The sequence below is a fragment of the Leguminivora glycinivorella genome, chromosome 2 (assembly GCF_023078275.1).
Source record: "Leguminivora glycinivorella isolate SPB_JAAS2020 chromosome 2, LegGlyc_1.1, whole genome shotgun sequence".
NCBI classification, from domain to species: Eukaryota; Metazoa; Arthropoda; class Insecta; order Lepidoptera; family Tortricidae; genus Leguminivora; species Leguminivora glycinivorella.
The window spans coordinates 9,343,008-9,452,845 of record NC_062972.1 but is presented as its reverse complement, the minus strand read 5'-3'; the positions used below and the strand labels follow the sequence as shown (position 1 = coordinate 9,452,845).

Sequence of the window (109,838 nt, the reverse complement as noted above, 5' to 3'; positions counted from 1 at the left end):
AGGTTAGCACTTTTTTATAGCTAACACACGACCGCACCCACAAATTACTAAGAAGATACTACGTATCGCGACCTTGAAACTCGATGGATGGTTTTATCTGAAGGGCATCTTTTTTATTTAGAGGCAAACAAGCGGACGGCTTCCCCGATTACTATGCGCTGCACACACACTTGAGGAGTTGGATTTGTGTTGTGGGCTTTTCATTCCAAGTACACTCTTTTCCCTCTCAATAAAGTGTTATTTTATAACATACCCAAGTTATTATTTTAAAATAAAATCAATAATGCAACAAGGCAGAAACTTTATTAGATTTGTACATTTGAGGTAATTGATTATTTAAATAGTAAACAACACAGTGAAATATGAAATCACTAGAAAACAATATTTTTTTATAAATAAATAGGCCTATGAAAAAGTATAATAAAAAAAAAAATCCTAACAAATAATTAATTAAATGCATTTTTTAAAAGCAATCTACCTTTACAATATCCTGCTAATAGTTAGAGAAACATTCTATTAATTTAAGGAGAATAAGTTTGACAAATAATTATTTGAAATAGATAAAGATTTGAGCTATTAGAAATGCTTAACAATATATCTTAAAAAGATCTAATTTATTGTCATAGACTGAATGCGCTTACGCTACTAATTATGCTTACATCTAAAAAATCATTTTTTTGTTATTTTAAAGAGTAATATATCTGGGCTTCTGTAATTTTTGTGTTGTTCTTCTTCGGGAATCTGTTCCACATTAAAGATCTCATTAAGTTTTTCAAAAAACTTTGTCCATAACCTTTTTTGTACTTCAGAATCTCGCATTTCTTGAGTCAAATACATTGTAGGTTTCTTTGTTATGGTGTTTGTGAAACATTGCAGTGTCTGTACCAGAGGATCTAAGGCCTAAAATCAAAACATTTTCAATCAGTCAAGGTAAAATTACGTTGATTCTGATGCACTAGACTACAGCTAATTATGAATGTGAAATGTTTAACACCTTCGCATCCAAGAGCCCACCTGGTGGGCACTTTGCTCAGAACAATTTTTGACATAGTGCAACTTTTTTTGTCAAGTAGCGAATGTGTTAAGTAGTGTGGCATAACCATTCATAGTTTATTCATTTTGCCATTTTGCTTATATTAAAGCAATAAGGTAAATTCTAACCAACTTCTTACCTCTTCATAATATACACAGTCAGCTAACACAATTATGTCAAATTCTTCTTTGAGTATTTGAGATGTACTGTCACCCCACACCAAAGACTCTGCTATAGCATAACCACCCATACTGGAAATTTTGGACTTGTTTTCATTTATGTTCAATCTCAACAGTGGTAGTGCTTCTGGCAAATCGGTCAGTGTCACTTGAGCGCTGAAAATAATAAAATTAATTTAATTAACTAAATAAGATCTAATTGGATTCCAGTTAATTGAATTGGATTTGGTAATTACCCTAGAGTCGCAGCTGTAAGACCAACAACCCCTAAACCTGACCCAAGTTCTAATACTCTAATGCTACTTAGGAACTCAGGTTTATTCTGGCACATGGTTTCGAGATACTTTGCTAAAACTAAAGATGCATCCCAAACAACACAATTAACATCTCCTTCAATTTTTTGATAAATTTTTAGAGTTTTTAGGCACACCTCAATATCAATTTCACGAGGAAATAGGTCATTTGATTGGAAACTTGATCTTCTGTGAGACATATTTAGAAATAAACCTCATACAAGTTTTGAATTTTGTAAATAATTTGAAAACTGCTTCTATTTTATTATCAAAACAAACAATGACGCAAACCGCACAAAATCAAACTCGCCAATGTAAAATGTGTTACGGTGTAAGATGACACTGATGACAGTGATGACTTACGGCCAGACAGCATATGACACATATATGACAGCTGCCTCGACTATTCGGCTATTCGAGTCTGGTGTTGGTAGTATGGAGTGTCCATGGTTGGTAGTTTTATAAGAAAAGCTACAAAATGGTACAATGGTTGCACCAACATCATGAAAAGAAGCATGTGGTATGACAATATTGATTATAGTAACACAGAATTTTGTATGGCAAGACCTTGAATCATATGACAGTCTGCCCATTGTAGAGGAAAGATTTTTCAGTCGATAAAAATGGCTGTGAAAATGGTCGGTTTCTGGTGTTTCCTTGTCCTCTGTATAGTCGGTGAGTAGAAATCTGTATCTACATGAAAAGTGTGTATCTTATATTACGTTTGTTAATAATCAATTTGCTTTTAGGCTCTAATGCCGCTGGGGAATTCGACGTGATTCACAGCCCAAAATCGCTAAGTTTCTTCGGATCCAGTAAGATACCCGAAAGTCTGTTGAAAGAAGTGTTTTCCGCTGCATTAGGACTATCAGTGGAAGAGGTACGTAATCATCTTCACAAGATATGTCTAACTCGCCCATCTAAAGCTCAATACAAACCCAAAGGCTCTCAAGTCTCAATAAGAGATTGCATTTCAAGCGATTTAAAGGATATTTCCTTGTGAAACCTTTTACCTGTTGTCTTTTTCAGGGTACTGAATGGGATGGCATGACCATTCTTGATCCATTTGCCTTACCTGAAGCTGTAGTAGAAGTGTATGTGGATGGTGTCCCCAGCCTTGGTGAGACTGTAAGTGTTTTATTCATATTTTAATAATATACCTTGCCCTTTAATACATATTGCGGGATCAAATCATAACTATATGGTGAAATAAAACGGATCCATAGAAATGAACTGCATTACATCAGTTGGAATGTATGGAACAGACCGTCCCATAATAAAAGTTGTTCATTACATTCTTAAAAATCATTATGCAAAGTATGGACGAGCTGCTCCTATTTTCTTCACCCTGTATAATATGGTACTCTACAATATAATGTTGAACACATACATATTTCTAGATTTTTAACTATTTGAATTTCTATCATGGTTTTGGGCACCTGGTTCAGTTACAAACCATGTTTATGTTATTCAATAAAAATCAAGACAGATCAATAATTAATATAATAATATTTTAATCCTTTCCATTATGGTTGATTTGAAATTGAAATTTTATGTTTTTTCCTATCAGAATCATGAGAGAGAGGTTTTGAATATTTTTTTCGCGAAAATGCCCATTCAGCATTTTAATGTTTGTGAGTATGTTTAGTAAAATGTTGTCATTTGACATTTAGTAAAAATGAGCGAGATTTACTTGTATGTTTATATGAATAAACTGACAAAGCAGCTTTATAGCAATCAACTCACATTTCTTCTAAAAAATAAGGCTGTTACTGTAACTGCCTGGTGGGGTGAAATAACAACAATAAAACTTGTTGCACTGTAAGACACTGTTGTACTGGTATGTTTATAGTAATTTATAATACACATTTTTGATTTTAATTATAATTTTAAATTAAATTTGTTAACCTAGTGTTCTTAATTATTTTATCAAATTCTAGGTGGGGCTTAAATCTTATGCCTTCCCGTTGACTGTGGATGAATATGAACCTGATACTTTTGAAGTAGTTCAGCACAGGATTCAGCAGCGCTTTAGCAATGGACGCAGCCGGCTTCTCAAAATCAAGCTTACTGATGTGAACCAGGTTTGTATTCAACCCTTACCTTTTGGTCCCTTTAAGCCAATCTGATATGACAAAACTTGAGACACTGGCAAGCTATTTTGGCGCCATCTATGCCACATACTAAAATTTTATTATTCACCACTAAACCAAACTCTTCTTTTTTCAGTTGTCATCAGGGGTGTTTGCAGACATTAAAGTGCCCAAGGTTTCTAAGCTGACCCTGAGCCACTTGAAACACTCAGTGGAAGAAGATAGTGCTTTCCTTAATGAGCTTGCTGCGTTGAAAGCCATCACTGAAAAGGTAATCTTTGATTTTACAGTAGCTTTATTAATTCCCTGTCAAGGGTGTCTAATCCATACTAATATTATAAATGGGAAAGTGTGTGTGTCTGTTTGTTTGTCCGTCTTTCACGGCAAAACGGAGCGACGAATGCACTTGGTTTTTTTAGTGGAGATAGTTGAAGGGATGGAGAGTAACATAGGCTACTTTTTGTTTCTTTCTAACGCGAGCGAAGCCGCGAGCAGAAGCTAGTAATTTTTAATAAAACCAGAACTAAAACACTACATAGAAGAATTTATTGGAATATCGGAACGTATAGCAATACTTAACATAAAACTGCCACATGGAGAACAAAAAGAATCATGGTCCATTATACAAGTCTATTCACCGACCGAACTATCCAGCAAGTTAGAAATAGAATCCTTCTACTCTTTGCTAACCGACGCAATCAAAACTCACGGACACAAGAACTTAGTAGTGATGGGTGACTTCAACGCAAGAATTGGGAGCAGAGGCATAGGAGAAGAGCTAATAATGGGCCCACACTGTTCTGGCAAGCGCACACGAAACGGTGGAAAACTTATCCAACTAGCTTATGAAAACAACTTGAAAATACTCAACAGCATATACAAACAAAGAGATAACAACAGATGGACGTGGATATCCCCAAATGGTCAACACAAGAACGAGATCGACTATATTCTCACGAACAAAACAAAAATGTTTCATGACTGTCGAGTAATAAATAAATTAAACTTTAATACCAACCATAGGATGATAAGGGCCAAACTTCATTTTACAACTTCCAAAAAAGACAGACCCTTCATGTTGAAACCAATTACCACACTTATAGAAAACAGCGAAAACTTAAAAGAAAACCTTGAAAATTTTGCAAGATTAACAGAACACCTAGATACCCAAAATAAATATGACAAATTTGAGGAACTCTTACACACAAAGGAAAGCAACAAACCTAAAATAAAATGTAACTCAGCGAAATGGCTTACAAGGGAAACAAGGGAACTATTAAAAACTAGGGCTGAACTAATATCTCTACATGGAAAAACGAAACAAGACAGACAAAATATCACTAAAATCAGTAACGAAATAAAGCTAAACATGAGAAAAGACAGACAAAGACACAGGCTGGCACTTTTGGAAAATTGCATTCAAAGAACAGGCGGGACTAAAAAAGCGAAAAAACAGTTATTGGAAAAAATAGACTGGATACCCAATATCTCAGATAAAACAGGAAAATGCAAAACCAGTCGTCCAGAGATTATCTCTATAGCGACCACTTTCTTCAGAGATCTATACACAAAGAAGGATAACAATCACCCGACAGACACAACAGGTGAAAGCGTGGTTCCAAACATATTACCTGCAGAAGTGGAAAAGGCAATAAAAACACAAAAAAGAGATAAGGCACCCGGAGCGGATGGTATTAGCAACGAATTTCTGACTGCTAACATAGAAATCCTTGTACCACCTCTCACCACCATATTCAATGATGTGCTACAAAGAGAGATAATCCCTAATCAATGGACTACTTCGACAATCATACTATTGCACAAAAAAGGCGACAAAAACAACATTAACAACTACCGCCCTATTAGCTTGATGTCAAATATATACAAAATCTTCGCTAAAATTATCCTTAATAGAATGACCAAGATCCTAGATGAAAGCCAACCGAGGGAACAAGCAGGATTTAGGAGCGGATATTCAACCCTGGACCATATACATGTAGTTAAACAACTCTTTGAAAAAGCGAAGGAATTCAATATCACGCTTCACTGCTGTTTTGTGGATTATAGCAAAGCCTTCGACTCTCTTGAACACGACCAAATCTGGCAAGCCCTAATAAATCAAGGAGTTGAAATCAAGTACATCAGAATCCTAAAAAACATCTATGAAAATAGCAAGGCCAAAATTAAGTTGGACAGAGAAGGTGAAGAAATTAAAATAGGAAGAGGAGTCCGTCAAGGCGATCCAGTGTCACCAAAACTCTTTACGGCTGTCTTAGAAGAGGTATTCCGTAAATTAAATTGGGAGGAATGCGGATTATCAATCAATGGCGAAAACCTCTCGCATTTAAGATTTGCAGACGATCTCATATTAATCTCACCATCTAAAACCAGACTAAACGAAATGATATGTGACCTAGATACAGAAAGCCAGAAAGTAGGGCTATGTATGAACACCCTGAAGACCAAAGCCATGACCAATGGAAAAGACAAAGAACCCATTTACGTCAACAACAACATGATCGAGTATGTAAATGAATACTTATATCTAGGCCAAATTATATCCCCACACGACTTGACTACGAAAGAACTAGACAGGCGTATTGGAAACGGGTGGAAGCAATATTGGAACTTAAAAGAAGTTATGAAAAATAAAGAAATGAGTATGACCATAAAAAGGAAACTGTTCGATACCTGTATACTTCCTGTCCTAACTTATGGTTGCCAAACATGGGCACTAAACAAATCCCACTACAAAAAGCTAGAGATATGTCAAAACGCTATGGAGAGAAGCATGATGGGAAAGCGGTTAGCCGATAAAGTTAGAAACATAGATATAAAGAAATGTACTAAAACAAAAGACATTACTACAACAATTAAAAAGTTAAAATGGCAATGGGCAGGTCACACAATAAGAGGAAAAGAAAAGTGGTCTAAAACGATAATGTACTGGTTCACTAAATACAAAAAGAGGAAACGTGGCAGTACAGACAAAAACTAGGTAATATAATTATGAATGTCAACAACAAAATGAAATGTAACAAAACGTCTGAAATAAAGGCTATTTTATTTTATTTTATTTATATGTTTAAATTTACCAAATTTAGTGTTTACTGCCTATGATAATAATATATGTGCTATGTTCATAGCAGTCGTAGCCAATAGCATGATTATCTCAATTTGTAGGAAAAATTATCTAAGTTTCACAACAATCGGTAAATAAACAGTAAACTTCCGCATTCTTAAGCATTTTGCCTAAGCTGAAATACAGACCTTCTCTGACGTTTCTTCAAGAACCTCAAGATTGCCTCACCACTTAACGGTGCTGTTACATGGTCAACACAATTACCAGCAATTCACAAACCATTGCCGCATTTCTTCACACTTTAACAACGCTGGCACAACCTCTCTGTGTTTCAAACATTTTTCATAAATGTGACTTTCACGTTGACTGTACAGTCACCAGCATAAATAAGTGATGATTTCTGTACCTTGTGCTTTAATCGTTTGACAATTTCGTATGACATTTCAAACAAGACATTAATGTGACAAGGTATTGGCTACGTGCACGACAATTACGCCCACTACCATGTGAACTTGAAGTGGAAAATGTCAAAAAATGACATGTAAACAAACATTATATTTTAACGATTTTTCGTTAATTTTAAATAAATCGAATAACAAGAGCTACTATTTCAAGTGTAATTTAGGTAGATAGATTATAAAGACATGGATATAATACCAAAAATCAGTTTCCAAAGCCATTACTCACGGTATAAACTTCCAACCCCAGACTACAGAAAGAGTCAATAAATTGGTGCTGGCAGGGCATATAAGGAATCTTGAAGAACATAGGAGTAATGGTACAAGTTCTTCGAGCTAGTGATATGGTATTCGCTAAACCTCCGTCCCGTTAATGCCATATAAAACAAATCTAAACGTAAGTACCTAGTCATGTCCGCGGCCGCAGAAATATCCGACACGGGCCTATTCCCAGGCTAGGCCTGAATCTTTAAGCATAATCTTTTACGGTAGGAAAAATACTAACAGCGTATTGAACAATATTAGGTAAACAAAGCTTAAATATAATTTATTATAATGTTTTGTTTTGACATGTCACTTACGTTTTCTTTTCACCGTAGCTATCCATTTAGTTCTTTGATCCAATTTCCAGTGTGCTCTAAGAAACGCATAGAACGTGCAACGACTATTTATGCCATTATTTTTACAATTAACAACGAAACAACTTTGATGCCCCATATCAAACATTACACATTGTATTATATTTTATGAGTTTTGATAGATGACAACCACAATCAGTGTCGATTTTGACCACCGCAAGCACTGCGATCGCTTTGCTTACCCCCTCCATGCACTTCGCACGAAGCCAATAGACATCATCACATATTTATACCGGTGACTGTACTTAGCATACATATTATTGTGAGACCAGTGAAATGTTTTTATTTTCAGGTTAATTCTGGTATTGTCTCTGGTGACAACATCGTCGATTTTTACAACTTCCGCTTCCAATCACTCCACCCCTTGTCTGACTTCCACGGCCCCAACTCTTTACAAGTCAAGGAAGCTAAGAAGCTTTTAGGTAAGGTTACAGCTCTTGTCTATTGTTACATTTATGTTTACAGGTGCGGTAAAGGGAAGGGAAAACATTATTTAAGACAACACACGGGTCGAACGCGATAAAATAACATTATTAACTTTTTACTCAATGTTTCGGCCAGGTTGCACTAGCCGTGGTCGCGGAAGACTGATGTCCCAGCGAAGTGTCAATGGAGATGTAAACAACACCAAACTACCCGATATTCATTTTTAGGGTTCCATAGTCAACTAGGAACCCTTATAGTTTCGCCATGTCTGTCTGTCCGTCCGTCCGTCCGTCCGTCCGTCCTTCCGCGGATAATTTCAGTGACCGTTAGCACTAGAAAGCTGAAATTTGGTACCAATATGTATATCAATTACGCCAACAAAGTGGTAAAATAAAAAGATTAAAAAAATGTTTTGTTAGGGTACCCCCCCTTTTTTTTTTGACGGAGTGGGAATGCTGTTACGCACGATGTGTGGGACTCGCCGTTTTTTCCCCTCCCCTAGCGAGAGGGGGGAAACTTATTGGCCCTACCCACTAAACCCACTCCGGCGTTCCATCCTCTTTGCCGTTCGTGAGGGCGCGCTGGGATCGATGTATGTGTCATCATGTCATTCACCACGGCGCCCTCCGGCATTGCCCGGGCTTGCGGCCAAGGCACCCGCATAGGGTTTTACCTGATCGATATGTAAAGTGGGGACTGGTTTTTTTTTTCATTCCAACCCCAACGTGTGATATATTGTTGGATAGGTATTGAAATAGATAGGATAGGTATTTGCGTATTTATTTTTATTTTCGCGGTGGGAGGGTGGGAAAATTAATTGCATGTAAAAAAATACGCAAGTAAGTATAACGGGTTAGCACTGATTAACTTGCACGTTATTAATTCGCGGATTAGCAAAGGAATGTTCTAGTTTACGATTATGAATAAGAATAATTTATTGAAAAACCTTATTGCTAATATTACATTTATGCGTTTCCTTATCTTAGGTGCAGTGTTAGAGTGTTACGTGTATTAACATGGATTTCCGCAAAGTAACGCCTGATTCCATCGATTATTACAAAAGTAGGACTTTATAAAGACTTTCTAGGAAAATTGTTTTGAACTTGATAGGTTCAGTAGTTTTTGAGAAAAATAGGGTAAACTACGGAACCCTACACTGAGCGTGGGCCGACACGCTCTTGGCCGGTTTTTATAAATGTTCGGGGTAGACAAATAAAATTGATCTACCCGTATAATTTGTTTAATATTTATGATAAAACTAGCTATGATACCCGGCTTCGCTCGGGAGTTGATATGAGCTTACGTGGTAGTTTAAATAAAAAAATAAACTATGACGTAAACGGTAAAAAAATTTATTGAAAACATTTTCTCATCATTTACACTACTTGTTTATAAACAACATTTTTTATTTTATTATCCTACGGTGTCCTGCCGTTTCGCCAAATTTCATTTCCCAATAATCATTTCGCAATAGTTTCATTTCCCAAAGTATTGTTTGGCAAAGGTATGTTTCGCAATGATTTTGTTTGGTCAAATTATCATTTGGCACAATTTTACTTAGTCAAATTTTATTTAGTCAAAACTTTATTTCGCAAACGTTTTTAATGGCAAAACTTATATCCCAAAAACATGTTTGGTCAAAATTTCACATCGCAAATTTCGAAAATATTTAGGCATTTGCATTTTCATTTCTACGGGATTAATTTAATTTACCGAAGATTTTTTTGCCAAATTTAACTTAAAATTGTCAAATGATAATTTCAGTTTTATTCCCAAGGCTTCAGTTGGACACGAAAAGTTTGTTAAACTTTATTTTTGTCAAATTAATATTACTGGAAAAAAATATTTTGTCAATAATTTTTTTGTCAAAAAATGTTTCTACAAATTACACCATGCAAAACCACGTTTGACAATAAATATTACAAGGCATAAATGTAATGTAGTAATTTAATTAGTATTGTAACAGAAAACTCGTGTGTGACAGGGTCAGTTTAGGTGCGACGACGAGCGAAGCGAGGAGGAGCGTGTTAGGTTGACAGTGAGCAAATGGCGTTTTAAAGTAATTAAAAATTAATAGAACATAATGGTCTTGAAAACATAAGGTTTCTTATTAATAGAATGTATCCGGACATGTAAGTGAAATTGTCATCCTTGACATTTGCAGGAGGAGGAAAAAAAGTAGGTACGACATACACATTATTTCACACAAATCTCGGACACATAGTATAAAATCAACAAACAAATTTCCAGTGCACCATTTAATTACAATATATTGGGAAATGGAAATTTTGCCTAACAATACCTTTGACTAAATAATATTTGGTAAAATGAAATTTGACCAAGTAAATATTTTGGGAAACAAATACTTGCCAAAAAAAGTTTTGCTAAATGTCAATTTGCGATATGTTGTTTTGCCAAACGATTATTTGGGAAATGATAATTTGGGAATAATAGTTTGGGATGTGAAACTTTGGGAAACGTTTTTTGGCGAATCGTCAGTAAACCGGGGTATATATATATATATATATATATATAAATTTTTCGAATTTCCTACTCTTGAGCAAGCTACATATAGCTGACCGTGTGAAAAGCAGGATTCTTTGAGGTTGATGCCACAATATTTTAAAGTTTGCCCTTGTGCTTTGTTAATCGTGAAACTGAAGGCTAATTTAATTGGAAACTGCAATCTTTTAAATTGAAATGGCAATTCAGAAGAGATCAGTGGTATTCTAGGTATAAATACTGTGTGTCCTTTGCACTTTCCAGAAATAAGTTCAGCTTCAATGATATTATTCGATAACTGTTTTACGATCATCCTCGTTCCATTACATAGTTTTGGGGAGTTTAGATTTCTGAGTAGTATGATTGGAGATCCAACTTTCAGACGAAGGCAGTGTAATGGCATTCCTGGTACTTGTAAAGAGTTTAGAAATTCAGTAGGGAAGTTGACACTTTCTTCAATGGATACCATCGTGTCGATTGATTTATATATTTTCTCTTCACCAGGTATATTCTTTAGAATATTAAAATTGATATCGTCAACAATATTATTTTTAGTGGCCAAAATCGCTCTTTGAAATAACCACTCTACGTTGGTATAGTTCTGAATAATATTTGGATAAATTTTGTCGATTAGTTCGTTTTCAGTGGTGGCTACGTTACAGAAATCACTATTGAGTTCTATGAGGCCGCTCGTTTGATCAGTAGGATATGTACCTTCGCCTATTTGTAAAAGTATTTTAGCAAAACATGCTGTTGTTTCATCTTTTGATAATTCAACTCTCATGTTTTTTGTTAATTGCAGTATTTGTACTTGTGGCCAGAGATGTGACTTTTTTAAGCATGCATTGATCTCGTCTGCTGGTGTTGACTTGGGAATAACTGGAAGTGTTTGTCGAAAGTCTCCTGAGAGTATGAGTAGAGCTCCTCCCATTATTTCAGAGTTTTTTCGCAATTCTTGTAATGTTCTGTCCATGGCTTCTAGTGATTTTTTATGGGCCATGGTGCATTCATCCCAGATGATAATTTTAGCTTGTTTTAGAAGTTGACCTCGTCCAGATTTTCCTGAGATTTTACATACCGGGAATTGTTGTTCGGCTATATTCAACGGTAGTTGTAAGGCAGAATGGGCAGTTCGTCCTCCTTCCATAAGTGTGGATGCAATGCCGGATGATGCTAGTGCCAGCGATGTGTTTTGTAGCACGTATTTCCGCCAATAGTAGATTTAATAGAAACGTTTTACCGGTGCCTCCTGGTGCGTCCAAGTAAATAATTCCACCAGTGTTATTATTTATTCGGTTCATTATAACGTTGTAAACATTTTTTTGATTGTCATTGAGAAGTGGTTTGTTGTGAGCAATGTACTCAAGTAGTTCATTGACGTTATAGCTTTTTTCCTTTGTAATTTCGTAGTTTAGCACATTGAAAGCATTTCTTTGTGGTGTTGGCATTCCAAGTTCTACTAAGGCTTGGTTATTTATTGCTAAACATTTATCTTCTAAACGAATGAGTGTTTCATTGAATATGTCGTCATTGAATTCTATAGTCAGTTCTGGATTAGCTTGTCGGATTTGGTACAATATATCATCACTCATACTCCTTTTGAAAGAGTCCCATAGCTGTTTTGGGTTTGATGGGTTACATGTTAGAATTATGCCGAATAACTCTCGAATTTGTTCAGCTGAAGCTGTGAGTGTGGCTTCTTGTAGTGTTCATTCCCAGTGGTTATCGTTTTCCAATAATCCTAAGCGTTGACATGCTTCTCTGTACGTCTGGCATAAGTAGCCGTTAATGGTCCTGAGATCTTTGAAACTTGTTGGTCCCCGTATTTCGTGTAACAACATCCGGAGATAGAAACATTCGGCATTGTTTGGATGTACGGTGTATACTCGACCTATTGCGTTAGTTTTCATGATTTCTGGATGGCCCTCCTCTGAGATTCCTTGTTTTCTCCGTTGAAAAATTTTCTTTGTTTTGTCCCACGTATAATAAATAGGGACGTCGGCATACAGTAATGTCTTTGCGAATGGATCCGTTTGGCACAGTTGGAAAATAGCTGTTAATGTTGTGTTCTGAGGTGGTTCGCTTGCAATTTTTCTAGCCGAGTCTTTTGTGAAATAAACTCTCTGTCCATTCTCCAAATGTACTGCTAGATGTTGCACAGCTGGTTCGCGTTCATGTATGGGAAAACTAAAAATCCTCCACGCTGCTTCGTTACTGTTGATGTATCTTCCCATTTGGTACATGAGGATCTCATCATTTTTATCATTTTGTTCACTATTTTGGACTATTTGAAATACTGCCATATCACTACCTTTGTTTACGTATTTACATATATATTTAATAGATTTTACTGAATTGCAGTATTCAACGTTTATGTGTGCTTGGAACATTTTAGAAAGGAGTGGGTTATATGGTACTACCCATTGATTATCTATTTCCAGTTCGTCTCTGCCTTGTATTCGTATTTTTGCTGTGAATCCACCGTTTTTCGGTGATCGTCTTCTATATTTGGGATAACCGTCATCTTCAGTTTTTGTATCGTCCAAGTATGGTTTTGGATATTTTTTTGTACATTTTCCATCACTCATGCATGGCGCATTGAAGTTAAATGGTCCACATGGTCCGTGAATCATGTTTTTCACTACTATGTTGTATAGTTCTGGATCATTTTGTGGATTGGGAAATTCAGCTTGAATGATTTTGTCGATATCCGTGGGATAAATTTTATCTTGTAGCCATATGAGATTGTGTGAATGAGGTAATCCTCGTTTTTGCCACTCTATAGTATACATCCAGCATCTAACGGTTCCAAAGATGTGGTATTTTGTGATGACTTCAATAAATCTTATTTGTTTTTGTCGAAAAACTCGGGCTATTATGTCGTGTCGATCCATGGATGTTTGTCCGTATTTAAGTTGTTCTTTTATGTCTAGCCATGATGAGTTGCATGTAAATGTTATGAAGAGATCAGGTCGTCCATATTTTCTTACGTAGGTCATGGCATCTTGAGTATATTCATGCATATGTCTTGGACTTCCTATGTATGATGAGGGTAAGATTACCATTGTTCCAATATCATCAATATTACCGTCATTTATGATCGCGTCTCGAAGGTGGATGTATTCTTCTGTGCGTAGTTTCTATTGATTCAGTCTTATGTAAAGCATCCGTTCTGATTCTATTTTTGCGTACATATCTACCAGAAATTGTTGAAATAAACGGCGAGTGTTGAGTATGTGATTGTATTTTTCATTGTCTCTGATCATTAAGCGATAAGCATAGAACTCCTTGGAAGTGACTTTTTTGTTTGTTTCCAAGCCTGTTTCAGGATGAATTTGTTTTATATTGAAATGATATCCGTCTTCTCCATGCAGAAATATTAAGGGATATTGAAGAGCATCATATGAACGGTGTGTCTCTGCAATGCGTTGTAGTCCTTTTCTTCTTCGTTGTACAATTATGTCGCGGCTTGTATTTTCATTGTCCAAAATTACGATGGCGACTTCATCTATCTGAGGTGCATTAAATCTCCGTTCGTGTTCTCCACGTGGTCTTTTATCGGCTCGAATAATTTTATAGTCATCAGAAACCATGCGGTCTAATGTTGTTTTGAATATGTAAATCAGTTGATTGTATTTGTGTAAGATCCTCTGTACATCTTGGATTATTTCACGTCTCAATCCATTAAAATTTGTGCATCGTTGATCAATTTCTTGTTCTTCATTTCCGATAAAATAAACTTGCAGAAATTTATAGTCTTCGCTAGGCATTGGTAGTAACGATCCTATTTTATGATAAATTTGACCTTGAATTGAAAATACATATTCAAATTCATTTCTATCAGTGTTAGTCGAAGTAGCACCGAAAGAAGTCATCTGAAAGCAGGAATTGTATGATCTTATATTTTGAAGAAAGTGTTTTGATTCTAGTGTTTCCCCGATCATGTAATGTAGAAATTCCTGCGGAGGTGTTTCCAGTAGTGGTAATCGAATTTTTCCATTCATGCAACAGAGACCTGGTGTTTCTTTACAAAATTTTTTCGCGTGGCAAAAATGGTATTCATTTTTCCGATTACAACATATTTATGATTGTAATATTTTTTTGTCGGTTTGTAGTGGAATGCTTCTTTTGTTAGATTATCTTTTAAAATTCTCGATTCTTCAATACTTTTATTTTCTTTCCTTTCTTCGCTTTTTCTACTCCTCAGGGTGCTCATTCTGGTTCGTTGATTTTGTAAACGTGCTTCGCGCTCTTCTTCCGTTTCATTTCTTCGATATTCTTTTTGTTTCCGCCGTTTCGCTGCAGAACTGGCAAGATCTCCTCCTCTTTTACGTCTAGGCATTGTATTCTGTAAAATAAAATTAAACATACATTTTATAGACAAATATATTGTTACGTAAACGTGGGGTACGTTGAGACAAAGCAAAAATTTTATTTAAGGAAATTACAATTAAAAGAAAAGAAATCTATTAGAATTAATTAAACACACTATTAAAATACTCACACGTGATACTTCAAAATAAAGGCTCACAGATAACTTATTTCCTTCTCGTTTCGAAATCGCTTGTTTCACTGTTCAAATCGAACTGACTCTGGCGGGCGACACCGGGCTCTTATATATTCAGAGAGCTAGGCTCTAGAATATTCGAGAAAGTTTTAGAATATTTTCCTTCTCATATCTTCTAGAATGTTCTCGATATTATCGTCTGCCGTGACAATAGGTTCTGCTGCTGTAGAATACTTTCAATGAAGTTCAACTACTCGACAACAGATGGCGCCACTATACTTAGGGTTGAAGAAGCCCTTATATCTTTAAAAACACGCCCTTTAGGTTAAAACGGGAACTTTCTTGTTCGAGGGGGGATAAAGGGCTATCACACTATTTAAGTCCCTTTAATAAGTTCAAATACTCGATAACAGAACAAATGTAATTTAAGACTATTGAAATTGGAATTTTAAATTTCGCGCCTTTCGAAATGTAACCCAAATAATCGTTGTTCTGAATGAAGTTCAACTACTCGACAACAGATGGCGCCACTATACTTAGGGTTGAAGAAGCCCTTATATCTTTAAAAACACGCCCTTTAGGTTAAAACGGGAACTTTCTTGTTCGAGGGGGGATAAAAGGGCTATCACACTATTTAAGTCCCTTTATCGTGCCGGGACTCCTTTTTAAGTTTTATCGGCACGCACACTTTTATCGACTTAGTTTTATTATATATAATGATAACACATTGTACTCACATGAGTACAATGTGTTATTTTTATCGTGGGTTGTCTTAAAAAATGTGTACAAAACGCGAAAACTTAGTGTTTTAAGGGAAAAACAGTGCTTAAAATTCTAATTTAATGTTATTTCAATGTACATACATTACTCCATTTGATCTACGTCTAAAAAGCCCATCAAGCACTAAAAATATGTGTACTTGTTCTTCTCGCAAACTATGCTTCAAATCTTCCCTATTGTCCCAGATTTGTAAGTTCACATTTTTGACACATTTGTTTTGAAGTATGTTGCGATGTGGCTAAGACGTATCGTTTGCCAAATCTAACGATTAATTTCGTATTGTTTGAATCGATTAGGCCCTATGTACAAGGAGGTGCTTAAACAAATATACGATTTCTATCAACTTAGTGAAATGTCATTTGAATCGAAATGACAGACGCTGCCACAGCACTAGTTTAAAAATAAAAATTAATGATAAATGACATAATAAGTAAATCCTGTGTGATAAATTAATATCGTAAAATACTCACTAACGAAGATCCGCAAAAATGTAACATGTGTTATATTATCTTTAAAGCAAGCGAAATATTGTTGTTAAGTACTTGATTTTTTTAAATATTATTACAGTATTTTATTTAAAGTTTCATTAGGTTGCTCGAGTTTACGTTTTGTGGTCGCTGTCATGTGTCAAAAAGAGGTTCTTACAAATCTGGGACAATAGCTAAAATAGCAGGATAAATTAAAAAAAGTTGGAGCGAAAATAATTCTAACATAATATTTGTGGAAACTCACTTCAGCCGCTGCAATCTCCGAGCTGAGCGATGCGTTCGACAAGGCCTACGACGGCGCCGTGCTAGTGGCGGCCGTGGCCACCGACGTCGCGCACACGCGCCGCACCGTGCGCGCCGCGCCCAACGCGCCCGCGCAGCAGGCGCGCATGCTGGTATGTATCACACAGACTGTACTTGACACGATGGTGCGGTGGTAAACAACTACTGACGCGCAATACTCAATGCGCAGCAGAACCGCATGTATGACCCGGTGTACTGGGAGCTGAACGAGGCGTTACCGTAGCGTCTAGGAGTGGCAGCCATCGCGCAAGTTTCCCTTGCTGGCACGTCTAGCGCTATGTGTACTGTATACCTACCAGCAGCGGCTGATCGATACAAGCCGATTCCCATAGGCTTGCCTAAAATTGATTACTAGTAAAGTACCTAATGTAAAGGTAGGTTGGTTTCGTTTTGCTCAGTGTTGCCTAGCAGAAATTTTCACCAGCCGCACTGATACCTACTTGATGCTGTGCGAGGTACAGTCAACCAATTGGAACCCTAGGCCACTCTACAACCATGTCCAAATGACAAGCGCTAAGAGATTTCTTACAATCTGATTTATAACGTCACTGTGACATAGTTCTACAGTGACCTAGGGTTCCGATTGGTTGACTGTACATCGGCGCAGTGCTGGTATGCCTGTCTTTATTTAACTCTTTCATTTACCAAAGACCGAGAACTTTCGAGCTTTCCATGGACGCGCTGGACATAATCGGCGTGGAGATGTAGATTGAAGGGTTAAATAGTGTATATCAGTCATAGGGCCTACCGGAAACATCCACAATTAAATTCATATCCGAGCGGAAAAAAGAAAATATACCAACGTACGAAACAATTTGATGTCCGACGTACGTGATTGTCTTAGTCGGAACAAAACAATAGTATATTGTGCAACAAGGGAGGTAAGGGGGATTTTGTCAACGAGTGGTACACGTAGATGCAATGAGACCTTTAAACAACAAATCTGATGAAATAGTACATTACGATACGAGTACAAGTGCGTAAAAAAGGAAGTTCGAAACGAGTGCGATAAATTAAAACACGACCGAAGGGAATGTTTTAATTTATCGCCACTCGTTTTTTACGCACTTGTATCGTAATGTACTATTTTATAACTCCTCTCTATATTAACCCTGTCATTCACATTTAAAGTTACCATTATAATTGTAAATCAATGAATTAAATTTTAATAGAATTTACTATGCGTGAATCTTAGTAATACGAGACTCACATATGTCTCGTATTACTAAGAGTGTGCACGGGAAAACTTCCCACTTTGTCGATTGCTATAGAGCCGCTTTGTCAGTTTATTCATATGAACATACAAGTAAATCTCGCCTTAATGGTAACCGACAAAGTGGGACGTTTTACTAAACACACTCACATATTTTAGTATATTGCGTATTAGAAACTTGCAAGACACAAGAGAGGCGTCCGTAGGCAAGATGACACTGAACCTGAAACCACCCCCGAGCTTGAACCTAAACCTGAATCTGAACCTGAACCTGAACCTGAAGCTGAACCTACACCTGAAGCTGGTGGTGGCGAGGAAACTCCAAAAGAACCGGAAGACGCGGTCGCTGAGGCAGAAGGGGAGGCAAAACCTCCAGCAGAAACACCTGCGGAGGAAGCTAAAAAGCCGGAAAAGGAAACAGCAGTTAGTGAAACACCGTTTAGGCAGCTGACTCGATACCAGAGGGCCAACTAACCCACGTTCGACTTCTTGCCATCCTGTCACACACCGCGATTGTTGAGCCGGTCAGGGCTCTAGCTAAATTGGTTTACAATATTTACGCTACAGAGACTCAAAAGACGTAGCCGTGTAAGCATAGCCAAACTGCCCTTAGCGAATATAAGATATTCTTTTACTGGATTATATAACCTACTAGCTTTTGCCCGCGGCTTCGCTCGCATTAGAAAGAGACAAAAAGTAGCCTATGTCACTCTCCATCCCTTCACCTATATCCACCTAAAAAATCACGTCAATTCGTCGCTCCGTTTTGCCGTTAAAGACGGACAAACAAACAGACACACACACTTACCCATTTATAATATTAGTATGGATATAAAAGCCTTAAAAAACAAAAAAATCAGAATGTGAAAATGTTTACCTTAATTCTTTACAATTTTTTTTAAGATTTTGTTTTTTTTTAGAAAGGAACTTTAATTGTAACAATATATTTAGCTAGAACCCTAAATGGCTCAATAATCACGGAGCCTGACTGTACCAAGTGCAATGAAGAGGCAACACGTCAAACGTAGCTGGCGGTAGGCCTTGAGCAGCTAGCTTTATAGTCGGAGTAACGTAAAAATTGACTATCATATCGTCGCCTAGTAGAGTCCATGATTTTTATGTAGTCCATGATTTTTATGTAGGTTGGATACTTTTCTCTAGTGCGTGGAGTTAATGCTTCTCTATACAACCTATAATATAATCGTATTTTATGTCAATTTCCATATTTCTTGTTCACGTTCATAGCTTTTCGTGAAAATAATACCAATCGTAAAGTATTATGCACTACATCTGTTCTGTTAATTGTGTATTTAGGATTTTCTAGATTGTGGTATTTTAATAATTGGTCTAATAATATACTAAACATAATAGTTAGTAAATATTATTGCCGTAATTTAAAGTACCTTTTTAGCGTATATTTAAATAGATATATTTGATGTATCGTATTCTGGTACCCACAAGCAGGGCTTGGATACCGGTTAAATTTTCAAATCGTTATCATCTACTTGCGGACAAACTAAATTTTTCGCTTGAAAAACCGCTATTAAACCGGTTTTTAGAAGAACTCTTTCATAAAGGTTTCTTTCGATTAACCGGTATATTCCGCAGCATAATAGGTAATACTGTTCTAACCAAACAAAAAACTCGCTGCGTGAACTTAGGTATTTAGGTGCGTCTCGCCGCTCGTCGAATAAACCGGTTTATTTCGGTTAAAATAAAGTTCTCATAACGTTCGCGTTCTTTAAAAAGTTCGGAGTAAAATCGAAATAAACCGGTTTTAACCGGTAAAAAATAAACCGGTTCCAAGCCTTGCCCATAGGCCTCATTGAGGTTTGAGCTTGCAGAAAAATGTAAAACTAAAAAGTGGTCTTATTTTCTTGATTTAAAAAGGAGGATACGACAGTGTTGCTACTGTTTAACTTCTATTTGTTAGAATGTACTGTGGGACAGTCACCAACAATAATATCGCACAAAAACAAGACCGCAAAAATATCTGACAGTGTCATTTTTTGTGTGTCAGACTGACACAATCTTACCTATTTCTCCAGCCGTAGGAGCGTGTAAGATATTTATGCAGCTTTCTTTTTGTTCGATATTATTACCGGTGACTAGTCTAAGATTTATGATTTCCTCTTTTTGGCACATGAAACGTAAACCCGCACGATCTACTGAAATTTTAAATAAAATCCCGTAATAATATTATAACATTTTCTCTAACATTTAAAATAGTATTTTATGCAACTGGCGTTTAAGTGAGGTCAAAAAAGACGAGTGGCGTGAGTAACATTTTGAGGCGAAGCCGAAAATTGTTCACGAGTATTTTTTGACTCAGTTAAACACCGTTGCATATAGTACTTTTTCTACGACCATGCACTTACTTTTTCATAGTTTTCTAGAATAACTTTCGTGAAATTCACACTATTTCCTGTATTTAGACTTGTCGACCTGTCCTCTGTTTCTGCTCCTGCCTCACCCTGTCGCTCGGGCGCCGGGCCCCGGCTGGCATCTTTTATGTAGGGTTTTAAAGATCTATGCACGACACTGTAAATGACGAATAACACTACGGGAGTAGAAAAACAATATTTCGCTTAGTTTAAACATACTCTGACACATGCTATATTTTTACAGATCTTCGTTAGTGAGTATTTTACGATATTAATTTATCACACAGCATTTACTTATACGATTATATCTTAAAACTAGTGCTGTGGCAGAGTCACTCATTTCAATTCAAATTACATTTCCGTAAGTTGATAGATATCGATTATTTTTTGATTTACAAGCAAGTAAAATTACATTAAAATTAATTAAGATGAAAAACAGACCCTTTAGCACAACTTGCCTTGTCGCGCGCGAGTCCATACTTGAAGTCGCGCTTGATGTATGGACTCGCGCGCGAAAAGGCAAGTTGTTCTAAAGGGGCTGGTTCATTAATAATACTAACGAACATACCATATCGTCACTACTTTGAAAAAATCTCGTATCTCATGCTGCTCCTCAAAGTTAAAACGCAGTAAGTCTATATGCATTCCATACATACTTACTACAATTTTCTTTTCATTGACAGACGAAGATACAAGTTTTTTCCCCTCACTAGCTCGGAAACACGTGTTTTGTCTTTTAATACCAGCGGGTAAAAACGCATTTTATCCACTAGTGGGTAAAGTAATTTGACCTTGAATAAAGTCAAATTAACTGCTTTAAAATTGATAAAAGTAGGTGAATCTAGTAATAAAGATGATTTACCACCTGTGGAACTACTGGAAGCAGTGATAAACGCATTTTTTGCGTTGTAGTTTCCTCGCTATAGTGAGGGGAAAAGTTTTGTGTTACACTCGGGTGCAAATGTATTTTACTTCTCGTGTGTTAAAAAACTCGCAAGTTCAGGATTCTATTCTCGAACCACTCGCTTCGCTCGTGGTTCAACTATAGAACCCTTCACTTGCTCGTTTTTCAATTCCACACTCGGCGGTAAAATACAACATTGCCCCCTTGTATAACAAATAACTATTAAAAGTAGTGACGATATATACTTTTGCCATCTTGTTTAAGCGCCTATCGATCGCTCATAGACCCTAACTGATTCAACACATTCTTAGATAATCGATAGAATTGGCAGATGTATGTCTTAGTCACATCGCTACAAACTTCAATACAGATGTGCCAAAAAGAGGAATATACAGCTCCGGGAGAATATAATTTATTTGTATTATTTCAGAGCACGGAAGACAGCTACTCCGAAGACTATTCCGCCATCTTCAACATCATCCTGTGGTTCGGGCTTGTGTTCGCGTTCGCGCTGGTGGCCATCGTGTACGCCATCATGGACATGGACCCCGGCAGGGACTCCATCATCTACCGCATGACCAGCACTAGGATGAAGAAGGATAACTAGATCCTTGTTACATATAATATCTTGTTCTTAGTTCGTGCATTGTGAACTTACTCACATTTTAACCGCATTTGAAAATTCACATTTAATTTAAAGCGCTTAGATGGCGCGCCTAAAGTCAGGGCGGTTAAAAGATAATGAAATTACCACACCTCATGTTACCAAACTTATGTTGGGTATACAGGTTTACAACAATAAAATGGGTTAAGTTCCTGTCAACTCACTTGATCCTTGTCTGAAATATCCCTGTTTCTTATTAAATAATTGTTATTTGTACAAAATAAGTATAACATAGAGTTATATTAGAGTTAAAAGTAAAAACTTAAAGGAATTTTATTTATTTGCGAATAGTTGTAAATATGAATCCTAATTGTTTTCAGTGCTGTATTTATTGGACTTTGACGGTGTATTTGTCGTATTATGTTCCGTAAAACCTTTTATTTTGACAGTATTAAATTTAAACATAATACTTAATTGTTGCTGCGTTTGTCCTTGTTCGTTAGATAAATATGTACATTCCTCCTAAATGGTGTTTTTCTTTTCGAACGTGGTTATGCTGCTTTAAAATTTTCAAATTCCGGATCTAGAAAAAATTTCGTCAGTCGTTGCCTCCCAGTCGATACTTTGTCACATGATAGCCATTTAGTGCCGCGATACTGCAGCGCATGGAGGATGTTCGCGGAGGCGCATGTGCCGTGTTTTAAAGCTACCATGCGCCTGCGGGCTGCATCTCTGGTGCGACGTGTACGCGCCAGCTCCAACAGCGTCATTTCAATAATTGCGAACAGGTTTTGCCCTTATGTCGCATTTTGTTGTGGGCTTCATGCACCTGTGGTTGACACAGTGAGGAATAACTATAGATAATGGTTATCTTATCAATGTGTCAATCACAGCTGCTTGATGACTTTTTAGTATGTGTGTACTCGAAATAAATGAAATTTAATTTAGTCAAATTGTTGCTGGCCACATTAGTTCTGAATCTTAAGCGTTGCGAGTGATTCAAGGCACGTAAGGTAAAACAGGTATCAAGAGTGAACAAGCATCTTCTGGGCGAGCTCACTCCATCGTAGGCCGTCTTTGCCTTTGGCTAGTCTGTGGTCAAGAGTAAGCCCATTTATAATAAATAAAAAAATAAACAAATTTTGTCACTGAGTGAAACTTAAAATTTTGCACTACACCAAACCACACCTCGGACACTGGCGATCAAATATATGAAAGAGGCGCGTTCCTAGCACACAGTCTAAGCTCGTGTAAGTCGTGTAGGTGAACGCGTACTATGTTTGTATGAGTGAAATATGACAGGTCGACTGTTCGCGTTTTTGACAGGTGGTAACCGAGAGGGGGTGGGCGGCACTTTCAGCTGGAGTGGCCATACTGTACGATAGTACACTTTATTATACTGTGACCAAACTAATCATCTTTTTTAACACACTAGCTTTTGCCCGCGGCTTTTCGATCGCATTAGAAAGAGACAAAAAGTAGCCTATGCCACTCTCCATCCCTTCAACTTAAAAAATCTCCCCTTAAAAAATCACGTCAATTCGTCGCTCCGTTTTGCCGTGAAAGACGGACAAGACACACAAACTTTCCCATTTAGGTATAATATTAGTATGGAAGTATGGATTTATGTATCAATCATCATTTCAACGTCAATTATACAAGCGAGCTTTGAGCATCAAAATGTATATGTGGATAATAATTAATAAGCTACTTTGTCATTCGTTTTTGAAGTATCAAGAGAGCCCTTACCAGTTGGTGAAAAAATATTGATATAGGTACTACGAAGTTTCCAAAATTGCTCTAATATATTAATTTGCTTATTTAGAATTCTCTCTTTTCTACAATTGTATCGTAATGTATTATTACGGGCATTTCGGTCCACTGAATCAATTCAGTTGCATTAACTTTCACTTGCATTAACAGTCAAGTTTTTTTCGTTATTTAATTTAATAAATAAAACGGCCTTAATTGTTAATATAAAATTTTAATTCATTAATATTGATTGATAATTAGATGTAATATTATAAAAAAATATCCTAATTAAGCAATTCATACAATGTCAGATTAATTATTTGGTAGGCCATTACATTATTTGTAATATATATTAATAAAAACATTATTATATAGGCACTTTCTCGTTTAGTACTTATTTCACAACAAAATCGTATGTAGAGCACAGTTTTCACAGTTAACTAAAGGCACATAGTTTTATTTATGCTAATGGGGGCCATCAAAGAGGTAAGATTCAGAATGCTCATCACTGCATAAGTAAATGCCATTATCTGCCATTAGCTCATTAGTCATGACATGACTCTATCGGGTGTTGGTATGCCGAGAAATGGGACATTTACTATATATAAGGTGCATTAGGTAATTCCGAATGACAGAAATGCTCGGAAAATTCCGAAAGGGGAATCTTAATACGATGGAAATAATGGTAATTTTTAAGCGACTTTCGGAATTATCCTAATGCACCTTACCCAAAGGAGAAAGGAGACATTTGGAGTGTAACATATAAAATAAATGGATTCAACATTTTGGTTAAATTTCCTGGAATTATATTGCCGAGATTCCCGCAACCATATATCTCATTTATAAAATAATCTGTTAAACTAAGGATAGCATATCTTTCTTTACACAACTCGTAAGTACGGGAGCTGTAAACAATGGAGTCGCGATGGACGTGCTATTTCACATTATTAGACAAACTCCCGATTCATCCCTATAATCTTAAAATATATGAGTGTGCACGGGAAGACTTCCCACTTTGTCGATTGCTATAAAGCCACTTTGTCAGTTTATTCATATAAAGATACAAGTAAATCTCGCCTTAATGGTAACCGACAAAGTGGAACGTTTTACTAAACACACTCACATATATTTTACTTAAACATTAGGCATAAGGTATTAAAGAAAATAATAACCATTATTTGGTTAAAGTTGAACTATGTTAATAAATAAAAAGATTCATTGTGGTTTACTACCATAAAGTCATACATTAACAATATGGCACGCTTAATACAAGATTTGTCAATGTTTTCGAGTGGCGTCAATTTTATGCTGCAGTCGGTGTTAACCAACATAGACAAGACGTAAAACATTTATACGATTTAACACAACCGATAACGTGAACAGTGAACGTTTCAAACGAAAAGTTTTGCGGTAAGAGCTAAGCGCTTGCCAGTGATCTGTATCAGTGTCGATATTTTTCACACACATCTTGTTTGACAAACCGGCACATCAGTCAAGCGTGGGGATGCCGTGTTTATGTTCGGTGGTATTGCATGTGTTTCGTGTGAAACCGCTATATGGTTTCCTAGGAAAGCGGTGGCGTCTTTTAGCGGCCGTCTCCGCACTGCATCGCTATCCTAGGAAACGCGAGATTTGTTATTGTAGTGGTACGGGCGTGGCGTGTGATTAGGCTCGTAGAACTAGCCGCGTGCTCGCTGTGTATGCGTGTGTGTGTGTCACGTGTCTAGCGGCGCGGCGTGTAGTTGTGCGCGCGGCGCAGGCGGCGGCGCAGCTCCTGCGGCAGCTTCTCGTAGCAGCGACGGCACGCGGGCCGCTCGTCGTACTCGTAAACTTGCTGCGCGTGCTCAGCGCCGCGTCGCACACGGCGCACGCGAAGTGGTGCACGCACCACGCCTTGTTCAGCGCCGTGAACACTGGGGATGAGAATTAACGTGAGAATATAAATAAATATTGGGGACACCTTACACAGATCAACTTGTTTGACAGCAGCTTGGTTTCGAATTATGTTAACCCTTTCAAATGCATGCATAACCCTATCATGTGCGGATCCAGGGGGGGGGGGGGGTCATGCACACCCCCCTGAGCCCAGGCCACACAAATAGACCACGTGCCCCCCCCCCCCCTGGGGCCCCGGGCCTTCACCACGTGCCCCCCCATGGGCACGAAGCTGGATCCGCGCTTCCTGGGCCTATCAGACCCCTAACTTTACTCTTCAATTTATTAAAGCCACTCACCGTCTCCGGCGATGACCTGGTTGCAGACGTAGCACAGGTTGCCAAACAGCTGGTGGTAGTGCTGCTCGCAGTACGCGAGCCCCTTCTTCTCGTAGTGCCGGTGCCCGTGGAACGGCTTCTCGCATTTGGCGCACACGAAATGCTGAAGTCATAACATTGGCGTCATACCAAGTTAGATTTTATTCCGTCCCGTCGTCCATGGGACCATGCAGGCAAGCATGGTCGTGCGATAAATGATACAATAATATGATAAAACATCAGTACCTCCCTATAGCATTATTTGTAAGTGCGATAGGGACGTCCCGATGGTTTATTGTTTATCGCGCGACCATGCTATCGGTGTATAGAGGCATAGTTAGATGAAATGATTTCACCCATAACATAATTGCTGCATAAACTTCAGTGTATCATTTATACAAAAACACTGAAGTTTTCGGTGGAAAATACGAAACACTTGAAAACAAATTATGCTCAGCAGAAAAGTATAAGATTACTCGATAGTCATTGAAAGGAGAAGTTCAGTAAGTTCAATACCTCAACGTGCCAATGCTTCCCGAGAGCGGTGACGATCCTCTCCTCGATGGGGCGGCGGCAGGCGCCGCAGATCGGGATACCCATCTTGTCGTGGCAACGCAGGCAGAACAGGTTGTTCTGGAACAAACACGAAAACATACTTTTTGGGGACGACTTAACCAACATTTCATTAACAACCCACTCAATGTCACCCAGTCTTTAATGTCAAATAATAAAGATTCAGGTAGAAGGTCAGATGGCAGCTGGTTTAGTAAATGCAGCTTGGACTAATGTCGCTAAATGCGACCCTCTTTTTGCAGTTGCAACTGAGAAAATGTCAGGTGAACTGTGAAGTATTGAACACGTTGTTGGCTGCGTAGCTTGGCCTGTTGTTAACCTCGCGCGCACCGTGGAGCCGAGTTCGATCACTGACATGGGGTGTGTGAAGGGGGTCCAGGTTCCGGTGCATTTCCTGCCGTAATAACGCCGTAAATCTCATCTGTGGAATTCAAAAATACTAACCACATCGTTGGCAGCATAGCCCGGGCGGTTCTTGACCTCGCGCGCAGTGTGGTCGAGCTCGACCCCGCACGTGGCGCACGTGAAGTGGTACCCGTGCCACACCTCGCCGCGGTAACGCAGCGGCTCGCCGTCGATCACACCACTGTGGGGGAAAATGTTAATGTTATTTCAACTATTAAATGAAGGAACTAATACGCGGGTATTTTTTTACACATTTTGATTTAGATTGAACTATTTAAACTAGATGTTAATGATGAAAATAAAATAGTGCTAATCGTTCGTGCAGTGTTACATTTTGGTGCCGTGACCAGGATACTAGTTGAAGAATACCTAACACTTGTAACGCAAAGCTATGTAAATGTCACAAATAGTAGTCGACAGTTTTACAAACCTTTCGCAATTTAGACGCTTAGTTATTTATTTATGTCCAAGTATACCGGTCTTATCCATTTCCCACTAGTTCGTTCCTCATAAAGCCTGACCAGAAATATATGACTACTACGCGCCATGTTGCGGAATTTCATTTGAACTATTTTCTTCATACTATATTGAACTGTCGCCGCACACATCAGAATAACAGCGCCCTCTTGACAATAGTCATATATTTCTGGTCAGGCATTTACACTATCTTTATAGGAAGTGTTAACTCACTGGCACTTGTGGCACATGTAGTTCTGCAGACCGTCGGCCTTGATGCGCGCGTTGCAGGCGTGGCAGAGCGCGCGGCCCGCGTGCTTGATGAAGCCGGCGTCCGCCAACTCCGTGCTGCACTCCGCGCAGCGGAAGCACGCCGGGTGCCAGTTCGCGTTCATCGCCTTGATCACGCGTCCGATCACGAACTCGCCTGTTACGACGAATATAATTAGCACCTTCAGAACGAAACCTATCACACAATAGCGATTTGTAGCCAGGTCGGTTTCGTTCTAAACATGCCAATTGCTTCGAAATTATACTTAAAATGAAATAGGTCTATCACACCAAACGCAAACCAACATAAAATGAAACAAATAAGTAATTTGAATAAAGTAAAGAGATACAGGCTAAAAAAAGGGATACTTGCGCTTTGAGGATGAAACTGAAGTAGATATCGTACACGAAAGCAAAGGCGAAAATGGCTGAGTCATGAACGGGTCAGGGTCTGCAGCTTACGCGACTAACGTCTACGTCTTAACCACTAAACTTAGTCGTTTTTCTATCTTTATGGTATCTTTATGTTTGAAATAATATAGGTATGCATTGCAAAACATAATTTCATTAAAATTCATAGTTTACAACTTTCAGTGTTTCAGATTAGGTACTTTTTTTAACTCTTCAGAGTGGAATCATATTTATTGTAATTTTAAGGCAGCAAATAGTTTACTTACCGCATTTGCCGCAGCACGGGGCGAAAAGCACCTGAAAATCTTGTTCGCAGTATTTACGGCCCTCGAACTCGTAAAACACCCCATCAGGGAACATCCGGAAGCATTGGGCACATCTACAATAATATCAATGAATATAAGAATTTTAACGTAACAAACAGTTCTTATGTCAAGCTGTACAAACTTGAACATGTTCAGTTTGTTGCTTATGCTATTTAAAGATGCTAAAATTATTTATAAAGCAGAAACAAACAGTATAAATTAAAAGAAAAGTGCAATACAGTGAAACCTGGTACATCGACCACAGCGTAGGTAATTCTATATACGCTGGGGAAACCTTTATAAACATCCCACATAGCCCGTATTTCGACACTATGATCGGTGGGTAAAAAGTACTTTTTTCTATTATCCCTTACAATTTTTTACATCTTGCTTATACTTATCGCAAACGTAATCTTCAAGCAAGCAAACAACGATCGTCTTAGAGCACATTGATTGTAAGAGACCGCCGACCGATTATCCGTATCCCTCTAACGATACCCATATTATCCGTATCCGTATCCCTATCCCTATCTCTATCCCTATCCCTATCGCTATCGCTATCGCTATCGCTAACGCTAACGCTATCGCTATCGCTATCGCTATCCCTATCGCTATCCCTATCCCTATCCCTATCCCTATCCCTATCCCTATCCCTTATCAAGATAACACTTTAAGTTCTCGCGCTTTGTACACATATTTAAAGTCACATACAGGTCGAACGCGATTAATTAACATTATTTTTACCTTTTTTCCCAATGTTTCGGCCAGGTTGCACTGGCCGTGGTCGCGGAAGACTGACGTCCCAGCAAAATGTCACCGGAGATGTAAACAACACAAAACTACCCGATATTAATTTATATAAATGTTCGGGGTAGACAAATAAATATAATCTACCCGCTTTTAGTTAATGTTTATTTCCCACCGCACGACACACAAAAAAAAAAAAGGTAAAAATAATGTTAATTAATCGCGTTCGACCTTATCAAGATGTTTAATGATTTCTTATCAAGTGCTAAAATATAAAGTTTCATGGTTTTATCTTTTAAAATTAAGAAATCCCATACAAACTTTCAACCTCTTTTTCAACCCCTTCATCCCTTTTTTTCGAAATAAAAAGTAGCCTATGTTCTGTCTCAGGGTCTAAAGATTGTCTGTTCCAAATTTTATCAACATCGGTTGCGTGGTTTAAGCGGGAAAGCGTAACAGACAGACAGACAGAGTTACTTTCGCATTTATAATATTAGTATGGAAGTATGGATAGTATGGAAGTATGGATAGTATGGATGGATATGGATGGATATGGATGGATGGATGGATTTACCTCTATTAGTGAGACAGAAAGTGTATTTCACCTCTGTTATTGAGAATATATTTGAAATATTACATTCACTTAATTGTTTGTTTAGAATTTTATAAGTATTTACAGGTATCTGAGATACAGTCAATATATGATCTCTGTAACTTGAGGTATGAAAAATGGCTAAACACAGAACTTTTATGTTTTTATTGTATAAATCGTTTTTATTTCTTTTCATTGGAGCTAATTTTTAATTTCATTTAACTCGAAATATGTAGTTTTTATTATGGTTTGGGCTGAAAAACAGCGCTGCAGTGTCACTCACGTTGGGTCGACGCTGTTCAGCATCATGCTGACGCTCAAACCATTTGTCACAACAACAAATGTTTAAATGTTAAGTTACTTGGATATTATTGAAAATCAATTTCCATATTTTTTAAAGCAATTCTTAGTTCATCTTTAAATTCTTTTTTTTTCAAGTAATTAAAACTAAAGACGTATCTAAGTAAATAATATAAAAATTGTAAATCAATAAATAACTATCATAATATAAAAGTTTTAAGACGCAAATGGCATTTGAACCTTATATTTTATTTAAAGACCCTTGTCTTGATTTTAAAAAAATACAATTAATAATAACTATAAAATATTTGCAAACCACTTTATTTATCACCTCTATAACTGACATAGCCTCTATTATAACCTCTATTAGTGATACCCTCTGTAAATGAGACAGACATTTTATTATACCTGTCTAACTGAGACCCTGGATAATTGGAATACCTCTTTAAGTGAGAAAAATTGTCTCGCCCCTTGAAGTCTCACTTATCCAGATTTCACTGTATAAACACAAGTGCAGTTTGATACATGCATCAGCAAATAAAATAATAAATAATGAGTAAAATAGATTATCAATTTATGTCAACAATTTATTTTAAAGCTATTTCATTCAGTTACGGAATCATAGGCCTTCTTGACTAGGAAAATAATGAAAATGAAATATTTATTTTTCAAGTAGGCATGTTACAAAACGCATATATGAACGTCAAATAAAGCTACACTGCTAGCTAATAAATTAATATGTATCGTAATAAAGATAAATTAATAATGTGCTACAAGGATAATAATTTAACACAGTGAGAACCCTCATTTTACAAATATAATTTATAACTTCTCTGTTATAACCAGAGATCGTACAATTGGGCGTCATTTGTATGACGTTTTCGGTGTTGTTGTCAAAGTGGTCCCCAGGCTCCCATGAGCTGTGGCAAATTCCGGGATAACGCAAGGAGGATGATGATGTTAGAATGAGGCCCAGTTGTCTGATCTATGTTAAAAGACCTTGATGCTGTGATAGAATACATACACAAAACAATTAGTGTGCCACAGTTCTCCATTGGAGTTAACAATCTTCTCATTGGGCTCAAACCCATCCCCGCAGCGAGTGCAGTACATATTTTCCAGTGACATTGTTGCAATTCTGTAAAAAAAATATTAATTCACTGTATATTCTCAAGTTATTTTACTAGTAAACTACTTGAGGATATATAATTTCTTTTTACAACTTTGTACGAGTATAAAGTGTCCATGGATAAAATGGTGGTACATTATATTATTTTGCTTATATTATATTCTTTCATTTGACTTTTTAAATACAAAGTTTAGCAAGTCTAGGGTAAAAAAATGAGTTCTATATAAAGACATTACATCAAACTGAGATAAACTTTCACTAGTTTGAATAATTATTACTTACTAAACAGGATTTAAACATTATTTAAAAAAATGTTATCAGTAAATCATTCATCCGAATAACATTTTTGTAATTAATAAGCATTCAATAATACAACAGATTTTGATCATTAATCATTCACATTTTATTCTGGACACACTTACTCCCTTATTCATAAACACTCACTAAAGTTATCAAACCGATAAAGTTAGTTTTCCCTTTCTATCACACCAATATGTCGGAAAGGGACAAACAAACTTTATAAGCTTGATAACTTTAGTGAATGTTTATGAATAGGGGGGTTAATGTTTTACTTGACATAGAGTTATTTATTTGCTTTCAAGTACTCATAAAAATTTACATTAAATGGTAACATGTTATTTGTTATTTGAGCACAGTTTAATGTATGTATTAGCAATAGCAATAATTTAAATGAAAACTGCATGAATACACTGGGATCTGTGATATCACAGACATAGATAAAAAAAATGCATTTCCAATAATTCCAATAATACTTTTAAGGCAAATGTATCATATATTTAATTGTGTACTGCAAAGGTTGTTAACATATTGCTATTTAACATTAACTCAAGAACTATATTATTTCAAGTTATTGTAATTAAAAAAAAAACTGAGTATCAATATGTTCTGCTAGGATTTAGGTATTTGTTTGACCTAAGATGACAAATTACAACAGAATTCTCACATCACCTCGGGAGGAAAAACATGCTACAAACTTCCTCTGTGTATTAGGGAAACCAATTAAAATTATAAATAACGTATGTTTAACCAAATGTTTAATAATCTGAAATTGTGGATGAGGATTGAGGAATGTTAATGTTATTTTCTTAGTTAGTTGTTGCCACCAATAAAAGTAAATGAATTTATGTTATTTTATAAATAAAAAGAATTACATGGATTTGTTTTACGAAAATGGTCATGTGTAGGTTGTATGGCCTTACACTATTATCAGTGCTAATGAGATGTCAGTGCTAGTTAGCATCATAAACCACTCCCACATAAGCAGGTGGTCCTTACCCTGGCATTTTAAACCACTTATTGTTCACAAATGACAAAATTAAAGACGCCGCTGGCTACTTTCTCTGTAGAAAAAAAGAAGTTTTCACAAAAAGATCTCAAATAAGTTTATATCAAGGAAAACTAAACAAACTCCCTAAATGATGTAATGCAAACAAAAATAGAACACTAAACTTGTACTCACTGATTGATATTGCTAGACTGAGAAGACGGTGAAATAAGTAGCAAAACACTTGAAACACCGACTTTTAGGTTCACTCAATTTTAGTTAAGTTAGTTGAAATATAGATAAATAACAAGAGCATAAATAAATTCCTGTGAAACTAATCTAACCATACAAGAATTACAAGAATACTATACGATGACATGACACAGATCACAGAATGACACACTTCACGAATCTTGCCATATAAGAAAAAATAGGACGCAAAGGAAAAGACAGCCATCCAGTACCCGACCAAACATAAGGTGGAATGAACGGAAAACATAAAATCAAAATCACCAAAAGACAAAATTTGAATTTTGCTCCTTATTTTAGTACCAACTTTTGGTTAACAGTCTATAATAGTGCTATCACATGACCGTACCGCACGTCTTTTTGCATACAGTTGGCCCGACGTAGGGTTTGCAATCCGGATATTCGAATATCCGCCAATATTTTTATCCAAAAATATTCGAATAATCCAAGTGAAATTATCCGGATAAACGGATAATTTCTATAAACATTATTTTTATTTATAAGTAATATATTTAATAGATAGACGTCACTGAAACCAATTTCGATCAATTCTTAATACGGATAATGTTATTGCTAACAAGTTAACACCTATTTATCTTCAAAATCGAACTAATATTGACAAAACAAAGAAAGCATTCGTGGACAAGAAGTAAGCAGAATGCCTCACCCCACGCACTCAGTTCTTATCGAATATTCGATTAATTGGATGATTTAAAAAAGCAGAAAAACGTTCAATTATTATTTTTTAATATGAAAACGTTACCCCAACCTACTTTCATTACTGCTACTAGCTAACGTGAAGTTATCTGTAAAACCGTACTTAATAAGGGGATATTTATACCTAGATTTCCTGGTCCCTTGTTTTTTTGAAATTGAAATTTAGCGCCTCACTCCAAATTTAGCTGTTATCAGTTCCATAGCAATTTAGTACGCCAGAATTCCCTCTACTTCACTAAGAAATATAAGGTATTTTCCTTTTAAGTCCTTAGTTACATGCATACACAAAAATCGGTCTAATTACTACTTATACTTTGAAATCTTAGTCGATCTACTGATCAGCTTGGAAACTAAAACCCATCAAATCGCTGCCGAGCAATTTGAGGCGTTTTGGATTTGAATATTTAAATAAGTTCGCCTTTTTAACTCCTCCTTCTTCATTCTTTTAAATTTGATGTCTTGTATATTTTATGTTGGTGGTACAATAAAGAATTTACTTACTTACTTATTTATCACCTCTCCCCTTCCATTGGTACTTTGGTACCAGCCACTGTGCAACTAAGGTCTAAAATGATCCACACCTGGATAGGAAGTGTCTTCGACTAATTGGTCTTCTCTTTTTTTGGTTATTCTGTTTTGCACGAGTACCTATATCTTTGCTCATTCCTGTTCTAAGACCCTAACCAGGACGCTTTTGTTTAGAGCCTACGAAGAGAGTTATCAACTTTTTATATTAAGTATCCGATCCAGTCCAAGGTGGCATCTGGTACGGGCGTAGGCATTTATGCAAATGACTAGTGACTATAGTGGTAGTATCAGCATGGGCAATTATGCCACTGTCTTCACATCGCCCAGAGTTGACACTAGACTGGCATTAAACGGCATCCAAGCTCTTAACAAGCTTGGAAGGCAAAACAAGGTGCAACTGGTATGGATACCGGGGCACGAAGGCTTCATTGGCAATGAAAATGCTGATGAACTTGCCAAGGCCGGATCTGAAGACAGCTTCATAGGTCCGGAACCTTTTGTGGGCCTTTCACAAGGAACCATTAAAACGGCTATGAAAGACCAAACAAAGGCTAATCACCAAAAAGAGTGGGATGCCCTGGTAGGTTTGAAGCATTTAAAGCTCTTTATGTGGAGGGTAGACTCTGGATGGAGCAAAAAGCTAGGAAAGCTAGGCAAAAGACAACTCCAAATTATAACGGGGGTGTTCACAGGCCATTACGGGATCAAAGGAATTTTGGCCAAGACGCGACACGCTGACAACACTGATTGTCGCATGTGCGGCGAAGAGGAAGAGACCGTCAGACATCTAATGTGTGAATGTCACGCCCTCGCCAGACAAAGAATGAAGAACTTTGGAGCAGGCTACCTAGTACCAAAGGACTTCAGAGTGCTACCCGTGAGCCTCATCATCCGATACGTGGAGATGATCGAGAAGCTCCTGAATAGTTGAAGAATCTTAGGATCGAAGGGGGTAATTGCACAAAAGATCCCAAAGGGTCGAAGTGTATCCGGAAGGGCCCCCGCAGATTTAAGATAAGATGAGTATCAGATCCGATCGAGCGAAGGAGCGACTCCTATACATTCTCGAATTCATTCAAGGCGCCATCTTTGATTTTTGCCTTTGACATCCTTCCTACATCCGATATCGGATCGGATAATATGAAAACGCTGTATAGCCCTATAACCATCATCATATCCAATGATGTTGTCTCACGTTCCACTCTACACAAGCCATCCTCTCTACCATCCATTTTCAAGGTAAAGGTGTTGTCAGAAAAACTTCTCCTTATACCTAATACCTAACTAATCACTACTACTAACTGTCTTATATCAACAGCTCACTATCTGATTGCAAGATTCTAGTCATAGAACTTAAGATAGAGAGCTAGGTGTGTTTTAATTTCTACAGTTTGCTGATTTACGCAAAAAATAAATAAAATATGTAGGTAATTTTCGCATTATGGCACTCATACCCGTGCACAGATTATGCAGAAAAGTGCATACATGTGTGGATGCACGTATTTTTGCATCAAATCAGGATTTGAAACAGAATAAAATCAAAGAAATTTCGATTTTAGATTTATAAAAAAATATTAATTACGACCAAGAAAATGTACTACGTTACACTATCTCAGCCGTTATCAATTCCACACTTATACGCACCTGGAACATTAATTTATTTCCATTTAATAAATTATCCGAAATTATTCGATTATTCGAATAATAAAAAAATTGGTTGTCTGTAAAGTCGGTTTACGGACGGTAGTTTAACGTGATAACGTCAAACATTACAGTAGTATAGACAGGGGCGGTCAGAGTATAGCAAAAGGGGCCCGATTCTGGGACTTTTTTCACGTTTATTTATTTATTTATTTATTAAAAATACAAAAGTTAACAGTATTTCACCAAAGCACTTATGTGGTAATATAATTATGTACATGTTAAATTGACATAAATAAAAGCAAACACACTTAAAAGTTAAACTATGGTTTATTGATTTAGACTAACACGATTTGCACTCATAATTTTAGAACAAAACGCCAAATTAATAAGTCTGCGGTAGCTGAACATCTGCTACAGTCGGGACCAAACCACTGGATCGAGCTCCATAGTCCCAAAATTCTATCAACGGAACGTCTGTTCTACAGCAGAAAAGTACGTGAAGCGATTGAAATTAGGAAGCATCGAAATTTCAACCAAAATGAGGGACAGGGAATTTCTTCTTCGTGGAATCCAGTGATTAGCAAATGTAAGCGTGAAAAAACACCGAGGGACACACCGGCTGATGTCGTGAGTGTTGTGTGTAGGCAAAGTGACAACCCTAGCGCAAAAGTGAATAATCAAGAACAAGTGCGGGTAGTTCGAGAAACTCGCGCGGCTAGAAGATGTTGATGCAATTCCTCGCCAGTCTACCCGTGACCACGAACATAATGTGATGTTCGAAACGTCGGGCCAAATATAAATGTAAGTGTTTACGCGATTAAGTCCCGTTTTGTTCTAAAATTATTAAACTATGGTTATTACATTAATCACCTAAGGAGTGTAGAGTCTATGAACCTTAAGAGTTTTCTGTAAAACACACCAACACTATCAGCAAATATGTCAATATCGTCTGTCTCCAACATGATGCGGTTAAGAGCAGCTCGGGCTCGAGCGGTGCGCCGGCCGCCGCGAACAGGCGCCGCCGCCGCCGCGCCGGCACCGCGCCCGGCATGCCAACCACCACATTCGCTCTTGGCACTTGCAGCCCCATTCTCTCAAGCACGGATGCGTCATCTACTCTATGGTGAAACAGTTGGCGGTAATGCATAATATGCAGCAGTTTCCGTCTGGTTTCTAGAGTTTGAAGACCAACCATTCCTGTTACGAATAGAGATGGATACATATATGGGTAATATCCGTACAGTCGTTTGTAAATGTGCCTACAGAACTTCCTCTGCACTCTTTCTAGTGATTTGCCAATAACTTTTGGGAATACTGGTGTGAGTAGATAGATAAAAAACCTTTAACACAATTATCAGAAGTGAATACTTACAATCTTTCCTCAAAGCTCTTCGCTCCATCCATTTACCGCAATGATGGCAATGTTTGCCAAAGCAGACCAGATTTGGCTATGAAAAAACATACGTATATATATTATAATCCTTAAAAAATATATGTTTTACTATAATAGAAAGTAATATTGCAAATACTTACAATTTTTGGCATTGTATGACCATTTCAATTTTCAAATAAAACCTTAGACCTATATATAGGGACCCGACATGTTGTTCTATGCCATAGATTTATATATATTAAGCTAGATTGAGTTGTTAAGCCAAAAACTTTTACTAGTCTGACAAGAACGCCTTTCTGCACCGGTGATATAGTTCAATTTAGTATGGCAAAAAAGTGTGAGCTCAGTCCCTATTGTACCATGTTTAGCGGCCCAAATGTCATTGTCAGTGAGTTCCAAAGACAGGGGACAGCGGAATCACATTTTTTGCCATACTAAATTGAACCTTATTACTGAGACAAAAAGGTGACCGTTTTAACAACACAAAAGACAAAAAGGTGGCTATTCTGAACTATCGAAAACGGTCCACATGAGAGGGCATTGTTTGGGCTGGTGTCCCTCTCGCACGTGTAGCCAGTGTTAATGAGCCATAATAGTAGTATTTTTATATATAATATATATTACCTGACTTTATAACTTCTCATATTATTTTAGTGTTATATTCAAACTAAGGTTTCGATATATTTCAAAGAATGGAAAATAATTACAATGTAATTAAATGTAATTATTTTGATGCCAATAAATCAAAGATTTGTATAATTAAAAACGACGTTCACTGAATAATGTTGACATTGTTAGTAAGTGCGAGAGGGACACCAGCCCAAACAATGACCTCTCATGTGGACACACTTTTTGACCTAACTACACAATCTAGTTTAATAATTCTAAATCTATCATGAGTTCAGACGGGATATGTTCTGTAAAAAGTCCTATAAATTAAAATAATTAATTTTGTAAAGCTGAGTTTAGACATGCAAGTTATTGCTGCAAGTTTTGAGACAGAAGTATATGCTAGAAAGAGATGCAATATTTGCACTCACTCTTACCTATAGTTGCGTCTCAAAACTTGGCAATAACTTGCTGGTCTAAACTCAGCTTAACGAGCAACACACGGGCGCGCCATCTGTCCCAGCTGTGGTGCTTTACTCAGGCCACACGCTATAACCATACCGAGCGCATCGATCAGCCGCTTAGTTCCAACGCGCGCCAATAGATGGCGCTAAAGCTATATTGCGAAACGGGACAATGACGTCATCTTTTCGTGCATGCTGCCCGTAGTAACGAGTTATTAGACGTTATCACGTCAAAAATTGTATTATCCGAATTATTCAAATATTAAAAACCCGTCGGATAATGCAAACTCTAGCCCGACGCTACGCTCGCGAGACGCTAGACACAAACTACTAAGAAGATACGCTAGATGTGGGGGGACCCTAAGTGGGACCGAGAAGTTCTTTTGTCACTCTCACGTAAAAAAAAATTCTAAGGTCACCGTACAGTTGAGGTCATAAGCTCCCCACAGACAGTCTTAAAAATTCATAATCTTAAAAAAAACTTGTATGCAATCTGACAGTTCAAACTGACACTGACAAGACACTGACAGATCTGTCAGTGTCAATTGCATACAAATTTTTTTTAAGATTATGAATTTTTAAGACTGTCTGTGGGGAGCCATAAGGCTCCCCACAGACAGTCTTAAAAATTCATAATCTTAAAAAAAACTTGTATGCAATCTGACAGTTCAGATCTGTCAGTGTCTTGTCAGTGTCAGTTTGAACTGTCAGATTGCATACAAGTTTTTTTTAAGATTATGAATTTTTAAGACTGTCTGTGGGGAGCCATAATCTAGCTACCTAATAAGGAGCTAACACACGACTGTCCTAACGAGCCAATCGTGTCCGTAGTCAGGTCGTACCTCTTTTTGCTGTTCATTAAAAAAATGACAGTTAAGTTTGACAGCCGTTTGACGTTGACGTTTAATGGCGACAACGAAGAAACGCAGAAATCGCGGGTTTTTAACAGAAATATTGTAAAAATGGGCGATGAAAAATACTTATCACACTTGAGTACATTAAAAGAAATAATATTGGATGAGGAAAGGTTAGTCACGTATGTATCAATAAGCAAAGAATTATGTCTTCATGTTAATGAAAGTAAATCCCTGATGAATAAAGTGGTTGAGGAAATAAGAAAAAAACAATCAGATATCATGCTTAATGTTACTTACATTATATCAGGATTAACAAACGATAACAAAGCTCAGACTACCGTATGTCCTGAGGATGAAATAACCGATTATCGGAGCAGGCTGAAGTTAGTTTTCTTTGAGCATATATACAGTATTAACAAGGGAAAACCTTCTGTAGATAAAGTAGCTTTCATGTCGATTACTACGTTTGAAGATTACCAGTTATGTTCGGGCTTGCTGAAGAATAATGTATGCTCCAAATTGACATTGGATGAAATAAGCAAATTGAAGTCATCCAGCCAAGTGGCAGTAGCTGAGCAGACAGTGACTAAACCTCCTCCCCCAAAGAAAATAAAAGAGGAAAAAGTGAAAGACAAACTTGTCAATGGCGATGCCAAACATTTAGAGATAAAATCTGAACCAACTGTTAAGCAAGAAAAAACATCACCACAAAAGAATGTGTCACCACAAAAAAGTGCCATAAATGGCAACAAACAGAAACCGGATGTGAAGAATACTAACAAATCTCAAAAAGGAATAGCTGGGTTCTTCAGCCGGTCTGACAGTGCTCCAGCAAAGAAATCAGCAAAAGAGACCAAAAAAAATGAACCTGATATTAAAATAAAATTAGAGTCCAATGCAAAGGAAATTGATGAACAAATGGATGTAGATATTGAGGATAAGGGATCAGAAACAAATAAAACTGATGATAAACCTGTCATTAGTAATGGTATAAAAACAAAGGACACCGGGAATACTGCTGTAAAAAATAAATCTAAAAGCAGTAACAAGTCTTTGACCCAAATAAAAAAGAATGCAAAGGTTGATAAAAAGCGTAAAAGGGTCTTACATGTATCAGATAGTGAAAGTGATGAAGATAAAAATGATCCATTTGTTGATGATGAAGATGTGCTTGATAAAAAAATTGATGTGGAATCAGAAGATGAGATACCTCCCACACCAGCTGTTAACACCGTCAAAGTGGCATCTAACATGTTAAATCCTAGGAAGAGAAGAAAGATAGTGAATAAAACTTATACTGATGAGGAAGGATTCATATTAACTAGGAAAGAGGAAGTTTATGAGAGTATGTCGGAAAATGAGGACATAGACATGAAGGAAAATGTAGAAAAAGATAAAGTCAATAAGGATGCAGCTAATGAAAAGACAGCATCAGTGAAGTCTGAAGTCTCTCCAACTAATAAGAAAAGTGCTCCAAAAAATAATAAAAAGAAGATATCTCCTCCTCAGAAAGGCAAACAAGCTACACTTATGAGCTTCTTCAAAAAAGCTTGATTGATCTGTCCAATATGTAAATCATGGTTTCTGATAAATTGTGTTGATATGAAAATAATGGTTTGTTCTAAAGTTGTAATTGTTTCAATAAACATACTCTATTGTATTTTTAGATTTTCTTTTTGTTACAACTGCGGGACACTTTACAAATGGGCATGGAATCGAGCATTATAGAGAGTTACTGTCAAAGTAAAATGTGTAATCACAGTGCATAGACTGCCATCTCTTGACACAGGCTTAAAACTTTTGAGCCTCAGTTTTGACAATTTGGCCCATATTCTTAGCATGTGTTAAAATGTCAAATATTAATATTAGTGCCATCTAGTCGAGCATCCCCCAAAGGTGTATCGCCATTTTAGGTCACCATACCTTTTTCTGTAGGTCACCATACCTTTTTCCGTCTGTCCGTCTGTCACAGCCAATTTACTGTATGGTTTCGAGGGATGAAAATTTTTTTTTCGATGTACATACCCGTGTGGGGTATCAATGGAAAGGTCTTTTAAAATGATATAAAGTTTTCTAAAAACATTTTTCTTAAAGTGAACGGTTTTTGAGATATCAGCTCTCAAAGTCGTTTTTTTTGGTTTTAGATCTTTATCTTGTCTATACTACGGAACCCTTTGTGCGCGACATATGTCTTTGCAAATGGGTGTACAAAACTAGGAATATTGATAGGTGTACTAATATTTCCTTACATAAATAACAGCCAAGTGTGTGTTAGGCTACTCATGATGCAGGTTTGCATATCATCAATCATCATTCAATTTCTTTATTAAAACCCTTTGACCGCCAAGAACGCCTAAAGGCGCCAGCAACGCCTAAAGTTGCTATGGTGAACGCTGTCAAAGCAATTGTCCTGCTGACTGATAAGGTTTATTTTCGTTATTTAGTAGTAGAAGTATTGGCGCGTGGGCCACATTTCAAAGAAAGAAAAAAACCTTTATTTTGCAAGAATAGTACATAGCATTCAAAATGTTAAACATGATCAGGCAGGCAATCATGGTCGCGCGATAAATGATAAGACATCAGGCCGTCTCTATCACACTATTTGTAAGTGCGATAGGGACGGCCTTGAGAAGGGTTTTATCATTTATCGCGCGACCATGATTGCCTGCCAGGGTTACTAGGTTGATAACGATAACTGAACAACATGGAATTAAATAAAACAATTTATTTTGCTTTCATGATTAATGTATGTAACACAAACAATTATGCTTATCTTTTAGTACCTATAGCTACCACCCATTCTGGGTGAACTTGCAAATCAACAAGATATGAACATTTAGTGTTGTATGTCGATGTTAGGACTTCCTGACTCGGGAGTTGTCTGAAACGATAAACAAAAATATGTTATTGGTGATATTGACTATGGAGAAAAAAAAACCCAAAAGTGCAAGCTAGACCTTACGGCCCAGTCACGACATTGGTCTAAGCGCGACAGCGGTGAGCGGCAGCCATACGTGCGAATGAAAAGTCCCATCGCTGTGTCTCGCTCCAATGTATGGCCGCCGCTCACCGCTGTCGCGCTTAGACCAATGTCGTGGCTGAGCCGTTATTGAACAAGTCAATCATAGCCATAACACCAGAGCCGTATCAGCAGGGAAATATGTAGTCCTAGAGTGTTGAATTATTCCGGTGTCAGGACACTTAAAAAACGTATATCCTACTTACTGAACTCATTGCCAAGTGACATAAATAGACAAACAATAATACATTTAAAAGATGGTTAAAAAGGTATCTCTTAGAAACTCTTAGAAAATAAGGGATTGTCTTCCTGCATTTATGTTATTTAAATGTTTATAGGTACTCAAATGTTAACCTTGATGATGATGATGATATCCTGTTATCCCTCATCAGGGACTTTTTAAGTGACTGTTAACCTTACAAGTATTAATTGATTTCATGAATAATAAATAAGTAACACGGCTAACTGATCACGTCTACTCAGCAGTGAACTTAAATATCCCAGACATATTATAATTCAATTAAGTAACCATTTGAATGGTGACAGTCGTCAGTTCGGTCCTATATATCAACTTATTTGCAAAACAAATAAGCGGGAAAATCTTTGAACTTACTTATTTTTACTATGATTATCCCATACAATTTTGACAACGCCATCCATTCCTGCAGAACACAACAGCGAGTTGTCCGCTGACGGATCGTTAGGGTCTGTGCACACCCGATGCGTCAGACTAGGCTTCCCCACCGCCGACCAATCCAGGGCCGTGACCTTCCCATGGTGACCTCTGTATTCGTGGATGCAGGTGCAAGCTGCTAAATCCCAGACTTTTATTTTTTTGTCGTCTCCTGAAAAATCAACATGGTCTTCAGTTTTTTTTAAGTTATAAAAATATAATTAGGATTCATAAAACAATCTGTTCCAGCAACTTTATGACCACATAAGGCGCGCATTTTAAATGTTTCTAGAGTGACGTTGTGTGCTATTTAGTTACAAGTGTAAATAACCACAAAATTAAAATTTTGAAAAAACCCCCGACCGCGACCTAGTGGACCGATTTTCATGAAACATGGCTAAGAACACTCCCGACTAACACAGCTTTCAAATAAAAAAAACTAAATCGAAATCGGTCCATCCGTTCGGGAGCTACGATGCCACAGACAGACACACACACAGACAAACAGACAGACAGACAGACACGTCAAACTTATAACACCCCTTCGTTTTTACGTCGGGGGTTAAAAAAACAGTTAATATAATGTAGAAGAAGGAATCTTGCATCAAATATATCATCTGGTGACAGTAGGTAGTTCAGGCACACGGCGATCCTGGCAACGCTGCAGGCTTAGTTCCAGTCGACACTGTCTATGCAGTGAAATTTCTCTGTAGTAGGTGTAATAATTATTAATTACCGGCACTGGCAAGATGGGAGCCCTCAGGCGAGAAGGCGAGCGTGCGCACGACGCCGCGGTGGCCGCACAGCACCCGCATGAGGCGCGCGTCGCACACGTTCCAGAAACGCACGCTGCGGTCCGCGCCACCTGTCGCTATGTACGCCTCGTTGGGGTGGAACTTCACACACTGAAACATTTCATTTTCTTAACTTTACATACTTTTTAGGGTTCCGTAGTCAAATAGGAACCCTTATAGTTTCGCCATGTCTGTTTGTCCGTCCGTCCGTCCGCGGATAATCTCAGTAACCGTAAGCACTAGAAAGCTGAAATTTGGTATTAATATGTATATCAATTACGCCAACAAAGTGCAAAAATAAAAAATGGAAAAAAATGTTTTATTAGGGTACCCCCCCCCCTACGGGGGCTGATATTTTTTTTCATTCCAACCCCATCGTGTGATATATTGTTGGATAGGTATTTAAAAATGAATAAGGGTTTACTAAGATGGTTTTTTGATAATATTAATATTTTCGGAAATAATCGCTCCTAAAGGAAAAAAAAATGCGTCCCCCCCCTCTAACTTTTGAACCGTATGTTTAAAAAATATGAAAAAAATCACAAAAGTAGAACTTTATAAAGACTTTCTAGGAAAATTGTTTTGAACTTGATAGGTTCAGTAGTTTTTGAGAAAAATACGGAAAACTACGGAACCCTACACTGAGCGTGGCCCGACACGCTCTTGGCCGGTTTTTTATAGTTTGGGACGGGTACGGAGTTGGGTACGGAGCGCAACACGTGAACAAAATTTATGGAATTTGATTGGGAGGTTATTTTAAAGTTTAGGACTGCTGATGGGCTAGTGGCCAGTTAAGGGGCAAATGGCCCTAGCCCACAAAGGTCTAAATGTATGTATAATAGGTATGTACACGATTTTTTTTAATGTCAAAGTTACGCATGATCTACTCACCGTAACATCCGACATATGTCCAACAAACACTCTGACCGGGAATGTCCTATCCAGTGACCAGAGTTTAGCTGTCTTATCCTGCGAGCCAGTGACGATAAATAGACCATTCTTCGATACGTCCATACACCAAATCGGGTAGTTGTGACCCCTGAAATCAAAAGTATACAAATACTACACGATTTTTTTGTTTTAATTATTTTGCTACGAGAGTAACATACTCGGCTATGTCCTTAAACTACGTCGTCTATGTCCACCGTGAATTTCCAACTGGGTACTCCCGAGTACCTCCACATGTCCCAAATACAAATAGCGTAAGGTCAGCCACATACACGTTACACTCGGATTCGGAGGTGAGCATCTATAGATATCCTAGTTTTCCACCAACTTGCTATTTAAAAAGATTATACCATACAATTTACCTGTAAATAGACGCACAGGAATAATCTTGTAATCTCCAGGCGCGCATGGTACAGTCGTGGGAAGCGGACAGGACCAACTCTTCCCTAGAGAGAACGCTCACTGCTTGGACGGAACCTGAATGTCCTCTTAACGGGACGCCTGTTCCAATTTGTCTGAAAACAAACAATGTAGGTAGTTTGTTGAAGATGCTTTAAGAAGTGAAAAATTTAAGCAGAAATTGTGTAACCAGCGACGTCGGGTGTGGTGGCGCGGCGTTGTCGTATTTAGCTCGACATGTTAGTCAACTTGCGTGATCAGTTTATTATGTCACCCTAACGGCTCAGCCACGACATTGGTCTAAGCGCGGCAGCAGTGAGCGGCGGCCATACATTGGAACGAGACACAGCGATGGGACTTTTCTTTCGCACGTATAGCTGCCGCTCACCGCTGTCGCGCTTAGACCAATGTCGTGGCTGGGCCGTAAAGTTCGACTTTGAATGAAAATCATATAGGAAAATAAAAGCCCAGTCTGATCAATATGTAGTTGAACATACGATATAGATACAAGGACCTATCCTAATACCTATAGTCCTATACCTTATCAATATGAATTAATAGTTCACATTTCAGTTACAATTGATTAGGTAGGTACTACTATACCTACTGTATGTATGCTTGACCAACTGACGTAATATAAAAAAAACTTACAAAGTATCATCTACCACTGCTTCCGGCTCCGGAGGAACATTGCAAGCCAGTTCAAATTCTGAGATATTCTTGTTGACATTTCGCTTCACATTATTTTGCCCGAGATCCCATAATCTTATTTCTGAATTACTGAATCCTCCACAAAGGACATTGCAGCCGGGGTCAGTCTTTGCACATACCAAACTGGAAAAAGAAAAATCAAATATCAAAAGACAGGAACGTAATTGAGGGTCTTTAATGGTTCCCATTTAGACAGTACCGGTCCGAGCACTCAGATCAGGGTGGAGAGATGTAATTTTGGCGCCCCTATAAAGAACGTTCTCACTAAAATAATCCTTTATTTTCAATTTCGATTTCAATGCTTTATTGCAATTCATGTGTAGGTAGTAGGTACACATAATGATCTTAGGCTAAGTATAATATAGTCTCAACATGAACCCTGAGAGGGCGTAGCAACATAATTATATATATACACTAACTTAAATAAAAACAAAAAAATACATTACATTATTTTAGTGAAAAGGTTTTTTCTAGACCATCTGTTTTTAACCCCCGACGCAAAAACAACGGGGTTTTATAAGTTTGACGTGTCTGTCTGTCTGTTTGTCTGCCTATTTAGATTTAGTTTGTTTTTGTTTGAAAGCTGAGTTAGTCGGGAGTGTTCTTAGCCATGTTTCAAGAAAATCGGTCCACTATGTGACGCTCGGGGGTTTATTCAAAATTTTAATTTTGTGGGTAGGTTATTTTAGACCATGTTGCTTTTTGGCGCCCCTCCGTGTTGCTTTTTACCGGTCTACCCTTAATCTGGCCCTGCATTAAGATATCCTTTCATAAATTTCAGCATTCATTCAAGAGGCGTTTTATTTGTTGCGATTAAACGAGTCCAGATAGAGCGAAGTACGTCGCGAGGCGAATCAAGCAGCGCAAGCGTTATGCTCGGTCAAGCTACATGCTCGTTTTTTTTTCTTTCGTCCTTCTGGACAGGCTAGGACCATAGGCCATACCCCCTACATGCAAAGTGGGGGCTGATATTTTTTTTCATTCCAACCCCAACGTCTTAAGTGATATATTTTTTTCCCTTATTCTTCTCGTTTTGTGTCAAATCCTGTAATTATGTCTTCAGTGGTTTTAAGAAAAGAAGAAGAAGAGAGTGGTTTAATAAAAAATGCGTCTCTTTCAGTTATTTCGTCATAGCCTTTCTTATTGCTACATGCTCCGGCTAACGCACATTTATGTTGTACACTTGCCGCGCGAGCACATTAACTCGCAACGTGCTTCTCTCTGGTCGAAACGTTTTTTTGTGAATCCAATTCAATACAAAATAAATTGAAAAAGAATACTTACTAGGTATCAGGAGCAGCCACTTTGTATAGCTTAAGTGGTGCCATGGACTCTCTCACATTCTTTATTGCGTCTTGTAAATCCCTCAATTCTTTATCCACGCTCTGGTATTCGGTGTGACCATTACATTTTGAAAATATGTCTAGAATGAATAGAAATACAATCAAAAGACACGGAAATATGGGCTTTTGTATCAATCAATACAGGAGTTATTGTGTGGTGATTAATTTGATATTTAATTATCAGGTTTCCAATATCCCACTGTTACTGTTACAGTACTGGTATGAAACCAAATTAAAAAAAGTAAGGTACAGTGGGACAAATCTCGACTGGGGGGCAATTGTAACTGATCAATTTTTTCCATTATTAGACTATGATGTTGAGCTCTACGTGTATTCACTGAACAAGCCTACCATATATAACTGGTGGACACTCTATTTAAAAATGGAAACATTGTAAAAGATGGAAACAATGGACCAATTACATTTGCCCCCCAGTCGAGAATTTCCCTGCTGTACCTTATTAAATGTCTTTGTCTAGGTGTTGTTTGAAACATATTCCTGTATTGTTACAAAAATGCTAGGTGAAAATGGTAAATTGACATCAAAATTAATACTTAACGAAAAAATTATACAAACCATTGGTATCAGTAACTTTCTCTTCTTTTATATGAATTCCATCATTGGTAAAGTCATCATCATCATCATCCTCCTGAAAATCATGTTTCTTAGTAATAACTTTGTGGTATTTTTTTTATAATCATATATTTGGATATCCTTCAGTAATGACATTAAACACAAGATAATAGTAGATACACGAAGCCATAAAAAATCACACAAGAACTCATAAAAAAAAAAAAACACTTATTTCATTAGGTTTTACAACAGAACACACAAATGGGCAGTAAAATAAAATTATATCAATGCTCTTTATGGAATAATTATCTTAAATCTTAACTACTTAAACACAATCAGAAACTATAAAATATAATAACACATGCGAAATAAAACTATACAACTTACAGAATCCTTCTTGTTGGTGTCATTGCTAATATCAATGTGGAACCAAGTCTGTAAAACCTGAACTAGAAGCACATGGCTGTGTTTTGCTAAGTAAGCTTTCAACATGTTTAGTGCATCCTGTGACAGGAATATGTCATATTTACATGACCTGAAATAATAGACCAACATTCAAAAATATTATTGAAATTAGGTAATATATTGTAATTATAATTTGCAGCATTGTATATATTAGGTGCACAAAGGACTAAAATTTGTAAAATATTAATGAAAATGTAGACATACATCATGTAGAAAAATATTATTTCATTGTAATGAAATTTAACTATTTATGCCACCCAAAAATACATTGATATAATCCAAATCAGGGAGTGCTGGTTCAGTCATGGGGGGGGGGGGGGGGGTCACATGGTCAACCTAGGCTCCAGGGGGGTCATGACCATGAAGAATGAGAGAGAATGGGTTAGCCAAGAGATTGGTCAAGTCAAGACATTGATGGACACACAAAGTAGTAGCAGATCTGCATCAGCCTTCAGCCCACCAATTAGCAGGCTTTGCTGAACTAAATTAGGTAGTAAGTAGGTTTTTACCTAAATGCAGCAATAGATGGCTTTGTTTCCACATCTTGCAATGTATAGATAGATCCTATATCATCAAGCAACTGGTTCAAATAATCTTTCTCAGGTGCTTCATTGTCAATGGTACCATTTTGTAATGAGTTAAATAATTGTTCCAGGCTGTTTGGCCTATAAAGTGCTGATGGTAGATTACCATCAATTGGCTGGTGAAAGGATAAATCTTTCTGTGGCAATGACACTGAATGCCTCTTCAAGAACATTTGAGCGGCTCCCCCATGCCCGCCTCGGAGCATTTCCAAATACATGTGGCACAGCAATGGAGTTAATAGTGCTAAGAGTTCATTTTTTACATTTTCCACCTTTATGTCTTTTATAAAGTTTAGCAATCTAAAACAAATAGAAATAGTCAAGTAAAAAGTCTTTAGTGATATATTAGAATGTTATACCTTACTGTTAAACAGTTTCTTAGTGAAGATAAATGGTATTTATTGCAAATGTTGTAGTAAGGGGTTAATTACCTTGTGTACTGTACATCATATTGTCCTGGATCGTTGTTTATGCAAGAAAATAGAATTGAGTTAGCTCGACTCGCTTCACATTGTACAATAGTAGAGACTGCCATTTGTTCGACACTTTGGCTTATGGAATTGTTGTTGTTGAAAATGTCTGCATCCTTAAAATTATTAAAATAAAGATTACCAATTTACAAAACACAATAAAACATTTGTTTAAAGGTAAAACGTACTGGGTAATTCCTGCGTTCCAAATAAGATGTAACTGCAGCCTTAACCGCATCATTTCTTGTTTTTTTAATTAATGACATCGTTTTATGTCTCAAAAGTATCACTCACGAACAGCACAACAAATAAACAAATCATTACAAAATAAATTAAACGCGTGTTTCACTTTGCAGCAATATAAGCAACAGCGCTAAGCATAAACAAAGTATTTTGACAGCTATTTTTCTACGTATTTAAGCGGACTATACAAAATTTGTCAAGATAAGTTTTAATACTGGGGTCACACGCCGCTACACCATCAGACCACAAAAAGTTGTGCTTAGGCCCGCGCACACGGAGGCAACAGTTGCTCGGCAACTTTCGTATTTGTATGAAAAGTTGCGTCACCTCGTGTGCGCACTTTCATACTAAGCCATGGCCGCGACAAAAAAGTCGCCGGCAACAGTTGCCCGTGTGCGCGGGGCCTTAGGCCCCCCACAGACGGGAGACAAAACTGTTTTGTCTCCGTCGCTCGGTCTATGGGCAAGTATGAAGGTGCGCACACGAGGCGACGCAACTTTTCATACAAATACGAAAGTCGCCGAGCAACTTTGTCGCCCGTGTGCGCGGAGCCTTACAAAGATTGTAGAAGCAAAAATAACATTGGCTTGATGATTCTATATGGATTCTATCTATTGGATTCTATAATGTCTTATTTGTAAGATTATGATATGATAATGACCGATGGAATGGTTGAACGGACGTAAAAATATCAACGCTAAAGTGCAAAAAATTCTTGTAAGGCTGAGCGCACACGGAGGCGACAGTTGCACGGCGACATTTTTTGTCTCTGTCTTGGACGCATGTAGTAACGACAGAGACAAAAAATGTCGCCGTGCAACTGTCGCCTCCGTGTGCGCCCAGGGTAAATTTCATGATTTTGTCTGGAAGAGCCTTTCTATCGTGTATGTACTCCTTAATTTTTTATTTTATATTGGCTGCACTGAATTTCGTTTACTTTCTTTGATACTCATTTGTTTTTTTATACAATCTGTGATCTGTTCAATATTTTCTTTTCTTTTCTCGTTGTTTACGAAAACGGCGTGCGCCGGTCCGATGAAAAAAAATTCTTCGGGAAAGTACCTAATAATATATGTTCGGTTTATCATAGCGTTACAATATAAGAAAGCTTATTCTTTGCCAATTATCAATAGCTATACGTATAATACGATGTTAATAATAAAAGTAAACTAATTTGATTTAACATCATGGACGGAAATATCAAAAAATCTTGCCCGAACTGCAGTCAACTTTATAACGTAACATGTAAGTATTTCGTTTGCGGTAATGCGATTAGAAAAGTTTTATACCCGATGTTGAATTTACTACTCATTTACTTTACTACTTATATTTTTAATTCACATTCATTTCGGAGATAACGTTAGTCGGTAGTTATATTTTTATTTACATTCATGATAATGAATATTTAAATTAAAGTAGTACCTCTTGCCCGCGAGTTAGTCTGCGGTTTAAAATCTTATACTTACACATATTGTATAATATTAATGCCTTTCTCTCTTACTTCTATAATCTTATCTTGAGTTCTGTTTATGTTCTACTTATTCTAATAAAAAGCTCAAATTGCACCTAAACAATTTACAAGTAAGCCAGGCGGTTTCCGGTTGTGAATCATGTTGGAGTATCTGGAATGCTGACTAAACAGAGATATTTTAAACAACAACTTCATTGTTTTTTAACTTATCACATCAGTAATTTAGACATCATATCAGCTCTTGAGATTAGGGATTGAAATCTCAATCTCATGGATGTACCTACATAAATTTCGTTACATAAACAAAACCGCCTGTTGTTACCTCTGTCTAATTGTTTTTGTTTCTTGTGCATTACTTGTAAACTATATGAATGAATATAAAACAGTTAAGTAGTTGATTGATTCAATAACATTAATCATATTACCTAGAATTTAAAAAAACATGTAGTTACATTTCACTGTTGATTAGGTTTTAGTTGTAATACTGGCACCAATGACCAAGAATCTAGGGTAGGAAACCTAATATGGTAATACTGTGCTGGGTGGAAAGCTGATTATTTGATATGGTAGTTCAGCTAGCATAACAAAAATCACTCAATGAAAAGTGTAGTCAGGAAATATTATTACTACTACTATTCACTACTATTCACTTCCAGGCATTGGGTCACATCTGAAAGGGAACATTCCCTTGTTCCTTACATGTGGCCACACCATGTGCGAGACATGCATTCAAAGCATCATCAAATTTAACGAGCCTATTGAATGCAAGGTGTGCAAACAAAGCCCCGAGATGACTATAAGTGACCCTGCCAAGCTGGTCAAAAACAAAAAGGAGTTTTACAAAATGTTTCCGGTCAACATGTCCATGTTAGGAGAAATCGCGATGGAACTCATGCTTGTAAGAAATCATAATAATATTTGTTTTTTGTTATGTACATGTGGATTGTGGAGTAAGTATTGTATCCCTAATATGACAAAAGTCAATTTTATTGAATAAAAAAATTTCTTTGCAGGAAGGTGATTCGAAAAATGATCACAATGAAAACTATTTTGTAGATCTCAAGTCTATTATTCAGAATACTGACTACACTACAGGTATTTATAAAAATATGCGTTTTAACTAGATTCTTTGTTAATTTTATGATGAACCATTGTTTCTATCCTGGTTTCTATAAATTTCAGGACAATGCATTGAATGCCACCAGTTCACAACTAAAATGTGCCAACAGTGCCAAACCATTTTATGTGACAACTGCTTCAACAAGACACACAAAAATTTTGTAGTCTTCAAAACACATGTTCTCCAAAATATAGGCAAGTATACAAATTTTATTGTAGAATGTATTACAATTTAATGAGGGATGGTCAAAAATGATACCAATTTTTCAGATTTCAGTCAGAGACATAATATATGTATTAAAATTAAATTAAAAATTAAAAATTATTTATTTTCAGATAACTATGATCCATATATTGTTAGTTAAAAAGAACACTAAAAAACTATATTAGTAAACTACTAACTAAAATTAAAATTAAATTAAAATTACAATTAAATTATTTTTGGGCGTGAGACATGTAGGTCGGTATATCGGCGAAGAATATCCGAATCCCACCTATCTGCTATCATTTTCAGAATACTATTTGAGCTCGTCCTCATCCGTAACACCACTGATGCCGTCTTCTTCTGCACTAGCACCTTCCGAAAATAAAAAAAAATATGCTGATCATTTAGTAAAAGTTCTAAAACAATTGTAAAACGAATCTCTGAATTTGTAAAAAGATAAATCAAAAGATACAGCCATTAACATGTGCTCACTCAGTTCTCACAAACTACCAACGAAAACAGTGAATATATTCATTTAACATATAATATTTATATACTAACATTTAGTAAAAAATAGGCCAACCTACCTCTATAAATATTAGATCACCTAGTGACGTATTAAATTTTTTACAAATAGTTTCTTATGCTCACTCAATCCACACACTTTTGAAAAGCCGAATTTTGATGAAAAACATAAGATTTAGACCGCTATTATATGTGTATAGTTTAGTAAAAGTGAAATGGGAATTTGTAAAATACAAAACGAACCACTAACGTGTCAGGTTTTTTATAATAAATTTTTGTAAGTGCTCACTCAGTCCACACGTTTTGAGAAAGTTAAAAATGTAAATATCTTACGATTTGTAGCACCTAAGACACTCGAAAGTACTTCAACATTTAGTAAAAATTTTTACTAAATATCCACCATCTAATATTTTATATTCGTTGTCTGGTTTTAAAGATATTCAGACATAACTTTTCTCATACAAATGTATCAAGTAGGGTGACTACACTATGTCGGCTCCTGATTTTCCCCACCTTCCCATTGTCATATTGAGATTGGGGAGTTTCATTCGTTCAATTTTGATAATATTAAACTAATACCATATTAATTATCCATCTGCAAACTGTTTTTAGGTTATGTTCTTGGCCTAGTGATGATGTGTATTGTGTAATTTTTATCGACGTCAGGATAATAACCATATCGACATGCATGCATTAAAAAGGACATGAATGATAATTGGTAAGAAACAAAGAATATAATACTTCACTAGTAAGAAACCAGAACCTGGTAATCTAATCGCGCTAACAGATGAGCGTACCGGATTTGTAAGTGGGAGCGAGAAATAGTTATTCTTTTCTCGCTCCCACTTACAAATCCGGTGAACTATTATCAAAATTGAACGAAACTCCCCAATCTCAATATGACAATGGGAAGGTGGGGAAAATCAGGAGCCGACATAGTGTGGTCACCCTACTTGATACATTTGTATGAGAAAAGTTATGTCTGAATATCTTTAAAACCAGACAACGAATATAAAATATTAGATGGTGGATATTTAGTAAAAATTTTTACTAAATGTTGAAGTACTTTCGAGTGTCTTAGGTGCTACAAATCGTAAGATATTTACATTTTTAACTTTCTCAAAACGTGTGGACTGAGTGAGCACTTACAAAAATTTATTATAAAAAAACCTGACACGTTAGTGGTTCGTTTTGTATTTTACAAATTCCCATTTCACTTTTACTAAACTATACACATATAATAGCGGTCTAAATCTTATGTTTTTCATCAAAATTCGGCTTTTCAAAAGTGTGTGGATTGAGTGAGCATAAGAAACTATTTGTAAAAAATTTAATACGTCACTAGGTGATCTAATATTTATAGAGGTAGGTTGGCCTATTTTTTACTAAATGTTAGTATATAAAGATTATATGTTAAATGAATATATTCACTGTTTTCGTTGGTAGTTTGTGAGAACTGAGTGAGCACATGTTAATGGCTGTATCTTTTGATTTATCTTTTTACAAATTCAGAGATTCGTTTTACAATTGTTTTAGAACTTTTACTAAATGATCAGCATATTTTTTTTTATTTTCGGAAGGTGCTCACTCAATCCACACACACACGCATCGGCAAACATTCCAGAGGCACAACAGAATCGAGGAAGCCCAAACAGCATTCTGAAAATGTTATTATATTGGATACGCAGGGCGTTATAGGTCTTCAGCCTGAAACTGGCCCACAGGCCGCACGTATAGAAACTCTGACAATAAGCTCGAAATAAAGTTAGTTTCACTTGAGCACTACAGCGTGCGAACCTGTGCGCCAGCATCCCACCTCGGACAGACAACGCCCTGCGCTCCCGTTCGATGTCGAGATCGTCTTTTAGGTCCTCGGTCACAATATGCCCTAGGTATTTAAAATGTGCGACACGCTTCAAAGGCACTCCGCTCAACATTATTCTGGGCGTGTACGCTGGACACCTCAATTTACCCCTGAAAACCATCAATTCACTTTTGGCAGCGTATTGGTATTAGGGTGCATCAAAAAAACACTTCGGAATTAGCAAACCTAATAGTTGCTAAAGGTTTGCTAATTCCAAAAAAGTGTTTTTTTGATCCACCCTAATATGTATCTGTATACCTATATGAAAATGTTCGAAGTGGAAATTTAGCTATTTTTGTAACTTACCAATGGCATGCCAGTAGTCTTTTAGTTCCCATTTGAATGTATTTTTTTTTTACTTATGTACTTTAACATTTTTTGTAGAACCTCTCATCCATGCCAACAAATGCAAAATCCATAGTGATAAGACACTTGACTATTTCTGTAAGGACTGCCAGAAGTCTATTTGTATGGATTGCCTCATGGTGGGAGGTGAAAAGTCTTGCAAGAACCACAATGTAGCATCCATGCAAGAAGTGGTAAGCTTTCATTCTATTATTGTAATTTATGAGATCATGATTGCGAAAAGAAGGTCATAATGGACTACAGTGGCCTATGATTGGTGATGTTGGGATGTAATTGCCTTTTTGTCGGTTTTTGAGCAAAGGAAGTGCCAACCATGATTGTGAGCGTGCTCACGAATTGACGGAATCGTCGCCGATTGTGTAATAGGCCATCATTGCTAATGGCAGTTACTTGTAGAGGAGCTATTTCAGCCTATCCTTGACTGTATTGAAAAAAATTTTTTTTTTGCAGAATGAAGGGTTTCTGGAAGACCTTAATGGGTTATTTCCAAAAGTAGATGAAACTTTTAGAAGACTTACTAAAACTGCAGTGGTAAGTTCCTTAGTCTTGCAGCTTAGTAATATCATATTTATATTTTATTTAAATATCCCACCTTTACTATTGGTAATTAACTACTTTTGGTTTTTTTTTCAATTAAAACCAGTGGTAAAAGTTGAAAAACATTACACAGTAGTTATTACTGCTTCCTATTGCATCCCAGTGGTTATCACAAGTTATAGTGGGAATATCCCCAATCATATGCTAATAACTAATTGCATATTTCAGGACGTAGGGCACCTGTTGTATAACATAGAGAACCAGACTGGAACTACTTCTGAACTCACAAAAATGATTGCCACGGTTGAGCAACACTTTTCAAAGCTTAACTCAATAGTACAAAAACATAAGACTGAAGTTACAGAAATTATTACTAAGTTAAAGTGTGCTGAAAAAGAATCTCTGTATAAGGTAAAGGAAGATATCACAAAAACAATAAAAAAGGCTAAAGAAGTTATTAACACCATGACTCTCTCCCTGGATAAAAAGAAAATGAAACAGGTAAAAATAAACTACCTACAGACATATAATTTTACTCCATTACAAGTACAAAACATGAAAATGAGCTCTCTGTGAGTCTTACAATATTATTATCATGATCAGTAGGTACACAATGCATACATACCAACATTTTGTCAACACGCGAAATTATCACTAAAAACATACATTTTGTGCTCGATAAGATTGTCATTGTCACGCCTGTATCTGCAGTGAGCCAGCTTACTTAATTTATTTATACTTATGTTCTTATAACACACTTATGTAGGTATTTCATTTTTTTTAGTTGAACTTATGTGTTCTACTGGAAGATGCCAAGCAGATTGCTGAAGCTCCATGGTATTTGAACAAAAGCAACATCAAGAATGAAAATTTAAAGTAAGTGATATAATATTACCTCATTATTATCAAGTATCAAAGTAGGTACTGTTAGCCTGGTTAGCCACTTTGATTCCTTTATCAAAATTGATTATTCTGTTTTGAGAAGTCTTGTATATTTTTCAGTGTGGCTGTCAACGACGACGTTTGCAACCTCATTAGCGATTACATACATTTGGAAGGCAATGCTAAATCCGGCTACAGCTTGATCTTAACTGCGGAATTGGAAGAGGGAACCGAGATACCTCCAGCGCCGATCGCTCCAGTGTATCCGCCTGAACTCCCTAAAGGTTGGCTCCTTGGTCTTAATGCGCAGCCGATTTTATGGACTCTGTGTAACAAACCTAATGTGCGACTGCGCGAAACTTTATATCATGGTGTATTAGAGCGGTGTCGTGTGTATTTGTCTAACTAGAAAAATCACCTCTCTAACTTCAGGCCGCCCTGACGTACCGCTTTGTGCGTCGCTACATGGTTTCTTCTCTTTATGGGCTGAATAAACCCAAGATGTGTACTCCATTATTTGTCTAACCTGGACTTATTTCTTCTAGATGTCCGTCAAAAGAAAGCCCCAAAGCAAAAGGCGGAAAAGGCCCAACAGCCACCAAAGTCAATGCCGTTTTACGACTCATCCTCGATGTTCCGCAGCAAGGGCGGCTCCACGTCCTCCATCAACTCCGTCGGCACGGCCGGCAGCGACTCGTCGCACGTCAGCGGCGCGACCAGATTCAGTAAGTGAGGAATGTCTTTTCAAAAGGGCTTATTTCCATTTTTTCTTTTTTTTAAACTATGAATGCAGTTTTTCTCAGTATAGAAAATTACGTGTTGTTTTGAGATTAAAGCTCAAAAAGTCTCGCCTTTTTGGAGCCGACTTTAAAACGTTCAATTCCACTAGACTTATATTGAACGGGATATAGACGGTGATTACCTTTTTGATTTTTGACTAGCTCTCGATTTTGTTTTCTGCGATCAAGATGCATGCAACTGCGTCGATTGTCAAAAATGGTAATCACGCTCTATTATTCGGTCAATTGTAAATCTAATAAAAAACAAAACGTCAGAAACCTGACGTAAATGACACCCCGACATACGTCAATTAAACCTGACGTAAATGGTTTACATCTCCGGTGACACTTTGCTGGGACGTTTTTTAAAGATCATTAAAAAAAAAAAAGGTAAAAATAATGTCAAAATCGCTTAGAACAAATTTTGAAAAGAAACTTAAAGTGAAAGTGTAATTATTATTTATGTGGATAAACCAATGTATGTAGTACAACAACATTGATATCAACTAAGTTAATACAAAATCGAAAAATAAAATAAAACTGTTTTAAAATAATAACATTTACGCTACAAGGCCACAACAAAAGGGCTTAATTCCCAAATTATATTATATTATATTATATTATTTGATACACTCGCATCAAAAGTGCTTAATTCTCAAAAACATATGGTAATTAAATATTTATTTAGGTACACATATTACGTTTGATGTAATCATAGCGTCAACTTACAATATTACAAATTAAATATTAATTTCAAAATAAATACCGTGGAATTATGTTTTTCTCGATTTCCCAAATAAAAGTTCAAAGTCTTTGCTGACCTCTTGTGTAGGGCTGGACCAAAAAAATCCTGGAAACTTAGCAAAGATATGAGTTCTTTGCTAAGTTTCCAGGATTTTTATCAAAATAGGAGGTCAGAAATTTATCAAAATAGGCATTGCACGTTGTACGACAGCGATTATCGAATGTATGAAGAGCATGAAAATACAATAATATTACACTCAATGTGACATTGTCACGCCATTATAAATTTCAGATAGCAACGTATTATCCGATCCGATATCAGACGTTGGACCGATATCCCATATATTTACGCCGCCATCATTGATTTTTGCCTTTGAAATCCTTCCGACATCCGAAATCGGATCGGATAATGTGAAAACGCACTAAGGGATACTTTCTAATATTTTCAATCGTCTATAATGAATTAATCATTATCTCCGCTTTTTTTGTTACAGGTGAAGCTTTCAGTAGGCCTGTGGTACAACCAGTGTCGCCGTTCACAGAAAGTAGAGTTCCTAGACAACTTCATGAAGGTACTGTTTCAATTTATTCTCCACCTAGTATAAAACATTCAACATTCGACACTACAGTTAATTTTATGTTACAGGATCTCAGGAGATGATTTACATCACACATATTGTGGATCCTCATAATTTCTATGTCCAACGTGCTTGCCACCAAACTGTGGTGAAAGAAATGCTGCGAGAGTTCAAAAATTCTGTTTCGTCACCAAAACCATCCATAGCGCATATTACAGAAGGCAAGTACCATCGAATCTAATAACTAAACAATATAATTTTTTAGAAAAAAAAAACCGCCGCCTTTGGAGTTCTGGTGAAAGCTACTTGCGAATGTTGGATTATTTATTATTTATTTATTTATGTACAAGAACGGTTTACTATGTAGAAATGTGTAGGTATTTTTTAAAACTGCTTTTAAAGCTTTAATTATTTGATGGCAATACAAATGAATATACATATACCGTTAAGGTTTGAGGAGTTTCCTCAATTCCTCATGAATCCGATTATAAGAAATCGAAGCTTGACAAAATTTGACTTGAAAACTCAATATTCTTAACAAACATAACTAAATATATGTCACTGTTCTGAACTTTAATGCATGCTATTCTTATAAAAATACCAAAGTCACTATAAGTGTGCCGTTCAGATTTAAGGAGTTCCGTTCTGATACTTCTGATCTTCATCATCAGTTCCACTGCACCAAATGTCACTGTTCTGGACGTAAGTGCATGCTGTTTTTATAAAAATACCAAAGTCACTATAAGTGTGCCGTTCAGATTTGAGGAGTTCGGTTCTGATCATCATCAGCAGTTCCACTGCACCAAATGGCACTGTTCTGGACGTAACGTAAGTACATGCTGTTCTTATAAAAATACCAAAGTCACTATAAGTGTGCCGTTCAGATTTGAGGAGTTCGGTTCTGATCATCATCAGCAGTTCCACTGCACCAAATGGCACTGTTCTGGACGTAACGTAAGTACATGCTGTTCTTATAAAAATACCAAAGTCACTATAAGTGTGCCGTTCAGATTTGAGGAGTTCGGTTCTGATCATCATCAGCAGTTCCACTGCACCAAATGGCACTGTTCTGGACGTAACGTAAGTACATGCTGTTCTTATAAAAATACCAAAGTCACTATAAGTGTGCCGTTCAGATTTGAGGAGTTCGGTTCTGACCATCATCAGCAGTTCCACTGCACCAAATGCCACTGTTCTGGACGTAAGTGCATGCTGTTCTTATAAAAATACCAAAGTCACTATAAGCGTGCTGCCGTTCAGATTTGAGGAGTTCCGTTCTGACCATCATCAGCAGTTCCACTGCACCAAATGTGACTGTTCCGTACGTAAATGCATGCTGTTCCTTAAAAAACACAAAAATCACTATGTGTGGCTTTCAGATTTGAGGAGTTCCCTCGATTTCTCCAGGATCCCATCATCAGAACTGAGTTTTGAGAAAAATGGGACCAATCTGTATGTATATACATTATACATTGAATCAAAGAAAAAATTTCAAAATCGGTCCAGTAACGACGGAGATATCGTGGAAGAAATATAAAAAAAACCAGACGAATTGAACCACCTTGCTTGAGAGATTTGAGACGGCGGTTAAAAATAAATAAAATCAGTTTTTGAGTGGCCAACAGCTAAAATGCGCAAAGTACCTTATAGGTACTTACAATGTACCTAACGCTCTATCTAAATTATTTTATTTAATTGTGTAGGCCAAGAAGTGAATGCTCATGAAAAGGTCTCTCTTCTGGCCCTATCCCGTTTTTCCGTTCCGGGTCGTCTTAGGTTCTAGAGGTATATTCTTATTCTCTAGCTCTTTAGCTTATGTTTTGAAACATTGTTCAGGAAAGTTGTACCTGGCGTTCAACAAGACGGACAACATGTGGCAGCGCTGCCGCATCGTCAGCATCGACCGCAAGAAGCCCGACAAGCCGATCTGCACCGTCTTCTGTATCGACTTTGGCAGTACAGAATTAGTTCCTGCTGACAAGTAAGCTCCCTGTTTTAAATACACGTAGTTAAACGTGATACAAAACACCATTTTTAGAAATTACGATGTTTTTGAGTATGAATTAAAACACTTAGAACAGGTCACAAGTTAAATAAGTAAACGTCCCAACTAAATGTACTTGAACCGCGAACTGCTAAAGCATTAATATCCTCGACCTTACCTAAACGGGGATCATGAGATACGTGAATGCAATTGACACGATTTAGGGGAGCCATTTTAGAATATATCTTGCTCAAGACTTCAATCAATATGTTATTGATATGTTTGGTAATTGCATTCAATAGCGGAAATCACACTGACTGAGCAGCTTCGTGTGGAAAACGTCTGCTCGTATGAACACTATTTTGAACAGCTGACTGAGGTCCGCCATCTTGCCTTGCAAATTGGAAGGCAAAGGTGCGCTGCGCGAGGCAATTGCGTCGCGAGACTGCTCGGTCAGTGTAGTCCCAGCTATTCCCTGGGGTAAATTTCAGTCGAACATAGTACAGTTAACATGTAAGTGTAACCTGTTTACTGCACTCAGGCTTCGTCTGCTGCAACCAGGCAGAGTGCAGTCGCCGCCGCCGCTAGCCATCAACTGCTGCTTGGCCAACTGCGAGCCCAAGTGTGGCACCTGGACCTGTGAAGACTCTTACCTCATTCAGAATATTATTAACAAGTAAGTCCATAATTAAAAGGTATATTAGACCCAACCTGATAAATTATAATGGTATATTGTGCACACATTTTAATACCTACAGCTGCATAGCTGGTTGAAATTACACTATTTTGGCAGAATAATCACAAAGAGCTAGTTGTGTACTAACCACTCAATTAATCGACTAGTTAATACTGTTTATTCCTTTGAACTAGGATCAATTCACCTGTTCCTAGAAAAAGCGCTTTGAACAGCTCAGCCGTTTATTAATAGCCCAGTCAGCCCACATGACGTTCACAGCCAGTCTGGCGGTCAAATGGTTAATGACATTCACAAAAGGCTTGACACTTGAATATTACGGCTCTTCACAAAATTAGTATTTGAGAGAGTTCTCTGCAAACATTTACGATTATTGAAATTCCAAAGCTGCGATTGTTTCGTTTCCTATGTTTGCCAACATCTGGGGCCCATTTCTCTAAACTGAAAGTTACAAGTTACAAGCGGGAGTCTCCAACTTGTCATATTAGACATTGACAACCACTTGTAATTTGTAACTTGTAGCTTCGAGAAATGGGCCCCTAGATTTACATCACTCAATTCATGCAGGACGAGACTACATAGAACAGGGGTCACCAATTAGTTTCTCAGGGGTCCTGATTGTAATAATGAGACAACAATATCGGTCCGTTCCAGACAGCAGTATAACGAGACGCGGCATATAGGCAGGCCGGCGGTCCAGATGCGGAATAGCGGACCTGTTCTGCTATAGAATATTTATACCTTATTCGTTTTCCAGCAAGCAAGCGGTGATATATATCCGCAACATCCAGTCGACGTCCAACTTCGGCATGCGGCTGGTGTGCGACGTGACCACGTTCGAGGACGGAGTGAGCCTGGCGCATGCGCTACTCTTCCACGAGCGCGCCAAGCTCATCAACCCCAAGCTACACGTAACTAAATAGCCTTACTTTTAAACTTTGTTTAATCTCATCTAACCGATCTACAAAAAGACGACTTTGCTATTCTTAACGAAGTAGAAAAAAGCCTTAAAGAAAGAAGCCTGGCAAAAAATAGTAGAAATTTAAAAGTGGTAACATCGCTTCGAGCCTGCGTGGATCTCAGCCTTCGGCCTTCTTAAGGCTGCTTTCGAGAAAAACGTCAAAATAATGTAAAATGTATAGTCTTAGTCGGTGAAATACTACACTTTCCATTATCTAATAGATATATTTAATTCAAGTTTCAATTAGAGCATCTTATTATCTTGATACTTATAAGACTGGATTTTAGAAAAATTACTCACTAAATTAATTACGAATTTTTCTCTGATGCACGTTTAGGAAAACCCGCGTATAGTGCTGGATTAGTCGATCTTATTTGTAAAATTTGGACAATTTGGAATACTGAAACTGCTAAATTTATAATACGTGTATCATGTACTACAAACTTCTCAGACTACATTTTTATTATAAGTTTTTTAAAAAGAGTAAACAAGGCTAAGACGAATTCAATTTTTTTTAGAAATTACCTAAAATTAAGTGACAATTTCTTTGAAAATCTACATCACATCGGAGTTATTTTCGTAAAAAATTAATCTGCAACGTTTACTTAAATTGCTCTTATGACTTAGTGATTATAAATTTTTATTATATATTCTTGGCATTTTTTTTGAAAACGAGCCTTCCCCATGACAATTATTGCCACTTCTGGACATTTTCTCATATTTTGTTAGACCAAGTAGAAAAAGTCCTATAATATGTTATATATTTGTAAACTACTCGGAAAGCTCTTTAATTTGATACCACACGTATGATTAAGCGCTCGGTTGCGATTTCACTATTTTTCACATGAAAGCCCTCTTAATAGCGGTAGGGACTTCACACCATGTTTCATGTCAACCTAAAATGTGTCTCTGACGCAGCCTGCCCAAAGTTTTTCTTCTTGTATTTGTTTATTTTTTGACATTAATGAAAATATTTTTTCCAGTACCCAAGAATATCCGGATTGAGAGAAAAGCCGAAATTGTTCATGTTGAACAATAATTTAAAGTTGAAATCAAAACAAGAAGTTAACATAACGCACATCTGCAGCCCCGACAAGTTTTATGTGCGAGAGGTATGTTGTGATTGAAAGAAGTTTTATTTTAATGTGAAATCTTGTCATACATAAGTAACATAACAGCTATTTTTTTTTAAACCCCGACCGCGACGTATACCGATTTTCATGAAACATGGCTATTAAGAACACTCCCGACCAACTCAGCTTTCTGACAAAAAAAACGAAATCTAAATCGGTTAATCTGTTTGGGAGCTACGATGCCACAAACACACACACACAGACAGACAGACAGACAGACAGACAGACGGACAGACACGTCAAACTTATAACACCCTGTCGTTTTTGCGTCGGGGGTTAATAACACCCCGTTGTTTTTGCGGTTAAAAAGTTATACTTATTTATATGTATGTGATTTTGGTTTTAGTGCCACTTGCAGAACTCTTTTGAAAAACTGACTGATGATTTGGAACAAGAGTACAGTTTGGCTCTTAATACTGAAAACGTGCATCTCCCAGAAGTCGGTAAGATCTTATTATATAACTCATAATGTTAAAAAAATATTTAATCTAAATAAATAGAAAATCCTTCCTTGGTCGTTGACTTAAGCAGAAGTCTAATAAAAAAAGGTAGAGCAGCTGTGTTAAGGTAGAAATGTCTACAATTTTTATTCACGTTAGGGTCTTGTAAGGTTCAACGATTAACGAATTTCCAAATTCTCAGTTCTATGTTATTAATAGGAGATATTATGCAAACGTCTCTGGCGGCATAACGTTGCCGTACATTGTACTTGCGGATGTGTTTTTTCGCGCCATTATACATATTGTTAAGTTTAAGGGTCGGTTGCACCAAACCGTCTGTTACCTACCATCCGCCAAATATTTGTATGGGAACTTCCATATACATTGAATGTGTGCGTGTGGATTGAGTGAGCACCTTCCGAAAATTACAAAAAATATGCTGATCATTTAGTAAAAGTTCTAAAACAATTTGTAAAACGAATCTCTGAATTTGTAAAAAGATAAGTCAAAAGATACACTTATTAACATGTGCTCACTCAGTTCTCACAAACTACCGACGAAAACAGTGAATGTATTCATTTAACATATAATATTTATATACTAACATTTTAAAACATGTAAAAAATATGCCAACTTACCTCTATAAATTTTAGATCACCTAGTGACGTATTTAATTTTTTACAAATAGTTTCTTATGCTCACTCAATCCTTACACTTTTGAAAACCCGAATTTTGATGAAAAACATAAGATTTAGACCGCTAGTATATGTGTATAGTTTAGTAAAAGTAACATGGGAATGTGTAAAATACAAAACGCACCACTAACGTGTGCGTGTGGATTGAGTGAGCACCTTCCGAAAATAAAAAAAAATATGCTGATCATTTAGTAAAAGTTCTAAAACAATTGTAAAACGAATCTCTGAATTTGTAAAAAGATAAATCAAAAGATACAGTCATTAACATGTGCTCACTCAGTTCTCACAAACTACCAACGAAAACAGTGAATGTATTCATTTAACATATAATATTTATATATACTAACATTTAGTAAAAAATATGCCAACCTACCTCTATAAATTTTAGATCACCTAGTTACGTATTTATTTTTTTACAAATAGTTTCTTATGCTCACTCAATCCTCACACTTTAAAAGCCGAATTTTGATGAAAAACATAAGATTTAGACCGCTATTATATGTGTATAGTTTAGTAAAAGTGAAATGGGAATTTGTAAAATACAAAACGAACCACTAACGTGTCAGGTTTTTTCTACATTTTTGTAAGTGCTCACTCAGTCCACACGTTTTGAGAAAGTTAAAAATGTTAATATCTTAAGATTTGTAGCACCCCAGACACTCGAAAGTACTTCAACATTTAGTAAAAATTTTTACTAAATATCCACCATCTAATATTTTATATTCGTTGTCTGGTTTTAAAGATATTCAGACATAACTTTTCTCATACAAATGTATCATGTAGGGTGACCACACTATGTCGGCTCCTGATTTTCTCCGCCTTCTATTGAGATTGGGGAGTTTCGTTCAATTTTGATAATAGTTTATATTAAACTAATACCATATTATTTCTCCATCTGCAAACTGTTTTTAGGTTATGTTCTTGGCCTAGTCATGATGTGTATTGTGTAATTTTTATCGACGTCAGGATAATAACCATATCGACATTCATGCATTAAAAAGGACATGAATGATAATTGGTAAGAAACAAAGAATATAATACTTCACTAGTAAGAAACCAGAAATCAGGAGCCGAAATAGTGTGGTCACCCTACATGATATATTTGTATGAGAAAAGTTATGTCTGTTATGTCTGAATATCTTTAAAACCAGACAACGAATATAAAATATTAGATGGTGGATATTTAGTAAAAATTTTTACTAAATGTTGAAGTACTTTCGAGGGTCTGTGGTGCTACAAATCTTTAGATATTTACATTTTTAACTTTCTCAAAACGTGTGGACTGAGTGAGCTCTTACAAAAAAATATTATAAAAAAACTTGACACGTTAGTGGTTCGTTTTGTATTTTACAAATTCCCATTTCACTTTTACTAAACTATACACATATAATAGCGGTCTAAATCTTATGTTTTTCATCAAAATTCGGCTTTTCAAAAGTGTGAGGATTGAGTGAGCATAAGAAACTATTTGTAAAAAATTAAATACGTAACTAGGTGATATAAAATTTATAGAGGTAGGTTGGCATATTTTTTACTAAATGTTAGTATATAAATATTATATGTTAAATGAATACATTCACTGTTTTCGTTGGTAGTTTGTGAGAACTGAGTGAGCACATGTTTAAGTGTATCTTTTGATTTATCTTTTTACAAATTCAGATATTCGTTTTACAATTGTTTTAGAACTTTTACTAAATGATGAGAATATTTTTTTTAATTTTCGGAAGGTGCTCACTCAATCCACACGCACACACATTGAATTCATCTTTACTTGTCCGGGGGAATAGACCTTCACCATAAATTATACCAATAAATACATATTACATATAATCACGATTGTATCCCATAAAGGGGTAGGCAGAGCACATGAACTACTAAGTTTCAGTGCCACTCTTGGCAAAAAGGGGTTGAAAAAAATCAAAATTGTGACATTGCGATTGCAGTAACAGGTTGCCAGCCTCTCGCCTTCGCCACAATTTAACCCATATCCCACAGTCGACTGCTACGACACTCACGGGAAGAAAGGGGGTGGTGAAATTCTTAACCCGTCACCACACGGGGACCATAAATTATATCTAGTGAAATTCTATTATCTTTGATCCGGTCGTTGCAATTTTGATGAATATCTTTTTAGAAATGATATTTTTCAGTGGTTTTTTGATTGAGTTCAATACGTGAGTTTCTTTAAGTATATAATAACATTTTAAGTGATTATTAATGTGTAATTGCAGAGAAAAGTGAGATAATGTTTTCCAGCAGTGTTTGTTTACGTGATTGGACAAGTGAAGGTGAATTTTATTCACTTGTAGACTTCTGCTGCGTAACGTTGACGTGTCTGTTAACTGTGGTTGATGCAACTGGCCGTCGGTTTATGATGCAGGCATGGTGTACGTGGTGAACACGGAGGCGGAGCGGCGCGCGGAGGAGTCCCGCGCGCGCGCGACGGCGGGCTGGGCGCGCGCGCTGGTGCTGGAGCTGCCGGGGCGCGGGCGCGTGCGCGTGCTGCTGGTGGACTCGGGCGCCGTGCTGCTCGTGCACTGGCGCGCGCTGCGCCCCGTGCGCCCGCACTTCACGCAGCTGCGCGCGCTGGTGCGTAACACTTCCGACCTCACTCCCTCATTACTAGCGCCATCTCTACGTGTTGCGGGGAATGATTACTAAATTAAATTTATTTATTTAACCAACTTACATTTACAGAGATTGATTATCCGTATGACGGATCTTCCTATCCGCTTTGTATAGGTATACTTACTTCAAAAACGAATTAATGATTGTAGTATTTTAAGAACCTAATGAGCATTTCTAAATTAAAAAAATGTCCAAAAACATACATTAACAGGTTTTCCCTAAGAGTGAACCGTCGTTCCCAGTCTCAAGTATAATAAGATGTTTTTTTTTATTTCGACAAGTAGCACGATGTCTGTACCCATCTACATAGATAATTATTGTATTTATCAGCTTTCTTTTTGAACTTAAACCACAGAATATATAATAGTACAAGTACAGAAGGCTCACTGCTTTGATGTTCACGAAATGCCGCCTTTTTAAATACCTACAAAATTCTTACAAAGAAACGAGCCGCACGTGCGCGGCGTCCGGTGATAGGGTTACCAATGGATCCAAACGAATTAATTATATACTGTATTTATATATTTTTGTTCAAGTTCCAACATCACAAGCCTTATTGAACTTTTCCGTGGGACTTAATCAGTAGTAGATCTGAGTGAGAATGTCTTATGGTATTTATTTTATTCAATATGTCTATTTAACTAAGTATTATTTAGCCATTCCACACGCGGAAATCGCTTAAAAAAACCTCGCGACGTAAAGTAACAATAGAAAGTGCGAACGTGCATTCCGTGAGAACGCGCGCAACCCCTGATTAGGCCGCGAACTCGCGGCCGCCAGGATGTACTTGTAGCGCGGCGATAGAATCGCGGAGTGAGCCGCCCCTGCTTAAACTAGCAAACCCAGTAAATACGTCGTTAACTAAATTGGTGTCCCAGAAACTTATCTTTATTCTAATTTGTACTAGGCGACAGAATGTCACCTCGCCGGAGTGACACCCCTGAACAAGAAATGGAGCGCAGCCTCCGTAGCCCTACTGCACCGGTTCGAAGACCGCGTGCTGGAGCTGCACGTGGAGGACAACCGCAACCGCGGCTCGCTCGGAGTCACGCTCTACGACCGCGGCGGCGACGAGCCCGTCTGCGTCAACAACGAGATGATCAAGTACAAGTTTGCCATCACCTTTGGGTAACTATTCTACATATTATACTTCGACTAAAAATAAAGTACGGTCGCCATCAGAAACGCAGCGGCCAAGATGCTCCCAGATTATACGGTCACGCCACTATTAGAAAGGTGTAACACCTCTTCCCTGTTGTGTGTTATTTCTAGTGATTTTGACCACTTAGGCAGCACCAATGTTTCTCATGGCGAGTATACACCGAGCTTCTAACGATCATCTTGCATTGCTTTGAAGAGTGTGGATAGAACTTTGTTTACGTTTAGGAAACGTGGCATTCCATTTTATGGGAATGGACTAATTAAACATAGTTTAGATATATTTATTAGATATCATATTTGATTATTTTATTTCAGTCTCTTTAGATTCAATTTGAGCGACAGTGAAAGCCAAGGTACAATACATAAGGGTCCGCAAGACGAAAAGAAGAAATCGGACACTAAACGTAATGATAAAAAAATTAAAATACTGACCCACGATGATGATATCAAAGTAGATGACGATGCCAAAGCAGATGAAGAGAACTTGGAAGCTAAGGATAAAGGTCCACTCAGGCTCGAAGCCAAGTTACTGCAGTACCAGTCGCCTTCTCTACTGTACGTATCGCTAGTTCACCAACAGAAGACATTCAGTCTCTTATTTGAGAAATTACAAACGGAATACTCAAAGGCAAACTCTGAAAATGAGAAAAAGGATTGGAAGGAAGGCGACAGATGTTGCGCATTCTGTGAGGAATCCAAAACTTGGCGGCGAGCTGTCATAGTTGAGCTAGTAGACAACAAAGCAAAGTTATTCTTTTCTGATTTCGCACTGGTCGAGACAGTGCCTCTCGACAATTTAAGAGCGTTGACCCCAGACTTCGAGTCTTTGGGCGACGCCGCAATCAAATGCCACTTGTCCGGAGTGATGCCGGCAGTCGGCACCGAATGGCCTTCCCTCACTAAAGAGTATCTCAAAGAATTATTGGATGTGTACGCAAGAGTGTTTATAACCAAAATAGGGAGCTTCAAGGACAGGAGTATGCCTGTGGAGTTATGGGTGTACCACACCACCCAAGGCGGCGCTCTGGAGCCCGACACGTCGGAGTGGCGCTGCCTAAATCTGAAAATCATTGAACAAGGTCTGGCGATACCCGACAAATCCGAGGTAATGCATATTTATATTTGTTACCTTTACATTCGTTTGCTAATATTAGTTTTCCTTCCCTCCCCAATAAAACGCGTTAAAAAATGCGAACCAAACCATTACCTAACATTAAAAAATCAATCTTTCAATTGTGCTCATTTGGTACTCATTTCTCGATGCGTTCAAGACATTGAAAACTTTTTTATTTTTAGACGGCCATCGAGAATTCAAACGCTACGAACGACGACGACGAAATGCTGTCGTTCGGCAACCTGACTGGTTCCGTGCGCGAGTGGCTGCAGCTGGAGCCGCTGCCGACCAAGCCGCTGCTGCAGGCCGACGTGACCGGCGCCTCCACGCCCGAGCTGGAGGACGTCAACGCCCACATCGACCAGGTGCAGGCCGGCGCCTCCAACACCGTCTTCATATCTGATTGGCTGCCGGCCGAGCCTTTGCCGACCAACGAGTTCACTGGGGTACCGACGTAAGTTGATTTCAATATCGACTCCAGCAAGACGGAAGCTGTTATTACATATTTTTAAGCTAAGTATGTAAACATTTGTACTATTGTTATCTGTATAATGTTTAACCAAAATATTCTCCTTCAGGTACATCGACAATGATGGTGTAGTCTTTCTGCATCAGCTGTCACAGGAAGAGACGCTGGAGCTCATTCGCAAGGCGCTCGAGGTCCGCTTCAAGAAACCCGACCCTAAGGCCAAGTATGCGAAGTGGACCGTGGGCGAGCCGTGTGTCGCGCTGTACTTCTTGGACAACCGTTTCTACAGGGGGCGAGTGTTGGAAGTCAATAAAGAAACATCCTCCTGTTTAGTCCAGTACGTCGATTATGGCAATGAAGAAGTCTGCTCGTTTGTCAACATGAGGAAGAGCATTGCTCTTCACCAGATACCCATACAGGCCCACAAGTGCATCCTAGCTCGAATTCGCCCAATAGGCAACCAGTGGGATAGAACAACTTTGGATTACATTCACAAATCAGTCGTAGAGAAACACTGTTTGGTCAAAATATCTGGAGAAAGGATCGGCGATCTCTTGCCAATAGAGCTGAAATACGACAAATTGTGGATTAACGATCACTTGGCCGACTTCGAGATGGCAGAGTACACTGACGGATCGAAGACAGTTGTTAGAAAATTTGTGCCGAACCCAAATGTAAAGACACCAGGAAACGAAGACCTGAAATCCGACTCGGGGCCAGATTATATCGTAGATGAAGACGCCGAGAGCGCGGAGCTCCTGTCGTCACACGATTGTTCCTTCGACGCGAAGTCTTTTGAGACTGCCGATTGGAATTTGCTTATGGAACAAGAAGGCCAGTCAAAAAACGAAAAAGTGATGACTTATACGAAATATGAAAAACCAGAATTCCTGTCTAATATTTTAATTATAAATGATTTAGATAATCTGGAATTAAGTGTTGTTCATAACGATGAAGATAACTTGCTGTATGATGAGATGTTCGAATGTTTGCAAAAAGAAGCCGTCGATTTGCCTCCGTTAAACGGTATATATGAAGATAAACCATGCATTGGATTGTTTCGGGACGAAACTGGCCAACCAGGGTGGTACAGAGCGACTATACAACGTTACAGCAAATCAAAAGGACTCGTCAAAGTACGCTACGTAGATTATGGCAATACTGACGTCGTTTCTATTTCGAATGTAAAAGAAATAAGCGAGAAATGGTTAACATTGCCACCTGCCAGCATACAGGTAAATTTATACAAGGCCAGAGTAAATCCCCACGTTGACGTGAATATTGTGTCAACTAAATTTATTGAAATATTTCTGGATAAGGGGCCATTCCAGACTAAAATCATGGCATATGAAAATTCTATACCCCAAGTAGAGCTCCGAAACGAAGATGGGAAACTAGTTTACAGCAAGCTCTTAAGCAGCGGATATTTGATAGATAACGATTTGTGTACCAATGACAAATTTTAGTTCTTTGTAACAGAAACAAAAACGAGTAAAATACGATTTCTTTATATAACCACACAACTTTTTACAACGGTTTTGTTAAAAAGTCTCAAAATATCGTCCCACTGATTTAACAAGTTAAACCCTGGGGCTCGAACTAATGATCTTGTTCCTTGGCCCCTTGTAGTACAGCTTTCATAAAAAATCGAATTTGGAAAGCTGTCTCTCTAGTATTCCAAAGCATTCTGTGATTGTTTTGACTAATGTTGATTAGGTAATATAGAATAAGTTACAACGGAAAAAAGTTAGTTATGTTGATTCTTTTTAATTTTACGTTAAGTGCTTACAAAATGATATTATAAGTACCTAGCTTTATCTGATGGTGATGATTATTAGATCAGTGGTTCCTAACCTTTTGAGATGACACTCCTTTGATTAACTGGCAACTTGATTTTACCTCCATTATCAAAAATATTAATCTTTATAGGTCTGATAAGCCCCCATAAAATACCAGTTTTACTCCCTCGGGGAATTACCCCCTAGGTAAGGAACCACTGCTAGATATTAGGTTAAATTAGTTACAGAATATTTTTGTTATGAAAATTGATTAAAACTAATTTCATCATAAATTGTTTTTTAGTTTTTTAAAACTTTCGACGATACTCAGTATGTAAGTATCTCATATGTAAGCAAAATTACACTTTGGCGCGTTTATTCCTCGTCAGTACGCTCATGATTCAATTAATCAGGAATTGTAAAATCCGCTTCATTTATGGTTCAATGAACGTCCTCACCGTAATGATGTAATTTTGCTCCCTATTCCCATGTGATACAATACAATCTACTTATTATTTGTGCCACAAAGAGCTTAACTATTTGTTCAAAAAGCCAAGATTAGTTATGAAATTTGCATACATAACTATTGACATCCGTAGTATATCAAGTTTTCTACATTATGTAAAGATATAACATAAATTCAGGTTTAAGGTAATAATATCAACTACATATATGTATAGTGATTGACTGGTCACTTCACTTTTAAAACTATATTTGAAACTAAATAAATGACTGATCGATGAACTCCAATCGCAATTATTATTGATATGATATCTTAAAAAAATCGAAGTAAAAATTAAGATGCACTTTGCTTCTGTACAGGCCATCTGCTTATCCTAAGCATATTATAGAGAACTTATAACATGAATCTAATGGATCTAGATAAATACTTTTAGGTACTACCAATATTTGTCAGTACGGACTGCGGAGTATCTGACTGCCAGGGAGACATTGCTAGAAAAACATTAATTTGATTGTCATTCTAATAGCGCTTCTTCAAAGGTTGTATTAAGTGAATAGAGTTGGGCGAAGCCGGCTCCGCGGCATTGCGCGCTCGGCGGTCCCCGAAAGCACACGCGCGCGCCGTTACGCAACGAGCCCGCGTCCCGTCCGCGCCTCGCGTAACTTATCAACCACGACATAATCCAAGCTGCGTTACGAAATTCATCAATCCTTTACGAGACCTTCAGTTAACTTCAATGCTGTCTGAAACTGTTTTTGATCGTGACACGGTTAAATCAAATATGTGCACGCGCATGTCCCAATGGTGATTTGTTTTGATTGTTAGTAGCCAGTTTTGGGATTGCAAAGATGTTTGGAATAAAAGTTTTCTTCACATTACTGGTGGTGTTACTATGTATTGCGGCAAAATCGGGTAAGTTGAATTTTTTGGTGACTATGTATTTACCAGTCTGAAGTAGCTAATCGAAGAGTATAATGAGTATACAGGGTGTATTTTGTCATCGGGTATGTGAGGGTTCTTCCCTCGATAAGTAATGATGATTTTAGAAAAATATTATAAAAGATTCGACAAAAAGGTCATGATATAATGTCAGTGGCAGTATAGATGCCAGTGGATCACATTCCTATAAGTACAGGATCAAAATTCTGCGTGGGACCAGAAAATACTTGAAAATCCACCATCCGAGGAACAAAACCCATACAATTTGTATTAGAGATGGGCCGAATATGGACTTATACATTCGGTTCAGATCTTACCGAACCGAACATTCGGCCGAATATTCGGTGCGCTATATTTAAAGCTGATGTAGAGTTTAAAACTTTTAAACGAATGGTAATGAATACATAATGTTATACTAGTGTTACTACGGCGCCTACTGTTCTTAACTTCTTATCAATAGTTGGATACTTAAAATGGGTTTTTCTTGACCTATATTTTTGTTATCTTATACTTTTAAACGAGCAATTCTTGTATATTTATCTTATACTTTTAAACGAGCAATTCTTGTATATTTATTTATTTATATATACCGACGATCTCGGAAACCGCTGTAACGATTTCGCTGAAATTTGTTATGTGGGGGTTTTCAGGGGTAAAAAATCGATCTAGCGTAGCCTTAGATCCCGGAAAACGCGAATTTTCATGAGTTTTTCTTTCACGTTAGTAAACGTAAAATATGGTCTGGCGCCATGGCGGTCATGGCGCCTCCACGCCCGAGCTGGAGGACGTCAACGCCCACATCGACCAGGTGCAGGCCGGCGCCTCCAACACCGTCTTCATATCTGATTGGCTGCCGGCCGAGCCTTTGCCGACCAACGAGTTCACTGGGGTACCGACGTAAGTTGATTTCAATATCGACTCCAGCAAGACGGAAGCTGTTATTACATATTTTTAAGCTAAGTATGTAAACATTTGTACTATTGTTATCTGTATAATGTTTAACCAAAATATTCTCCTTCAGGTACATCGACAATGATGGTGTAGTCTTTCTGCATCAGCTGTCACAGGAAGAGACGCTGGAGCTCATTCGCAAGGCGCTCGAGGTCCGATTCAAGAAACCCGACCCTAAGGCCAAGTATGCGAAGTGGACCGTGGGCGAGCCGTGTGTCGCGCTGTACTTCTTGGACAACCGTTTCTACAGGGGGCGAGTGTTGGAAGTCAATAAAGAAACATCCTCCTGTTTAGTCCAGTACGTCGATTATGGCAATGAAGAAGTCTGCTCGTTTGTCAACATGAGGAAGAGCATTGCTCTTCACCAGATACCCATACAGGCCCACAAGTGCATCCTAGCTCGAATTCGCCCAATAGGCAACCAGTGGGATAGAACAACTTTGGATTACATTCACAAATCAGTCGTAGAGAAACACTGTTTGGTCAAAATATCTGGAGAAAGGATCGGCGATCTCTTGCCAATAGAGCTGAAATACGACAAATTGTGGATTAACGATCACTTGGCCGACTTCGAGATGGCAGAGTACACTGACGGATCGAAGACAGTTGTTAGAAAATTTGTGCCGAACCCAAATGTAAAGACACCAGGAAACGAAGACCTGAAATCCGACTCGGGGCCAGATTATATCGTAGATGAAGACGCCGAGAGCGCGGAGCTCCTGTCGTCACACGATTGTTCCTTCGACGCGAAGTCTTTTGAGACTGCCGATTGGAATTTGCTTATGGAACAAGAAGGCCAGTCAAAAAACGAAAAAGTGATGACTTATACGAAATATGAAAAACCAGAATTCCTGTCTAATATTTTAATTATAAATGATTTAGATAATCTGGAATTAAGTGTTGTTCATAACGATGAAGATAACTTGCTGTATGATGAGATGTTCGAATGTTTGCAAAAAGAAGCCGTCGATTTGCCTCCGTTAAACGGTATATATGAAGATAAACCATGCATTGGATTGTTTCGGGACGAAACTGGCCAACCAGGGTGGTACAGAGCGACTATACAACGTTACAGCAAATCAAAAGGACTCGTCAAAGTACGCTACGTAGATTATGGCAATACTGACGTCGTTTCTATTTCGAATGTAAAAGAAATAAGCGAGAAATGGTTAACATTGCCACCTGCCAGCATACAGGTAAATTTATACAAGGCCAGAGTAAATCCCCACGTTGACGTGAATATTGTGTCAACTAAATTTATTGAAATATTTCTGGATAAGGGGCCATTCCAGACTAAAATCATGGCATATGAAAATTCTATACCCCAAGTAGAGCTTCGAAACGAAGATGGGAAACTAGTTTACAGCAAGCTCTTAAGCAGCGGATATTTGATAGATAACGATTTGTGTACCAATGACAAATTTTAGTTCTTTGTAACAGAAACAAAAACGAGTAAAATACGATTTCTTTATATAACCACACAACTTTTTACAACGGTTTTGTTAAAAAGTCTCAAAATATCGCCCCACTGATTTAACAAGTTAAACCCTGGGGCTCGAACTAATGATCTTGTTCCTTGGCCCCTTGTAGTACAGCTTTCATAAAAAATCGAATTTGGAAAGCTGTCTCTCTAGTATTCCAAAGCATTCTGTGATTGTTTTGACTAATGTTGATTAGGTAATATAGAATAAGTTACAACGGAAAAAAGTTAGTTATGTTGATTCTTTTTAATTTTACGTTAAGTGCTTACAAAATGATATTATAAGTACCTAGCTTTATCTGATGGTGATGATTATTAGATCAGTGGTTCCTAACCTTTTGAGATGACACTCCTTTGATTAACTGGCAACTTGATTTTACCTCCATTATCAAAAATATTAATCTTTATAGGTCTGATAAGCCCCCCATAAAATACCAGTTTTACTCCCTCGGGGAATTACCCCCTAGGTAAGGAACCACTGCTAGATATTAGGTTAAATTAGTTACAGAATATTTTTGTTATGAAAATTGATTAAAACTAATTTCATCATAAATTGTTTTTTAGTTTTTTAAAACTTTCGACGATACTCAGTATGTAAGTATCTCATATGTAAGCAAAATTACACTTTGGCGCGTTTATTCCTCGTCAGTACGCTCATGATTCAATTAATCAGGAATTGTAAAATCCGCTTCATTTATGGTTCAATGAACGTCCTCACCGTAATGATGTAATTTTGCTCCCTATTCCCATGTGATACAATACAATCTACTTATTATTTGTGCCACAAAGAGCTTAACTATTTGTTCAAAAAGCCAAGATTAGTTATGAAATTTGCATACATAACTATTGACATCCGTAGTATATCAAGTTTTCTACATTATGTAAAGATATAACATAAATTCAGGTTTAAGGTAATAATATCAACTACATATATGTATAGTGATTGACTGGTCACTTCACTTTTAAAACTATATTTGAAACTAAATAAATGACTGATCGATGAACTCCAATCGCAATTATTATTGATATAATATCTTAAAAAAATCGAAGTAAAAATTAAGATGCACTTTGCTTCTGTACAGGCCATCTGCTTATCCTAAGCATATTATAGAGAACTTATAACATGAATCTAATGGATCTAGATAAATACTTTTAGGTACTACCAATATTTGTCAGTACGGACTGCGGAGTATCTGACTGCCAGGGAGACATTGCTAGAAAAACATTAATTTGATTGTCATTCTAATAGCGCTTCTTCAAAGGTTGTATTAAGTGAATAGAGTTGGGCGAAGCCGGCTCCGCGGCATTGCGCGCTCGGCGGTCCCCGAAAGCACACGCGCGCGCCGTTACGCAACGAGCCCGCGTCCCGTCCGCGCCTCGCGTAACTTATCAACCACGACATAATCCAAGCTGCGTTACGAAATTCATCAATCCTTTACGAGACCTTCAGTTAACTTCAATGCTGTCTGAAACTGTTTTTGATCGTGACACGGTTAAATCAAATATGTGCACGCGCATGTCCCAATGGTGATTTGTTTTGATTGTTAGTAGCCAGTTTTGGGATTGCAAAGATGTTTGGAATAAAAGTTTTCTTCACATTACTGGTGGTGTTACTATGTATTGCGGCAAAATCGGGTAAGTTGAATTTTTTGGTGACTATGTATTTACCAGTCTGAAGTAGCTAATCGAAGAGTATAATGAGTATACAGGGTGTATTTTGTCATCGGGTATGTGAGGGTTCTTCCCTCGATAAGTAATGATGATTTTAGAAAAATATTATAAAAGATTCGACAAAAAGGTCATGATATAATGTCAGTGGCAGTATAGATGCCAGTGGATCACATTCCTATAAGTACAGGATCAAAATTCTGCGTGGGACCAGAAAATACTTGAAAATCCACCATCCGAGGAACAAAACCCATACAATTTGTATTAGAGATGGGCCGAATATGGACTTATACATTCGGTTCAGATCTTACCGAACCGAACATTCGGCCGAATATTCGGTGCGCTATATTTAAAGCTGATGTAGAGTTTAAAACTTTTAAACGAATGGTAATGAATACATAATGTTATACTAGTTGGATACTTAAAATGGGTTTTTCTTGACCTATATTTTTGTTATCTTATACTTTTAAACGAGCAATTCTTGTATATTTATTTATTTATATATACCGACGATCTCGGAAACCGCTGTAACGATTTCGCTGAAATTTGTTATGTGGGGGTTTTCAGGGGTAAAAAATCGATCTAGCGTAGCCTTAGATCCCGGAAAACGCGAATTTTCATGAGTTTTTCTTTCACGTTAGTAAACGTAAAATCTTATACTTTTAAACGAGCAATTCTTGTATATTTATTTATTTATTTATTTATTTATTTATTTATATATACCGACGATCTCGGAAACCGCTCTAACGATTTCGCTGAAATTTGTTATGTGGGGGTTTTCGGGGGTAAAAAATCGATCTAGCGTAGCCTTAGATCCCGGAAAACGCGAATTTTCATGAGTTTTTCTTTCACGTTAGTAAACGTAAAATATGGTCGTTAATTTCGCCGGGCGCGCATCGATTCCGCTTAGCTCAGTCGTACGAGGTCGGTCTAATGTACGCAGATAGATCGTAGGTGTCAGGGTTTCGAATCCCGGCCAGAAATTAAGTTTTTGTTTTTTTTAGGGTTCCGTAGTCAACTAGGAACCCTTATAGTTTCGCCATGTCTGTCCGTAGTCAACTAGGAACCCTTATAGTTTCGCCATGTCTGTCTGTCCGTCCGTCCGTCCGTCCGTCCGTCCGCGGATAATCTCAGTAACCGTTAGCACTAGAAAGCTGAAATTTGGTATTGTCTATTGTTACATTTATGTTTACAGGTGCGGTAAAGGGAAGGGAAAACATTATTTAAGACAACACACGGGTCGAACGCGATAAAATAATTAACATTATTAACTTTTTACTCAATGTTTCGGCCAGGTTGCACTAGCCGTGGTCGCGGAAGACTGATGTCCCAGCGAAGTGTCAATGGAGATGTAAACAACACCAAACTACCCGATATTCATTTTTAGGGTTCCATAGTCAACTAGGAACCCTTATAGTTTCGCCATGTCTATCTGTCCGTCCGTCCGTCCTTCCGCGGATAATTTCAGTGACCGTTAGCACTAGAAAGCTGAAATTTGGTACCAATATGTATATCAATCACGCCAACAAAGTGCAAAAATAAAAAGTGGAAAAAAATGTTTTATTTGGGTACCCCCCCCTACATGTAAAGTGGGGGCTGATATTTTTTTTCATTCCAACCCCAACGTGTGATATATTGTTGGATAGGTATTTAAAAATGAATAAGGGTTTTCTAAAATCGTTTTTTGATAATATTAATATTTTCGAAATAATCGCTCCTAAAGGAAAAAATAGTGCGTCCCCCCCCTCTAACTTTTGAACCATATGTTTAAAAAATATGGAAAAAATCACAAAAGTAGAACTATATAAAGACTTTCTAGGAAAATTGTTTTGAACTTGATAGGTTCAGTAGTTTTTGAGAAAAATACGGAAAACTACGGAACCCTACACTGAGCGTGGCCCGACACGCTCTTGGCCGGTTTTTATCTAAAGACGTGATATATTAAAATAGAACCGAGCGAAGCTCGGTCGCCCAGATATTACAATACAAAATGTTATTGATATTTGTAAGCATTTATTTAGCTCTATTTTTTTAGTTCCTTGGAATGTTGAAATAGGATGGCATTATCCGATGAATTACGAAACAACTTACGTTATTTAACACTTTGTTTATTCGGATAATATTCGGCAATGTAACCGAACCATTCGGCCGAATACGAACATTGACAAAGTTGCCGAATATGCCGAATATCGAACATTTACCTAATATTCGGCCCATCTCTAATTTGTATGAAAAATATAAAATTTATTCTTCACAATTCATTCATAAAGTTATTGGATTGTATTCATGTACATTGTACACTATTCAATAGGCAAGTGCCTACAGGCAACGTAAATTTTAATACTTATTTATTTTCATTCACCCACATACGATAGATCAGTAGGTACTCTTACCACGAGTTGGGCACTGACGTGCGTGACACTGGCATTCCATTTTCAATTGCGTATACGTAACTTGTATGCGCATCTCGCTCGAACTGGCATATTAAAATATGAGTGCGAGCGAGATACTTATATAGTTACGCAGACGCCAGCGAAAAGGTATGTCTGTCAGGTCAGTCAGTACCGTGCTCGTGGTAGTCGTACCGTACTGATAGTGATAAGTATCTGCCTTATCTAATATCTTTGTCAGCCTTATTGTCGTTATTGTTTATTTACGTAGGTCTAGGTATTTTATTAATTCTTAAATTTGAAGTATCTTTCTCAGTCTCTCCCTCAACGAAAGAGAGAAATTCCCGAAATTGACGAACTCTACTCATAACCCTGTTCATAACTGATACGCACCAGAAATTTTACCTTACGTGATAAATAGACCAATAAAAATCTAACAAATGACTGTCTCCTGAATCGTTCGCAGAGAGTTCAGAGACGGGGCAGCGCGTGAAGCGCATCCGAGCAGACAGCGCGCCGGTGGCTCGCGACCCGGCGCAGGCGCTCGACGCGCCGGAGCCCGACGCGGCCGCACCTGCGCCCGTCGCCTTCCTCAGCCCCTCCGTCAAGGAGTACCTGGAGCTCGGCATGGCGATACCCGGTGAGTAACTTCAGCAGCTAAATAATTAAATATGCTAAGCGAAAGCGTTTACAACCAAAACGGACACGTTGAATCACACACATGATCAATTGATGATGATGATCTTAGTGACCTAGTGAGACTTGATACAGGTTACTAGGGCCTGTAGTCATGACTACATATGGAGACGCTCCGTGGCGAAGGATACGCTACTGAAGACGGTACGGTTATAACTATAACTAACTAAACTACGATACGCTACGGAGCGTGACGTGACCGATTGTAGTCTAGGCCCTATCATGACTCAATAACAGTAAAGTTGTTCTAGGCATCTCGTTCGTACTGATTGTATATAGAAACGTATTTTCAGTACAGATGGTGTTTTTTTTACGCACTAGAGCGAGAAGTGGTTCATTATAGGCTAGGTCGAAACTTTGGAGGCTCATCTGTACTGAAAAACGTCGTACGATACACGTGCGAAAAGGAAATTCGAAACTCGTGTCGATTTATCGCCACTCGTTTCGAACTTCCTTTTTTACGCACTTGTATCGTAATGTACTATTATTGAGTTCCGTTGACTTTAAGGGAAGGTTCTTTAGCTGAATTAGGTACAATTAATTTCTCTAAGAAACTAAATAGTGTCTCAACTGTTACTGTTATCGAGTTATTCAAAAAATAAATTAGTATAACTTCCTAGTATTATTTAATATGTATGACATGTGCCATCAGATACTAATAGACATAATTACCTACCATAGACATACATTAACTTTAATGTTATATTTCTTTTTCGAGTGATAAACCGAATGGTTCCTGATAATTAACCTAATGACGAGTCGAATTTAACGAAAAACAAAATTAAAACACGGTGTATTAAGGCGAGTGAAATGAATAGTGCAAAGGGCTTATCGCTTAGCATGCTTCATTAGTCAAGTGCGACTTCAATTGTAGTGTCACGCGTGACTACGCTACGCTAGCCAGCTTGACTAAATCGATCTGGTGCCAGATTAGTTAAAAGTTTCATCTTCATTGTCTATGCAATATGCTTATTTCTATTATATATCTCTGCTTTGTATAGACCAATAAAGCCCCCATAATTATTCTATACATATGTATAGGTAGGTACGTAACAGCAATAGCGTATTGTAGGTTACTTTTACATATTTTTCCCCTCACTAGCTCGGAAACACGTGTTTTGTCCTTTAATACAGCGGGTAAAAACGCATTTTATCCACTAGTGGGTAAAGTAATTTAACCTTGAATAAAGTCAAATTATCAAATTAACTGCTTTAAAATTGCTAAAAGTAGGTGAATCTAGTAATAAAGATGATTTACCACCTGTGGAACTACTGGAAGCCGTGATAAACGCATTTTTTGCGTTGTAGTTTCCTCGCTATAGTGAGGGGAAAAGTTTTGTGTTACACTCGGGTGCAAATGTATTTTACTTCTCGTGTGTTAAAAAACTCGCAAGTTCAGGATTCTATTCTCGAACCACTCGCTTCGCTCGTGGTTCAACTATAGAATCCATTCACTTGCTCGTTTTTCAATTCCACACTCGGCGTTAAAATACAACTTTGCCCCCTTGTATAACAAATAACTATTGTCTGGGTCACTAGTCAGTGAAGAGTTGGTAATTGATATTAACCATCCTACGACAGGTTGTAGGTTTTAACTATGCTTCCATCAAGGAAGTACGTATGCAATCCTTTGTTCAATTTGCTGCTAAACATCAATCAAGTTAACATGTGACGTCAACTTAAAGAGTAGTGTTTTGTTCGATGTCGCGTGGGCGCCTTTGTGGATCCTCATTTGTCAAAGCTTTTTGTATTGTAAAGCAAATTATCGAAGCTTGTGGAGGTGACATCACTGATGTTCCGCATATGTTATACGATATGGGTCATATCATACTATGACGGAATGGGTAGGTAATTTAAAATATAGCCTATTTTTAGCAACCATATTACCTATTTTTGAGACATTGGATATAAATCGTTGACATTCATTGGTATTATCAAACTGCTCTATTAAGCATTTGTGCTGTTCCATACCTAAAAGTGGCTTTATTGCTATTGAAAAGCACTTGTCATCTTAACTAAATGATTTGTTTTGATTGTAAAAGCAATAGGTATTGCATCAATATAGTAAGTTTTGCTATATTAATGTTATTGTTATAAATTTTATGTATGTAACTACGTAATCTGAAATGTTATTATTAGACGTGTGAGCGTTGTTGCGTTTATAGATTAGGTACATCAAATTCATTTTTCTGGTGAAGTTTAATGTTTAAGTAAATCTTTTCTCTATTGTTTCATGGAAGTTCCGGTTCGAGACCATAATGTATTTTATATTGAATAGATTGTTTGTTTGCCGGCTACGTATTTACCTAACTATCGGCCGTGACATTTAGTTATTGGAAAGATTGCATGATACGATATATACTAAATAAATTTTAACATTAGTAAAAATTGAAGATAGATTTTGAATTATATTCTAGCATTTTCAGGTTCTGTGAGACCTTCACAAACAGTGAAATTTAACATCAGAATAAATACTTAGGTAAATGATAATCTAATTGAATTTATTGAATTAAGTTGAAAATGCATTTGACACTAAATGTACATATACAAAATATGTATATTTCTGTTATGCTACAGTGTAATAATAATAAACCACTATTTTGTTCATTTTTAAACATTTACCTAATTCACATAAAGTTCATAAACCTATGTACCTAGCTTCTATTAACTTCGCAACTTCGATTGCCATGAAATAATAATGAACGTGCGCATAAAATTGAATATCGTTCCATATCTGCCAGCAACGCGCAATGTATCAAGCCAGCCACTGTAACTACTTACGACACGACCTAACGTGTTAACTGCATCAACATATACATAGGTACTAATACTACTAATGCAATTGTTCCACTATTACCCTTGCATTTGGTTACCGTAATGCTATGTATTTATGCAAGCAGTGATACGTGGTTCACGTAGGTATGTAATTTGAGATTGAAAGAAAGTCATTGTCTCAGTGATTAATGAATGCAGATGTAGACGTGGGCAGTACCGCCCTAAAGTTTGAAGGTGAGCCCATGGTGCCGTGCCGCGCGCAGCCTTGCGATCGCTAATCCGTTGTCTTAGCTTTAGATCAGCAAGGGATTTGTTTTAGATCTTAATTGAGCTAACAATCACGCAGTATGAACAAGGTCGGAGTCGTGTGCTGTGCGTCGCTTCAGGCATCCGTTGTTTAAACTGCTTGCGCAATCCCTCCTACTGATATGGGCTTCTCATTTTTATAAGAATTTCAATTATTTTTATCATTAATATTGCTATCATATGTGCTAGCCAGGAATACAGCTGCATTTTAGATATAGGTACATATTTTTCCAAATCAATATATTTAATAAGAATAACATTTATTTAGCATTAGCTTCTGTTCGCGTTAGAAAGAGACAAAAAGTAGCCTATGTCACTCTCCATCCCTTCAACTATCTTCACTTAAAAAATCACGTCAATTCGTCGCTCGGTTTTGCCGTGAAAGACGGACAAACAAACAGACACACACACTTTCTCATTTATAATATTAGTATGGATATATTTCATATTATAACATGGTACATGTTTATAGGTTGTTAGGTACCTACCTAATAAATATGACTCAGCCTCGACTTAGGAACCTCGCCCATTCGAGGTTTATTTATACGCGTGCGAGAAGAAAATATCGAGGTTTATATGGAACAAGAAGTTCCGTAGTCTAGTTAGTGCCTTGGAATTATAGTCAGGTATTAGTTCATTAGCACATAGGTATTGCAGATGTATCGTTTGCGGTGCCAGAGATTAGGAAATAGACAGTTTATTGGCAACGCACGTTTAAATGGGACTCCTTGTGTCATCCGTTTTAATGCTGCATTAATATTTATACTTCGCCTATAGAGTGGGAAATAAATTAAGTAATTAAGTAGGTATGTAATTTGATAATTTACTCTATCCGCTTAGGTAATAAATAGCAATAGCCTTAAGTAGTATTTACTTATGATCGATAAAAACTAGTTAGGTAGGTACCTGCGGGTTAGAGATTCCATAGGTAATCGGTAGTCATATTATACAAGAGAAATATAAATCCTTCCTTCTTCTGCTCACAAATTACGCGCTATGCGTTGCATTTCACGTGTATTTTGTAATTGACAAAGTGTGACTTAGTAGGTATAGTTTAAGTGTTAGTACATGTGACTCTCCGTGACATTACATACGCGGCCTGAGGTCGCCACGAAGGCAGTCATGTGTGGGCATTAAGAATCTCAACTACTACACCAAGACCCTTTATATCTCACTATGTGACGCCGATAGAAGCAAGTCTGTGACCCACGTGGGGTCGTAGGTCAATTTGAGTGCGGTCTAACTGCAGAGGCATTATGAGTTTACTGTGCGCTGTAGACAATAATGCTCTCTGACCTCTGCGGTAGACACATAATAGACAACTTAGTGATAAATTCATAACTCATAAATGTATTCATTCATAGGTTTACGTTTTAGGTCATGGTAGTTGATACTACGGCCGAAAGTGCCAAGGTCGGTCGCTTGCCCTAACTCACTTAGAAGCGGTCAATTAAGCTTTTGCATTTTTGTGGATGCGGTTTAGTAACGATTTACATAATTATACTTAATTACCTTGCAATCTTTATGCAAATTTGGATTTGACTACACAAATGGATGTATAAAAACATGTCAAGCTATTGCACTGCTACTTTACTAGTAACCTATTTGCTTAACCAAACGGTCGGTTACAAAAAGATCTTTGTAATTGATAGTTATGATATATTGTCTCAGTGTCAAAGGAGCAGACAGGGTCGATAATAAATCATGCAAATGTTGCTTTTATGCGGTGTTCTGGAGGCTGTTGGATAAAAATGCCTGTAACGTTACTAGGCTGGCAAACTGGTTTGGCTGCTGGTCTAGCAAGTCCGCTGTGGGGTAGCGCGCAGAGGATGCGCTTGCGAGACGAATGCGTCGTCGACGTAAGTGGTTTCAATGAGTGCATACCTAGTACCTACTCCACGCCTCGAGCTGAGTCGCTTGAAACACGGGTGGTTCAAAGTAGTTTTATTTAACTAAATATTTAACTCATTTGTATCTACGTGTAGGATTCATAGGTAACATCATTAAAATTTCTAAATGATATAAGCTTTATCAAAACCTAGTTCTACTTTATGATCGTACATTTCCCATTTCAATCGTTACGCCATTATCGTCAATCCCATGACTAAACTATTTTAAGGGTCGACGCGTCGTAGGTTCACTTCAGCAAGCAAATTTGAAAAAATTGTAGCGATTTTTTCAATTATAATACGATGGCTAATAATAGAAACCTTGAGACCTTTTACCTGACTAAACAACTTTCGCGCACCATAAATAAAAAACACGATCATAAGTCTAAGTAAATTAATTGCCATAATTTAAGCACAACAAACCTACGAGTAAGTATGTACTTTTATTCCACAAATGCATTTTTTTAAACTAGCTAGAAATGACATTTCAAAACAGTGACCTGCGAATATGGGCACACATAGTAATAGTACTGCAATCTAGCTACAGTTCAGTGTGTTTTAAAGAGAGAAGTATCTACTTGAGCTTACGGCGCCTAAATGCCTGAGCAATAACCATAATATAAATCTTTTATGGTTATAATAACTATTCAAGAAATATAAAAAAGCCGAGGTATGTTTCTATATATGAAGGTTCCTCTGTCGACAGTCATCTGTTCAATCTCGCTACACAATGGGTTTTGGAATGATATCTCGCTATGAAATAGCCTCTTAGCTCACAACGCGTAGCATCGCGCGTTGAATTCTTTTACTTAGCGTACTTCGCGCTCAATTATCAATTAGTTTTCAACGTATGAACTTAGTTTAAAGAATCTAATTACGTGATGCAATATTAACACATTGACCGAGCATTGCTCAGCAATATTATTTTTATGTACTAAAGAATGTGTTTTACTCTGTTTACTATGAAATACAAGTAATTACACGTATGCTTTAGAGACTTCAGTTCGACTCTGTATCATTGAGCGCAGTTCGTGCATATGCAGTATTTATTAACACGAATTATCAACGCATGGGCGTGGTGTTAAATGACAATAAGCATTGGTTTGTTGGCTCTAAGCCCGGCGTTGCGAAATGCGTAGTTACGTGGTCCCGGGCAAGGCTGCAGGCTCCGCTGGTGACATTTAGCGCCACAATGATAATTGTTTCCTGCGATCACGTAACTTTTGACAACAAAACAATGGTATTGGTGGATAATTGCCGGCGTTGGTGCATGCGAGACGAGGCCCGGCCGCGGATACCTTTGCCCTGTGCCAACTGTTACCTATAATGCGTGACAGACACAAACAATGGCATACATATTGATATAACAATTATTACTTCACTCTCTCTTCTTTACAATTCCTTATTTTCAAAGGTTTCCTCGGTAAAGTTAAAGGGCATGTTGTTTTACTAATAAAAACATTACATCATTAATTGGGGATGGGCAGCTGTGTGCAAGGAATGCCTGCGATTTTGTGAAGGGATGGATAATAGGTGCTCCACTGTAGAAATGTAATTTATTTATCAAATGTTAATTTATCTAAATTGTATTGTAATCACACTATTGAATGGAATTGTATTTTATTGAATTGAATTGTATTTTGGTATGTTAGTCATGCTATAATTCTTTAAATTGTAATTTTTCATATTTATCTGATCTTATTTTTATTGTATTGAATGTTGTTGTATTTGTAATTTAAATTATGTCATTATTATTGTCTACATGGCGCATTAGTTTGTCACTGTAATGTCATGTATATGTGTTCTATTAAATAAAATAAAATAAAATAAAAATTAAGGGCCACTTGAACCAACGAAAATGGAGGGTTAACCCGAGGTTTAACCCACCATTTTATATGGAATTTGACAGATGACAGCCCACTAACCCAGAGTTAAGTGGTTGGTGCAAGTGGGCCTAAAAGGTTTAAAATGTAAATACTCTAATCAATGAAATTTAGAGGGTAAAATTAACGTTTCCTCGTAACTGTTACAAACGTAATATCCTTGACCTACTCACGTAGGTATACTCTATACTCATGTCTTAGCATGAGTCCGAACAATACATACTTGTGAATTTTCAAATGCTAATGCTAAATATAGTTTGCTCTACATATGCACTCATGAAATATTATAATCATATGATGCGCTATTAGTCAGGTGGTCATTAATAATACGTGTTGAATGGCGGAACACTAGCTCTGGTAAAATAATAATTAGGGTTAAAGTGGTTCTAGGTTCTATGTTCACGGGGACAGAGTGTAAAGTCGGTTATGGTCGGTGACGTGTCGGGTGCGGTGTCGTGCGCTTGCGCCACCGGTTGCGCCACCCGGTCCTGTAGGTATTGTGCATGATAAAGATAACGTAGAAACAAGCTTCTTACACCTTTTATTGCCTTATATGCCAAGTTACGGAGCCCAGTCTTATAAACTAAGGAACATGGAATTGCTGTAATGGTTTTTGTGAACTGCGATTACATGATTTATAGCATGGAATCGTAGGCCAGGTCATCCGGAATGAATGCGTCTTTTGAAGATATATGCATTTCCATGGCTGAAGAGTACTTATGCTTCAAGCCTGATACGGTGCTTTCCACCCAAAACTCATACTCATACAGGAATTATGATAAAATGTCCTTTATTTTACATGAGGCATAATATTCATATTCATTTATCCATAAATTAAAAAAAAAATACATGTCAAAGGTATAATATTAATTAGTAATCTATGTCAATTAAAGTTAAATTCTCTTCATATGCACCCTTAATAATAATAAGAACTCTTTAGGTATAGGTAAAGCCATATATGTATATTCTGAATGGAACATATAAATATAACAATCATTCTCTAAAAATCTCTTAAATGGATATGTTTGCCTTTGTACTGCTTATTCTGTCATATTTATGTTTTGTTATCTGGGGGCACGGTAGTGCCCCCGCCAAGTCGAGTGCAATTATCTCGGTCGACTTGACTATTTCTATTTCTAACATATTGTACTAACACTTTCTAAGATCTCAATATAAAATACAACGTTTCCAATCCTTCTTTTAATTGTAGCTTCACTAAAACAGCGTCATAAGTCGATATTATTGTTACACCATTACATAATTATCGTCAAATCGATATTTATAATGTTGTATTTCGTTGGTGCCACATTGGAAGGCAGACGAATCCAGTCAAGCCGGTTTCCGATTGAGATGTCAATACACATTAACTGAGATGAGCTAGTTGTTATCGCATCCAAGTTTTAAGAAGCTTGAAGTAAATGAGAACTCAGCATGATATCAATATTTTTTTCCTAATTTGTTTGTATTAAATAGGTAGGTGGAAACAGATGTGTTTTCAAGGGGGCAGTGTTGTTGTTTAACTGCACGTGCCAATATTGATAACCAAACAAGCAAAATATTCCAATAGTCAACCGCGAGCGTAGCGAGTGGTTTAAAGGATTGATTGCGAGAGTTTGAAGAGACGGAGGTTAAACAAATTAAGCCACCAAATGAAACACAATTTTTTTCACGACACCAACATGAGGAAAATACTAAATCTAAAACATCATAACATCCATCAATAATAAAATTGACACATTAATTATTCAAAATCAATATTTAAAGCAATTCTACCAGCCGGACATCAAGTTAGAATTTATATGAAATTACTTTGCACTCTTGCGAATAAAATGCAAGTTTCTCATCCATTTTTGAAGAATCAAGGCGCTCGCCTTTACCAGTTAGTTTGGTGAAAATAAAGTTTTTGCCTTTTCTAAGCAATATAAGTAATCTTTGACACTGACATGACATGACAGATCGGTATCATATCGCAATGACATCTCACATTATACAGAGTGGGGCCTGTAACAAAGGCGAAGAATTGAACTGTAGGCTATTCTCCTTATACTGATCAACATTTGTTCAGTGACTTTAAAAAATTATGAAGTCATTAAATTTTTAATTTTTCATACAAAATAAATATTAGCTTCAATGTACGCCATTATTGTTGTCATTGACGTTGTCTGTCACACTTTAGACTTAACAGAATTCGCAATACATTACCTCTTAGGAAAAACTTTCAAGGGTGATAAAAATCAAAATACAAGTTATTTTAAAAGTCGCCGAACAAATGTTGATCAGTATAAGGAGAATAGCCTAGAGTTCAATTCTTGGCCTTTGTTACAGGCCCCACTCTGTAGAAGCATTGTGTGAATACGGTAGCTAATAAGCTTTGAAGGAACATCATTTTCAATGAAAACCTCTGAAACCTTTTATGTTAAAACGCTAATAAATATTACATAACTATGACTATGACTCAATATTTATTTCACTGTCAATGTTAAAAACATTAACAGGTATTGGAGTACCAGTTTTTTACCACATCCTGTCGAATTATATAACAAGAACACGAATTTGACCTCGTCTCGGTGTCCTCCCTGACCTTATGTTTATTTAGGAAACTATTTACCTGTTTTTTGGGGTTCTGTACAACTAGTTAGGAACCCTTATAGTTTCGCCATGTCTGCCTGTCCGTCCGTCCGTCCGCGGATAATCTTAGTGACCGTTACACTAGAAAGCTGATACCTCTGTAACTTGGACATTAATCATCTCATCAATTTAAAAATCTTTTTCCATTTTTCATAATTCTTAGCCCATCTGTAAATTACGTGATTGATTCTTTGTGTTTCAGTGAGTTAAGGGTTTTCTTGGTTATTTTAAGTAATTAAAACTAAAATTTCGATTTTTAACATAAAAATTATAAAAAAATATAACTTTCATAATATAAAATTTATATGACACAATGACACTAAAAGTCTTATATTTTATTTAAAGACAAGGCTTATTTACCTTTTCTTTTAGTATGCAACTAATAATAACTATATGAAAAACACCTTATCACCTCTATAACTGACACATCCCCCTATTTTGGCCTCTATTAGTGATACCCTCTGTAAGTGAGACAAACATTGTATTATACCTATCTAACTGAGACCCTGAATAAGTGGAATACCTCTTTAAGTGAGATAAATTTTGTCGTCCCTTGAAGTCTCACTTATCCAGGTTTCACTGTATTTGGTTCCAATATGTATATCAATCACGCCGACAAAGTGGTAAAATAAAAAGTGGAAATAAAAATGTTTTATTAGGGTATCTACCCCCCTACACGTAAAGTAGGGAGTCATTTTTTTTCATTTCAACCCTAACGTGTGATATATTGTTAGATAGGTAATTAAAAATGAATAGGGGTTGACGTAAGTCATTTTTTGATATTGTTAATATTTTCGGAAATAATCGCTCCAAATGTATAAAAAAATGTGCTCTCCCCTCTAACTTTTGAACCATAAGTTTAATAATTTAAAAAAAAAGCCGCCGCTTTTGGGGTTCTGGTGAAAGGTACTTGCGAATGATTATTTATTAATTAAGTCTTTGATTATTTGATGGAAACACACATTTAATGAATATAAGTATACCGTTAAGGTTTGAGGAGTTTCCTCAATTCTTCATGAATCCGATATCCGATTACATATAAGAAATCGAGCTTGACAGAATTTGACTTGAAAATTCAATATGTAAGCATAACAAAGAGAACAAATCTCCTAACAAACAAATGTCACTATTCTGGACGTAAATGCATGCTGTTCTTATAAAAATACCAAAGTCATTATAAGCGTGCCGTTCAGATTTGAGGAGTTCCGTTCTGATCTTCATCAGCAGTTCCACTGCACCAAAGGGCACTGTTCTAGACGTAAGTGCATGCTGTTCTTATAAAAATACCAAAGTTACTATAAGTGTGCCGTTCAGATTTGAGGAGTTCCGTTATAACCATCATCAGCAGTTCCACTGCACCAAATGTCACTGTTCCATACGTAAATGCATGCTGTTCTTATAAAAACACAAAAATCACCATATGTATGCCTTTCAGATTTGAGGAGTTCCCTCGATTTTTCCAGGATCCCATCATCAGAGCTGGGCTCTGGTAAAAATGGGACCAATCTGTATGCATATACATTCGATCAAAAAAAATCTTCAAAATCGGTCCAGTAACGACGGAGATATCGTGGAACAAACATAAAAAAAAATCTGACGAATTGAGAACCATCTTCCTTGAGATTTGGGTGCGGCGGTTAAAAAATATGAAAAAAACCGGCCAAGAGCGTGTCAAGCCACGCTCAGTGTAGTTTCCGTAGTTTTCCGTATTTTTCTCAAAAACTACTGAACCTATCAAGTTCAAAACAATTTTCCTAGAAAGTCTTTATAAAGTTCTACTTTTGTGATTTTTTCATATTTTTTAAACATATGGTTCAAAAGTTAGAGGGGGGGACACACTTTTTTCCTTTAGGAGAGATTATTTCCGAAAATATTAATATTATCAAAATACTATTTTAATAAACCCTTTTTTAAATACCTACCTATCCAACAATATATCACACGTTGGGGTTGGAATGAAAAAAAAATCAGTCCCCACTTTACATGTAGGGGGGGGGGGGGGTACCCTAACAAAACATTTTTATCCACTTTTTATTTTACCACTTTGTCGGCGTGATTGATTTACATATTGATACCAAATTTCAGCTTTCTAGTGCTAACGGTTACTGAGATTATCCGCGGACGGACGGACCGACGGACGGACAGACAGACATGGCGAAACTATAAGGGTTCCTTGTTGACTACGGAACCCTAAAAATCAGAACAGTAGACCTTTATAATGACACATTCCAGGAAAATATTTTGAACCTGATAGGTTGAACAGTTATTGAAAAAATACGAGAAACTACGGAACCCTACACTGAGCGTGGCCCGAACGCTCTTGGCCGTTTTTTTTAACCGTCGCCTCATATCTCAAGAAGGACGGTTATCAAGTCGTCTGTATGTTTTTTTTTTTTTTTTTATGTTTGTTCCTCGATATCTCCGTCGTTCCTGGACCGATTTTGAAAATTTTTTTTTGATTGAATGTATATACATACAGATTGGTCCCATTTTTCTCAGAACCCAGTTCTGATGATGGGATCCTGGAGAAATCGAGGGAACTCCTCAAATCTGAAAGGCATACATATGGTGATTTTTAATAAAGGAACAGCATGCATTTAGGTACGGAACAGTGACATTTGGTGCAGTGGAACTGCTGATGATGGCCAGAACGGAACTCTTCAAATCTGAACGGCACGCTTATAGTGACTTGGGTATTTTTATACGAACAGCATGCACTTTCGTACAGAACAGTGACATTTGGTGCAGTGGAATTTCTGATGATGGTCAGAACCGAACTCCTCAAATCTGAACGGCACGCTTATAGTGACTTTGGTATTTTTATAAGAACAGCATGCACTTTCGTCCAGAACAGTGACATTTGGTGCAGTGGAACTGCTGATGATGGCCAGAACCAAACTCCTCAAATCTGAACGGCACGCTTATAGTGACTTTGCCATTTTTATAAGAACAGCATGCACTTTCGTCCAGAACAGTGACATTTGGTGCAGTGGAATTTCTGATGATGGTCAGAACCGAACTCCTCAAATCTGAACGGCACGCTTATAGTGACTTTGGTATTTTTGTAAGAACATCAAAGTAAAAGTATGTTCAGTTAATGACGTGTGATAGTAATGTGTACTCAAACGTGGTTGGGTAGAGTGGAGGTCAAAGAATATAATACTCACTAGTGGAGGTAGATCTCTGGGACCTCGGCGTCAGTAAATGCTTTGGAGAACTCATACTAGTCCGGGTTAAATGGCATGGTCTTGAGTTAGATTGGCAGCCAGCCAGACTCATTTTGAGTCATCGCGCCAATTAATAAGGCGCAACTTAATCTTATGCCTAATTCAGTATCGTTGTTAATTGATTACAATATTATGGACTATAAATTCAGTTACAGGCGTTTCTCCGAGAGTTCAAATATTCTTCAGTTAATTAACACTAAACGCCTGTGAGTGTGAAGTTACTCGGCCCAATTGCGACATTATGCAAGATGCCTATGGAAGCTCGCATTACGTAAAAGTTGGATCGCTACGGGTCATATCGCACGATCAATAATTAGTTGATAACTAGAGTTATTCGCACCGCAAAATATTACCCATAAATGGATTAAATTGCAGTGTCGGTAGAGGAAGGTGTGTCATGTGTCATATGTCACTCCTGTTCTCGATCCTCTTAAAACCAGGAAAAGTCTTAGAAAAACAGAATAAATATATCTTTGATCAGAAATCTTTGTTGTGATTTGTTAACTGAATTTGTAAACTATTAAGAGTAATAGCCGGAGCTGAATGCCAATGGAAATATGAATAGATTAACACGAAATCCTCATAAATCGGCTTGTTCTCGGTTATTACAAAGAATAGGAATAGCAAATCTGGTGCCTATCAGATCAATTTCAAAGGAATTATATTACACTTATAATGGGCGCAGCAGCCATTGCATTATGATTCAAAAGGGGCTAAAGGTGACTGCATTGCCGGCAGCAACTGACCGCTTACCGCAGTTTCAGTGCCTACCACAGTCTCTCGAATGAACACTACAGTGAATGCTCAATACTTAGCTTAACCACCAGACGGATGCAGATGCCTTTATAACAATCGACAATCTGTGGTAGCCGCGGTGTGAGTGAAAGCGCCTATTGCAATCCCAGCGAACTTTCGTTATCTTTAAATACCGGTAGAGCTATTGTGCCTAGATCGTGCTGATGGCAGACGATCTATTTTGACTTAACGATGTAATGAATGGGCTTGGTGATCGGGAAATTAGGTAACTTAGCAAAGGTTAACTGAGAACCGTCCCTACAACCGTGGTGGGAAGATAGTAATGTACTTGCAAGACAGTCATTTAACAAGAACAAGGTCTTGGATGGAGCCAGTCATAAATATCTACCTACTTTCATTTGATGTACAAGCTTTCAAGATACTCGTAATTATTAAAGATTTTGTTAAGATTACCTATGCCAGAAGATTTCTAGTTTAGTTATGCAATTTATTCAATGAATTGATAAGTGAGGCAGTATGATGGCATTAAAAAGAAACAATTCACGCCTACTTACGCCTATAAAATTGCATTTATTACTCTGAGTAGTTATATAAGAGAATAACTTTTAAGATTTCGTGTTGTTCAAAGGCATCTTTTTGTTTTATAAGCCCAACCTTGATACCACGTTGTCTTTTTTATGAACGTGAAAGTCTCGTAAGACTTTTACGAATAATTTTAGTTGTATAGGTACCAATATACTTCTACATTATAAGTATAACGTGATGGTTATTTAAATAAATTAAAAATAACTATGTACCTAGAGTAAGTCCTATAAGTTTGCAATTGTATGATTTTCAGGTAAACCCGGCACGGACTACCCGGTTCTCGGCGCGGTGCCGTACACCAACTTCTACTGCGATGACCAGCCATACCCCGGCTTCTTCGCAGACATGGAGACTCGTTGCCAAGGTAACTACCGACTACAGCCTAATTAGGTATCTACATGCATTTACAGAGTCCGTAAACAAATAGCCAATCGATCACTCTCCGAGCGTAATATCGTAGTTATCTCTGTTTGTCGCTCTTCTGTAGTAGTACGACAAAGTTGCCTTTCGCTCGCTACGGATTGTTAGCGATTGGTCACTTGCCTACGTGCCAGTGCTAGACGCAGTGCTCGGTGCTTAATGAAATTACCAATATTTTTCGCCGTAGCGTATATGTAATATATGGAAGAGTGATAGAGATATTACCGTTTGTTAACGTTGTGTTGGTACGTACGTACTTAGTTAATCATGGGAAATATTGTTTAAATAAAGAACCCTGTTAAAAGTTCCCAAGTGCTCATAAATGCTACCAACAGTATTCTCCTAAAGCGCAAGATCCTTAACGCAAATATTCTCCCACGATATTCAGTTCATAATTATATGCCAATTCTTTTCCACATATAGATATGTAATTAATTTCATTAATTGTGTATTAGGTTAATCGCAGGTAATTTATTATTATAAGTTATAGGGGATAATATGGAATTTCCTGTTTTTTGTTAAATAATTGTCGTTCTTCAAATGTTTGTAAGTTTTATTTATGGCCAAGTTACTTATGCCTCATGTATATTTTAAAATTAATATGTATTTTTATTTAATTATCTAATACTGCATACTCGTAAAGTCTCTTACTACCCTTGTTTCGCCGACAAACTTTTCATCGAATATCATTTCAACGACAACAAAACATCGAAAGTTTAGTTCGAGTAAAATTGTTTCGTGTAATTTTGTTTCAACTACTATTTATGTGAAATTTTCTTAGTTATTATAAATACTATTCAACTAATATTTCTTCATCGCTGATTCGTTTCAAAGTACTTCAAATAGCAGAACTACAAAACATCGCAATTCATTTATTCGACGTATTATTACAAAACTTTCTCATTTGTCGTACTACACATTTATAGATGTTTCTATTCTAAGAAACTTCAAATTGTCGATTTCATCGTGGCACATCACATACGTCTATAATTAAACTATGACCATTGGCTTTAATCCTATATTAGAGTAGGTTTAGGTTAGAAGTGTGATCATACAGAAACAAACGGCTTACTAAGTAGGTTTAGGTTAGGTTAGAATTGCGACCTTCACAACAACGAATGGCTTTTAAATTAGGTTTAGGTTAGGTTAGAACTGTGACCACACAAAAAAACAAATAGTTTACAGAGTAGGTTTAGGTTAGGTTAGAACTGTGACCACACACAAAAACAAATAGTTTAGAGAGTAGATTTAGGTTAGGTTCGACCTGTGATTTACACAGAAGCAAACGTATTGCAGAGTAGGTTTAGGTTAGGTTAGAACTGTGACCACACACAAAAACAAACAGTTTACAGAGTAGGTTTAGGTTAGGTTAGAACAGCGACCCCACACACAATAACGATTTTTATTTAAAGTAGGTTTAGGTTAGGTTAGAACTGTGACCAATCAAACAGTTTACAAATTGTAAAATTTTAGAAAAAATCATAATTGAAATAATGTTATGCGTAATGAATTGTATTTAATGTAAAACAAAATGAAATGAAAAAACACGAAACGAAATATCGCGATATAAAGTACTTATACTCGGAATAACTTATCTACGAAATAAAAGTCTACGGTTTGATTTTACTTGTATCGATTGTTCTACGATATAAACTGTCGATGAAATGAAATTATTTGAAACGTTGTCTTTGAAATAATATTCGAAGAAGTGTCTGTCGGCGATTCAAGGGTAAACCCTCTTACAGTCATGCGTAGAGATGGGTAACATAAACATAAGCCAAATGACCTTATGGTTCACATAGTCTGAGGTCAGCTAATTACAACAAAAACCGACCCGGAAGGCGACCATGTCGATAGGTAGGTCAATATCGTGAGATCCGGGAAATAAGACTTGAGTTATAATTTATTTTAGGTGAGATATAGACCATAATATTACTATTATATTTTATAGCATTGATATTGGGAATTATAAGGAAGGCTTACTATCGTTGTATCATGAAATATGTTTGCAAATGGTTATAAATCAGACGATACATTTTAGCGTTATCTGTAATGAAAACGTGATAGTCGAACAGTTATGAGACTTCTATATATTGTTATACAATTATAGGAGTTGGTAGATGCACGATTATACAAGTAGCATTGTTACGATTGGAGTCTGATGATTCATCCCCTGGGCTGGGCTCCGACGGCGGACCCCGGCTCCGCAGCGCTCGAGCTGGGGATGCAACCGATACGACGCTAAGATGAGAGAGAAATAGAGGAGCCTGATGATTCATAATGTATAAATTGTGTTTAGGTACTTTAATTAGCAGTCGATGTCATGTTAATAGCCTTAATATAGTTATAATTTATAAAGCGATTAAAAGCAATTACTGTTTGTTAAATATAAACGTTTTTATTATACATTAGGCTAACTTAGCAGATTGGTGGTGCAAGGAAGAAAGTTTTTATTTGAGAAAAACTTTACTTAATTTTGATATCGATATATCCGTCATCCGATCCTCATCGTATCTAATGACGTACACAGACACAGACAGCATCGTATACGTTTTGTGACAACAAAAGCGTTGTCCCGAACTTAGAACTCGCATTTGCCGAATAATTAACTAGAAGTAAATATTGCTTAGTTATATGTATGTAGTTCTTTTTATATCTAAATCACGCGGTGTTGTGTCAGCAAATATAAGTGAAGCAAGTTTTTACACTAAATCGTAGCTGAATGCTGAATGGCCTGTGCTTTAGATGTCTAACCTGTAAAAAAAAGAATGTGGCGGACGAATGTTTGAGATGTACCTATTTCACAATGATTCAGTTTAAAATTTAGTTTTTTCTTTGCAAGTGTGATGAAAAATATTGTCTATACGTAGGTAACCAATTTTCTCTCCATTGCACCCAGTATAAACGATCGCATAGTTTATATGGTAAATAGGTAAGTAAAAAAGAGAAAAAAAAAAACTGAAAATCGTGTCATTAGTAAGTCGAATCTGCCCATAGCCATTTCTAAAGCCTTGCTCTTAAATATAACGACGTTTATATCAATTTCATAATACAACTTTGTTAAGTCGACAATAGGAACCCTTTTTTCTTTAATATGAACAAACGCCGACAAAGTAAACACAGAAACCCCCCCCCCCCTCTAACTGAACCATATGTTTATTCACAGCTTTATAAAGCTTTCTACTTGACTAGTTTTTGAGAAAAATACGACATCGACGGGCGACACGCTCTTGGCGTAAACATAGAAACATGTATGATTCGTTCCTGTGCGGGCGGCAGGCGTCGTTCCTGTGCCCCAACGGCACGGTGTTCTCGCAGGGCGTGGCGTCGTGCGACTGGTGGTTCAACGTGCGCTGCGCGCTGTCGCCGGCGCTCTACCCACTCAACGCGCGCCTCTACCGGAGGAAGTCGCGCAAGCAGGCCCGCCCGGAGCCGCACCGGGTCATAGACAAGCAGCTGCTTGATGAGATCTTTCTGTAAACTATACTGAAACACGCCCAACTTGTTAGTAGGAAAAGGCCGAAAATCAAAAATTTCCACGAAAAATGAAAAGTGCGAAACGAAGTCCCCAAAACATTCGTTTTTTACAGCTTGGTAAAAAGGACACTTACCTACTTTTCTCATACAGATGTGTCAAAATAGTTGCCACATGCAAAGCGGTGGCGCCTCTATTATTTTCTACTGTTTTTTGCCAGGCTGTACATTTGCCACCATTTTCTATTGACAGGGTAGGTGTTCCATGGTATAGCAGGCATATAAGATTCTTGTGTTTTTGTCGTGTACTTGTTAGAATGTAAGGGACAGGATTACAATCGATAAAAGTGCGACGATCTTAAGTGCTTCAGTACTAGAAGCGTAAAATTAAAAGTGTAACCGAAGATGAAGCCTGATCAGAAATATACGAGTATGACTATTGTCAAGAGGGCGCTGTTATTCTGATGTATGGGGTGACAGCTCAATATAGTACGAAGAAAATAGTCCTAATGAAATTCCGCAATGTGGCACGTAGTCATTATGTTTCTGGTCAGCTGGCGTAGCCGAATGTCAACTACGCCAGACGCCGACAGGAATGCAGTCTGGCTTTGATGCACCAATACGCAAGAGCGATAGAGATAGATAGCTACCAAACAGATATTATCGTGAGCGTTTGTGTATTTGGCTACGTATACAGACTCTACCTACTCTGAAGAAGTAATCCGATTGAATAATTATTACTACGAGTTTGTTACTATGATATTCGATATCGTGTGCGTAACTTATTTGCGTTTTGCTGTACAAGCATACATATTGGTACGAGAGAGATAGAAAGTGTTAACGCAGAAGTTAGCGACTATGTATAATTTTCAATCTTGTGAAGCCTACAAGTTCCACCCGGTGATAAACTTAGTGGTGATCAAGGATGATTTATAAAGGATTGACAATCTTCATACTAAGAATCGTACCTCCATTTGTTAGCGCCACCTATTAAATACTATCATAACTACACTGACGAGGCCTATTACAAATTTATTTTTTTCAAAATGTACGAGTATATGGAAGTGATCTCATGATATTAAAATAAAAAAATATATTGGTGAAATCGTAAACTAGAACATTCCTTTGCTAATCCGCGAATAAATAACGTGCAAGTCAATCAGTGCTAACCTGTTATACTTACTTGCGTATTTTTTACATGCAATTAATTTTCCCACCCTCCCACCGCAAAAATAAAAATAAATACGCTAATAAATATAAACAACCCACCACCAAAAATACAAAACTCGACACGTGTTTCGCCTCTCTACGAGGCATCCTCAGGAGCTGATGTTGACGGTCCGAAGTTCCGCAACGAGTCAGTTGACTGTCACGCAACTATAACTATGTAAAAAATACGCAAGTAAGTATAACAGGTTAGCACTGATTGACTTGCACGTTATTTATTCGCGGATTAGCAAAGGTATGTTCTAGTTTACGATTAACATGGATTTCCGCAAAGTAACGCCTGATTCCATCGATTATATTGGTGAAAATATGATTTTTGCCACTTCCAGGCTCCGAATCAGCGCCATCTAGTTTTATTCATGAATTGTGGACCATTTCAGGGGTACACTTAATTGTATGACTAGGTCAGTCCCGGTAGGTATACAGGGTGGCCCATTCAAATCGGTCAGTATGGGAAAGTCTGAAACTGTAATACATACGAAGATTTGTTCTTAGGAACCATGTCACCGATTTTGATAAAAAGAAAAACTGCATTCATACAATTAAAAAAAAAAAAGTGTACCCAGCTGGGGAATCGAACCCGGTTGTTTTGAAAAAATAAACTTACACTATTTCTATTCAGATATCGTTTGTGTAGGTCTTAAGCAGTAAATATCTCTAAGAAACATAATGTCTAAAATGAATAAAATGCATTTTTTTCACATACTTTAATTTATCATAGTAGGTGTTCAAAGTGACCACCGTTACAATATTCAGCAAGTTCACTTCATCTTTACAACAGTGTACAAAAATAGCTATAACACCGTTGAAGACCTAAAAGTAGCCATAGAGTCAACTTTAACGCAGATTCACCACATGAAGATACAAAATGCAATAGTAAGATCGTTACCTAGACGTGTTGAATATTGTATTGAAAAAGACGGTGGTCACTTTGAACACCTACTATGATAAATTAAAGTATGTGAAAAAAATGCATTTTATTCATTTTAGACATTATGTTTCTTAGAGATATTTACTGCTTAAGACCTACTACACAAACGATATCTGAATAGAAATAGTGTAAGTTTATTTTTTCAAAACAACCGGGTTCGATTCCCCAGCTGGATACACTTTTTTTTTAATTGTATGAATGCAGTTTTTCTTTTTATCAAAATCGGTGACATGGTTCCTAAGAACAAATCTTCGTATGTCTTATAGTTTCAGACTTTCCCATACTGACCGATTTGAATGGGCCACCCTGTATATTGTCCTTGTTGGTGACAGAACTTATTAGTGAACAGGTAGTTTTAACACGAATAGAATCAGATCAAGTTAACTCTGCATGACATTTGTGATAACAAACTGTGGTAATGTCATCATTAATATCCAATTCTCAGGAAGTGTGAGTGAAGTGAACTGGAGGGGGCAGTAGGAGCCTCCTATTAATTGGTACGAAATGTAAATGTCTAGTTTATGTTGCTTAAGAAGGGAGACATACAAATTGATGGCTGTGTGACTCAACTCCGTATACACGGTGTAACATCCGGAAACCGAAAGATTTAAACTACACATTTCTGAGGGTAAAATAAAGATAAAGTGTTATATGACGTCAAGTAAATTTCGCAAAAAAAAATTTTGTGTAACTTTTTTAGCTTTTTTGTATGTATTTTCACATAAAAAGTAAATGTTATTCGTAAAACTGGCACTTAAAATAACACACGCACACAGACATAATCACGCCTGCATCCCATAAAGGGGTAGGCAGAGCACATGACCTAATAGTAGTTCATATGCTCTGCCTACCCCTTTCAGAACTTTCAGTTTCAGTGCCGCTCTTGGCAAAAAGGGGTTGAAAGAAATCCAAATTGTGACATTGCAGTGACAGGTTGCCAGCCTCTCGCCTACGCCACAAATTAACCCATATCCCACAGTCGACTTCTACGACACCCACGGGAAGAAAGGGGATGGTGAAATTCTTAACCCGTCACCACACTTAAAATAAAATTTAAATTTTTCTAAAAAAAGACTTTTGCAATGAGTCACTAGTTACGTTACAACGTGGATAGTTATATATTGTCCGATATCGGCATCATCGCCATCAAAACAGCGTTTTGTTCTGAGAAATGTAATTGTTATTTTTTTAAATGCTTATAACTCTGAAAGTAGGCGAAATCCAGAAAAGTTTATATGACAACTCTTCTAATTCGATGAGGAATAGGCTGTTAAAATTATTCGGTGTCCTCATGTTACACCGTGTATATGTACTTATTCGGTCTAACCACTCAGAAAACTCGTGTTGATCTCATGATCTGCTATACGAGGCCGAGTCCTACAACTTCACTATCAGTACGAGGTTGAATCACAAAACCCTGGAAATTAATCTTTAAATAAGGGCGTATACTTAATTTCGTCACACAGCCCTGAAATATGAAAAGTTTCACAATGACATACTGATGTGCCGACCGAAACTTTCCAAAACTCTGAAATTTTCACGTAGGAAAACTTCGGAAACTATATTTAAAGTCACATACAGGTCGAACGCGATTAATTAACATTATTTTACCTTTTTTCCCAACGTTTCGGCCAGGTTGCACTGGCCGTGGTCGCGGAAGACTGACGTCCCAGCAAAGTGTCATCGCGTTCGACCTGTATGTGACTTTAAATATGTGTACCTACAAAGCGCGAGAACTTAAAGTGTTATACTTCGGAAACTCTCCATACTTTGTATGGACAATTGTACGGATGGAAACTTTCCATTTCATAAATTTAAATTCCCTTTATTTTTTGTGACTTTTTCAAGAAATTTAAGATTTTTTGGAAAGTTTCCGCAACTTGCACATCACTACAATGACATCATAAGGACTTGTTATTATTTCAAATAAAAACAAGTTTTTTGTGATAAAAGTACCTTTAGTGTCTAAGCCTTAGTTAATAAAAAGGAAACTCAGGTTCGGTTATTTTTAAATTGTAAGATAGAACACTGCCATTTTTTTATTGAGCTTCTATAATTAATGTCTAGGTTTAATTTAAGAAATTTATTGTGTTGTTCTATACCAACATTGTACATAATAAACAGAAAAAAATGCCTGTACATAGTGTTTTAAACTGTTAATTGACAACTATTTTATCACCCAGTCACGAAATAAATAATAGTACCTACTACCGTACAGAAAGCATACCTACTTCCTACAAAATCGAAGTCTGGCACTGCCACTCTCGACTTTTTAGGGCTGTCAAAATTCATGTAAGTAACTTATTTGCGGTCACGCAAGAAAAAGGACGTTAAATTGTACCAACCCTAATAATAGTAGCAATGAGAACAAGGACAAGACAATTATGATTGAGATTATATCATATAAATTCATGAATATTATGCCTCTTTTCTGGCCGCAGCTCAGATTGATAGATAGACATGTACCTACCTACATTGTTGTAGTTTATACATATATTTCACATTGTAAATATATTGAAAGCCTAGAGCAATCTGTCAACATTTTCGATTGCCTCGTCTGTGCAAGGGTTAAGTAAACGTCGTAATTTCATAGAAATTTAACGTTTAACTCCTCGTGTGCCGCGATAGAAGTTATTAGAATAAACTCTTGCAACAGCGGGTCTGTATGACTCTAGATTGCTAGAACACCGGAAACAAAGGCACTGGCTTCTATGATGACGGAATACGTATCAAATTCAGATTCGTCGCACTAAGTAATTGATTAATAAACTAGTTGGGTATGGCAAGTAATCGTGCTGGCGAGGAAAATCCGTTGACAAGCGGAAATTAGGGAAAATAGAATTTGAATGATCATCACAGATGTACCATAAATATCAAGCAAAGCGATCAAGCAAACGTATCTAAGTAGTTAGTTTAAGCGTGTCAAATGAATTCAGTAAAAAAACCACTGACTTGTCCGTCTTTATTCGCAGCTTGCAGCTTTCGGGCGTCAATTTTTGTAAGATGAAGTCTGTGTGAGAAATCTAGCAGACTTCAAATATAATAGGACTCACCTGATGTGGTTCTGAATGCCAGCTTCCAGGGGGCCCCCAATCCTTCGATATTTTAGACATATGTCCACAGGCTGTGTGGCACGTAGAAATCTCCTTGTGATTCGTGGCTGCACGTATTTTATAATAATTATAGGCTCAAGCTTCCGAGGAGCGAGCTAGCGGCGGTTAGGTTCAGTTTAGAAGAAGTGTGTGTGGTAACACTGAGCTTCAGTGTTGCTCGCTTTTATAAAAGCGTTCTGTTTTAGGTTTGTCCCGTTTTGAAATCTGCTATTCGACTAAGTTTTAATCGATTTAAAATTAAGACAAAAAAAAAATGTGTAATACTTGTGCGTACTCATAAAAAATACGGAACAAAGTCAACAAAAACATAAAAATGCCTCATTACGTGATATTTAATTGCAACAACACAAACATTATGAACTTATTATGAATTAGTTCTCAAAACTAAAGGTCTAAAGGCCTGAGACATATTTAAAATCACAGGCATATTACAACTTCAGTACAAAATCTGACACGCTCGACCCCTATACAAATAGATGAACTTGTTTCCTCTAGGTATCTAAATCTAGCTCTGTGATGATCATGTTCGTGTCTCATGTTCAAAACATCACTACTTAAAATTACTATGTATCTATTTAATTCGCTAGTTATTTGTAAGACACGTTACGTTTTATCCTCGGCAAGCGAGACCCTCTGTATTTAAAAAATTGAACATGAAATAGTATTTTATGCAACTGGTGGTTAAAAGAGGTCAAAAAAGGTGAGTGGCGTGGGTAACAATTTGAGGCGAAGCCGAAAATTGTTAATAAAGACGCCACGAGCATTTTTTGACTCAGTTAAACACCGTTGCATACAATACTTTTTCTACGACCAAGCACTTATTTTGAAAGAAAATTATAAATCAACAAATACCTACTTTCAGTCATCTTAGTTATCTAGTGGACCGCCTACCATTTTGAATATGCAGTTTGAGTGCAAACATGAAAATAAAACTGTCTATGGTATGGTTCTTTGAAGCTTGGCCACTAAGACGAATCGAGCCGAGTTGAATCGAGTTCTCATACATTTGAATGCGATTCGACGCGTCGCCAATGAACGCAGCAGAAAACGAAGGAGTCTCGACTCTGCGAATTGGTTTGTTAAGTTGGTAGCAATGTATTTACTGAACTGTAACAGCTATATCGTGCTACTGCTACTAAATGTTTTCAGGGTATAGACTAGATAGACTTGTCCTGACATCTTTTATGTAGGGTTTTAAAGTTCTATGCACGACCTTGTAACTCACGAATAACAGTACGGGAGTAGAAAAACTATATAAAACAAAACGCGTTGATGTCTTTTGTTACATGTTTGGGGTTTGTTCTGATTGGTTAAATTTATTAGTTCTCAAAACTAAAGGTGTATAAAAAGTTTCTCTCAAAAAATTATTTTCACTGTATCAAATCTTAATTTAGCTGTAAATATTAGGTACAAAGATTATGGTGCATCATTTACGAAAAACTAATACGAGTATAGATAAGGGCGACAACAATAACCAATACCTACATAAAATCACGCCTGTAGCCCATAAAGGGGTAGGCAGAGCACATGAAACTACTCAAGTTTAGAATCCACTCTGCCACTCTTGGCAAATAAGGGGTTGAAAGAAAACGAAATTGTAATAAGTACTTACATTTTAAAGTGACAGGGTGCTAGCCTCCCGCCTACGCCACAATGTAACCCATATCCCACAGTCGACTTTTACGACATCTACGGGAAGAAAGGGGGTGGTAAAATGTTCAACCTGTCACCACATATTTTATCCCCGGATAGAAAGGAATATCCCGATATTCCTCTATTATCTATTGGTAATTGGTAACCCAAATGTTCGTCACCTATAATCCAGTAACTTTATACATCTGTATACAGTAACTGGATTATAGGTGACTGCATTTTTGCAAACTTGTTGGCCTAAATCCAAGTTTGTGACCTCAGGCACCGAACGCAACTTTGTCAAAAATCGAAAAAATCGTTTCTTTTTCAAATTTTGGCGATTATAACCCTAAAGGACTAATTTTTTAAAAACTGTCTATAGGACGTTTTTAAAGAAGACTAAATTTGCTACAATTTGATATAAAATTGCGTCTATAGACACAACAGTTTACGAGATTAAGCCTTTCATAGCGGATCTTTTTTATCGAACTTCGCAATTTTTTCAAAAGATAACGAGGAGTGTGAACTTGATGACTTGCCAACTGAAAACAGTTCAACATGTGTTCACGAGATTTCAAGAAGGCCATACCACAGAATATATAATAGTACAAATACAGAAGGCTCACTCCTTTGATGTTCACAAAATGCCGCCATTCTAAATTCTTACCTACGTTAAGAAACGGACCGCACGCGAGCAGCCGACATTGAATTTTACGCCGTGTCTTGCGTGGGCGACGGTCGCGCGACCGTCGCGCGACGATCGCCGTCGCGTCTCATCGCATCGTCTACTTCCATATCGATAAGGTTTGATTTCGTATGCGTCGCATCGCCGTCGTGCGACCATCGCGCGACCGTCGCCCACGCAAGCCACGGCGTTATTGCGCCGCGCGAAGGTCGTCACCACTGAATGGGCCGCGAACTCGCGGCCGCCGACATGTACTTGTAGCGCGACGATAGAATCAGCGTTGTGAGCCGCCCCTGGCCATACGCTTTCCAGAAGACCTGAAACAGGCAGAACTTGCTGTACTTCAGAGAGAGATGACCGATTTATCGTTGTTACCTCTCTAAAAAATCGTCAACTGAACGCTGTTCAGGTCCAGCAAAAGCTTTGAGAGACCCGCAGTATCTTAACTAGCCGCAGAATCAGAACTACCGGATTTGACGCATACGGCCCTATACCTTCAGGCGACAAAGTTACTGCACTACTACGTTCGAGCACGCCGAAGTTAAAGAACCCATTGACCATCAAACGAGAGTTACATACATACAAGTTGCGTCCATTTTTCGATCAGACGCATAAACTTTATTTTTTACATCTAATCATTTATTGTTTAAGGTTGCGGTAGGGGGTAATTTAGAGTTAAGGAGCTTAATGTGATATGGGTATTTTATTACTTATGTATATAATATCAAGCTTAAATAGTTATTATAGGTACTTTGGTGAAATTACATACCGAACAGCGAACTCAATAGCCGGGTCCACACAGAGCGAGCCACGTCGCGAGGCAATTTCCTCGCTCAGGAATCGTGCAAGGTAGACAAGAATATTAGTGGTGTGTTGCCATATCTTAATACAATGTTGAAATGAGATTTGGCGGTTACCTATGTTAAACTTGCAGAAAACCGCATCCAAATACCACTAGACCGTATGTTATAGTGCTGTGTTTCTGACGGTGGGTAAGGTTGCCAGAGTTGTCCATAGGATACGGAGAGTGCTTTCTCCGGCGCTCACTGCTTGATGCCACCGACATAGTTTTAAAAAAGATTTTAGATACGAGTATGTCACCGTATCCAAGATGTTAGTATATATATATATATATAAAATATAGCGATATAATATAATCCGTTTCCATATGTTTTATTTCATGAGTAACTATCGCGGTAAGCGAAGCCAATATTATATATGGTTTACTGACGATTCGCCAAAAAACGTTTCCCAAAGTTTCACATCCCAAACTATTATTCCCAAATTATCATTTCCCAAATAAACGTTTGGCAAAACAACTTATCGCAAATTGACATTTAGCAGAACTTTTTTTGGCAAGTATTTGTTTCCCAAAATATTTACTTGGTCAAATCAAATCTCATTTTACCAAATATTATTAAGTCAAATATATTGTTAGGCAAAATTTCCATTTCCCAATATATTGTAGTTAAATGGCGCACTAGTTTGTTTGTTGATTTTATACTTTGTGTCCAAGATTTGTGTGAAATAATGTGTATGTCGTACTTTTTTTCCTCCTGCTGCAAATGTCAAGGATGACATTTTCACTTACATGTCCGGATACATTTTATTAAAAAGAAACCTTATGTTTTCAAGACCATTTTGTTCTATTAATTTTTAATTACATTAAAAAGTCATTTCCGGATTGCTCACTGTCAACCTAACACGCTCCTCCTCGCTTCGCTCGTCGTCGCACCTAAACTGACTCTGTCACACACGAGTTTTCTGTTACAATACTAATAAAATTATTAGATTACATTTATGCCTTATATTTATTGTCAAACGTGGTTTTGGATGGTATAATTTGAAGAACCATTTTTCGACAAAAAAATAGTTGACTTTTAGTTTCTTGTCCAGCTGAAGCACTTGGGAATAAAATAGTAAAAAAGTTTGAGAAATTATCATTTGACAGATTTTAAGTTTGTCAAATGTTAATATGGGTAGTTGGCAAAATTTGTTTGAGAAATGAAATTAGACAAAAAAATCTTCGGTAAATTAAATGGATCCCGTAGAAATGAAAATGCAAATGCCTAAATATTTCCAAAATTTGCGATGTGATATTTTGACCAAACATGTTTTTAGGATATAAGTTTTGCCATTAAAAACGTTTGCGAAATAAAGTTTTGACTAAGTAAAATTGTGCCAAATGATAATTTGACCAACGAAACGGCAGGACACCATTATACATACATACATACAATCACGCCTATATCCCATAAAGGGGTAGGCAGAGCACATGAAACTGCTAAAGCTTCAGGGCCACTCTTGGCAAATAAGGGGTTAAAAGAAAACGAAACTGTGGCATTGCAGTGACAGGTTGCCAGCCTCTCGCCTACACCACAATTTAACCCATATCCCATAGTCGCCTTCTACGACACCCACGGGAAGAAAGGGGGTGGTGAAATTCTTAACCCGTCACCACACAGGCAACACCATTATATATTGCTATAAATAGTTAACTGGTTAAGGTACAGCGGGGCAAATCTCGACGGGGGGGGGGGGGGGTGTAACTAGTCCGGTTATATTTGGTAGGCGTATTCAGTGGATAATGTAGAACTCAACATCATAGTGTAATAATGGATAAAATGAATTAGTTACAATTGCCCCCCAGTCGAGATTTTCCCCGCTGTACCTTATTTATGTCTAAATATCATCTCGGTATCTAACTTACTAAAAGGAGTAGAAAGTATGCAGGCACGACGTGAATCCGAGAAGGCCGATTTCTGCATATTTATATCGAATTTGACTGCGACTATACAAACCGGTGGCGGTGCTTGTATAAATATGAATATTTATTAAATAGAAATATAACATATATACGATTTATTTATCAAGTTTACTTTGCAAAAATATTTTCCCAAGGCCTTCCCTAATTTAAATTCTGCATATTATCTGTTTTGCCTTAAATCTTGGGTAATACTAGTGAAACCAGTAAATTTACCCATGGCGCAACGCTTAGGTAATGATAATGATAGTGACTAAATATGAATCCATGTTTTTCTATCATACCTGCCAACTGCTGAGAAGTACCTGACTGAGTTACTGTAAATACTTAAAAAACACAAAACGATTGTCATTAATATTTTGATATTAGTATAACCTAATTTTGAATAGGTAGTCGATGTTCAAAGGTGGTTTAAATTTTAATTCCAGTTAAAATGGTTCTTATTGGTTTGAAGCTTAAGAACTTCTATTTGCAAATTCATTAAATAAACCAATCTTCAAGACCAAGAAGAACCATTTTAACTGGAATCCAACAGAAATTCAGATACGATCTGATATTTTCTTATAAGTAGCACTGTAATATTCAGGAGATACAATAACTTACTGTCTACTTACAAATTGATTGTCCAGAATATCCAGAACATGTTTACCTCGCAATTATTTAGAAAGGTAAAAGATAAAATACAGTACCTAATTTTTCGATGCCCATTTCTCGAGGAAAAGATGATTACGATTATGATCGAGAAAGATAATAAAGTTGTTTAATTTCATGCCACTTTGACGTGAAATGGTGTACATACGCAATTTTACACATCCATTATGACATAAAGCGCATAAAGCCTTTACGGAGTTATCACTTGTAAGTTGTTAATATATTCTATCATCAAATCTAACTGCGGAAAACCATCAGTATGATAATTTAATGGTTTATCTTGTTAAGTACAGTAGATATATTAAAAAGCATAATATTTGCGCTAAGATTTATGATATGTTTACATTTATTTTATATTTCGCTCTAAATGTGAAAATATAGAAGCGTGTTAAATCTAATGTCCTATTTTATGCAACAGGCGTATTGCAGAATGGATACTCCTATTGGTTTCTTCATAAACAAATTAAAAGTAGGTGTTTTTTCTCAATTATGAGGCGCAGTTCTCCAGTAATGGATTATTATGGACAGTGAAATAAGTTTTTTTACTTTTAAAGCCGTTGCTGATACTCAATGAGTCAATATTATATACCATACGATACATTAGTTTGAGTTTTTTAATAGGATTGTTTCTTGAATTTTCGTTTTGTAAATTGATTCCTTGTCCATTTTACGAAAGGTGCACTTTTTCGTCAGCTGGCACTGCCCAATAACGCCATTTCTTTATATCTTTGGAGCAACAAACTAGTATGTTTATAAGGCGTATCTCATGCCTACATGCAGTAAGTAAAACGCATTCAAGTTTATTTTATACATGAACAAACAACATTACTAAAAATTCGCGATTTTTTTTCAGTTTTTTTATCTTGTCGCCAAATCCTTCAGAAATAATAATTAATTGAAACTGCGCTCTAGTTTATGGTACATAGCCGTCAGTTTTTAGAAACTAAATTTAGATACTTATTTTTAAGGATTTGTGTTTTTTTTTTCATAATGGCATCACCGTCCATTATGGGGTATTTCACCTTATGTTTACATATTTAACTCTCGTGAATATAGAACGACATTTAAGTTAATAAAATAATAGTTTAATACCTCAGCAATTCCCGTTAACTTTGTACAAAAATTAAGGGA

The 109,838-nt window shown here is 37.2% G+C and overlaps 8 protein-coding genes across 9 annotated transcripts; 5 read left to right on the top strand and 3 right to left on the bottom strand.

The window, feature by feature from the left end:
• Positions 1-310: 310 nt before the first annotated feature.
• Positions 311-1,885, bottom strand: LOC125237651 (protein N-lysine methyltransferase METTL21D-like). 2 transcript variants are annotated; one of them, XM_048144790.1, is made up of 3 exons: positions 1,643-1,885; positions 1,173-1,368; positions 311-900 (listed from the first exon to the last, which is right to left on the bottom strand). In XM_048144790.1, exons 1-3 carry the CDS (start codon positions 1,672-1,674, stop codon positions 670-672), a joined length of 459 nt encoding a protein of 152 aa, XP_048000747.1. In that variant the 5' UTR covers positions 1,675-1,885; the 3' UTR covers positions 311-669. The 2 variants fall into 2 exon arrangements, with proteins under 2 accessions (XP_048000747.1, XP_048000740.1); XM_048144783.1 differs by having other exon boundaries at positions 313-900; positions 1,449-1,877.
• A 150-nt stretch (positions 1,886-2,035) lies between these two features.
• On the top strand, positions 2,036-22,414 carry LOC125237635 (ATPase H(+)-transporting accessory protein 2). Its single transcript, XM_048144775.1, has 8 exons — positions 2,036-2,180; positions 2,255-2,385; positions 2,535-2,633; positions 3,446-3,589; positions 3,735-3,869; positions 8,069-8,198; positions 16,729-16,874; positions 21,714-22,414. Exons 1-8 carry the CDS (start codon positions 2,129-2,131, stop codon positions 21,888-21,890), a joined length of 1,014 nt encoding a protein of 337 aa, XP_048000732.1. The 5' UTR covers positions 2,036-2,128; the 3' UTR covers positions 21,891-22,414.
• A 2,507-nt stretch (positions 22,415-24,921) lies between these two features.
• On the bottom strand, positions 24,922-32,754 carry LOC125242025 (LIM and senescent cell antigen-like-containing domain protein 1). Its single transcript, XM_048150731.1, is given in 10 exon segments — positions 24,922-25,469; positions 25,472-25,552; positions 25,874-26,015; positions 26,408-26,524; positions 26,909-27,050; positions 27,560-27,752; positions 28,273-28,385; positions 30,975-31,088; positions 32,376-32,440; positions 32,560-32,754. Coding segments are annotated over 9 exon segments (1,017 nt in total). The 5' UTR covers positions 32,384-32,440; positions 32,560-32,754; the 3' UTR covers positions 24,922-25,362.
• A 6,136-nt stretch (positions 32,755-38,890) lies between these two features.
• Positions 38,891-40,485, top strand: LOC125240174 (DNA polymerase delta subunit 3). Its single transcript, XM_048148000.1, has one exon. It carries the CDS (start codon positions 38,931-38,933, stop codon positions 40,377-40,379), a length of 1,449 nt encoding a protein of 482 aa, XP_048003957.1. The 5' UTR covers positions 38,891-38,930; the 3' UTR covers positions 40,380-40,485.
• Positions 40,486-41,552: 1,067 nt separating this feature from the next.
• LOC125240037 (TAF5-like RNA polymerase II p300/CBP-associated factor-associated factor 65 kDa subunit 5L) lies at positions 41,553-49,194 on the bottom strand. The gene is made up of 12 exons (XM_048147866.1): positions 48,993-49,194; positions 48,766-48,920; positions 48,260-48,634; positions 47,673-47,820; positions 47,289-47,361; positions 46,654-46,792; positions 45,310-45,492; positions 44,622-44,774; positions 44,203-44,350; positions 43,254-43,422; positions 42,458-42,689; positions 41,553-41,706 (listed from the first exon to the last, which is right to left on the bottom strand). Exons 1-12 carry the CDS (start codon positions 49,068-49,070, stop codon positions 41,595-41,597), a joined length of 1,965 nt encoding a protein of 654 aa, XP_048003823.1. The 5' UTR covers positions 49,071-49,194; the 3' UTR covers positions 41,553-41,594.
• Positions 49,195-50,065: 871 nt separating this feature from the next.
• Positions 50,066-71,334, top strand: LOC125235178. The gene is made up of 22 exons (XM_048141644.1): positions 50,066-50,292; positions 51,175-51,416; positions 51,532-51,613; positions 51,701-51,832; positions 54,616-54,770; positions 55,048-55,128; positions 55,363-55,635; positions 55,919-56,010; positions 56,137-56,300; positions 56,562-56,741; positions 58,034-58,111; positions 58,186-58,338; positions 59,954-60,098; positions 60,643-60,777; positions 61,553-61,706; positions 62,740-62,868; positions 63,236-63,332; positions 66,405-66,613; positions 67,560-67,780; positions 68,129-68,918; positions 69,110-69,381; positions 69,506-71,334. Exons 1-22 carry the CDS (start codon positions 50,235-50,237, stop codon positions 70,860-70,862), a joined length of 5,199 nt encoding a protein of 1,732 aa, XP_047997601.1. The 5' UTR covers positions 50,066-50,234; the 3' UTR covers positions 70,863-71,334.
• Positions 71,335-73,312: 1,978 nt separating this feature from the next.
• On the top strand, positions 73,313-75,563 carry LOC125235568 (tudor domain-containing protein 1-like). The gene is made up of 2 exons (XM_048142168.1): positions 73,313-73,473; positions 73,598-75,563. The coding sequence occupies exons 1-2, from the start codon at positions 73,313-73,315 to the stop codon at positions 74,952-74,954; spliced, it is 1,518 nt and encodes a 505-aa protein (XP_047998125.1). The 3' UTR covers positions 74,955-75,563.
• A 694-nt stretch (positions 75,564-76,257) lies between these two features.
• Positions 76,258-98,891, top strand: LOC125235186. The gene is made up of 4 exons (XM_048141655.1): positions 76,258-76,642; positions 79,532-79,705; positions 94,064-94,183; positions 97,487-98,891. The coding sequence occupies exons 1-4, from the start codon at positions 76,579-76,581 to the stop codon at positions 97,708-97,710; spliced, it is 582 nt and encodes a 193-aa protein (XP_047997612.1). The 5' UTR covers positions 76,258-76,578; the 3' UTR covers positions 97,711-98,891.
• Positions 98,892-109,838: the final 10,947 nt, after the last annotated feature.

What these genes read in the sequence shown, in the direction of transcription:
- LOC125235186 (XM_048141655.1), top strand. Translation starts at nt 76,579, where the DNA reads ATGTTTGGAATAAAAGTTTTCTTCACATTACTGGTGGTGTTACTATGT. An exon ending in ATGTATTGCGGCAAAATCGG is followed by an intron (nt 76,643 to 79,531) that starts GTAAGTTGAATT and finishes AATCGTTCGCAG; the next exon opens with AGAGTTCAGAGACGGGGCAG. An exon ending in TCGTTGCCAAGGTAACTACC is followed by an intron (nt 94,184 to 97,486) that starts GACTACAGCCTA and finishes GAAACATGTATG; the next exon opens with ATTCGTTCCTGTGCGGGCGG.
- LOC125237651 (XM_048144783.1), bottom strand. Translation starts at nt 1,705, where the DNA reads ATGTCTCACAGAAGATCAAGTTTCCAATCAAATGACCTATTTCCTCGT. An exon ending in CTTACAGCTGCGACTCTAGG is followed by an intron (nt 1,369 to 1,448) that starts GTAATTACCAAA and finishes TATTATTTTCAG; the next exon opens with CGCTCAAGTGACACTGACCG. An exon ending in ACTGTGTATATTATGAAGAG is followed by an intron (nt 901 to 1,172) that starts GTAAGAAGTTGG and finishes TTTTGATTTTAG; the next exon opens with GCCTTAGATCCTCTGGTACA.
- LOC125240037 (XM_048147866.1), bottom strand. Translation starts at nt 49,070, where the DNA reads ATGTCATTAATTAAAAAAACAAGAAATGATGCGGTTAAGGCTGCAGTT. An exon ending in GAAAGTTACTGATACCAATG is followed by an intron (nt 46,793 to 47,288) that starts GTTTGTATAATT and finishes TATTCATTCTAG; the next exon opens with ACATATTTTCAAAATGTAAT. An exon ending in CTCCCATCTTGCCAGTGCCG is followed by an intron (nt 42,690 to 43,253) that starts GTAATTAATAAT and finishes TTGATTTTTCAG; the next exon opens with GAGACGACAAAAAAATAAAA.
- LOC125240174 (XM_048148000.1), top strand. Translation starts at nt 38,931, where the DNA reads ATGGGCGATGAAAAATACTTATCACACTTGAGTACATTAAAAGAAATA.
- LOC125237635 (XM_048144775.1), top strand. Translation starts at nt 2,129, where the DNA reads ATGGCTGTGAAAATGGTCGGTTTCTGGTGTTTCCTTGTCCTCTGTATA. An exon ending in CCTTGTCCTCTGTATAGTCG is followed by an intron (nt 2,181 to 2,254) that starts GTGAGTAGAAAT and finishes ATTTGCTTTTAG; the next exon opens with GCTCTAATGCCGCTGGGGAA. An exon ending in TAGGACTATCAGTGGAAGAG is followed by an intron (nt 2,386 to 2,534) that starts GTACGTAATCAT and finishes TGTCTTTTTCAG; the next exon opens with GGTACTGAATGGGATGGCAT.
- LOC125235178 (XM_048141644.1), top strand. Translation starts at nt 50,235, where the DNA reads ATGGACGGAAATATCAAAAAATCTTGCCCGAACTGCAGTCAACTTTAT. An exon ending in GACTTACTAAAACTGCAGTG is followed by an intron (nt 55,129 to 55,362) that starts GTAAGTTCCTTA and finishes TGCATATTTCAG; the next exon opens with GACGTAGGGCACCTGTTGTA. An exon ending in TCCGCCTGAACTCCCTAAAG is followed by an intron (nt 56,301 to 56,561) that starts GTTGGCTCCTTG and finishes TATTTCTTCTAG; the next exon opens with ATGTCCGTCAAAAGAAAGCC.
- LOC125235568 (XM_048142168.1), top strand. Translation starts at nt 73,313, where the DNA reads ATGGTCTGGCGCCATGGCGGTCATGGCGCCTCCACGCCCGAGCTGGAG. An exon ending in GAGTTCACTGGGGTACCGAC is followed by an intron (nt 73,474 to 73,597) that starts GTAAGTTGATTT and finishes ATTCTCCTTCAG; the next exon opens with GTACATCGACAATGATGGTG.